Source organism: Pseudonaja textilis, chromosome 2, assembly GCF_049901715.1.
Source record: "Pseudonaja textilis isolate UNSWEBS1 chromosome 2, rPseTex1.2, whole genome shotgun sequence".
Classification (NCBI taxonomy): domain Eukaryota; kingdom Metazoa; phylum Chordata; class Lepidosauria; order Squamata; family Elapidae; genus Pseudonaja; species Pseudonaja textilis.
The window spans coordinates 215,886,343-216,022,904 of record NC_141991.1 but is presented as its reverse complement, the minus strand read 5'-3'; the positions used below and the strand labels follow the sequence as shown (position 1 = coordinate 216,022,904).

General features: G+C 36.0%; 4 protein-coding genes across 4 annotated transcripts; 2 read left to right on the top strand and 2 right to left on the bottom strand.

Moving 5' to 3' along the window:
- The first annotated feature begins 12,325 nt into the window (after positions 1-12,325).
- LOC113445078 (2'-5'-oligoadenylate synthase 1A-like) lies at positions 12,326-20,016 on the top strand. The gene is made up of 9 exons (XM_026714082.2): positions 12,326-12,439; positions 12,652-12,817; positions 13,941-14,127; positions 14,794-14,984; positions 17,394-17,554; positions 17,690-17,814; positions 18,021-18,210; positions 18,565-18,774; positions 19,202-20,016. Exons 2-9 carry the CDS (start codon positions 12,653-12,655, stop codon positions 19,356-19,358), a joined length of 1,386 nt encoding a protein of 461 aa, XP_026569867.2. The 5' UTR covers positions 12,326-12,439; position 12,652; the 3' UTR covers positions 19,359-20,016.
- Positions 20,017-20,030: 14 nt separating this feature from the next.
- LIX1 (limb and CNS expressed 1) lies at positions 20,031-50,705 on the bottom strand. The gene is made up of 6 exons (XM_026714557.2): positions 50,453-50,705; positions 40,702-40,865; positions 29,331-29,471; positions 24,494-24,589; positions 23,573-23,650; positions 20,031-22,073 (listed from the first exon to the last, which is right to left on the bottom strand). Exons 1-6 carry the CDS (start codon positions 50,532-50,534, stop codon positions 21,789-21,791), a joined length of 846 nt encoding a protein of 281 aa, XP_026570342.1. The 5' UTR covers positions 50,535-50,705; the 3' UTR covers positions 20,031-21,788.
- A 4,928-nt stretch (positions 50,706-55,633) lies between these two features.
- Positions 55,634-66,621, bottom strand: RIOK2 (RIO kinase 2). The gene is made up of 10 exons (XM_026719367.2): positions 66,442-66,621; positions 64,429-64,567; positions 63,357-63,473; positions 63,025-63,200; positions 62,016-62,104; positions 61,196-61,387; positions 60,611-60,703; positions 59,228-59,740; positions 58,425-58,521; positions 55,634-56,459 (listed from the first exon to the last, which is right to left on the bottom strand). Exons 1-10 carry the CDS (start codon positions 66,505-66,507, stop codon positions 56,298-56,300), a joined length of 1,644 nt encoding a protein of 547 aa, XP_026575152.1. The 5' UTR covers positions 66,508-66,621; the 3' UTR covers positions 55,634-56,297.
- Positions 66,622-66,874: 253 nt separating this feature from the next.
- On the top strand, positions 66,875-123,237 carry LOC113445422 (uncharacterized). The gene is made up of 12 exons (XM_087927018.1): positions 66,875-67,006; positions 79,070-79,207; positions 80,817-80,866; positions 82,975-83,074; positions 84,537-84,625; positions 89,558-89,672; positions 91,101-91,220; positions 97,073-97,303; positions 115,008-115,166; positions 119,985-120,132; positions 120,313-120,456; positions 122,168-123,237. The coding sequence occupies exons 1-12, from the start codon at positions 66,956-66,958 to the stop codon at positions 122,617-122,619; spliced, it is 1,797 nt and encodes a 598-aa protein (XP_087783144.1). The 5' UTR covers positions 66,875-66,955; the 3' UTR covers positions 122,620-123,237.
- Positions 123,238-136,562: the final 13,325 nt, after the last annotated feature.

The window sequence follows — 136,562 nt, the reverse complement described above, 5'->3', positions numbered from 1 at the left end:
AGTTACGAATTTTCATAACTTTGAAGATTATTAGAGCTATAATGTTAGCTCTTAATCAGTGAAGGAAAACCTTTTTGTTCAACTTAACATGTCAGTTTGAATGTCTAAAAAACAAAACAAAAAATTATTTTGGTCTTTATAGCCATGACTCCCAAAGAACGTTAAATAGCCAAGGGCATTGTATATGAATAGTTCGTTCTCTTTAGTGTTAAGAAGTGTGTGTACTTAAAATGCACATGGAGCATTGTGTGTTTCTCTATATGTTTGCATTGAAGCATTTTATTAAAGAGATAATTAAATAAGGCTTATCCCAATAATCTGGCTTTGTGGATAAAATGTACAGTTCTATATATTTGAAGCACATCTTTTAAGTCTACAAACTTTGGAGATTATTTGCATCTTAAATTATTTGCATCTTAAATATGTTTAGATATATATGCATACCAATATATTTGTGTATCACAGATAACTTTTCTGCCTATTTTATTTCACATTGAAAAATTGGGCATGTCTAGTATATCATCACCCGAAAAGTTTTAGTTGTGGTTCTGAAAAACCAATTCTTTTTCAACATGTTTGAGGAGAAAATTACTAGATACATATAACTGGAGAGTCACTGTTGTAGCTATATTTAATTTTTTTTAAATGTAAAGGAAAATATAGTTTTATCCTGTCTCCACATATTAGATTTTGGAGGCCCAAGGTGTGCTACCAAAAGCCTAACTATAACTCTTGGTCCAAAAAAATAGCCCAGATCTACTGCTTTACATATGTATGTAACTCTTTCTCTCTACATATTTGGCTGAATGTATAGAGTTCAGCATAAAGTATACCGACTACAATATTTAGAATCAGTTTTTGTTCTCTTTGAAATAGGTGTCAGACATAAAACCCAAATTTGTATTCATCCTAGAATTCAAAATTATCAAGTTTGAGCGTTACAGTTTCTTTTCTTTTGACATTGGGAAACAAATTTCTCCTGTGCCGTTTTGTGATCTCTATGGAATTTTTTGGGGGGTGGGGGTGGGGTGGGGAAGCTATGCATAGTAATCTATCATTTGACTTGTGGTTTTGGAATTGGTGACAATGTTCCAAATACTATTTTTGAAAAGATACTACATGATGGTTGTTGTATGGGTATATGTAAAAGAGCCTTAAAAGTGCAGGTTTCAGTTATAAATTTGTACATCTGTAGCCATATTGTGACTTTAATTCTGTCAAAATGTACACAAAGCAATCCAGCCATTTAAAATTGCCCATCCCCAAAGTAATTATTTTTTACTTCAAACAATGAAATTGCTTTATTTTTGAGTGCTGTCAAAGCTACTACATTTTAACTGTAATTTAACTGTAAATGTAATGTTAGTATCTTTATACAGCTGTGGGAAATGGAATTCATGTAATAGATCTTGCTGCTTTTAAAAACAGCCTGCTACATTATAGGTGAAATTGGACATGCACTAAAGAATGTGGCCTTATTTTATTTTAATAACATGTTATATAGAATGCTGACCCTTATATATTTATATGACTGTCTTCCACCTGTTCTGTGTTAGAACAATCCTCCCTCTAATGATAGGCTGGCTTTTAAAAATCCTTCTGGAAGATGTTATCTTTCACTGCACTCTGAACTTTTAAAGATTGCTTCATTTAAGAATACATTTTTGTACATATTTCACAAATGGTTGCTCCCATACCATATATGTTTAGATATACGCTACTTAATTTCCACAATATGCTACTTCAAATGCTAATTGATAGTCCTCCAAACATGCATAATTTTTTTAAAATTTTTGTTGATGTTTTATAATATTTTATCCCACAGTAAGATATTTAGCCAATTAAAATGTTGTTTTGCCATACTCTCAGGTCTTGATATTTAAGAAATTAAGCCTTCTAGAATGTTACAATTTGCAGCAGAAATGCAGATCTTTACCCATGACATCGCTGCTTTGATCAAAGCAATGGTTGAGCATCTTTTTTAGATTAGTCATGGCACATGTAGCAAATTACTGTTGAAATCTAAGAGTTACCTTGATAAAATGTGCAAGAGTATGAGGAAGTTAGAATGAATGACTGAAAGCCACTGAACACTTTTAATTTACAGGGTCTTAGAAAGGATGGATTTAAGAGTAAATTTGCACCAGATCTGTGGAGAGATTGTAGTTCTATTGATAACAGGAAGCTGGCTTAAATAATGGTAACATCAAAACAGTTCTGGAATATCAAATATTATTGAACACTGAATGGGATTAGACTCCTTTGTTGATATCTTTATAGAAAGCATACGTTTTTCATCAAAAGAGTAACTCCAAGTTGTAGAATATTTGCTTTGAGGAAGAGTGTTTTAGAAAACAAGATGTGTTTTTGTGTGTGTATATAGATGTACACATTATATGCAAATCTGTGGATTTCCTTAATATGTAAAGGACAAATGAAAGCCTATTTTCTTATACTTTGAATAATATGGTGTGTGTATAACCAGCACTGATTGAATGGCATATATATTGCGAACACAATTGCATTTTTTGTGAAATAAAAATAACTCTTTAAATATTATGACACTCTTGTATTTTTGTGACTATCCTGTGTTTTTACATAAGTAGAGGTAGTTCAAACCCATTACTGAGCCTTCATTTTTATTTTATTTTTAATCAGGTTCTCTCTTTAGAAAAAGAGACTTTCTAAGTCACAGATGTAATGCATTCATTTTATGTTAATGGGACAATTATCTTTCACTATTGTCTTTTGTAGAGGCATTTCTTTCTTTCTATTCTATTTGGTAGTTCTTCCAAGTGTTAACATGAGACCCACAAAGCATTTTTCCCCTTTAAGTTCTTCAAATACTGCTTCACTTTTGGATTGAAAACGCATATAACTGCTTTCCCCTGCTTGGGACTTTGGATGAGCAGGAATTGCAGAATTTCACGCAGCGTGGCCAAATGTGGGAGGTTTGAAAGTTCTTACACATAACAGCATAAGGAAGGATGCTAAAATTGAAATGTTTGGTGTAGTTTCATTCTAGAATTAGCATTGAGCTGCTACAGTGGTGTACAATTTTTCTCTGTCCACATAAATTCCCTACACCCACGTTTATCTAAAAATTCACAGCTTGTGCTCCCATCACTTTTGAGAAGGAAGTATAAGTAACAATATCTTAAAATATTAGTGAACTGCGTTATAAGAAAGTCACTGATATGTGCTATCACTCCGGGTGTTATACTATTCACATTCTCTATACTCTGAACTATTCACATTCTGTATATTCTGAATATTTATTATAAACCCCCTGTCACCATGAATCGAGGGATAAATTTGAAGACCCAGGTTAGGTGTTGTGCAGCAGATGAGATGTGATCTGACAAGGGATGTGACCTGGTATAATTTCCTTTTTCTTCAATAATTCCATTAATCTAAATGCAACATTGCATCAAGATCTCTTGACATTCAGTCTGGTGTGAGCTTATTGCCTTCAAATACTACAACTTATTGACTAAGGACTGCCTAACAAGTATCCATTTTCCAAATGGCTTGGAAAACAAAGCTGAAACAGCAAAGTATGTTCACTCCCACTGAAGTTTTCTTGTGTAAAGTGAGGCCGACATAATTATTGCTGCTTTGAGATATATAGTATATAAATTTATTAATAAATGTGAGGTCAAAAGCAGGGATTCAAATTTTTTTGCTACCGGATCTGTGGGTGTGGCTTGGGGGGGCAAGGCATTGTTTGGTGGGCGTGGCTTGGGAAGGATACTGCAAAATCCCCATTCCCTCCCCACCCCACTAACCTGATTTCTAGCTCCATTCTCCTATGCAGGGCAACAAGAGATGACCCAGCCAATCAGCTGGAACTCAGGAGGCAGAGTAATAGATGGGGGCTGGGCAAGTCAGAAGTGGTATTCCAAACTACTCAAAATTTCCACTACCGGTTCTCCAGAACTGGTCAGAACCTGCTGAATACCACCTCTGGTCAAAAGGCAGAAAAAAACTCACCAGCCTCTTATCCTGGAAGTAAGCCTTGTAATAAGTAACTACCAATTTGCTATCTTTTCAGGTCATCCAAAATAACTGTTCTCATTCTACCTAAGGAGAGATTTTTTCATCTAGGAAAGTTGTATGACTACAATTTCCAGATCCAGAAATGGTGACCAGAAAAATAATATTTGTGAGGAGGATGGGACACATAGTTCCTAAATTCTTTTTTCCCAGTTCCAGAAATCCTCCCTGCATTAGCAATTACAGGTTGAGTGTTTCTCAACATAATTTAACAGCTTTTAAAAATGACTCCATGCAATAAATCTGAAAAAAGAAAACCCTAGCTTTTCCCTCTTAGCATCCCCTTCTATCTCCAGCAAACTTCTGCACTCCCAAAAGGTTGACCCTCTGACCTATATTTTTAGTAGATTAAAGTTCACGATCTTTGAAATCAAAACACAAAAGCTGTGTTTATACATGACATACTTTTCCAACAGTCAACTGAATTATAATAGTATGTTAGATTTTGGGGGGTTACTATCAACTATTTTCACAGTGTCGGTGTGCACATTACAGTCTAAAAAGTGATTGCCAGGATCATATTTAATATGTTCAATAAACCCCCTTGCAGCTTTGCAGAGGTAAATGAAAAGATTTATTCCTGTTTTATATATTCTGTCACTTTGGAGACGTGGGTGGTAGGTTTGTTTTCTCTACACTTTTCTTACTGTTTTGTAATCATGACAAAATAAGGACAAAGAATTTGACATCCTGTGTGGCCTTCATGTGAACCACACAGGAAGAAAAACCACATTTTATAGCCTTGTTCTACCAAGATCTGATAACTGTTTAATTATCGTTATAACATTCAAACCAGCATCACTGAACCTAAATGTAAAAATAAATAAAGGTTCTCTTTTTTTCCTTTCAAGTGCTCCCACCTGGAAATGATAGTGAGCCAACCTAACTTCTATTTCTTACATTACTCTCCTCAAAGCGAGTCATTTACTGCACCTGGAAGAGATGATGTAGTGACTGGATGACTGATGGGAAAACTTTAAACATGAAATGCTTGCACTGCAGTTATGCTAGTCAATCAGAAATAAACAGATCTGCTTTCCAAGGGAGAGTCCCTTCAACTGTCTGAAATCTCTTACCTCAATATTCTTTTTCCTGAGTGTGTGTGGTTTTCAAATGTGACTCAAATAACAGATCATTGTATACTACAGTTAAGCTACTTGGCTTTTTAAACTTGCACTGTGAGTTTTCAAAAGTTATTCAAATTTGCACAGGGATAAACATTCCTTAATAAACTTAAAGCAAAAGAAACTGCTAGGGATGTGTGGGGGAAACCATCCCTTCAGTGTTATTGAATGGGATCAGGACCTCAGTTACAAATTGTTAACATCTGCCTTTCAGCACTCTTAAGCTTAAAAACAAGATTATTCAGTAGCAGCATACAAGTTTAGCATTTTTCATCTCCCAAATCTCTCTGTGCATTCTCCTAAGCATTAATTCTGTAAGCAAGGTATGTTTGGCAAGTTTGAAGGCAATGTTTTTTCTGAATCTGAAGTTTTCTCCTTTCACTCAAGAGGTAAGCATTGGTCAGCTAAGGTAGCCTTTCATTTAATAGTTCCAAGAGAAACTTAAGTTTGTAGCTACCTTTTGTAGCCTTCATACATTTCTTGACAGGGCAGTAACTGTGACCATCTGGTGAGATCTAGTGACTCAGAAGAAACAAACAAAATCACTTTGAGTCTTGCTTCTGAAATTTATAACAAGTTCCCACTTGATAACTTATATTAGTACCTTGTTTTTCTTACATTTCTTTCATTTTTACATGCATAAACAGCATATATTTCATATACTGTGCGATCTTACTATTTTTTGTTCTTCCAGAATCTCTTGATCTTAGAGATCTGGTTTAGCTCCATTATCTGATTTACAGGAAAACACTAGTAAAACAGAAAATGGCTTGAACATAAGTTCTCAGACCAGTTCCTTGATCAGTCAGCAGTAAGGCCACATGTAAACCAGTCTTTTACAATGTTTCTTTTCAGTCACTTGCATTTTCTTCCACACTACATACATTTATTATATGAAGATATGCATGGAGATATAAAATATAAGCTTATACAAAATATAATGTGCAGTCAGTTTTGATTAGTACATAGTGTGACCCCAAGCATTGTGATTGTGGTTTATAATGCCTTAGTGTGGGATGATAATCCAGGCATTTTGATTTATAAACTATATATTTTTTGTCTTAGCATATTAAGTGAATTCCATGAAATGGCTTAGAACATTGTGTGAACAGACTTATGCTTGTTTCTAAAGCCTTCAAACTGATGCTATAGATCAAGTTGGTTTAAACTAGGCCTGAGGAATTTGAACCTTCCCCAATATTGCTGAGTATCCACTGCTTGACAGCATAGTACAAGATGGTAGGAGCTGTTACTCACTAACTTCTGAAAGAACACCTATACTTTTTTGAAAGAGTGAGGGTCTGATAGTTAAAAGATATAGGATGCAAAATAACTATCCCATATTTAAATTATTAAATTTATTCCCCCATTTCTTCTAAAGACATTAATATAAAGCAGGTAGACTTCCCCCTCTATTTAATCTCTATCGACACTCTGGTTGGTAAATACTACATAGTTTAATTAGTTAATGGCCTAATACATATTTGAGCCCAGATCCCATTCCAGTACTAACTCCTGCCAGGCTGTTCTTCATTGTCTTATGCAACTAATTTTGCATATAGCTAGAACAAATATAACCTCTCATTGAAACCAAATGTTCCCGCATTCTGATCAATTGTTTTTGTAGACAAATCCAGCAATGTTGCATTAATGTGCCTTTCAAATGTTACGTAAAATACAATAATGTGCCTTTCAAATGCAACAAAAATACAGTATAATAATAACCTAAATAATTGGGTTCACTTTCATTTGGGTTTCAAGAAGTGAAGTTTGAGGTATGGTTACATGATTATACATATATCTTTTGCATGATCCCTATTAAAAAGGGAACAGGCTTTTTTCACTGTTTCTTTCTTTCCTGATGCTATCATTCATGCCCTTCTGAAACATAAAACCACAATGCCTCATCTAGCCATACACGTTTGTATGCATTTATATATCCGGATGTATATGTTAACTGCTGGACCTTCAATATCACATTTCATGGAGCTGTTTTACTCCTCCACATGGTACATATTTCTATTTCAACATTTGACTATATTGTGTATGTTTCACATAACAAACCATGGGGCATTTTAAAAAAGCAGGTTTTTTTAAAAAATTACATTTAAATGCTGGCAGATTTGGAGGAGATTGTTTTGTGTTCTTGGGTAACAGTAAAATGGTTGCTATCCAGGTATGGAACTGTATGTGCCGAGTTGCTGAAATGCATAGCTAGTTAGCTACATATGTAGATACTGTACATATATCTAGCTATCTTATATTAGTTTAAATGCTTCTATGTCATCACAAATGCTTATGTTCTTATATAGATAGACAGATATAGATATGGATATTAGTATTAGATTTTTATCCTGTCTTTTTATGTATATTTTGTTCAATTTAAGGCAGCAAGCATACCTAATACTTCTGCCTCCTATTTTCCCAACAACAACCCTGTTTAGTGTATTGGTCTGGGACAGAGTGACTGGCCTAAAGTCACCCAGCTACCTTTTCATGCCCAAGATAAAACTAGAACTCATAGTTTTGTGGTTTCTTTAATAGATATACTAAACTCTTTTCTCCTTCTACTCCTCCTCCTTCCCTTCTCACTCCTCCTTTTCAGTATTCTGAGGCATAATTACCCATTCACTTCAGCAAAGTTTCAAATATTAAAAACAGCAACAAAGTGGGGCTCTGTGACCTGATATCCGGTACCCTCAGGTGAAGCTAAAGGATTGGTAATTAATAAAAGTGTTTGCATTGTTTTTGCTTTGCTGTAATAATACTGTGTTTTACCTTACAAATCTTCTCTATTTTTTTTCTTTTCCTATAGAAAAATACAGCTATTTCGCTATTCATTTAAAAAAATCAAAAAGCCAAATAAATCACAGGAAGAGAAACATGTTCCAGGGAAAGGAAAGGAATCTCTGCAAAGACCTAAAAACTGTCTATGATGGATAAATCTATAATTATGATTCTTAGTTTCTTCATATAATGAAGAAATAGACTATGGCATTATTAAATATGCAAAATATGAGGCAAAAATGGAAGATATTGATAGTAAAAATCTGTTGATGATTTACATTCTTGATTAAGAATGAATGAACAAAGAATATTTGTTTCAATAACAAGTACTGTTGTTTTAAGTACATTTTTAAAAACATTATTTATTAGGTTTATATCTCGGGATATTTGAGGAGCCATCTTACTCCAATGAGACTGGTCTGTAACACTTGCTCCAGCAGAAGGGTGATGCTGTGGACCCCATCGGCCAAGGAATTCCGACTAGTGAGATCAAGTAGGAAAGCTTTTTCTGCTGTGAGCCTGACACTGTGGAACATTCTACCACTGGAAGGGAGAACTGTTCCCACCTTTCTGCAAGGGTATCAAAACCTAATTTTGTCAGTTGGCTTGGGGCCCTAAAGGGGGTGGTTATCACTGGAAATGGTTGATGAAGTAAGAAGATGTCATCCCCTTGTCCAACTCTTTGATTCTAATATTTCTGTAGAGTTTAAAATTTTAATTGTTTCTATATTTATTTAATTTTTTTGCTGTCTGTAAGAAGCCCAGAGTTGCCTTAACTATGAGAGGGGTGGCATATAAATTGACTAATAAATAATAAATTTATTTATTTATTTAGATAATTTATATAGCCCCCTACTCGCTCACAGCTAGGTGACCTACAAACAATAAAAACACAATAGAGAAAATAATAATAATAATAATAATAATAATAATAATAATAATAATAATGTGTTCGACTAGTGATTTGTGATATAAAACCCAGCACACTTATCTCGTTTCCTGTGTACACTGTCATTTTTTGTGTAAATACTACTACTAATAATCTCCTACCCATCCATCCCGTGCCAACACACAGTCAGATAAACCATTCGATGGGCTCCCATCCCACTCTGAGTTACCCAGGCCTGCTGGCAAAACTAAATAAATAAATATCCCACCTTTCATTCAGGAACTCAAACCAGTATAGCAGTATTCCTTTCTTTTACTTTTTTCTTCAATCACAACAGCACAACATAGGTTGGCCCCAAATCACCTATTAAGCTTTCAAAATTGATAATGCCTTTGAAGCTGGGCCTTTCTGTATCTAATCCAAAGACTTAACATCACAGGATAATTAATCTTCACTCTAAGTGAGTGCAGAAGACAAAAGATGGAGCATTGATCGCATGATTGTGACTACTACCTTAATATTTCACACCCTTCCTAATGTTAGTATCAAGTTATGTTCTCTTTCTAATGCAGGACTATCTATCTGCCCATACATGTTTCAAAAGAAGTCTCCTTTCCCTTGTTATGTTTCAGGGATCTTGATCTGAATAGTAGGTCATCTGTTGAAGCTGAATAACATAATATTAATGTTTATTATATATATATAATAAGTTACATATATATAAATATATATATAACTTCCTTTAGAATACAGTATATATATCTCTCTCTCTCTCTCTCTCTCTCTCTCTCTCTCTCTCTCTCTCTCTCTCACACACACACACACACACACACACACACACACACACACACTTACTTTAGAAAGCATGAAACACAAAGCTGTAGCAGAGTTATTCTGTAAAAGACCCACACACACCAGATTTATTCTATTTGCATTAGGCGCAGGGCACTCATGAGTGCCCTGCGCCTAATGCAAATAGAATAAATCTGGTGTGTGTGGGTCTTTTACTTTGTAGAAGAGATCACTTTCTAACTGTATACAATCACGCTCTTTCCTGGCCTTCCAGCTTTTAACCTCTACCAATTTCCTTTAACATCTTTACAGATTTTTCCCCAATAGCCATTAGTTGATATAAATAATTTATCATCAAGGATATATCCTTTTTGTGGGGAGCTCTTACCGTAAGCTAGGATTTTTTTATTGTATTGCATTTCTATATGATTTTTACTTACAGCTTTGTAAACACTCTATGTTTTAGGCTAAGTCACTACGCATTTGGCAAAATGAACATTTTTGAAAAATAATCCTTAGAAACTTTGCTTGAATGTGTGTCTATTCAGTGCTTCTTTCTCAAATCGATTCCAGGAAAACTGGTCTTGATTATCAGTGCTTCATCTTGTTTCATTAATTACAAATCATTGCCCCTTGTGTTATCAGTCTCAAATATTCCTCTTTCACACTCTTTGTGCCTGTGCCACAACATTTTCTCTTCAGATGTAGCAAACATTGACTTCTCAGGAGCGTGCTAAATTAGCTAGAAGAATTTAGGAATGGAAAATGAAGACAGAGACAAAAAGTAAATTGACAAGGCAGTTGTAATGGGTCTGTACAGATAAATATGATGGTTCATTATTGGCAGGGTGGTGGGTCAGGCCTCAATTTCACATCATAATTGACATATTATGAGACTGGCAGAGATGGCAAGCAGCCAACCTCGAGAGTGTTGGAAAACGGAGACCGGAGGGAATACTTGAAGAGAGCTTAAATGGACTAGGTAAAAGGATTTTTTTTAACCGTAACTAAATCACCCGCACTAAAGGAGTGGATGCATAAAGACATACTGAAAGAAGCTCTTCCCAAAAGGCCTTAAAAGTAGTACTGTTCTCTTTTCTTTAATGTAATTATCAAATTATATTTCATTGTGATATACTTGCATATAATTGAAAAATCCAAGAAATCAAATTAAAAATACTTTTATGTATTATGTATTTTTTGACATGTGTATAAAATATTTTATATACATATGTCAAAAAAATATAAACTGTTCCTATTCTGGGAAATACTGACTAGAATTCCTCCTTTTGATATTTTCTTACAATGAATGACATCAGTATTCACATTAGTCTGAGCAATATAAAAATACTAAGTTTACTTGCTATCTCAAGTGGCTGAATTCAAGACTCAGATGTGACTTCCATGCTCCCTTGTTCTTATGCTTCTGGTTCTATCACCTGCCTTTATCCAGCCCAACATTCCAGGGTCTGAGAATTCTCAGATGATCAGGGTTCTGTGCTCAATAACAACTTAAAATCAGAAGGTTCAGCCTACTTTCCTGACTTAAAAGAAAGCAGGATATATAAGCCTGAGGTTTTCTGAATACTGAATTTTTAACAAAATCCTCTCAGAGTAATGTTTAGTATACTCATTCAAAGTACTTGAAGTCCTGGGCGGCACGAAATAGCCCTGAAATTATAAAGGCCATGATGTGGGAGGTGATGATCTGATCCGGCAATAAGGCAGTGACTATGTTTGTGTATCAGACTTAAGGTATATAATATGGCTTGATTTATATGGACATGGCATGTTGTGCGAACTTGGCCATATTGAACACTGCAAGTTATGCTTCATTATTTATTCATATTTGCTGAAAATATTAATATCTTCTACATAATTTTAGGTAATTTTATAGCATCAATAAAGCTCTTGAAATAACAGCAAAAAGAATCCCAACAGTAGCAAGCAAGATAAATATTTAAGATAACAAAATCGTAATTTAAAGCAAAAAAACATGTGTATGTCCACCAAATGATTTGTTCATCAGACCATAAACTAACCAAACTATGACTTAATTAGCATGCATTCTTTAAGCATGCAGAAGTAGACTAACAGAAAGAGATCACATTCCTGCTTTCTTATCTTAATTTACATAATCATTTCTTTACTTGTAACTTGCCTAGTACATGACTTTAAAATTCTATCATTCAATAAATCCCCACCAGGAAATGTTGCAGATTTCAGGCTTTTAGTCCTGCCAGTTGTTTCTCTGCTAACAAAGCAAAAAGCTGCTAGCTTTTTCACCGTAATCAAACAGTATAGGTGGTAGGAATATGGGAGAAAAACACATCCAATAATTGGTGATAAAGCATTGTCCACATGTCCACAACTTCCAGTTATATATTATTCAAAATATGAAGAATTTGATAATAAATAATATGGATTAGGGTCTCCTATCAAACTCTTCTTCCAGGCACTGTAAAATGTTCAAGAGCCCTAAAGGAGCCGCAATGCACACTACATGTTTATAGCTATTATTGCAATGCTATTAGAGCCAACTTTGTTATGAAGTCAAATTCCCAAGTTTCCTAATAAGGTAGCATAAACTATAATACCCACAATTCCAAGCCAGTGGGAGTGGTACAGAAATTATTTGGCCAGCTGGCAGTGTAACTGGGCAATAATGAAACAAACGCACTATGAAATAAGGACACAATGGCTTTGGCAAGCAAGATTTCTTCTTGGCAGAAAATGTCAGGGACACACAAAGGAATCTAGAAAAGAAATCAGCACTCTTAAAATAAATTAGGTAGTTTAGGATCTAGATGGTTCCTCTATTTCCAATCTGATCAGAACTGAATCAGTTTGATTCTAAATATGGACACTATCTGACATCTTGGCAATTTGTTCAGATTTTTTTGTACAGATTTTGCTCTTGTGTACATAGCATATTATTGCACTGTATTATGATCAAAAGTGTTTGGAAGGTTCTCTTAAAAGTATGGTTCTGTGTTTTTACAGGATGTGGGGTGTAAAAAAGAAGTCATATAACTGTGAGAGATGTGGGAATGACTTTGTTAGCCGTGCGGCTCTGAGGTATCATTTTCATGCTAAACATCTTGGGAAGATTCATTGTGAAACATGCAGTGCAGAGATGTTATGGGAGGCTCCTTCACGTGACTCAAAGGTAAGCTGGAAGATGTCACTGTATTCATTTTTAAGTTCTGTTGTCACTGAATGACTTTATTAAGTACTGTATTTGGAAGTGGTCTTTTTGGAGGGAAAAGCGGGAGGGAGGCAGTATTAGAATACTCAAATGTTGAAGAAAGGAATTTTGAGAGATCTGCAAGCTCCTTAGCAATCTCTTTGTTTACCTTGAGTATCATTCTTTCCCTAATATTGTGGGTCCCATCCCCTAGGGAGATACTGTACATCTGGCGGGCAGGACCCAGAAGAAGGGCCTTCTCTTGGTGGCTCCCTCTCTCTGGAACATTGTTTCCTCAGAGATTAGACTGGCCCCCACTCTAACACTCTTTCAGAAGGTACTGAATATGTGCTTCTGCCATCTGGCCTGGAGAATCCAGAGTGGGACGGAGCCCATTAAATGGCTTGTATGAATGTGTGTTGTCGCTGGGGTGAGGGTGTGTGGGATTATTATTTTATTAATTTTCTTTTTATTATTTTTATTATTTATATGTTGTTTTTATATCCGTGTAAGCTGCCATGAGTAGGCAGCAATATAATTTGTTTAAAATAAACAAACAAACAAATAAATAAAATTGTCCTACTAGAATCTGTTTGAATAGAGATTCCCATACAACATAGCAGTAAGCTGGGTGTGCTTCTACAGGTTCGCCCGGGTTCAGGCAGACCTGTTGCTAGTGTTATGGCTGGTTCGCCGAACCGCCTTGGGGGAGGATGTGTTAACAGTATGACAGAGAGGAAAATATAACTTTGCAACCAATTCTTTATTTATAATGTTCATAGGTCTGCAAAGCAAAGGAAAGCTGCAGTTTCATTTATTACTTGATGACTGAGCAAGTGGTCCAAATTATGGTCACTAAATGAGGACTAGCTGTAATTCCAATTGATACCTGCTGCCTAGGAGAAGATAATGCCCCTGTTTAAAATTTATAAGCTTCCCACAAGTGTCTGGCTGGTTATTATAGAAATAGGATATTACCTTGCCGTGGCTTTTAATCTACCTCAATAAAATTTGTAATTTTGTTATATTTTCTGTTCTTCAAGTTGTTAATTTCTTTGAATCCTGATCAGTATTAATTCATTCATATAGTGAATTTGTTTAACAGGCGGAGCATGAAGTGGTGCTGGTGAACAATCAAAGGAGTTGCTGGAATATAACAGTGAGAAGGGAAACAAAATTTGTGGCCATGGGAACAGCCACCTCTTGCAGAATGTGCTGCAAGCAGTTTGGATCAGTCCATGCCAGGGAACACCATGAGAAACAGAAGCACCACTTTACAGCCAGTAAAAGAGGTGATATTTTTATTTTGAATTTTAGCTCTGAGTTCTTTCATTGCTGAAGGTCTATGTGATTTCAGTTCTAGTTTTTAAAGTTGCTCCATACATTACATTTTTCCTACAACAATGTATGCAAATTATGACCTTTCAAAACCACTATAAATATTACCATGAAATTATAATATTTAGTACAATAGCAGGGCAAACTATTAAACATATGTTTGCCATATTCTCTAGAACACACAGAGTCTTCTAAGCAGTTTCCTTTATTGTTCCTCACCTACAGACAGAATCTTGCCAAACTAAAACAACCTACTTGCACCATACTCTGAGAACTTCTAGGATGGAGCTATTTTGATTCTGTTCCTCCCCACCAAACTATCTAAACTTTGCTGTCTTTTGATCCTCTGGAATGCAGTCCCTTCCTCTTGGAATCCAGACTACAATCCCCCACATGTTTGGCTGTGTAACAATTTCCAATGGCCATCAATTGAAGAGTGACCATTTTCTCACATGAGCTCTGACATATCTCCATTTTTTCCCCCTTAAAATCTATGTTAGGGTACTGATGATAGCAGTAGGCATCAAAGGTGTTACTAATTCAATGCAGAATAGCCATGAATAATAAATTAAGAATATCTGTAATTTGTCTTGATTTTTATATTTATTTTTTTGGTGCAGCTCAAATGGCCACTAACTTTAAGCCTGAAAGCTTCTTGGAGTATACAACACCAATGGAGATAAATACATTTGTGAAAGAAAAACTCAGAGCTAGTTTGGGTCCTGTAAGGCAAGCCTGTACATCAGAAGTTGAAGGCATTATTACATTTGTCAAAGAAAATTTTCCATTGCCAATAACTTCCGCTATCAAGGTATTTATATTCGCTATGCATTTGCCTTGAGACTGATCACAAAAGTACATTCTTATTTCCTATGAAAAAGTTACTCGTTTTATACCTGGCATTCCATATTTTACTAATTGTCCACATAATTGGATTAGTAGGTTTGTGTGCAAAATATATACATTAGTTTCTCATTAGTATCATCCATTTCATATGTTTTCTTAAGAGTAATGCTTTGAAGTGAGAGTGATCTGTTATAGGAACATTCAATTTACTTAGAGAAATGTATGCATTTTCCCCTTGGATAGAGATTTTGCCCAGGATATTTTAGTACGATATTATTACCACCTGATGGAATATTTGGATATTCTGTAAATTACCAATCTGTGGCCCTCTCATCAAATTCTATTGCCTAATAGCCTGGCTCTTTCAATCTCATGAGCTTTGAAGCAAGGACAGTCTTGCATGTGTCAATGTGGCTATGACTGAAGTGAATATGGCACCTGAATAATTCCTTCTTTAACATTCAGATATGACCCAACCCTGGATATGATTTATTATGACAAAAGTTAAGAATTAGGTAATATTTCTCTGGAAGCAGTGTATACTTGTTTGAATAAAATGCAGCTTCTGCATCCTTTGAATCACTATTGCTTTGTGAACTTTTGAGGTCTGTGGTGTCTAATTCAATCAAATGTTTTAAGGTTTCTTCATACATTATATTCTTCATCTTAATCTCTGTTTAAGGAAAAGTGCATGTGGAATTGATCTGAGCAAATGTGTTCCATTCACATGTATGCCAGTGAGCTATTATGCATATGGAAGCAAAATGAACACATGCATGGGCATTATGCAAGACAGTGATATTGTATGTATTATCTGTAAGAAGCAATGCAACTGATAAAGCAGATGATAGTCTTGCATCCCCAGGCAATTAATTTTATAGATCAATGATACATGAGATATGTCCTGGAAATATGCCACATTTCATTCAGTAAAGCTTCATAGTTAATATCCTGTTTGGGATAAAAGGTGGTAAAGCCTATGCATAGCCTATGCATAGTGCATTTAGCTAACACTCAGTGGTAAAATCAAGATTCAGAAGATTGCAAAAGGCTAGAATGATAGGGAGACCTAGTCATCCACTATAGATCCAGAATTCAGGAGAATAGAGCTAACAAAATCATGGCCAGATCATTGCATTCAAGGAACTTTCTTTAAGTCATACAAGAAAGTCCCACAAATCCATACCAAAGTAACACGTTTATTAGATTAGACCTACTAGCAAGGTTCCACATTTTCAAAGAATTCTTCATCAAGGAAAATTGTTAGAAATGCACAAAAATAGGGGAGGGCTAAATAAAAAATGTGTGGCAATATATCATATTGCGCTGAAGTTTAATGTTAGACTAAACTACTGAAGTACCTCCAGACATATAAATTGAGATTGTTAAATACATGAGTGGTGCTGGATTACACAAAGAAAAGCAAACAATAACTGCTCCCTTTCAAAAACCAAACTAAGAAAAATTGCCGGTTCAAACCAAAATTGTTTTCTAAACTCCATGTGATACTCAGATGCTCTGATAGTTGAATCAACAAAGAAATTTTCATAAACAAGTTTTATATAATTCAAGATGTCGCTCTAAATTAAAAATTAATCAAGTGTATTCTGAGAGAATATGCCTCCTTAATGACAAGAAGGCATATTCCCTCAGAATACAAATCTAGCATAAGGGATAGAAAATGGTCCATTTCTATAGTATCTTGTTGAATAGGTTAAATTCATCTTTTTCCAAATTATGTAAATAGCAGAAGTAACTGTATACTACTCAACAGGAACAAAAGTCCATATTGACATGGCACTGTTAATTGAAGAAGTATAAATAATTGTAAACAAAACTTGATAATCTCTGGATATGCTGGGCTATGACTAAGACAATTGTCAAAAAGCTAGACAATAAGCCATTATATGGCTTATTCAGTTATAGTCATTCACATGACTTACAGCAATTATCTGTAATGCTAGTGAGTATATCTTTGGCATTACAAGATAGCCTGCATGATGCACCATAGTGCTTTGCAATGGTTGAATTTGGATATCTCCAGTTCTAAGTTGTCTCTTTTGGAGTTGAGGTGAGATAAAGTTCCTTTGTTGGGGATGATAGTAAAGAAAAACAATCCCCTTCATATTTGATCTCTGTTCTTAAAGTAATCATATTATTAAAGGAATTTAGACATATGGCACTAACTACTCTTGGGAAGGTCCAGTAATCCTTTCCATAAGCAGCTTACTGTGATGCACCTGTTTTCTGCTAATAGCCTAAAATACTGCAAGTGTGCTGCTGGAATTTATGTTTTGTTGTTAAAATATTCAAGAGTATATGGATTAAAATAAAGTATTAACCATCTTTTTGGGGGTCATATTCCATGCAACAGGGTGGTTCATATGTGAAAGGAACAGACACCCAAGACTTTTCTGATGTGGACATAGTTCTTTTTAGCAAAACTTTTTCCAGTTTAGAAGACTGCCAAAGGACAACTCCAGAGGTCCTAGAAGAGTTAGGAAATTCCCTGATAAAATCCTCATGGACAAGCAGGTTTGAACTTACGCTGTACTTGTTTCATGTTCTTTTGTCTTCTACTTCGATTCTCCCTGCCCTCCCCTAATTACTGTACAGTAAAGCTGTTACATTAAAGCCTCATTATATCTTTTACTTTCTTCCTCTTTTAAGGTTAGTCATGCAGAAAAGGACAAAGTTTTCCTTGAGGTTCTATTTTAAGTGTTATAAAAATCATCATGGTCACTCATTTGACATCATGCCTTGCTATGACATGTTTGCATCTGTGTTATCAACAGGTAAGATGTGGCTATTATTTGGGAAAGTGATTCTCCTTCCTCTCACCAAAAGATCACTACTGGGAGTTCTACATTAGTGTTTAGATCCAAATAAATGCATTATTTCCAGGTGCTCACAATTTGTAAGGTTTGGTTTTGGTTAAGATCTAAAAGTAAAGTAGGTCAAAGCATCATCATTAGTCTTATAGATTGCTTGGTGTTAACAGGTCCCAAAGAGAGCTTTTATTACAAGCTATACCTTTGCAGTGATGATGATAAGATCCAGCTGTATACCATGGCGTTATTGAAATACCAAGTTGAATTTGTCAAAGCATCAACAGAAATGGTGAAGGATTTCATACGTTTAATGAAGCACTGGTTCAAAACTTCATTTGCTGAACCAACCGAAGAAAATAAGTAAGTTGCTTAGCATCTAAAGTTCATATTTTTTAGATCTTCGTATTTTCATGTTTTCCAGCTTTATAATAGGAAACACCTCTAACACAGTTGAAGTGTGATTTACAGATTTTTATATATTTTTTCCATATCCAGCCCCAAACGATGGCTAATTTGTAAATTAGAAAACATAAGTCAAAATCTTAGTGGCAACAGGAGAAATATGAAAATGGAAGGAACAGTTAACAAATTGAAAATTAAAAACAAAAATGACATTTTGTTGTTGGTTTTTAGCATTTGGGGGTTTTGACTTTTGCTATTAACCATTTCTTGCGATTGAAACTTCTCTATCTGAATCTCTTTCTGTGCACTTAGGTTTCGCAGGCTTCCTTCCTCCTATACAATTGAGCTGATCACCATTTATGTCTGGGAACTGGCTGGAAAGCCCATCTTTTTCAGCTTTGTACAGGGGATGAGAGCTGTCCTGAAGCTTTTGACTCAGTATCAAGAGATATGTATCACATGGCACAGACACTACAGACCAAATTTTTCAATTTTCCAGAAAATGTTTTTGAAGCAAAGCAGGTAAATAAGGTTTCTATATATTTGACCGTTCTTCATTTATAGATCCACTCTAACAAACAGGAGGAAGGACTGGGCTTCTGATATTTTATCAACTATGGTCTCATTAGTGTATGGCTTCTGTTTCATTTATGGAGCACAATCTGCTTGCTCTATATTTCTGGGTTTTGTTCCAGACACATTTTTAATTGGCATCTGAAGGATTAAGCTATTGCTGCAGAAGGCAATACTGTACCAATGGCACTTGAGAATGAAGAAGATTTGTGAAAGGGATGAGCAGAGAGAATTGGAATTCTAGACTGGATGAGAGGGGATGTATGTGAACATTAGGAGTAGATGGACTCAACCAAGTGCCTTGTCGCATGTCATATTTGAATGCCCAATAAATAAATATCACCTGCCCATATGGGATATTTTCTTTCTCTCTTAGGCCATTTGTGCTGGATCCTGTTAACCCAACCTTCAATGTGTGTGAAAATAGCAATGCTTGGGATGAAGTAGCCCACGTGGCTAGACAGAGTCTCCTTAAGCCCCTCTTCAATGGCATAGCAGCAAAGAAGCCTTGGCTTTTTACAAACAACTGGTGAATTCAATAGGCCTGTATTACAGTCAGCAAGGTCTCCTACTGCTAGCAGAAAGCCACCATATGAAAATGAAATTTACAGACAAAGAGCCATGGCACATATGTATTTTACTTGCAATTTCCTCCCCTTTTCAAGAGTACAATAGGAGGGCAGCTGGTGAATCAGAGGAGGAGCTGCCATGACCTTTTCTTCTACTCCACATGTCCACAGATAGATGCACACAGTTTTTGTTTCTGTGACATTCCACCCCATGTTTCCAAGGTAAACATCGGTTTAGATTTGGTAAGATAAGAAATGGCAAGAGAGGAAAATTTAAGTTGAAAGCAACTGGCAGCATTGCATGCAAATTAATTGACTTGGACTGACTGCTTAGAGATTTCAGAATACTCGTATTTAAACATGTGTCTAAAATAAAATCAGATAAACTTCTGTCCTCCTCTGAACCCTTCTATTTTTTTTTTCTGCCTTGCAGGAGGCAGATTAGTTTTCTCCCTGGGCAGACTTGCTTTTCTTCTGACATCTTTAACATCTCATTACAAATTTAGCCTCAAGAACACTTGTCCTAAAACAAATCACAGAATGAAAGAAGTCTTACAATAAGTTTTTATGCCCCAGAGAAATAAGCAATCACGACAAGTCTCTTTTTTCTGTGTTTTACATGTATGCAAAACATTCATTTGCTTTATTTTTGGAGAAAGTTTCAGAACACTTTTACAGAATTACCATCCAAATTTTACATATGAGGATGATCAAACAGAATACATTAAGGAAATACCCAATAGCCATTTTTAATGATTATTCCTTCATTTGTCCATTCTTCTAATTCTGTATAGACAATGGATCTTATTTTAATACTAAAATAATTTGCCGTACCACAAGGATGACAACTGTAGATGAACACTTAAAAAATTCACCCAATTTACTTGGTATGCTACTATATAGCATTTTGTGTGAATATAAGGTTGTTCACAATGTTGTGAATATAAGGTTATTCACAATAATATAGTAATACACATAACTCTGCATCTGACAATTAGAGTAGATTATCTGGACTGTGCTTGATGAACAATATATTGTGATACAGAAACAGTGAAGAGCTAATCAGCCATGATTACTGCTAAATCAGAAATCCATGATAAATGAAATGCTAGTAGCACTGAATAGTTTTACTTGAAGGTCTTAAATTAAGCAATCATAAAAGCAGGTTGAAATTCAGTTGTTAAAGTATCATTGTTTCATGAGAAGATAGATGGAAAATCCTGTTGCAGGAAATATGCTGAATAATTCTAAATTACTGTTTTCAATGCATGTGATTTTGTTGTGGTGGTGGTGACAGTCAGTTAAGCTGGAAACACCTGAGAAGTGACTCCAAAATGTTTTGGACTTAGCATGAAAACAGCACCTCTTTGCTATTCTTGCAGAGCTATCAGTCTATTTTGAGGCTTCTGTGCAATCCTGAAAAAGGATGCATCTGCTTTAAGGAATCTGAATTTGAATTTCTGCAGTCCAGACCTGGTAGCTATACATTTCAGTATTATCCTGACTCTTCCAGCATTGATTTGACATTGTGTTGATATAGCAGCCAGTATTACCCTGCTAAGTTTTTGCAGAACCTGTTTTTGTATGGGAACTTTGAATAAGATGTATAGCTATTTCAACTGCGGTTCAAAGATATTGCCTTCTTTTTCTGATTTGCAGAGGAAAATAACATAGTTAGCAAACAATGCAGTCATTTGCAGTCCTTATTCAGAGGCAACAAGCTTGATATGTTATTTCCCTAATTTGTTTAGCAAATTAGACCAAAGTTGGCTTTTTTCAACTACCTGAGATATTTTTCCCCTTTCTTAGGTCAAAATAAATTGATATAGATTTGCTACAACTAAGTATATTTTAAAATTATCTCATTGGTTTTTTGAGAACATGTCACTATTTTTAATATGAAAACGTTATTGTTCTCTATTAAAAAAGACTAATAAACGTACACATTTTTGTTTTTTGCATATTGCAAGGATACTACTTTTCCCCCAAATGTCTACCCAACGAATAATTAGTACACTGAAAGCTCTGATCAACAATACTTAACTAACTGTGCTTCTTCTCAAAGAATTTAGAAGCCTAAATGCTATTACTACTTAAACAGCTACTATAAAAGTCCTTCTGTCCATTCTCAAATTGTATTATGTCCGCTTTAAGCATTGCCCATCTGCTGAAAGAAGGATAAACTGAAGTCTACTTCCTTTCCTTACTTTCTGGGAACTTTAGTTTGATATACAAGGACTCCTTTTTTTTTTTAACTTGGGATACTTTCTTCTCATTAAGGAGGCTTTCAGCTTAGTACATTACACGGTACACTAAGTAAGGTAAACAGTTACTTCTTATTGATCTGAATAATTAAGATGCAGCCACACAATAATCCCATCTCTCAAATGTAGGCTAACGATACCCACTGAGGGCTAGGCTCATGCGATCATCATTTGAAGAGGTAGTTGCAGTATCGCTATACAGCTGACTCAGTGCCAAGCCAAGGATTTCTTTTTTTTCTTTGTAAAACCGCAACTCTTGCCCGGCTTTCCTTGCTTCTTCGAGCTCTCTAAGTGCCACTTGTAGCTCTTGTGATATAATGCCCGGAATTCCTTGCTCTTTCATGAGCCAGTCCAGTGCCATATGACTTCTCATTCGTTCATCTAAATTGTATTGGGAATAATAGGAAATCACTTCCTATGACCCACCCACCCCAAAAAGAAGAGTTAGCAACCAATATAGCAAATTAAACACATCCTAAAATATAGATTTTGGAGAACCAGTTAACACATCCCACCAAAGAAACATGCCATGAATTGCAGGCCTAGTTGTGTAGGAGCTTTAATGTGAGCAATTACGAGGGCTGTGAGCCAGTCTGGTGTAGTGATTAAAGGTACTAGGCTAGAAATTAGAAGACTCTAAGTTCTAGTCCTGTCTTAGGCATGAAGCTAGCTGGAAGATTTTGGGCCAGTCACTCTCTCTCAGCCCTAGGATGAAGGCAATAGCAAACCATTTCTGAAAATATTGCCAAGAATACTGCAATGTCAGCCATATGACATGGACCAGACCAAAAAAGAAGATCCACATAAGACTAAAAATACTTTATTAAGGTTGGCTATAATACCAGAAACCTGCAGGTCTGCACTTCCTTCACCTGTCAAGGTCACCCTTTTTTACTGCATACATGGCAACAGTCTCTGAAGTCACCAGGAATCATCACCAACTTGAAGACACACCCAAAAGCCTTAGGTTAATGTACAGTAAGGACTGAATTATTTTCTAATGTCATAAAATTAGACATTGTCCTTAAAAGATCTTAAAGCCCTTTTAATTATTGCTCTCGTATTTCCATACCCATTTGTTCATGATCTGCCATTTTGCATGCTTTTTGTCTATGTATAAAATGCATCACCAAATGGTGTTCAGGCTTGTGTTAAGAAGGGCTGCCATGGTTCTTTAAAAATGGGATATTTTATGCTACAGAATTTACATTTCAGTTTTTCATGTAGATACAGTATTAATTGAATCCAAGCTCTCTCCGAGTGAGTTCCTCCTTACCACTTGACCATCAGCAAAAACTGAAGTTAGTTATGATTGTTAATTAACATAGTAATTACTTAGAGTAATAAAAATAAAACATATTTATTGGATTGTATGAGATATTTCTCAGCATATGTTTAATATGAAATGATTTTGCCTACTGAATTCTGTTTACTACCAACATAAGCCAGAACAATCTATTATTGAATCAGAGATTTCTTGTGTTTATTTAATTTTTTAAATGTTTGGTGTTATTTGTATATGTTTTACATTGTTTCTATGTGTAGATCTTATTCATCCCATCCCAACGCTTGCCCACAATTTCTGATTATACATTTTTACAACATTTTTCTTGGAAGTTTCTGTCTCCATATTGTATTTTCAATGATTGGTCTCCTGAGCTCTGATGCCCAGTTCATGCTCCAATGTCTTAGATGAAACACTGATTGCAAACAATGGCAGTAGAAAAGCGGTAAATTTAAATATTTTCTAGCGATGGGACTTGAAAATTGCCAGTTGGTTGAACCAGACCAACCACAATAAATGACTTATAGAAAAGAGGAAGTGCATTAAACAGCAGAACTTCAAGTAGACTTTTCTAAAACAAATGTTGGGAATAACTGACAATTGGTGTTGCATTTTAGAAGGCTACTTACTTGCCGAGAACACTTAGTTTCACGCAGGGCTTTAAGGCTTCCATTCCAGTGCAGAAGCTGAAACACGATCATAAGCTCCTAGGGGGAAATGGGGTGTGGAGGGGAGATAACAAGGAGGATGCATTCAGAAGCCTAAGACTAGAATCTGATTTCAAGCCAAGTTTAAAAAAATGTATAAAGTTTTATTAACAACTAGTTACTGGACAGCATTTTTAAAGTGAAAATATTGCAGGATTTGGCATGCATGCAATGGATTAGATTCAAAATTACACTTCTGCAATTCCATAGAAATACGTTTTGGTCTAGAGCAGTAGAACTGAGTGCAAGTCTATTTTTATAATAGGTGGTTTAACTCTGTAGACCTCTCCTTTTAAAAGTGGCTTTAGTGCACTGCAAACATAAAATCCTTTTTCTGTTAATGTTGCACTATTGTACACATTTATTGGAAGTGCATCCATAGAAAGAAATCACTTTTGAGATACTACACTATTATATTGCCTTTTACTATAATAAATAAAATAAATATTACATAAATAAATATGTTTTCCCTCTTACTTCAATGTAATAGTCACGAAGCTATTGTGATAGAACCATGAGTGTTGTAGTTGGATTGCCACAGGCCTTATACAAAAAGAGATATTTTCAGTGGTTCACTCTGCAAAAGTTTTGTCATTTATTCCAGTAAAACAGTCTTCCCTCGGTTTGGATATTTTACTCTTAGCAACAGGAACCCAAGAAAATAGAAACCAAGAGCAAAGCTGTAAGAGCTAAACTTTTAAAGGAAGTTTGTTCATTGGACAGACATGGTTAGAGAGATGGAGCATCAAAAAGAACAACAAAACAAAATACTACATATAAAAATCATCCCGTATATCTTGAAAATTCTGGACAAATGAATCACATAAAGGCCACCACAAATACCTGGAATTCTAGCATTGTTTTTCCCATGTTTGATTCTAGCATATAGTGATATGCTCCAATACTTGTGCTTGGATCATCTGCATCATTTAAAGTACCCTTGAAAGGAAAAAGAGATAAATTAAAACTGAATTATGAAAGCTCATTTTAAGCAGAGAAAAAATGTATTCAGTATTTACACCTCATGTAAGCATGAATCTATTCCAACAAAAGCAATGAGATACTTTTTATGTAAAGTATACACATTATATAAAAACTAGTTTAAGCCTTAATTAAGTGTACAGGTAGTCCTTGACTTACAAATATTCATTTAGCAACTGATCAAAGTTACAATGGCACTGAAAAAAGTGACATGACTGATTTTCACTCCTCTGACCATAGCAGCATCCCCATGGTCACGTGATCAAAATTCAAGCACTTGGTAACTGGCATGTACTTATGCACTGTTCCAGAGTCATGTGATCACCATTTATAACCTTCCCAGATAGCTTCCGACAAGCCAGATTTGCTTAACAACTGAAGTAATTTTGTTAACCGCGGTGGAAAAAGTGATAAAATGGGGCACAATTCACCTAATAATTGTCTTACAACAGAAATTTTGGACTTAATTGTGGTTGTAAATCAAAGCCTACTTTACTTTCTTAACATTTATCCACATCTTTTGTATTTAAAAAAAGAGAAATTACAAGAATTGTGCTGTTAGAAGTTGTGGTCTGATATAAGGTAGTTGTGGTAGATCTGATTTTCAATTTCTCCTGGACAGCAGCAGATTTTTAAGCAAATATTTTCCATAAATGAGAAAATCTACCCAGCCTCTTCAAGGCCAACAAACCTAGCTAACATATTACTTACTTATTTAGTACATGCAACTTTCTGACTGGAATTGTTATAGTAACTTAGAGAATAATAATGAAACAAATCAGAGGTGTTTGCAGGAGGAGTCAAAAAAGTCAAGATGGAGGCTGGGACCAGACATTGAAAGCACAGCTCTTTTCATGTGTAAAAAATGGGGTGTGTGAATGTGTGTTCACAACCACTATCTTGACCTTTGCCCTGGAAGAGGGGCTAGATGAGAAATAGAATTGCATTTATATGTATTTATCTCTTCTCTAATATGTATACAAAAACCTGGTGTGAGAAAGCCGCATGTTTGTGGAAGGGATAATACTTGCTGGAACCTTCCTTTGCTCTGTCTCTGCCTTTGTTCTCTTTCTTCCCTTTTTATGAGGGCTTTAAAGTTCCATTCAAACTATTGTTGTACGTGGACTTGTGGCATTTGTCAAATTCAACATGAAAAGAGTGAAGATTCAAATTAAATTATGAGGGAACAGTTATTTCATGGCTTCTTTCATCCAATAGCACATCTTAGCATCATAGAGCCTCATCTGGGGGAGTTGCTTGAATCAAAGCTTTATACCCAGTGCTATTGTTTTCCATTCTGTGGGAACCATCTGAAGATGAAATACTTGCTGATTTTATTTTCCTTTTCTTTTTTAACAATCTTTCTGGAGAAGCTGTGCAAAGCTGAACAGAGCATTGTCCACAAAATGGTTTCTGCACTGGAACTGTTAGCAGATTTATAGCTTTGGAAATGCAAGAACGTGAGCATGCTGTTGCTACAATATTTATGCTGGCTTTTAAATATCCCTGAGGACAATGGCTTAGAACTCTGGGGTTTTAAGCTTTTACCTTAGAAAAATTCAATTGAAAAAAATACATATTGCATGAAATGAATTCTCTTTAAAAAGTCACATATAAATTAATAATGGCTTAGTTTCCCCAAATGTGTAGCATTGTTCTCAAAAATGGAACGAGACGCTTAAAAGCCTTTTTCAGGATTTGTAAAGAGGTTTAAAAAGAGGGTGTTCTTTCACTTGCAGACCTCCTCTATAAATTCACCATGATGTTAAACTTTCTCCATCTACCTAGAGTCATACAAGCAAAATGTTTAGTAGAGAAGGAAGAGTATTATCTATTTTACCAGAGGGTCACCCCTTTCCAAGTAAATCCAGTCCACCTGTTCCTTTCCTATCAAGAGTTTCTTCCATGCAGAAGGAAAGATTTCATGAGGTTTGTTGGAGACTAAAGTAATTTATTCAGCAGAGGTCAGCATATTTATTTTCTTCCTATAATTTTTGTTGCATTATTGATTAGATTATCCACATGCTTTTACTGAAATAGATTTCTGCCCCTACTACTAATAACCATAAGATATAATATGGCTCCAGCAACATTATCTTTTCCCATCAATCACAAATTCATTAGATATACTTCCGTCATGATGATGGGTATGGAGAGAAGATGAGTTAATTGTCTTTCCTTCTGGTTATTTTGTCTCTCCTTCTGGTTATCACAGAGATTGGCAGGAATAAAGTCTGCCTATTGACTCCATAATTAAAATGAGCAACTTTTTCTTATGTTGTGTTTGAATTGCACTAAATTCAAATGGTTGGGGTGAGGGCTACAGTGGTTGGAAAAGTAATGTAAAAGGGGTGAGATTTTCTGTTTTATGTGATCTTTCTTTTTTCTTTTTTTAAGGGGGAGATTGATCCTTCCTTCCTTCCTTCCTTCCTTCCTTCCTTCCTTCCTTCCTTCCTTCCTCCCTCCCTCCCTCCCTCCCTCCCTCCCTCCCTTCCTTCCTTCCCCCCTCTCTCTTTCCCTCCTCTACATGAGTCTCTGGAGTTATGACAAGGCATTATAAAGCTTCAATTCACTTATTCTTATATGTATAGGGCTTCTATATATACAGAGTTAATTGTCCTTTAGAAATATTTGTAACACCAAAACCAATATTATATATTTATCTCCTAATGTTTACTTATGTAGCATTAAAAAACTGGAATCTTTGGCTGGCATATAGAAAATTTATAGGGATGTCTAACGGAGTTTTAGAACTGTTTGTAGTCTTATTTCAAGGAAAGGAATGGATTTAGTGTTTAATAAATCCATAATACAAATAGAATATTTTTTAAAATCTCTATATTATAACCTGCATTTACTTGGTGTTTTTATATCTTTATAACTAAGAAACATATATAATGCCTTTTCAAGAAGAGCATTATAATTATTTTAAAAATTATCTATTAATAAATGCAGAAACTTCCATGATAGGACACAGTAGCTGATGACAACATACAGTAACTGTAAACCAACACATGAAAAATATGGAGGTAACCCCAAATGCAGATGTTAACATCTGATTCTGTTTTCTGTTTCACAAAAGCTCCTGCCAACTTATTTCCTTGCCAGAGGCACTTAAATAATAAAGAAGAAAGGACAGAAATAAAGGAAAACAAATAAAAGGGCTCAGCTAATTCATACTTCTGTTTGAGCCTGACTGACTTTCCTTATATTTTATAACTCATTTCAAGAAAGTATATATTCTCTGAGGGAATGGCAGGATATAACTAGATATTTTAAAGCATTTGTCTTAATAACATTAAAATTAATTGATACATTAAGTACGCATGAGTGACTATTGAGTATACATTTTTTTTCTTTCATTGGTTCAATGACCTAGTGATCGGTAAAACAATATTTCTAGTTTATGCTTGGATTATATACAATGTTCTACTTTTTGTTGAAAAGAAAATACATATTGAAACTAGATAATCAAGGCACTGATGTGACTCAGATCAGAACTGGTCAATTTCCTGAGCCCTATTTTTGTTGAGTGCTCTACACCAGGGGTCTCCAACCTTGGCAACTTTAAGCCTGGAGGACTTCAACTCCCAGAATTCCCCAGCCAGCTGGCTGGGGAATTCTGGGAGTTGAAGTCCTCCAGGCTTAAAGTTGCCAAGGTTGGAGACCCCTGCTCTACACAGCCTGAGTGAATGGCTGTTAGCTCCAGTAAAATGTGAAAATTGTGTCCAACATGTCTCACAATCTAAGTCTTTTTAGAGTTCTGCTTTTCAGAGTCAAATCAAATAAAACCAATTCTTCTCTTTAGGATTTGGTGCCTATTTTGCTTTTTATCTTTACAACTTTATTTCAAAATGGGTAATGGTGATAGGACCCTTAGTAGCACAGAGGTTAGAATGCAGTGTAACAGGCTATCTCTAGCCACAGCCTGGAGTTTGATCCTGATGGGTTCAAAGTTGACTCAGCCTTCCATTCTTCTGAGAATCTGTAAAGTGAGGACCAAGATTGTTGGGGGAATATGTTGACATTGTCAAATGCCCATGGGGTGGTATATGAGTCTAAGTGCTATTGTATTGTTGCTGGGATGTGTCAGAAGGCTAAATCAGAGCTCCCACACAGTTTTTGTCTCTTTTTATCACTTCCAGAGCACCAGACCCCATACAATTTCCTTTGAGTTTGTCATTCTATATCTCATCACGAGCAAAATGTAATAGATTGTGTAACATTGTTGAGAATAGAGTATGAGTGCCTTAAATCTTGAACACCTACTTTCCTACTTGCAGTCAAACAAAAATGTTCAATTCTACATCCCTTTGACATCACCATACCATCACCATCTTCCCATCTCTATTGGAGATGGTACAGTTTTAAAGCCTAAACTGCAGCTCTAACTTTTTTTTTAAAAAAAATCCTATTTCTGGCATATGTAACATCAGTGCTTGCAATTTCTACTTCTCAACAATATGCTGGAAAAACCAGATATGTACATCTTTAGAAACAAAACAGATTATGAATTTTTAAAATGCAGTCTTGACTTGTATGTAGTGAGGGAAAAGATGTTTGGGTCAAAAGGGAGACATACATCATAATGGCAAAAAATTATCAACCAACTGCCCTTACATGAATAATTTTCTTCCCGTTTGTAATTATATCAGAAATACATAAAAATACAGCACACAAAACGATGGCTAATACTTACACTGGTGGAAGACACAGCTTCCTGGACACTCTCCATAATGAATTCCTTTGTGATCCTGCGACAAGGCAACTCATTGAACAGAGAATTGATAAGAGCCACTTTTGCAGCATCTCGTCGAGCTTCTGCCCTACTCAGGGAACACTAAAATACAAATAAATGTAAGAAGTGGGACAACATATTTCCCATCTTTATAAGATGAAGTTGTCCTTATTGTACTTAACACCAAAGAGAAGAATACTTGATGACCTGAAATCTTAAAAAGAAAATCATTCTTCTGAGATGAGTCATCATCAGCTGAATGTTTCCACATAGTTGCCAATTTTCACTTCTTCTGGGGTTAGAAGAACCATTTTGTTTCTTTGCAATTCATGTGGAACTGCTTGTTTTGTACAGACTCCAATAATACTTTGAAGCTTCGGTCACTCACCCATCTCATAAGAATAACTTAGACAGCTGCCAAGGGTATTGAAGAGGGCAGCCAAAATAATCAATGAGCAGGAGTACCTTTCTTCTGTGGAAGGACTAAAATATTTGGAGATTTAAAGTTTAGAGAAAAAGAAATAATGGTGGGGACATGAGATTTATAAAACAGTGCATAATTGTAATAAAAGACAGTCTTCCACTCAGGTGGAATATTTAAACTCAAGGCAAATGCAATGAAGTTTATGGGCCATATATTGAGACAGGCAAATAGTGTCAACACCACCTTACATATTTGTATGCCATGCCAAATCACAATTATCAGGATTCTGGCTTAGTAGAAACCAAAATACATGATATTTATTTCTACCATGTCTTCAAATTGACAACTTAGGAAGCAAACTATAGACAGCTTAGAGGCTTGTTTACAACTACAGAAGTCATAGTGATGTCATATGCACCATGATTCTTGTGCAAATGAAATTTCAATTCCTCACTGATGTTTCTTGCTTGTCGTTACAAACTTGTTCACTCTGTCAAGCATATCCAACACTTGTTCCACTTGAAACAAGTCAGTGAAAGCATCTATACCAGGGTGTCGAACTGGTGGCCTGAGGGCTGAATGCGACACATACAAACCAGGCCCACCCCAGATCTGCGATGGGAAAAATGTCACAAAACATCATGTGATGTCAATGTGACATGGCAAGTTTTGATACCCATGATCTATACCAAGTTTATTTCTTTGGATAACTAAAAAAAGCTATTTAAGTATTCAATATGAATTTTGCATTTTTAATTTTACATTGTCCAGAGAAAGTGAGATGGGAGGTCTGAACATTTAATAAATAAAGTTTTTTTTTAAAAAAAACCCTGCTTGGAGAGCCCAGTAGACTATGAATAATACACGTGGGCTATTTACTGATGTCCATTGGCAAAGAAACTAATGGACACAATCCAAGCAACATGTGCCAGTACACTGCTGATTGCCTGCTAAGCTAGCATTCGGGAGATTCAGGTTGAATGCTGGCTCACTGCCTTAGTTATGGGAAAGACTAGCAAGAACAGCTAACAAACTACAGATAGGCTGTAGCTGTACATAGTTTGTTAGTCGTACCTACTAATATTTTCCAGAATTTACATAGTGAGTCTATGTTAATTGGATAGTTCAAGAGAATGACAAGTATTTGTTTTTCGTTCCATTTCTTAAACTTGTCCAATCTTTTTTTGAATACCATCTAAGCTCATCGCCACTGTCAAATTTTTGCAATGCTGAATTTTGCATAAGTCTACTTTAGTAGAGATACTTCAACACTGCCTGATGCAGTGAAGACTGTTCATTCTTCAGTGTGATTAAATATTGGTAGCATTGGGCTTTTCTTGTTATAATTGCTAACATTTTCCCTTAAACAAAATCCTTACAAGAAAGATAAAATTCATTTTCCTTTCTACTTGCTAGTCAAATGTACGTTTGAAAGATCTACTAAGAAGTACTGTAGAAAGACTCCTGAACAACCTGTGAACTTTTTCTTGCACATCTTTTACAATTTTTTTTGAATTGCCTAAGTCACCAGTTTTCTTCTATTAGTTTTAACCTCCTCTTGTGGGTTATATGAATATTTACTTTTTCAAATTCCTAGACAAAATTCAGAACTCCATGCTTTTAATAATAAACCTTATAATAGAAACCAATCCAAACAATTTAGATTTAAACCATCTTTGCAAAGGCAAAACCCAGTAAAAAGGCAAGATAAAAGAAACTATTTATTTTAAGTTTGACCAGCAAAGTAACAGATCAAGGAGACTGCATAGATTTAAAAACAACTAGAAAATCTTTGCAGGCTGAGAGATTTACACATCAAGAATAATGCTTACCTCTTTTTTTGAAAATCATTGGTGACACAAAAGCTTAAGTAGTTTTGAACATTATATTTTAGTTCCTGTGCCTATGTTTTCTCCTGTGACCTTTTAATGCCCATTCTCATATAAGCAGTATTAATCATTCTGGGAATTCATGAGAACTGTGGAAACCTTAGCCATTATTTTTTTCCTGAGGGCAAAGGTATTTCCACAGATTGTTCTACAGAAGTGTTTAAAAAGTGTGGCAATATTCTTGGGTGAAAAGAATGAGGCAGTTAGTGTGAACATGAGAGGGATCTACTCCTTTTAATTAATGGAGGCAAAGCAATACAAGGTGAGGCAAGGCAAGACTGCCAGAAGAGCCTGCAAGATACAGTAGGTGGAGCTCCACTAGTCAGCTGGTGTAAGATAATTTGTCCCCCGCAGGGCACCAAAGATAGGCATGCAAGCACCAAATGGACTAGCAATCTAGGCTGTCAAGACTGCATTGTGTCTAGCATGAGTTCCCCTGGCATTGTATGCCCTATGCTAAATAAATAAATAAATTAGTAGACATGTTGTATGCTGTGTTCTAGGCTCCCTAGCAATGATGTATTGATCTAAAAGAATGAAACAATTGTAGATTTTAGATGCAGTCAAGCAATGTGATAGTACATCCAACTGTTTACAGCTGATACTCTACAACTATGAAAGAAATTTCAATATTCAACATTAGATAGAAAGTCAGGATAATGGATTGGCAGTATAAATGAAGGCAAAGGTGAAAATTTTGAGGGAGCTGAGGGCTGGCTGGGCAAAGTGGATTTTACAGAAACTTGGGAAATTATACAATGTGGTATGTGGGTGTTTTCAGCCTAAAAGAAGACCAATACAGTATAATTTTTAAATGGTTCTCACCGCCAGCCTCACTGACAAACTGCATTCCTTCTAGAAGTTAATCCTAAAAGAAATCTACTGTTAGTAATGTAAGTCACCTAACAGTTGAGTTGGAAATATATAAACCAGGATAGACATTTTAATACTGTCTCTTTAAGGGAATGCTAAAATTGTAATTGGGTGTGGTTCCTCAAATGGCCATAAGATGGAGCCAGAAACCTGGGTTGTGTAGTCCTATTGTTGATAGTTGCTAGTTGGTCAATGTTCTGATGTTAGCTGTTTTTTGGTTCCTGATTTTTTCCCTATTTACTGTTGCTGATCGTCGTTCTTCTTGGATTGCTGTAAGTCTGTTACTGAACTGTTTATGATACTGGACTTTAATATTTGGATTATCCCTGGACTGAAAACTGACTGCTTTAACTGTGTATGATTTGGATTGTTTGTTGGACGTTGCTTAACCGTTTACTGGAAGTAAAAACCTACATTTTACTATACAGTGTATCTGTGTGTTGGTTGTGTGTTATTTTTCACCACTCTCACTACGTCTCCCTGTGTACACTCATTCTCCTAATGGGGAATTACCTCAACATCTACCTTGACTGTTGTTTGGAAAGATGAAGATGAAGCTCGAATACTTTGGCCGCTTACTAAGAAGACATGAGCCACAGGGGAAAACATACCTGATGTTGGGAAAGATTGAAAGCAGAAGGAAGGGATAGCAGAGGATGTGATGGATAGATAGTGTCATTGGTGCAATGAACATGAATTTGGGCAAACTCCAGGAGACAGTGGTGGACAGAACGCATGATCTATGGTCATGAAGAGTTGGACATGACTTAACGACTGAATAACAACAATAGAAGTTCCTGCAGAGTAAACACATTTTCTTGTGATTCCCTTTTAAATCCAAAACGATTTGAGTGCCTTTTTTATGGATTCTGAAGAGTTTTAGAAGGTTTCTATTTTTCTGTGGGCAATCTGTTGCATGTGTCCAGCCTTAGTCTATAATATCTTGTACAATGAGTAATACAGATACATTGAAATCAATAGGGTTTAAGGTAGTCCCTATGAATTTAAGCTCTATTTTTTATAGAATGATTTCCGGTGGGACTTCAGCCTAAAGCCTGTTAAATCCCTACACTGTTATTAAATCCTCATTCTGTGAAACCTCATTTTCAAGGGTTCATAGTATGGATGAGATTAATCAATGGAAAGCTGAATCTTTTGTTTCTTGTTTTACAGCTTTTCACTTTCTAAACCGATATTCCCAATTCTCCCTATTTCAGTCTTTGCTTCCAGATTCCTTTTAAGATACCAACACTCTTAGATAAAGGAGAGATGGAACCACAGGGATCTAAAATATCTTTAATGGCAATTCACTACTTATAATTTTGAAAGCAGAATGGTTAGAAACTTATCTGGGCTAACAAGAAATTTAAAAAGTGGTCTCAGAAGTAGGTTATCATATTCTCTTGTCATTTATTTCAGGCTCTTCTCATTGTAAAGTATCTTCTGATAAATACTGCTTTTCACATTGACTTTGGGAGTAATGAAATCACGTGTCCATGTACTGCTTCCCTGATGCAACTGATTAATTTTAAATTGCAGAGGCATTTCTGCTGTACTTTCTGGCTCTCTGCTTATTCCATGGATATGCTATTTATTGGTTGTATTGGTCTTCTTTGTAAGCTTGTGCTATCCTTATGGCTACTGCCACTTAATAATATTAGGTACAGATCCATTTCTTAACCAAAGGGAATATAGAGAAGTTGATCTTGCTTTCTTTCCTATGCTTGTCTATGGACCAGTATCCCCACCACTACATGTATTCTATTAGGGAATATGTTAACCATTGTGTATAGAAATGAGTACATCTCAGAAAAGTGTTTCATAATTAAGGAAGCATGGAAGAGATGGTAATTAGAACAGAAAGCAAAAATGTCAGCATGTTTATACTTCCATGGGAAGGAAAATTGGACCCAACCCATTATACCTGCATTGTCCAAGGAACATAGAAAGTGATCTCATAAGAAATAATTTGTCTATCACAGGAATTCTGTATGTAAAAATTACGCTTTCCCACTTTCCCAATATCGTTCTTTGAGCTGTGCTTCTTCAATAAAATCAAAATAAGCTATGACTTGTGTTTGTCCAGAGTTACTTTCAAAAGACAGCAGAAATGAGTTTGCAGTACCATGGAAATGTAATGAGGTCTCCTTTGTTTTACACCTCCACACATAGCGGAGCTTCCCGGTGGCTATTTGATTCACTGACCCTGAATACTGGAAAATTTGGCTGTATCTATTAAAATATTTCACAGGTATAGGAATATATTTTGATTACCTAAAAGGAGGCATAAACCCAAGAAGTTATCACTTGGGAATACGATACAGCTACTCAGTTGCCCAAATCCTTTTATTTAAATGGAACTGAAGAAAATGTGGTTTGGGGACTATAATTGAAAGATCTTATTTGTCACAATTCTTACAGCAGCTTATATGCAGCTTGGAGATTAAAGGAGGGGTATACAAAATACCACTAGATAGAAACAGAAGGTAGAGATTGGGGCCCAATTGCATGCCTTCTAAGAGTCAAGGATGTGGTTTCAGGAAGTTACCTAAGGCTACAATGAAGGAGATGAAAACCATATGTTCGTGTATGATTGTCCATGGCCAGTGAATTAAAGATTTCTGTAAATCTCAATAAACGGGGGATAATAAAACCAGGCTCTTCCTAGTATAGAAATAAATAATGCCTATTTGTATAAGAAGATACGTTATATAACTTAGAGCTTTGTAGAAATATATTTTGAGTTAAAAGTACTTAATTTAAACACTCTTCAGAGCTGTTTTGTTTTCTAATTATGAATTAATCTTCAGGGGTAAAAAGGGTTAAGCTATCAGTGCTAAATAGGTGGATATTTAAATGAATGGAGTGGAGTGAGAAGAAGGGAGACAATCACTTTATGTGTGGATATATATAAAATAAACTATTGTGCTATATAACAATTCAGGCACATCTTGAAAATAGTAGGCTTAAAAAAAATATGAAGAAACTAAAATAAAGGGGGACAGAAAATTATCCTGTGGTCTATCTCACAGAAGTAGCCTTAAGGTTGTTCATATAGAATATTTGCATTTGGTTCCTTAATATATTCATTATGTTACCCTCCATCAAATTTTGTTTTATACATTTGTATTTTGTTCCCAGAAACTAAAGTATTACATTCTATTCTTTTCTTGAGAGGAATTTTGTTTTCTAAATCAGGTATTACTATATATGAGCTTCTATATATTGTTAGGTCTTAGAGTGATCTAAGGATCTTTACCTGCAAAGTTTGAGTAAATAGGCATGTTTAATTCTCTTTTTAATAGAAAGAAATCTGATCAAAGAGAAGGTTGAGAAGGCAGGTGAGTTGCCATTATGAAAGGAGTTATCAAGTCCAAATGATGGCAGGAAGCATTAACGCACATGCCAGCAAAGATATTATTTTGTGATGTCACTTTATCTCTTCCTTACAATAGCTATAATTAGAATTATTTGGTTGTTATCAGTTTAAATATGTAAATTATATTGTTGGTTTTTATATTTGTCATTATTTGATTGTTGTATGTCTCCCAGAGTCACATTTTGTGAGGTGGACAGCTACATACATTTAATTAAATAAACAAATGTAAACTTTAAGATGTCATATGAATCAATCGTCAGCACTGATACTGATGAAATCTTGTAGTGTGTACAACTTTTGCTATCTGCTAAACAAACATTCATACTATTTATTCTTTACAAGGTCTTTTGAAGTTATGCCTAGCAGTTGCAATCAACTTTAGATATCATTGCAGATGCTTCCCATGTTTTGAGACAGTGAAATTTAAATATGCCAGATGCTGGTAAATTCTGGCTGGGATCTAAAAGACCACATGAAACACTCTGTGAACACTGAGGCAATTGTACCCCACTTCCCCTCTCCCGCTTTGCAATGCTTGAAATGCCTGAATGCATTTTCTACCTATCTGTGAAAAATATGGATCACAAGATTTGTCTCTCAGAAATCAATGTTTTACAAAGCATTCCTCATCAAATAGACTAGATAACCAAAAACCTCCTATATGTTGGGAGATCAAGCCTTATGATTAGTAGTAAAATAGATCACAGGTAAAAGTCACTATTACATTTTTTTCATAATTCCAAGATTGGAAATACCAGTTTTTGTTGAAGGATTATTTTTTGCTCCAGTGGCATAGCTGAAATGCTTTTGCTCCTTAGAAAGAATAATCTTCCTGAAATTATAATTCTTTGCCTAATCCCAAGATAGTTTTAAAAAGTTTAAGGCATTACACACGAAACCTAAACATATAGTGTTAAATATAAAACAATGCTTCCCACCATGATGTTGTTAGGTCAATTTATTAAAACATGTGGTCTTTTCTTTGTTATATTACTTTCACTTCTCCCTAGCAATTTTCGACTGCAAGCATGCAAAGGTTTAACAAATTCTAGAAACATTTCTTTTTTTGCTGCATTAACTTTAACATGCGTCTTAAGATTTAAATTAACCTAATTATTGGCTACTTTTCATTTTCTTAGCTGTAATACAAACTCTGAATCCTATATTCAGGTTTCCTTTAATTCATCTAAATAAAGAGCTGAACTTTCTCTTAGAACATTATTTATCATGATCATATTTCAGCTAAAATGTGAAACAGATTGCATTATAGTCAGTGGCACCTCAATTATACCATATGCTCTGAATCAACTTTCCCCATCAATACATTATATTATTGTAAATCATGTCAGATTGATTTTGGAATAAGATGTTTGATTTTTTTGAAGTAAGATCATATTTACTATTTAATTGTTCATTCATGAGATTATTCTGCACTGACTTACTTATATCTAAGTTTCCCTTTTTAATTTATAGTACACTGAACTATAAATGTACACTGAAGATAAATGTATGCATGATGATACTTATCAGCTGTGTTGTGAGTTTGGATCAAGTTAAAATAAATTTAGGTCCCTAGCCGAGGATCTCTGAAGTAGAGCTCTTGATCAACTTTCTAGGAACTTCTTCCTGCAGTGTTTTGTTGGTTTTCTGCAGCTGTGTCACATTCATGGGTATGCATGAAACAGTGAGATACACATGTAGGTTTTTCATATAGTATGGATGGAAAATTTCTCATCACAGTTCCACTTACAGCTAAAGCCTTAAAACAAAACATTACTGATTAGCTACCCATAGCACTATTGCTATCTGTCTGAAAATGACTAAATAAGTAAAAACAGAATATGAAAGGAGGGAGAATTGTTGGATTAAAAATAGAATATGAAAGATGAACTTTTAATAACGTGAAAAATAGGTGAAAGAAATCCTATTAGTCAGAGTAGACCACCAAGATGGTTCTGACCATACTTGTGGATGACCTCTGATGGGATAAGAGTGGCATTCTGGTTACAATACAATTTGAAGTGTTGGCTCACCTATAAAGCTCTACATGGTTTAGCAATGGTAACCTTTTGGATCTGCCTGATCAGTAAAATCTGGACCAGTTGGCATGCTCCAAGTTTCAGCTGTAAAACATTGTCATCCCCTGGACTGTAGAAGGTGTGCCTTCTTTGAAGCTTCACGTTCATAGTCTTGGCCCAATTGAATTAGTTCTTTCAGCAGGATAGGGTCAGTATAATAATTTACTCCTTTGTAATTTATTCCCAATTATTATAATTATATTGAATTGGTTATTCTCCCTGATAAATGGCTATTTACTATTTTTTATTTTATTAGTTTCAAAGTTGTTTTAATCTAAAGCAGAAATTGCTTTCTGCTTTAGTTACTCCTGTATTTGAAGCAACACAGAGATTGATAAAGAAGTAATTCTTGGGTTGATTGATAAAACAATAAAATCACCCACAAATCATGGGATCCCTGATTCCATTAGTTGATTACAGCTAGTTACAACATGTAGAAACTCACATATATATAAACATATAGAATGAATTTAAAGCAGATACAGTACATGTTTAATACCTAGTAAATATATCCACAAATGATATAGTGTAGGAACTTTTAGGTCAATTGTCAATACTAGTTGAATTTTGATTAGAGCTTTTACAAGAATTCTTTATTTCTTAAATGTTAAAAGAAAATTTAAACCCTATTTAAAAATAAAGATTAATTAAATTTCTTCATTTTGCAGAAGTAAATATTTTTGTGAGTGACATTCTTATTGGTAAAAAAGCAAAACCATCTGCTAGAGTAATGAGTCGGTTGACATCAGAGTTCAGTGAAAGGGGAGCCAAAAGCTTATCAGATAGGCCTCTGGTTGCCCTCCTGTCTAGTAAGTGGAAAATGAAGTACCATTTTCATGGGTAGCTTTTTCTGCTAATGCCTGGTATAAAAGGCATCAAGAAAATAAGAATTATATGGAGGCATGAAACGTCTTGGATTTTACATAGTTGTGGAGAGCAGGTAATTTCATTACTCCCATACCCTTCAGAGCTACTGTTAAAGTATGCATGAGAGATATTTTAATTGATCCCATTTGTAAAAAAAGCCTAATATTGATATTTAATTAGAAAAAGCACCTTAGCTGAGATATGAACTAATTTAACTATGATTATGCAGAAAAAAATGATGTCATTCTTCCCAATCTCAGTGTGAAACCACTGCAATGCTATGGTGAGATTTTTTCTTTTATCCAAATATTTTTTAAAAATATGATAAATTTAATGCTTAAATCCCATATTCTATTAGCTAACACCAATGGACTACAGAATTTTGCAAAAGCCTTGGCAAAAGTAGTTCACATGCACCCAAAAGAAATACCCACTAGCTCTTACTCTGATTCCTAGTCAATGGAATGTTCTACCTGTACAATATTATTGTTGAGAGTGTTTCAAAGGTAGAAAGGAGAAAGGTGGCTTGTGCATTGGGTTGCATTAAAAGTCAACCCATTAATCGGTGCTATTACTTCCATCTTTTGGAAATTGGTCTTGCAATTAGGATATTTTTTTCCCTTTACTTTGTTCCTGAAACAATCTATAAAAAAAAGTAGAGGTGCCCATCTAAAGAGTACATTAGGCTTATCCTGTCTAATCAGTCTAATTACCCTTTCAAGCCTTCCACTGATAGACTCAGTAATGAATCATATCTATCAATAAAGAAGGCTAAACAGAATGGATGTTCCATGTCAACTAACAGCATCCAAAGTGTATCATCAGCTCCTTTGTAATGCATTTAGGAAACATTAGTTTAGGTAATGAGACTAATAGGAGTACTGACACAGATGCAAATGTTAGCAAAGCAGAGTGAAATATTATACAGTGATGATGGCATAACAGGTAGTAATACATAGTTTTTATGAAAAAACTTTAAAGGCAAACTAGTGACAATCTTCCCATTATTTTTCTCTCATTAGATGCAAACCCCTGGTAGCTACAATTGTTCCAAATTCAGAGAAATAATTCAATCCTGTTTGCTTCAAGGTAGAAGGATTGTTAATACAATGCTCTTTACAATGAAGAGTAACTTTTGTTTGTTATTATAATGTGTGCTAGACATTTCATGACTCATTGGGTCATCCTTTCAGAGATGTTTCCTTAGCAGATTCCTCAATAGCTTCAAGAATGACAGAACTTCTAATGTACAGGAGTGCCTTCATGGAGAAAATTGGGATACATTCAGAGTTGTGCATGTTTTGAAAACAGCCCATATTGAATTGTATAGCAGTCAAACATCAGGGCAGGAAACCTTTTATGATATTTCATATTATATCATAAACTGTTTTATGATAATTTCAATGTCATAATGTACATAATTTTATGTATAAAATGTTTTATAAAATTTGCCAAATTCCAATTCCATAGGAGTCATGGGATCCAGATTTTGAATACATTCTGCAAGTTAGCAAGCCAGTTGAGGAATGCCACAGACCAAAATGAGCAAGGAAAGCAGTGATATAGAAGTCTCTGGGGCATTTCCAGATGATAGGGAGATCTTGAGGAATAGATGGAGAAAAGGTCTGGGCTTCCAATGGGAGGGAAATTCCATATAGGTTTCACTAGGTCATTTTATCTTTTTCCCACATTGCCTTACAAATGTATTGGCCTTTGGCTCTCATGATATTGACACAATTCTGATGAGCTCAGTATATGATAAACCAGATTTCATCCATATTTTATACCTTGTCATTAAATACACTATCTTATACATTCTTACCTGAAAGTTACCAAAACAGCTTCCTCCAGGCAGGGTGACATAACTCACAAACGGAGGCCCAGGCAAGTTTAGTGACTCATATACCACAGTGCCTTCACTTGAAAATACACCTTTCAGTTTCTGCTTGTTCTCCCAGAATTCCTGAAGCATTGCCACAACGTTCACTATCAAAATATAGGAGTGAATGTTTTAGTCACGATTCATTGCCTAAAAATTGTCTTTTCATTAAACTAAAAGCAAAATATTTAGAAAGAGTTATGCTGCTGTTGAACTGATCAACTTGTAACTAAAAAGCAGTTGTCTAGTCAGGGTTTCCAATCTTGACAATTTGAACATATATGGACTCCCTGAATTTCTGAGCCAGAAGGAATTCTGGTAGTTGAAGTCCACACATCTTAAAGTTCTTAAGGATTGGAAACCCTGCTTTAGTTCTTACAAGTGGCAATATCCCAAACTTTGATTCAGTTTTTAAAGTATTCACATAGACTGGTATTTTTCATTCAAAGTAGGAAAGCTGATTAATTAAATAGAACTTCAATAATTATTTCAATGTTTCTGATTTCATAAGGACAGAGTTGGAAGAAGCATAGTATTATTGAGTCCAACCTACTGTTCAGTGCATGGATCCAGATCAAAACAAAGTTAATGGCTGTCTAGCCTGTATTTGAACATCTTCAGGGAAAGGCAGGCTACCATTTTTCTGGAAAATTGGTTTCACTGATGAACTATTCTTGCTTTTGGAGAAAAAAAATCCTAATACTCAGTTGGAATCTATCTTCACTTCCTATCACTTAAATCCATTTCTCATGGTAGCATGACAAAACACAATTAATGCTGCTAGTTTTGGGGCAAGATCTGTTTAATTTGTACATATTTTAATCTTGTACAGTATTTTATGTTTTAAATTTTGTCATATTGTTTGCCTTATTTTAATAGTAATGCTTCTGTCATGAATAAATTAACAAACTTAAATCCATTGCAGAATTTCATGTCTTTCTAGCATGTATACTATTGAAACAATGACGTCTATGCTGGCTTGGGCATGTTGTGGGGGTGGCTGATGGTCGGATTCTGAGAGATCCCCTGTATGGAGAATTAGTGCAGAGAAAGCACCCTAGAGGAAGACCACAGCTGTGATATAAGACATCTGCAAGAGGGATCTAAAGGCCTTGGGAATGGACATCAACATCTGGGAAACCTTGACCTCTGATCATTCAGTTTGGAGGCTAAAGATGCAGCATGGCCTTCTTCAATTCAAAGAAACACTCGTTCAACTGTATCTGTCCTCAGTCTGGAAGGGATTGCCAGTCTCGAATTGGCCTTTTTAGCTCTAGATGCTGTTTTAGGACCTCTTTTCAGAGCACGATACCATAGTCTCTTGAGACTGAAGGATGCCAATGAATGAATGGAATGTAACTCAGAGAAGGCAGTATATTCTGGGTTGAAAGGATGGTTTTCACCTGCTTCTTGTTTGGGTAATAGACTGATGTAGTAAAAGCTTGTTTCAATTGTAACGTGATACAAAAATAATAATAATAATTAAATGATATCCTTCTTAATATTTCTATTGTCAAGTGACTCACACTGTCAGGAAATTTGGTTTGGAGATAAAAAAGCAAATTAAATTGAAATGGCAACCTGCATAGAAAAATAGCACAAAAGATCTATAGCATATTGTGGCCAGCCAATGCACATCAAAGCAAAGCTCAAATATGAATTCAAAGTTTCAGCCCCGCACATGTCTCCTTTTAGCTTATTGATCTCCCGGTTACAACAAAGTAATGTGTTTTCAAGCTAGCTTTGAGCTGATCTCACTTGTTTCAGATCCATTTAAAATTTAATGGAAGCAAGGGTAAGAGTGTGCTATAGCCGTCTTTAGTAAATAGTTGAATGGTAATAGAATGCAATTTCTGATGAAGAATACCATATGAAACTATTGCTATAGAATAGGTTCTCAATTGTTATTGAAACTCCATGAATTTTATATCATTCTTATTCTCTTTTTGTCTCATGTCATCCATCAAAATACTGATAGCTACTTTATAGTCTGGCTGTATTGAAAAGCTTTATATATGAATACCATAATGCTAATCTTGAAGTAGTTTTGTTTTGCAATCCTGTTACAGATAATCTAATGGAAAACCTTCAACTCTATCAAAAAGCCTTCCCCAACATGGAGCAATCCAAACTTCCAGAACTTCCCAACAAATGAGAAAGATACTTGATTAGGGAAAGGCTGTTGCAAAATATGAATAAAAAAGAAGTTGATCTACCTTTCAGAAGAATAAGGAGATCCAAGTAAACAAAAACTAAAATAGAAAACAGGTGATTGCATAGTAGTAGATGTAGAATTAAGATTTGACACAGAAAATTAGCAAAATTGAATTCTGATCACCATTAAGGGATACTACTTAATCTATTTGTCCTTGAAGCCTAGCATTGTCTAGTCTGACTGTTCTTAAACGTTTTGGGCTGGTATTTTTTCATAGCACTTCTTTTTCTTTTAAAAGATGAAAGAAATGGAATTGAAAGACATTCATACTCAACCCATTCCGATGCACAAGCTGTAATCAGATGAATTGGCCCAAAATTGCCAAACAATCAAGTAGATTTTTAACAGTTTGTTTTGTGACTGTTCCAAATTACAACGGCACTGACAAATATGACTTATAACAAAAGGTGCTTTTTCAAGAGGCAACTGGACTTTCTTGTTTTTCTTTAAAGATGTTTTCACTTCTCAGGAGGAGAGAAACATTTTCAAAGAAAAACAAGAAAGTCCAGTCGCTTCTTGAAAAAGCACCTTTGTGACAACCATGACTTGGACGACTGAGAACCCCCATGACTTATGACCATTTTTCATAGTTATGATCTTTGCAGCATCCCCATGATCATCCCAATGATCAAAATTCAGCTGCTTGGCAACTGGTTCATATTTATGAATGCTATGTCTGAAGGCCATGAGATCATCTTTTGTGAGCTTCTCAGAAGCAAAGTCAATGGGAAGCCAGATTCACTTAACAACCAGGTAACTAACTTATCAACTGCAGTGATTCAATTAACAATGGTGTCAAGAAAGGTCATGAAATGGGATAAAACTCACTTAACATGTTTCACTTAACAACAGAAATTTTGAACTCAGTTGTGGTCATAAATTGAGCACTACATGCATATCTCAAATTGTACTATATTCATTTTGACTGCATCCACAAAGCTAGGACATGAATAACACATACACACATGATAGTGCCCTTAGTTTACCCATTAGCACGAAACCATAATTGGTGCATCACTTATGTTAGAAAGCAAAAGACATACAGACTTAATTATGGTTTTGTACTATTTGTTTATGGCTACTTACACATGAGTGACGAACTTGCTTCAATTTATAGAACAACTAATGATCAACTGGTCAATATTAAAGCTGAAGAACCATTACAGAATGTCTGCTTTTCCAGTAGAGAAACCACTGCAGTAGTCACGGATGCTTTGTTTCTGTGGGCCCTCTACCAGCAGTCATGACATTTATTTATTTCTGTAACATTCTTTCAGTGCACAATTCTACCATATACAAATTAGGCTTGAGGTTGCAATATGGAACAGGAACAAGATGTGTGAATTAGGAAAACAACATTATTCTGCAGACCAAGAATAGAAAATGAGTTCTTTTCTCTTTTCTTTTCACTTTTTCCTTCCTTCCTTCCTTCCTTCCTTCCTTCCTTCCTTCCTTCCTTCCTTCCTTCCTTCCTTCCTTCCTTCCTCTCTCTCTCTCTCTCTCTCTCTCTCTCTCTCTCTCTCTCTCTCTCTCTTATCTACCTATCTACTTATCTACCTACCTATCTGTTTTCAAGCACTGTCATTACAAGGCTTTGATATTCTGAAGGACAAGCATGTTTATTCTTGACCATTTTTCACAAGTCATTACAAAGCAGAGGACAGCTAATTAAATGATGATTTTTTTCCCACTACATTTTGGGAAAGATTTATTTTTTAATGAAAATATTTCTTTTATCAAGCATGTAACCTGGAACCTATCCCTTCCTTTCCTTTATGTTCTGGTTATAAAATAATACAACCCCAAGAACATTTTCCCTTGTCAAAGAGTTGCTTTGGAATAGTTCTGTTTAGGATTGCTTGCAAAAAAATGTTTTCAGTGGAGGTTTATTCCTAGGTCAGTGCCCTCACCAATCAACTGGAAATGGGCCCCTTGGAAATCAGTAAAAATAATGGAGACTTGCACTGGATACATAAAGCATCAAAGGGGTGAAGAAGATAATAGTCTCAGGTTTAAATTGCAATAAAGAGACCACACAGAAGTGAAGGAAACCACCCAAAGCTGAGGAATAATTTTTTAGAACTGATGGAGGAATGTTAGAGCAGAAGTCTGTTGCAACTTTCCTAGCTGTGTTGGTACTGAGACAGAATCCTAAGACTCTTTCATGGTCACAAGTAAACCATTTATGAAGAAGACAAGCAGTATATATTTCATGCTAAGTCAATTGTAAAAAGACTTTTCAAGAGAAAGGTTGTTTTATTTAACTTGTCAGATTAATATTAAATAACTGTTTGACAATTGAGTAGGAAAAATAACAGTGCTTTGGAGTTTAGTATAAATTCAAGGTCCCCTCACCCTCTTTTTTTTTTAAAGAAAATTCTTTAATGCCAGGCTACTAAAATTACCTCCCATTTCCTCAATCAATCTGCAGCATGTAATCAGTAAAATTAGGTAATTTAAACATACATAACTTTAATGTTCACCTTCTGTCAGCTGCCTCCCATTAGGGGCTATAATTTAACAGATACCTTACACTGAAGCTGCAAAAGGTGTTTTCAGTTCTGCACATGCATATTAAATGTATATGAAGAGAAAAATGCATGCTGCAATAGCTTTATAGATACAGGAGTAGTAACAAAAGCAAAACAATTTATTTACTTTGATGCATATGCTAATCATCACCAAAAGGTTTTCATTGGTTTATAGCAAACTGAAATTAATGGGATTAAAATAATAATTTTTCTTTCATTTCCTGTGCTACAGGCATATTCTAAAAGTTTCAATCCATAGTCTACTCTATACCTATATATCATAGTCTCCATATTCTTCCATTTAAGATTGATGTTTTTCAAGTCTTCCTGAAATGTTTGGCATCAGGTTTTGTTTGGCCCTTCTCTTTTACTTTGACCACCTGGTAGCATCCAATGGAATGTGTTCTTTTCTAGATGTCACTCAGTCATGCTAAGCACATGTCTAGTAAAGTACATTCTTCATAATAATAAGAGCCAATTAAATAGTATCAGTGACAAAAGGAAACAACAATACTCTTAGGGTCTTCATTTATTCCAAAATGTCTACCTGGAGTATATGATTTACAACTCTTTGAAAGCTTAATAAAGATGAGATGATTTGAAGTGGTAGGGTGCCTCAAAGGTGGGGGCACTATCATCAAGAAAGCTTGAGTCCTAAGTAGTAGTGTGATTCTTTCAGTGGTGATAGCCTCAAGAAAACCCTCTCTCTGATTTCTAGACGTGAGCAGATTGAACCCAGAGAAGCGAAAAATATGGACAGAGAGGACTGCTAGTTTGAAAGAGGGTTCAAATATGCTATCTACATTAAGATTAAACAGGCCTCTTTCAATAGAGGGGGAGGGATACAACACTACCTATTTCCCTTTTATAATCCTTTACAGTCTTTTAAGCAGTTCCAAGAAGGTTCCACACTTATTTGCACTATTGAGGTGATACTGAGAGCATAGATGAACCCCCAAGTGTCCTCAATGACTCTCACAAAAAGTGCTAACAACCAGATGACTGCAAGGAATACAAATCCTTCCATCCTCCACCATTCAGTCAGAACTGAATGAAAAAACTGAAACATCTTCAAGAAAAAGATGTCCAGTTGCCTTTGAAAAAGCACCTTTGGGACAACCAGGACCTAGATGACTGAGATTCTCCATAGACATTTCCCTGATGGGTTGAATTCTCTCTAGACTCCTCTCTAGATCACTAAAAATCTCCACAGACAGTTCTCATCCTGGTGATTCATATTTCGAACTGTTACCATTAGAGAGACATTATAGGTGTTTAAAAATGAGGACTAATAGACTGAGAAACAGTTTCTTTTCCAAGGCAATAATTGTCTTCAATCAAAGTGCATTTGTGATTTAGTCCTATGTATATAGTGGCATTTTTAAACTATTTAACTTACTAAATGTTTTAGATAGGTTTTAGACTAGATTTATTATTATTTATTTTTATTATTTTTATTATTATTATTATTATTGTTGTTGTTGTTGTTGTTATTGTTAAATAGACTGTGGTGTGATTGTGATGTGGTGTTTGGGGCACTGTGCTGGAGTAGCTTTCGAATTTCATTGTATTCGTGGAATGCAACGACAATAAAGGTATTCTCTAAAGCAGGGGTTGCCAACCTTTTGGACCTCAGGGACCACCAAATTCATAATTTTAGATCCCAGGGACCATTGACTGGTACTGTGGGTGTGGCCTAATTTGTGGGTGTGGTTCTGTGGTCATGTGACTGGCTGGGCATGGCTTGTATGTAAATATTATAAATATTTATATAAATATTGATTTTTTTTATAAAAAAGAGCAACTTTTACCCAAAATCAGGCAAAGCAGACAGGCGGATTGAGTTGTTCACAGAATCACAGATTCATTTAGAAATCTATCTATCTGCCTTTGGCTAGCTCAGTCTGTCACATAAAATTTGCTTGCAAGCAAACTCATAAAATTTGCTAGCAAGCAAACTCACATGATTAACTTACAACACACCATTCATGTAAATATTGAGTTTTTTATTTTAAAAAAGAGCAACTTTTACCCAAAATCAGGCAAAGCAGGCAGATTGAGTTGCTCACAGAATCATTCAGTGATCTATCTATCTGCCATTGGCTAGCTCAGTCTCTCAAATTTACTTGTCGTGAGTCTGCACTGAATTTGCTTGCAAGCAAACCTTCAGTCCTAAGGGAGGTTCGGCTGTGCTAAACCGAAGATCTAAAGACTAGCTAGAAAGCAACCATTTCCTAAATCTCTACTAAATCTCCCTGCAGAGCAGAACAGATGATGGTCGGAAAAAGGAAAAATAGAAGTTTAGCAGGCAAGGTTACTGGGTAAGGAGTGAGTGGCTGGGGAGGGTTTCCGCAGGCCATGTGGGTGGCACAGCCTTGTGTTTCTGCACAGCCTGGATTAATTGCTAAGTGACAGATAAGTTAATGATTCCCAGTAATTGATCAATCTATTCCAGGGCCATATTAGAATATGAATGGCGGTTTACTGACTGGTAACTTGGCTCTGGTATTTTTAGGCAAATTAACAACACTTCCTTAAAACGTAGGATCAGAGGTGGGATGCTACTGGTTCGGCTCGGCTCTATTGAACTGGTAGCTCTGAAGAGCAGCAGCCACAGAACCGGTTCTGTGTCTGCTGCTGCTTGGCCCATCTGCCCGCCTGGGCTGTTAACTGTCCTTTAGTTCCTGCTTTTTTAACCTTAGTTCAGGGATGGGATTCTACAGGTTCACACCTATTCACTAGAACCGGTTGTTAACATTCTAAGCAGTTTGGAGAACAGGTTGTTAGAAGAAATTCCTGGCCCAATTCTGTAAGGAAGGCAGGAAGGAAACATTCTGGTGTTGCTTACAGAAACTGCCTTTCCATTAACCCTTATTACATTCTTGGCAGGACTAGACTTCCTGTCTCAGGACATCTCTGGAGTCTCCCCCCCCCCCGCTTTGCTGGTACTTTGTTTGTGTGGAGTGACCATTCGAAGTTACAGTGGCACTGAAAAAAGTGACTTAGGATCATTTTTCACATTTACTATTGTTGCAGCATCCCCACAGTCATGAGAGGCCAGGCGAGGAGATGTGTGCCTCGATGTGAGTGATATTGAGTTGGCCACTTCCACCCAGTCACATGACCACCAAGCCATGTCCACCCAGTCACATGACCACCAAGCCATACTTTAATTCATAACATAACATGACGGAAAATTGGAGGGACACCTGGAGAACTAAGGAATAGCTTGACGACCCATTACTTCTCAATACCCTATAGAGTGCTCTGATTACTTCTAAAGTACTCTGTAGAACTTATAACTGGATTCCACATTTTCAATATTAGGAAATTTACCACCTATACTGAAATATGATTACCAAATTTCTCAAACTCTCTACTTACCAAAGGATAATTTCTACTTTAGAAGTAAGCAGTCAGTTATAGCCCAGCAAATAGGAAGCAGTGAAATAATTAAAGAGTGTGAAGATTACTAAAGTACTCTTTTTGATGGTTGGCTCCACTTTTGTGGTAAGATTCCATTAAAATTATATTTTAAACCAATCTTGTATTACATGTGCTTTTTCTGCTTTATTATAGCCATTTTCTCACCCTATAATCTATGGGTAGTCACAGTAACCATCTGAGAGGCCAGTAAATATACTTTCAATCAAAACCTTGCCTATGTCACCACAAAGAAGGGGAAAAAAAACTTCCCATCTTTTCTACACCAAATGCTTCTTGCTTATAAGATGCATCTGTTCCTACAAGGTTTCAGAGTAAAAAACTCATTTGGACATAGGATGGTTGCAATAGGAGGGAGTTTTAATTCTGGGTGGGCTAAAGGAAGTTCTGTTCATGTTTGTTTATATAAGTGTTGATTTCTGACAAACTATGTACGCAGTAACAAATACATAACTGTTCTTTGCCAGCTGCATATTTCAAGCATTAATCCCATTCAATTTAGAAAGAATCATTCTGTGCAATGTCATTTAACATAAGAATTAAGCATATTCTTAATGTTTTGTAACATACCTCATGATGAGCTACTTTTAAAAATGTTATTCTGAAAAAATATATATGAAACTTCGGATAAAACTAACTGACTGCTCCTCTGTTTCTTTCTCTCTCATTGTCTTTCCACCTCACACTCACAGTAAACAAAAAGTGATATCAAAGAAGGTGAGCAAACATTCTTAAATAAATCGAAGAAATTTTGCGAACTGCTCAAAATTGATTTTCTGTAGCATTCAAGAATTTTACTTTTCTGAAGTTAGGATTCCAGGTTCCCGATCCTCTTTTGGAATGTAAAATACTTAGTCTTTAAATAAAAAAAGAGTTCATCTTTGAATATTGAGAAGCATGATTCAAAACTAGCAAATTCAGAAAGAAAGCTATTATATATTGATATCTAGCATTTTTAAAGCTAAATTTATTACAGTACAAATGTTAATGGGAAAAATAAACACAGCACAAATCGTAACACCCAATTCATAATTTCCTACAGTGAAGCTAAATGCTCTACGCAGTACTTGTGTGTCTGCATGAGTACACACATTAAAATTATACTTTACTGAGATTCTGTATTGTATTAAATGTATTAAAATAACACATATGCACAAAACTATATATGATCTCATATAAATATCACAATGTAAATTGAAGTCTTAATATTTTGCAATAAGCCTTTTATAAGACACATTCAAACTACCTAGAGATAAAGATAACTCCCAATATAATAAACCATACATTTGTTGAATTTTTTGCTGAATTCTAAGACAGTAAAAACAGTTAATTAATGTTAAGTCAAATATGCTATCGATAGAAAGCAAAATACCATACACAAACTCTTAATCTTTCTCAATATTGAATCTGTACATAAAATATTATGGGCAATGTCTTTGCAATGTCTCTGTCCTACAGATTTCAGCAAGTATCCTCCCGATAGTGCAGAAATTTTGGTACTTACAGTCTTTAAATGCTAGTGTAGGGTCTCTGTGAGGCAAGACTTGAGAAATGATGTGCTGTAGTGATTCCAAAGTTCTGTCCATCTTGAGCTGCCTTTTACCAGACTGCCCCCTCCAAGTGTCCACATGCCGGAATTCTTCCAGTCCTGTCTTGAATTTATGCAGCTCATTGATGAACTGGATTACCAACGAATCCTTTCAACATCTGCCAATCAGACATTGGCCAGATTTGAAAGACTCTTCAGGGGGTCTCCCTCCCTGGCTGACTTATCTTTGTTGTTGGCTGAGCTAATTAAGGAGAGTAGGAGATTGACTACTGCTTTCTTCTGTGAAACACACCCACCTACTGGCTGGCTGGAGAAGCTAATCATGAGAAAGGCATTCCTCTTCTCATCCTGACTTCGACAGAGCCAGAGCTTGGATTTCTGTTCACTTAAGTAAGAATCCAAACTCATAATGTTAATCACAAAGGGGAAAAATTAAAGACATTGGCAAGGTTTATAGAATTTCACATATTCAACCAGTGGTAAAATGCAAACAGATTTGCTTAGGTTATTGGCAATACTATCGTTTTAAATGAAAACATGCTCTGCTCTGATTTAAATACCTTCCTTTATTTCCTGTCACCCCACTCCAAAGTTTTCATCATGATTGGGTTTACTTCCGAATTTCATCATGAAATCACTTTAGTATCGTGAAGAATGTGAAAAGTGTAGCTGTTGGTAGAGCAACATTTTCTTTCAGTTACATTTCACTGTTTTTACAGAGAATAGCACTAGAGTGGGGTGTCAAGCTCAAAGTCCGCAGGCTGGATCCGGCCTGCAGGGTGCTTAAATCTGACTCATGGGGCTGGCCTTGAAAAAGCAAATGACAGCCCCACCGTGCCTCTGGCAGCCAAAATGTGGTATGGAGAGGCCATGTGCTGCCCATGTCCCATTTTCGGCCTAGATAGCCTCTTGCAGCACTCTGTCGGCCAAAATGGGTGTGCGTGGGGGGCACATATGACCTCTCCACATCCAATTTTGGCTGGCAAGATGCTGCAGGAGGCTTCCGTCCCATCTCCCGGCCCTGGCCGACCCATGGAGAACTACAATGCTAATCCGGCACCCGAAGAAATCCAGTTCAATCCAGTTTGACACCCCTGCACTAGAGGCAGCCAGAAGAGTAATAAACAAATAAAAGTAGACTTATAAAATGCAAAAAGGGCCACACTCACAAATTACAGGTAGTCCTTAACTTACTACAATTGAGCCCAACATTCTGTTGAGACATTTGCTAGGTGAGTTTTGCCCCATGTTACAACCTTTCTGGCACAATTGTTTAAGTGAATCACTGAAGTTGTTAAATTTGTAACTCGATTGTTAAGTGAATCTGGTTTCCCACTGACTTTGCTTGTCAGAAGATCACAAACTGTGATCACATGATCCTGGGACACAGCAACCATTATAAATATGAACCAGGCGCCAAGGATCTAAATTTTGATCACATGGCTATGGGGATTCTTGCAAAGGTTGCAACTGTGAAAAACTGAAATTGAAAAACTGGAAAGAAAAACTGGTAAGTCACTTTATTCAGTGCCATTGTAATTTTGAACAGTCACCAAATGAACTGTTGTAAATTGATGACTGCCTGAAATTAAAAGCAAAATTAAAAATACAAATTGATTGAAAGTAAAATTTAACATACTTAAATAAGAAGAAATAAATGGCACTTTCACACTGCAGATTCCTTTGGCAACAAGCTGGCTTATAGGCAGTGGTGGGATTCAAATTTTTTTACTACCGGTTCTGTGGGCATGGCTTGGTGGGCCTGGCAGGGGAAGGATGCTGTAAAATCGCCAGTCAGAGGTGCTATTTGCAGGTTCTCGGAACTACTCAACATTTCCGCTACTGGTTCTCCAGAACTGCTCAGAACTTGCTGAATACCACCTCTGCTTATAGGCCAAAGTTGTCTGGATAGAAATATTCTTGTCTCTGACCAAAGAATATCTGAGAGAAAGGAGCTCCAAGCTATTCAATTCCCCAGAAATTTGCTTCTGGTGGTTGTGGCTTTCAAAGGAGTACTTTCCCCAAGGATATTAAAATTGGGCAGGCTCCTATGGAATAATTTTTCAGGAAATTCTCCCTAATCATATCTGTATAATGCAAGTCATAAAAGCAGAATCTAGCTGGAAATAATACTATTGCCAGGGAAGTTATTTTATTAACGCAGGCTGGAAGAGAAATAATTTCCAAGATAACCATATAATCTGATTTTCCCAACTTCTGTTTTTATCAAATCTTATTTAATTCCTTAATTTCTGAGTATTTCACACTGTGTTTCTCATATAATAAGGCCGGGTCTTTTTTTTTTTGAGCCCCGAAAAAATGGCTAGGCTGTCTTTTCGGGGGTGACTTAATTCCCCCCCCTTGCATCTTCATGAGGGCGGCGACGGCTTGGATGTTGACCTCGGCGTTGGTGGGGTACTTCGTATCGGGGTCAATGCAGGCAGCACCATATCCGAGTGTGCAACAAAAGTACTTCCTAGTGGCAAGCCCCCCCACCATTCCCCCCATTTCACATGTTTTAATATAGGCCTTAATTTGGGGGGAGGGGCTTAATTTCATTTCATGCCTATAAAACATGCTGGGACTTCCTATTGGGGGAGACCGTATTGTTGGAGAAACAGGGTAGTACAAATCTCAAAAGGTAAAGGTTCCCCTCACGCATACATGCTAGTCATTTCCAGCTCTAGGGGCGGTGCTCATCTCCATTACAAAGCCAAAGAGCTAGTGCTATCTGAAGACATCTTTGTGGTCATGTGGCCAGCATGACTAAATGCTGAAGGCGCATGGAACACACTTACCTTCCCACCAAAGTGGTTCCCATTTTTATACTTTCATTTTTACATGCTTTCGAACTGCTAGGTTGGCAGAAGCTGGGACAAGTAATGGGAGCTCACTCCCTTAGGCAGCGCTAGGGATTCGAACCGCTGAACTGCCTACTGAATCACCATGTCCCTTATCTCTACTAGCCTGATAAAATCTAAACCACATTTAACATTAAGCAGTTTGGGAAACAATTGCAACTTTTGAAACTGCAACAATTAGTTGGATAACCATCCTGAATACAGCAAGAAAAATACTGAAGAATTTCATGTTTTGCACCTATGGCGTACAGCTGTGTTCAGATTGTTAGGAACATTATTCATCTAGCCTACATGTTAGCTGAAGTTCCTGGTAAATAAATTTGATTGAATGTATGTATATGAAACAGGAACGATGTATGGTTAAGTTCATGCTTTGTATAAATGACATGTTGACCTTTTAAAGATTTTAGATATTTCAAAAATCTTCTTAAAGAAAAAGCTGAGGCTAAACTCTTGTCTCTATCTATAGACAGGTTTTAATCTAAATAAAAGTGGAATTAAGGAACATTGGTTATTTTTGGCCATACCTTTCTCCTAAGTAGTGCTTCTTTTTCTCAGAAGTAAATTTATTTGTTTAATAATGCATAACCTTGAAGCATGTGCATGGGATTAGAGCCAAATTCTTATATTTATATTTCATTTTTTAATGTACCGCTTTGTTCTTTCAATGACTTTCTGCACTGTATGAAAAAGTTTAGGAACAAGCCATAATCTGAGAGCCTAGAAAAAAAGATATTCAAATCAAATCAAATAACTGAATGGAATCAATTTACCAAATTGGATTAATAGCAACATGTATGAATTGAATTTGATGCTTGATTTTTTTTAAAAAAAAATTGAATTGGAAAATTGAACAATTCAAAGTTTATTTTGTAATGAAGGAAAAAATTCTATTGATTTACTACATTTTGCATTCTATCAATTATTTAGATTAGATTTATGCATCATACCAAGATTTAATGACATGGATTTGATTTTTCCTTCATGTAATATTGCTCCAGGCAAGCCAAATCATAATGGCCTGTTTACCAAACTATGGTTAAACCTGGTTTACTAGTTTGTGTGAATACAAAAATTGTATTGTAACAGCAAAATCTTTCACTTGAACTTTTGGGATGAAGAAAAAATGCTTCAGTAAATTATATTCCAACAGGATGATTCACTGTAACTCAAACATTACATAGTGGCACTTCTATATATAGGGTCTTGGTCACTGTAAAAACTGTACTGTGTCAGCTAAAATTAGGCATAATTTTGAAGTCTCAAATTCAGTTGTTTTTACATACTTCCTTTGGAATACTCTTGAGCTCAGGAAAACCTGCACAGAAGTTTGTACCACAAGTGTTGCAGACATTTTGCTATGTGTTTCAGAGTGCAGTGATCCATAAGTGAGTTCTTGCCATATTTATAATTTGCGGGGGATCTAAATTTTGGAGGGGTTGGTGAGCGATGGTGAGTACTTCTTGGGAAGTATCCATTGATCAGTGATTGAATTTGGTGCTATTCCCTTTTGATTGGTCTACTTTCTGGGTTTGTTGTGAATATTTAGAATAGAATACTTTATTGACCAAGTGGGATTGGACACACAAGGAATTTGTCTTGGTGTAAATTCCCTCAGTATACATAAAAGATACATTCATTAAGAATCAAGAATCATAATGTACAACACTTAATGATAGTCATAGAGTACAATCAGCAATCAAATCATAATTTATATTTTATATTCTATTTTGTTCTTGGTGATAAATCATGTCTGGTCTCATTGTTCTCTTGATGGCACCTTCTCTGGCTGTTCTGCCATTTACTTGATCGGTTGTTGTTGCATATTGCCAGTTTAAAAAATAGCAAAACAGCCAAATGATCTATGCTTTAGTGCAAATCTTCCAAAATCTGGAGAAACACCCCCACCCCTGGAATATGTATAGAGAGCCCGAACTACTACTAATTTAGGAGTGGGTTTTTTTCTTATTAAATCCTCACCAGCATGGACCCAAACGTGGAAAGTGAAGGGGCAGTATTAAATAAGAATAACAGAAAGGAACAGAGAACATGCAAATGCCTAAAAATGGTATTGGAAAATAGGTTTTACACACTACCATTGGTGAAGTTAATCATGGTTTCATTTACTTCCTGGGATCTCACTAAACTACAATCTAGCAGACTGTCTGGTTTCAAATTAGAAATTGTTGTGTCACATAATAAAACTATGCTAGGCTTTGGTTAAGCGTAGGAAGTAATACCACTTAAAAGCTGATTATTTTTCAAAATATCAGATAATTTTAATGCATTTTTTTAAATAACAGAAATATTCTTAGTATAAGGGTCTAGGCAAGAAATGTTCATAACACAAAAATAACAATTACTGATTAATAAAAGTATCTTGTTTAATACAAGTTACAAATGTAACTTGTTAAATGTGACCAAAATTCTTATTCCACTGAGCTTTTTATCTCTTAAATCATATTTTTTATTTTTTTATTACTCTGTTCTCTTGTAGTTTTTTTTCAAACAGATTTTTTTGAAAGAAATCAAAGTCTGGGATGCACCCAAATTTCTATGATGTTTTTCTTAAATAATGATAGATCATATCAAGCATGCCAACTGATTTTTTATATTCTAAAGATACAACATTTTGGCTAAAAAAGCCTATTTGTTGGGCTCAGGACCCTTGGCAATAGGCCATTTACTAAAATGTTGAATAAATATATGAAAAAAAAAATCAGCAGTACTTCATTATTTTTTTGAAATGTTCTTGCAAGATCTTTGCAGTATCATTTTCATTACTTGACAGTTTGGATGGGGTTTATAGCGGTAACCTTTGGGATTTGGAAAAAAGAACTTTAGATTTAGATTCTTCTCTGTAAGTAGTTATTTAAAATAAAAGATTTGTTTGATTTGTAAGATGGGAGAAAAAAAAAGATAAATGTCTTCATAGGATGTCATTCCCAGAAGCTGGTTGAATCCAAACTGGATTTGATATTGTACATGTTTTCCCGCCGTTGTTTGGTGTAAATGTTAGCTTCTCCTTTCTGCAGTCGTCGTCTGAAAGCAGCTTTTTGTTGTTTATTTAGCTGGCGTTTTACCTTCTGTTTTACCAGTTCCTGAAATAATAGTTTCATCAAAACATTAGTCTTGTTTGGAATGAAATAATATCAAAATATTACAATTCAACTTACACATTATGCCATTCAATCAAATTAAAATTTCTAGGGAACACTCAAGATTAATTTATCTTGATGTCTACAAAAACCTGTAATAAGGTAAAAAATACCAATGTACTTGAGAATAAGCAAGTCATGCAAAGAAGCAAGATGTTGCAGATGTGTTTTGAGATTGTTTGGAAGAATACTAGTCCCTCTTGTGGCTATGCCCAGAAATAAATGCCCAGGAAGTACACAAATAGATTAGAAACTATTTTCTGAGACCCAATTTACTAAATAGGATGGCAATTTCCCCTTCATTCAACATTGTAAAAATAATTTAATGAGCTACAATACATAAATTTTAGTTTGAAAATATGAAAAAGGAGAGCCTGGCATTAGCAGCTAAGCGGTAAAGTGTTAAGAACGCGGAGTACTGCATCCAGTTTGTTCTCCACATTATAAAAAAGATGTTGAGACTCTAGAAAAAGTACAGAGAAGAGCAACCAGGATAATTAGGGGACTGGAGGCTAAAACATACAATGAACGGTTACAGGAACTGGGCTTGGCTAGTCTAGTAAAGAGAAGGACCAGGGGAGACATGATAGCAGTCTTCCAATATTTGAGGGGTTGCCACAGGAAGGAGTCAAGCTATTTTCTAAAGCGCCTGTAGGCCAGACAAGGAAGAATGGATGGAAACTGAACAAGGAGAGATTTAACCTGGAAACAAGGAGAAACTTTCTGACAGTGAGAACAATCAACCTATGAACAGCTTGCCCTTGGAAGTTGTGGTAGCGCCATCACTTGAGACTTTCAAGAAGAGATTGGACCGCTATTTGTCAGAAATGGTGTAGGGTCTCCCACTTGGGCGGGGGGTTGGACTAGATGATCTACAAGGTCCCTTCCAACTCCGATTATCTGTTATCTGGGGTATACAACAATCATTTGGTTACCCACCAAAACAAAGGAGGAATTCATACTTCCCCATTTGTACTAGTTTGGAAAGCTGTGCTAGGAAATTTGTTTAGGCGTGGAAGGGAGCAAGTAGTGGTCTTTTCCTATTTCTAAGCACTACCCAAACCTCAAAACAGTGAAGATGCGTGGAATTAACAAACAAGGATGCTGTATAATGTTGTTTAAAAATTAAATAAAGCATTAAATCCTCAAAATCCATGCAGGCTTTTGCTTTTCTTGTATTCTCCATCTCAAGTTACTCCATATAATATGTAGCCACTTGAAGGCACTATAGCACAAGCAAAGTATAAATTAATGAAGCTACGCAGAAAGCTGAAACAAATATTTATAAAAATACAGTTTTCAGATTTGTGGAAATATATTTAATTTTGTTGTGTGCAGTCAGTAGATCACTGTATTTACAAAATTGTACTAGAGTAACAGAAAATATATATTTTAAATAAATTCATCTTAATTCTAACTTGAGGGTAAAAATAACTAGAAAACCTCAATAATCCCATCAACACTTTAAAATTCAAAAGAGGTATCTGTGTTAGGATTTAATTAGAAGTCATTTCTATTCCATTCAAAACAAGCACCTTTAAGACATTTTTTTACAATTTAAAATGAAATGTAACTGTTTAGATCTTAATTGTCCTTCGATAAAAATCATTTTAAAACAATGTGTTTAAATGATCGAGACTTAAGAATGAAGAAACTGAATATTCTGGATCCCCTTAAATTGATTTTATCCATTACCTGAAGTTTAAAACCAATATATATATATTTCCAATAACTGGAAAAAAATATTTACCAATATTAAATTTCTATTCCTTAGTAAAGATCTAATGCATGTGAAATTATACCAAACAAGTGTTAATGAATCTGCGGTCAGGCTTGGCAGTAGATGATTTTTTTTTGGGGGGGGGGGCGGGGGAGGAGGATCCTGAGACCCATTATGTAAAAACTTACAGGAGGAATTGTTGTCTGGCTTGTAGTGCTCTGTATTGAAGTCATACTAGCGGTTCTTGTCCTGTGCTGATTGACATGAAATAGGCTCTCTTCATCCCTAAAATAAGAAACATTTTTTAAATCACTCACCTTTAATCTACATTTTGCTAAGCAGCTTTTCCAACGCAAACAAATTGGAACAATGCCATTCACAAAGGCTGTTTCCACAATCCCAATTTCGTTAATGGCCATAATGCACTAAGGAATTCACTCACAAAACTTGCTGAAGGGGTGGAGATTATTCTTTGGGTTCCTTAAAGTAATCTGGTTTATTGAATACAGGCAGTCCTCAACTTACAACCACAATTGAGCCCCAAATTTATGTTGTTAAGTGAGACATTTATTAAGTGAGTTTTGTCCCATTTTATGACATTTCTTGCCTCACTTAAGTGAATTACTGCAGTTGATAAAGTTAGTAACGTTAAAAGTTGGTTAAGCGAATCTGGCTTCCCCACTGATTTTGCTTGACAGAAGGTCACAAAAGGTGATCAAGTGACATTGGGACACAGCAACTGTCGTAAATATAAACCAGTTGCCAAGCACCTGGATTTGGATCACATGATCATGGGGATATTAAATGTAAAGAAGTTAAAATGAAGCTCATAGTATGTACCAACGTTTGAAACAAACTCACCATTAAAAAAACACTATCTGCAAAGATTATACTGTGTGCTTAATACTTGAGAGAGAAGCTCACCTTCTGGAAAGGCAAAACCAAGAAACAACACATAGAAAGCTTCTAAATGATTAGTGTAGTTCTCTACCTGAAAGGTCTAAATTCCCTGTTTAATGTAGACAAATCAACCAGACTGGAGCATTCATCTTCATATTCTTTGTCAGCAGTATCTTCTCCATGATCCACTTCGTCTTCCAATTGGGTAGATTTTTCAATGTTGTTCTTATCACCACGAAAACCAATGGCTGAGCTTTCAGGGTCAGACTTCTCTTCAGTCATCACCTGCCCTTCCATCTCTTGTAAGGCACAGCTGAATTCCTGCAAATCTAAACTGTCTTCATCTTCTTCTGCACTATCTTCCTCAGGGGTCTGCAACAAACCTCCTGAAGCTTTTTTAACCTCATGTATGAAATTCCCATCAGTCATTTGATCTACGCTGTCACATGAAGCAACCTCTCCTTCTGGATCTTGCACATCAGAAAAAGTCTCTGTTTTAAGATTCTCAGATTCAGGGCAATCCATATAAAGTAATTCATCATCTTCCTGCATTTCTTTGGTGTAGCCACTGGCTGAGATTTCAACATCAAGAGAACACTCTTTCCTGGTAATGTGAAATAAAGTGAAACAAAATTCATTTTTCAAGTAACACTCAAATTATAATATCTCCCCCCCAATAAAAAAACTCTGCTTATTTATAATGCGCTAATACTTCCAAAAGGAGAGCAGGAAAAAATAATTGTGATCTTGAGATGGAATTCCAAAAATTACTAAAATGATTAGTTATTTATTGTAAATTGACTCAAATCTTTTTTTAAAAAAATGGGGATGGAGGAAGGGGGATGGATGAATCTTTGTTAGATAGTGATTATAAAGAAAAACAGAGGGAGATTTCCATTTAGATCAACAAAACGTCTGAATATCAGTAAAAATGATAGTAGGAACTGGAAGTAAATGGGAACAAGGGGTTCCCGTCATAATACAGCAAGAAAAAAGTTATTGGGGTCTATTTATACAAAAGAGAATGCTTGTTTGGATACATTGCTTTCTAAGAATAATTTGATCCATAATTATTGATTTTAATAACACGCCCAAAATGTTTAAAAATAAACATCTTGAAACCTCAGAACATACTGTAGATAAATGAAAGGAATAGATTAACAACATAGCTACTTTTAATCTTGTGTTACATGTTTAATAAAAAATTACATTTGCATATGAAGTACAATACATGATTTGGGACCTTAGCAGATACAATTTAATGTAATGTTTAAAGGAAAATACAAGGCTAATAAAAAAGCTAAGAAGTTATATTACTTCTCTTGGGAGGCATGGTTCATACCAGTAGTTAAATTTTAATATACCAAATATATCTACAGGTGAAATCTCAATGTATATTGTATACCTAGTACTATGGAAGACAAATAAGAAGAATGAAATAAATATTCATGTGCTAATATACCAGATAGCTTACCTAACATCCTTAAAAGTTGGATACAGTTCACTTTCATAGCTGAAGCGCTTCATGAAGAAATCACGGATACATTTCACATCTCTATCAAAATACCTGAATTAAAATATTATTAGAAGATTTTTATTTATATTTGGTTGTAATTGTAAGACTCTTCATGGCTTAATTAGAATAAAAGAATTGAAATAGTCATGGTACAAACTTTACAATAAGAACAATTAAAAACCACTAATCAAGCTCAAGAATGAAAACAGAAATTCAAGATGGCATTATTAAATTAGGAAAAAGCTCCTGGAAACTATTCCAGCACAAATTCACATTAATCTTTAAAATGTCAAATTACAAAAATAATTATTCAAACTTCCCTAGAATAAATTATTTTACATGGCAACTGATACAGAAAAAACTTTGGTTTTAGTTTACCATGATTCTGATTTACTGGCTTGCAAGCTATCAGTTAGAATTCAGTGTTATGTGAACAAGTCATTATTGCTCAGCAAAACTTAGTTGCAATAATGTAAAATTTTGTTGAAATTTAAATCAAGGCAACTTTGTTGAGTTGACTATTTACATGAAGAAGTTACTCACCATTCAGCATTTGGGTGAGAGGTTGATACCATCTGTGGGAAATCAATCATTGTAACCTGGTCTTTATTATCTAACATGAGATTGAATTCATTAAAATCACCATGGATCAAGCCATGGTTGGCAAGTTTTACAATTAATTCCATCAACTCATTATATAGGGATGCAGGGTCTTCAAGATGACGCACTTGACACCTACATAAAAAATTAAAAAGATAAAAGCTCCATTTAGCTATAGAGAAAAACAATATCAGACTAGAATACAATTGGCTGAAGAGAAAAAAAAAATCTCACTAGAACAACAAAGGAAAACAGAAAAATTTATAAGACAAAATAATATGCAGAGTTCAGTTTCCCTGACATGTCAACTCAAGGCGGTTCACTCAGTTGCAATAAACCCTACAGATTATACCAGTCACCCAGCAATATATGAGTGTAAATGTGCAATTTTGTATGTGTGTGTGTATATACGTACATTATTATATATAAAACATTAAAAACAACATATCAGAAAAAATACAATGTTTCTCAAACTTACCCATCTCTACTTGTAAGCCAACTATGTAGAGAAAAGAGCCATTTATGCCAATACTATCTAGTTGGGAGACCTAGTAGTATAATTGTTTGCATTAAATGAGGACAGCTCACATGCAATTGAAGTGACATATTGTGGCTTATTCCTTTTGAAATGTGTCTTGAAGAGAAGAACTATTGCTGTGGTGATTTTTTTTTCAAAAAAGCAGTGACTGGCAGCTTATCAATTTACCACATTGGTAGTGAAGGAGCCTTAATAGATCTGTACCAGGCAAGCACTGATACTTACAGTGGGTAGCCATTGACAAGTTCCATTACTACTGCATGTCTATTGTAGTCATAAGGTTTTGGAACAGGAAACTGTCTGTCATACAAAGCCTGGTCAAGGAGGAAAAAACAACCAAAGACATACAAACAGGCAGCATGAGTAAATACATTTCCTTTTGAAGGGCAAATAATTGTTCTAATCTATTAACATTAACTTTGGTGAATAGCCCAAACACATTATGCACATTATACAAATTATGCACAAATATAGGAGTGGCAGTGTTACATCAGGACAAAGATCCCTCTCATTTCTTAAGGTGGCCACTCAATCGACTGGAAAAAATGTCTGGACTTGTCCTTCAACAAATGACACTAAAATAAACTATCATATTGGTGGATAAGCTAATAATTTTAGATGACAAAATACACCCCTGAAATTGAGTTTGGCTCATCTGTGAATGAGCTTATAAAACAATATATTTGGCAAAATAGTCATGTATCCTGTATACAGCCGGAGAGAAGCCTATCTACAATTTTTTAAACCAACATGCCATGAAAAAATGCAGGTTGGCTTATGTGTGGGAAGGACATTTTTCATGGTATCAAGGATCAACTTAGGCATGGATGGGGTTATATACACAGTATTTTTAAATGTGGTATATCCATTTAAACATAGTAATTAGCAGCCATTACTGGTCAAAACATCCATACAATAGTTGTCTGATCCCTTTTTAAAGATGTCTATCACAATTCTGCGACAGCAAAAATAAAAACAATACAACTTATTGGTAAACCTAGTTGTGAATCACAATCATGGATGAGCTAAATGAATTCAAAACAATAAACTTATGATGATTCTTACAAGACTTATCAAGAGCATATTAGCAAAATATAAAAAAACCTCGGGCATTCTAAATCAAACCATTTTAATGAGTGAAAAGAAAATTACAGGAAGGCAACAGAGTCCTTGGTGTATCTTATTCTCAGTTACAACTATCCTGGGTCATCAATCAGGGATATATAAGTAGTACCTTCATATAGGCAAATTCTTTCATTGCAGCAAGACGTGAGAGGTAGAGCCATGACATCTTGTGTCTGTGTTTGTGGTAATCACGCTTGTTTTTCAAGTTCCGAAAGGAGGTCCTCCCAAGCCTATGCAGTTTTAATGCAAGTTGCTCTTCTTTTTCATTTGCAACAATGTAAATATCTTTAAAACAAAATTTCATTCATGCATATGCACAGTATCACTAAGCAGTTTCAACAGTCAGAATTTTGGGGGGTGGGGTGGGGGAAGAATTTACAAACAAAGGTTATGATAACTTTCCCAACTTCTCCTTGCCAATTAAACTAGTGCTTAAAATACCTGATTCTTTTCCAACACCCATTTGGTTCCCAACAGAACAGATCACGTCTCGGGAAGTCAGTGTTTTCAAGGCAAGGTAATCATAACCTCCATTAGTTAATCGATAACCTTGGACAGCTGAAAAATTAAAATATGACAACAGTATGCGTATGTTAATAACTTAATATGATTATCCTTCTGATGATATAATCCTGCAATTATATTGAACTATAATTCCTAACATTGCTGATCATCCCGTTCCTTCTGCTGGATGAACGCAAGCTGGAAGAAATGGCATGTTCCAGGTCTCAGCTATAAGACACTGTCAACCTGTGGACACTCCAAGGCATATATTCTCTGTAAATGGGCTTATCCTCCAAACAGGATCCACCCAGAGTTTGATGTGACTCCTTTTGTACTGCTGTGAAAAGCTGGCTTTCCAGGAGACCTACGGAGTTGCTTCCTGGTAGTTATTGTAATGAGTTGGTCATCTTTCCAGACATGTAGTATATATTATGTCAGTTCCTTTTTATTAGTTGTAGGGTAATATCTATTATTTCTAATTGGAATTTGTAAACTGCTTAGACTTATCCTAGCCAATGAGCTGACATTCAAAGAAATAAACATATCAGCTGTAATGTTGACTATGGAGGCCTTGATATTTTCTGAGCTTGGTTGCACCAACCCCAAACTGATTACAATAACAGATTTCAGACAGAAGAAACTTCACAGTTCAATCCCGAGCTACATATATTCTCTTCTATTGAATCTGTTGGGCACTGTAGCCCACGGCTAGAGTGGGCTAAAAAGTTGTGGAAAAAACATTTTCAATCATTGAAAGGACTCAAAATAGTTAATTTCAGAATCATCTCATAATTGTGTATTCAATTTGAAAGAAACCTTACATATACTAAGGTACATCACATGCTATGTACTTAAGTGTAAAAGGGACTGAATGTATCTAAAATGATGAAAAGTTCTGTGTTTTCTATTATTTATATAATTTGAAACATGATAATAAAATGCATTAATACAAAATTAACCTTTGTTGGTAGATAAACATGCACAGAAGAATAAAAAAAATTGTACTTACTTTTAGTTCGTTCATAAGCTGTAAGTCTATGTTTTGTTAATTCTTTCAGTATTTTATTACAACCCCCGTGTTTAAGACTGGCAATGGAGGCAATCAAACTAGGAGGGACTATTTCATGATTCTTCATGCCCATTTCTACCTGTAATAACAAAAAGAAAGAATAATAAATACAATGTATTATGATAAGCCTAACTTGATATCTTTCCTATTCTTTTAAATGTATTTTATATGTACGAATGTATATTTTGAATGCATGTACCAATTAACTTTGATAATCTGATAAAATATAGATGGCTTAGTCTTGAAATGGCAACTTATCAGACCTACCTTGAAATGGCATTTTCTCTTTTTTGTAATAAACTGGATTAGTCTTTTATATCTTTAAAAACTGAACCAAAAACATACATATTATGACATTAACAGTATGTGACACCTATCTCATAAACTTTTATTTTGTGCTTATTTACAAATATATACAATTTTTGCAAATGTAAACATTTAATCTATAGGTTGCTTATCATTAATTCTTTCATGTGCATTTGTCTTAATTAAATCCAATCATACCATTTTTCCCAAATTCTATAGTATTCAGAGTCGTCTTTCTCTCATAACATCAGGGTTAATTTATCCATCTCAGCACACACATTATTTTTTGAATGATTAATTCGTCTGATGGTATATAATTGTGCTTCCAACACTGAGCATAGGCAATTCTAGCAGCCGTTAAAATGTGTAATATTATATATTTTATATTTTTCCCACATTTCTTTTTAAATATCCCTAACAAGAATAATTCTGGTTCCAATTCTGTTTGTTCCTTAGGGTGAAGTGGCATTCTCAAGGCAAATGAATGACAGAACAAATTATTGGCAGGCCTTAATTTGAGTCCAGATTAATCTCAACTCTGTATCTTCCAAAAGCATCTAATTCATACCAAGCATTTAGTATAATTGGAAAAAATGAGACTGCGTGAACCTCAGGAAGACTGGGTTAAAGTTTAATAGAATGGGCAAAGAATTTATCTCTGATGCATAAGCTCTTAATGTACATACAAACACAACAACCAAGTGATAATCATAGATACCAATAGAAAGTAATAGGATAGAAGGATAATAGTACTGCCCTACTACATGGGTAAATATCTTTATATATAGGGGATCTATCCTTTGTTTAGTTTAGTTTAATAGTATGCATGCTATCTCTCTGTTAATGTCCAATCCACCCAGCCATTCAAGCATAGGGTGGTCTATGTTGAAAAAAATCAGACATTGAGCAGGTGTAAGCTCTTGATGGACATTTGGACACAATGTGATGGATATTTTGTCCAGAAGCAGTCACACTGACAAGACCCCACTAAACAATGAGTCCTGGCAGACACCATGTGGGCTACGGATCGGGTTCAGAGTTGGCCAATGCTGGCGAGGAAGGTCAAAATTTCTCTCTCTCAAGATAATCAACATAACTTGGTAAACTCGCAAGATACGGTTTTCTCGCCGTGTACATGTATACATTTGAACTAGACTGCCTTGTTTCTCTGTGTCATATATGTGGGTATATGCATAATTCTATATTTATTTATTTATCGTCATGGTAATGTAATGTATATTGGAGATGGTGATCCTTTTGAGATCTTGTATACAACGAAATTTCATTTTAATGTATGCCGATTAGTGTACATTCAAAGTGACAATAAAGTTATTCTATTCGATATTCTATTTTATTCTAACTTTATTTACTTTTCTAAAAAACAAACAAACGGCAGCTCATCTGTAGAGATGTGGAAGCCCCAGATGTTCCTGAACCCTCAACAATTCCAGTCATCATGCCTAAAAGCGAAGGGTTCTGGAAGTGTCAGAACATCTGGAGGGTCGCACAACCCCACTCGGGTCTCAGCACTTTTACCCGGAGCCATCCTAAATCTCTTGCAGCAGGAGAACACGTGGCCGTCCCGAACAATTCAGATCTCAAACCTCCCCTGGATTATATAAATCGAATCCGCCAAACCAGGCTTACCGCAGTGAGGACCCTAAAGTGATCCCTGGAAAGGTATCGGAGTAAAATAACGTTCAGTTTCCCCATAGCGTCGTCCGGATACTCGCCGGCAGGCCAAAGAAAACCGACGCCTCAATCTCGCCCAAGAGGCCAATCTCGTTTCATTTATTTGGGATACGCATGCGCGCCCTTCTTCCTGTCCGTCTAATGCGCACGCGCCAAAGTGCACGTGCCTCCTCTCCGCGTTGAGGGCCATTTCGAGGCCGTTCCTCCTTTCGGATCCTGGCAGCTGTGTAAAACACGCCAGTAAAGCGTTCCACGGCGTTTGTAGTAAACCAATATAATCTTTGGGTCACAATGCGAAGAATTAGAATATTGATAGGGGAATATTATCACCTCCCTAGGAAACCTTGGGTTTCTTCAGATTTGAGGGTTCTTGTCGTAACCATCTGACAGGGTCCGTTGCCGGGGAAACGCGTCGCGCGAGAGGAAGCACTGGAAAGTAGGGTCGCCCCCTGCGGCTCCCCTAAGCATCATGAACGGCCGAAATGAGCGTCCGGTTCCTTTGCCTCGGACAGTAACCAAGGTAACGACTACAGGAAAAGAGTGCCCCACCCCTGCCCCGTTGGCTCCCCACGCTGGGCCAGCAGATGATGGAGTAGATTCCGTCGGAGCCTTGCTTCAGTCGCTGTGCCATCCTCCCTCCCTCTTCTATCCCGTGTAATCAGCACGTGTGAACCGTGCTCGAAGACGGGGGACGTTTAAGTTTAGGGAAAAGTGGGGTGTTTTTCAGGACTTAAAAAAACATTGACACCTGGAAAGACGCATTTGGGCAAAGGCATAGAGGCTGGTCCCGTTGGAGCCTTTCTTGCAAATGGCCGGAAAAATCGAAATAAGAATATAAGGGGAAAAAAAAGTTTTGGCCGGGTGCAGAGATTTTTTTTTACTACTTCTTAGCCGCTTATGGATCCTTTTTTCCTGTCACCGCAATTGAGAAAATCCCCCCCCTCCCCCAACCACTATTTGCTTCGGTTTAGATACTGGATGATACTTCAATTCCTATGATTTCTATCTGCAGTTTTCAGCTATGCTTTGGGGGGATTTTTGGCAGTTCTTGGGGCATCTAAAGCCCATCAGGTTAAGCAACGCATATTAAGATGAAAAGATGTTCTGGATCAATTAAAGTGCCTATCAGGAATGGGTTTTCTCTATAGGGGTGTGGGAGAAGCAAATGTCATAGACATGCATGTAGCTCTTTACATTGGCACCCAAGGACATCGGAATGGTTCTTATGACTCCAAGCAAGTTATCCTTTTTACAACCTTGTGGTTTGATGCAGTTACTGATATTTTTAGTAGGAATATACAATAGTGCCAAGGTGTCTTCAAAGACAGGCTTAGAGTCCACCTTTCTTGTATTCCACCAAAGTTTTTTTGAATGGCGTGAGTTACAGATGTTGTAAAATGAACATTCCATGTGGTACAAGGGATTCACATCAGTGCTGGGATTCAAATATTTTTACCACCGGTTCAGTGGGTGCGGCTTGGTGGGCGTGCTTTGCATGCATGCATGCACACACTTTGCATGCGTGCACGCAGCAAACATGCACTTTGCTCAAGCGCAGAGGCATTCTAACTCACCTCCGGAGCAAGCCTGCACTCTCCCGGTCCCTTCATCAGCTGCCCCACAGCACTCTTGTGCTGCGCAAAGCAGCTGCGCTTCAACTTCAGAGGATAAAGGTGAGTATGGGAGCCCGGGCCAGTGGGTGGGCCTAACAGCAGAGCGGTGGAGAGAACAGGTTCGATCTCCACTACTCATCGCCGCTACCAGCTCGTCCGAACCGGTGGAATACCACCACTGATTCACATATTAAAATATCAACTGTCTTGCCTGTGCTTCAAATTTGTTATATTTGTGTGTGTGTGTGTGTGTGTGTATGTGTGTATGCACTTGAGAATGATTGGCTCAAAGTCACCCAGCTGGTTTTCATGCTTAGGAGAGGCCCAGAACTTAAGTCTCCTAGTTTCTAAACCAGCATCTTAACTAATGTTCAAATGAAATACCTAAATCTTAGGTCCATTAGATCTGTATCTAAATTTACAATAGAAAAAACAGCCTTGGCTGGTACTAGTTGTAAACAATCTATTATGTAAAATTCTGATAAATTAAACCAAATCCTTTGTGTGTGTGTGTTGTGTGTGTGTGTATATATATATATATATATATATATTCTTAAGTTTTCGCGGGTACTTACATGTATGGCATTCGGCTTTGTTCGGGTATTTTCCCACGTCATAGTAGTTGTGCTTTTAAAGTTGTAGAGACGTTTCAGCAGAATTTCATCTGCCATCATCACAGAAGCCTGATGATGGCAGATGAGATTCTGCTGAAACGTCGCTACAACTTTAAAAGCACAACTACAATGACGTGGGAAAATACCCGAACAAAGCTGAATGCCATATATATACACACACACACACACACACACACACACACACACACACATATATATATGTATATACATATACATATACACATACACACACACACACACACATATATAAACTATTCTGAATGTATGCTCCCCAGGTGCTATCTTGCTGGTATTTATTTATTTATTTATTTATTTATCCATCCATCTTCCTAATAAAGCGATTTTGGGAGGCTTATGATTGTAACCTTAAGTAGGGTATTTAACATGAATAATTCATAGATCTCCAAAATTTGTACTTTACAATATCCTGACTGCACTTTTCTACATTAGATTAGACAATCTGTTTCATTCCAATATTATGCATTCAGTGATGCCCATGTGTAGAGATTACATTTATATTGCTTTAAATATGTTGGCAATTAAAAAAAAAACATAAGAACTTTATGAAACAATGTTATTCCTTTCTGAAAACAATCTCTGCCCTTATATGAGTAAGCAAGGTTTGTGGCATTTATTATACTGATGGATCTTTGATATTTTACCAGCTTTCTAAATCTGTTTCCCAGTCAGAATTCCATATAAATGCAAAACGTTCTCTTATAATAATTACTTTGTCATATGTTTGCTTTTCTTATATTTTGTAAAAGAAAACTAATACAGTGCACTTATAATTATATTTAAAAAATAATTTTAATTCAGTTGATCTCTTTCCTATTGAAGGAGATCGGTGTTTGGAAAAAATAACACACTTAAGTACTTGGTGTTACTTTATTTTTTTAAGAAAGAACAATTGGTCATTTTACAATCTTCTCAGCATCAATAAAAAAATTTATGCCTCTAGAGGGCAGCACATTACTTTTCTATAAAACAGGATAATACAACAGACAACATTGATCTGGGATTTTGTTAAAAGAAATAATTTTAAAAATACTGCAGGTTCAAATACTGTAGTATGCTTTTAAAAAAATATGAAATGAAGTTACTACTGGGAAAAATGCTTTAAATTGACTAAATTTACACTAAAATGTATTTTGCTTTGTAAAACACTTTGTGATTCACATAAAATCATTGTTCTGAGTTTCATATGATTATTGGAGCACTCTTTCCTTTGTCTTTGATGGGCATTGGATAGTGGATTTGAAGCTTGGGCATTTACAACCTGGTGCAAGCAGGTACAGTAGGAAATCCTATCCACTCGTGATGAAACCTTTCAGGCTTAATATATCTATTTTTACAGGTTCTCCTTACTACTGGAATTGTAAAAGATGAAAGATTTACACAGTCTGAAGAGACACCAGAATAAAAAATAATCCTTGCAGTATCAGAAGAAAAAGCAAAGATTAGAATATTCTTCCATTTAACACTTTTTTCCCTTGCTCTTTATCAAGTTATATATAGGTTACTCTTTGGGCCCTTGTTTTGGTTATTTCAGCATATGTTAAAGCAGTGCATTTTTGTTTTCAGATTACATGGGTGCTTTGGATATTGCTTGATCTATTCTGTGCAGAAAGCGAAGGCTGTGGTGGTCTGGCACTTGAAATGAGACGCAGGGAAACGTCTGAGCAAATGCCAGTCCCGAGCCAACTCAGGTAGCAGTATTCATTTAAGAAAGAAATCAAAAGTACAGAATCAAAAACAAATGACCTCAACAGAATGAGAATATGCAGCTGTGGAAAGTCCCATGAGAACATACAGGCACGAAAAATCCCATGGGAAAGTCTCTGCTGTGTACCATGAACTTTCACCTATATTCCTGGTCCCTCTAAGCTCGCAGATCAAACAGGATGAAACACCCATAGCAAAGGCACTACTGCCCCCACCAGGAGCATTTGCAAATCCCTAGATCTATGCGAAATAGCTGTACAAAGGATTTACAGAAAATGATTAATAAAATATATTACCATATTCCCTCCTTTTTTATTTATTCAAAGACGGGGGGTGTTTTAGTGGCATAGTACACAGTTCCCTCGCGACCTGGTCCCATACGTTGAAAGGCTGAGGTACACATTTGAAATAGATTAGGAATACATTGAATACAGCAACATAACATAATAAGTATAGCAACAATTACTACAACTGATTGAAGCAATAAACGTAACCATGAGCTGTCAGGAAGCCAATCCCATAGCAAAGCCCAAAGTGACTTATTGAAACCATCTTTTCCTGCTTCGTGTTCAGCTATGCGGTCTTCCATATCATGAACAGTTCTTGTAATGTTAGGCTCATAATTATGTATAAAAACACAACAATGTGAATGAATTAAGGCACAAACTCCTCCTTTGGCAGCCAACATTATGTCTAAAGCATAACGATTTTGTAAAGTAACTTGGCGAATTTCAGACACTTCTTCATTCAACATCTTAATGCTTCTAATAGTATTATTAAACATAGCAACAGTAAAATTATTTAAAATATGAATATCTCTATAGTTCATAGCTATTCCCAAAGGTGGGATTGCTGCTCTAGAAATCTGAGTTCACAAATTACCACCCATAGTTAGGCCAGAATCAACTTCTCGATTACGAATACGCATCCCAATCGGTAAACCCTCCAATTTATAGATGACAGGAATTACAAAACCTATAGTACATACTCCAGACCAATTCTTTGGCCACTGTTGATAGGCAGCGTCCCCACATAGCAACCATAACCCATCCGGAAGGGGGAAGTATTTTAAATGTTTATGATAGGTATTGTCGGAGGCCTGACTTTCCCACTTCCACATTAGCCACATCCAATTACAGAGAACATATGCCCCATGACTAATGTCAGACCTCTGAGTGACTGTCTGATTTATACAACAGTCATCAGAACCTTTCAAAGCCAGGGATAACGTAGAAGATATCCGATTTATGCAGTTATTCTGACTAGTCTTGCTTTTTACACATTTCATACATCCTCCTTCCAAAGGAATCACCTTCTTGCAGAGCGTAGTATTCCCCAGCAAAATAGATTGAATCCCTACAGGAGGACGGTAATAACAAACCGAGGCTTTAGTAGTGAAAGTTACCTTTGTTGTGAACAATGTTTGATTCAACTTTTCAAAGTCTGGGCCCCAGTGAATCCAGTGATTAAAGTTATTATAAGTACTTAATTCAGTACTGGTTCGCTCATTCAAAGGAACACCATGTAACAAAACTCCACCTTTCTCAGACCCAGGTACATGCATACAAAGCCAACAATTAGTTACATTTAAACCCTTAGCCGCAATCCGGACATCCTTGATATAGGAATTTTCTTTCCATAAATTATCTCCGAGGTCTCTAGTTTCCGAGATAATAGCAGCTCTTTGCCTCCATATTGGAGTTCGTGGAGGCATAAGACGAATGGAAAGAGAGGCTGTATAAGGTAACTTAGGCAACTCCAATTGACACCGATATTGTCCATAGTCTGAAACAGAAACATGAAACAGGATCAAAGTTGTTGCACAAGCTGAAGATATAATATCCTTGTCAGGTCCCGAGTAAAGAATGTCTTGATCTTTATGCCAGGACCAATATGCTGGAAAAATCAAAGGATGCCGCTGTTTGCAGATCAATTTAGTCCGATTCCCCAAAGGAACCTGCTGCATACAAGTTGGCAATCTCAGATAAGCAGTCATCTTTTCCCAGCCTTCACAGCGCCGCGCCTGGACTGCCGGCATCAAGAGAATCAGGAACCACAGGTGAATCAGGAACCACAGGAACGCCATCCTGCTCCTCTGAAACCTCCTTCACTGGTGCCTGCGAATGATCAGGCCGAATGCACCGACCAGGAACCCAACGAATTTGACCAAGATGTTCGACTGCTGCATAACCACGTCCCCACGTAATCAGCTCAGCAGGAACCCATGCCGGATCCGGAAGGAATCGCACCAACACCCGAGGCCTCACTGCATCTGTAGAAGGAGAAGAAAAATGCCTGCTGGCCGCACTCGCAGGGGGGTTACCAGACAAATTTAAAAAATTTAAAGTATATAAAGCTAGATTTAAATGATCTTGAATTGCCGGAAGTCCCAGGGGCTTCCTTCCTTTTTTATTTAATTTAGCTAACATGTTTTTGAGCGTGCCATTATGACGCTCTACAATAGCCTGTCCTGTGAAATTGTATGGAATTCCAAATTTATGTTCCACGGACCACTGTTTGCAAAACTGATCAAAGACTGTGCTCCGATAAGCCGCACCATTGTCTGTTTTTAAAGTTTGAGGCGTACCAGCAACTGAAAATGTCTTAATGCAATGATTAATGACATGTTTAACCGCCTCACCCCTTTGAGGGGTAGCCATTAGAAATCCTGAATAAGTATCCACAGTCACATGTATATACTTCCAGGGTGCAAATGATGGATATTGAGTAACATCCATTTGCCAAATCATTGAAGGTTTCAACCCCCTGGGGTTGACTCCCATAGGGATAGCCGTGCCCTGCTTTGAACAAGTTGGACATTGTTGAATTATGGCAGCAGCTTCTGCAGCAGTAAGCTTGAATTGGTGTGCCAACGCTTTAGCATTTTGATGAAAATAACTATGGCTGTCCCATGGCTGGACAGTGAGAACTGAAGTTACAGCACTGTCAGCTTTGGCATTACCTTGTGATAAAATTCCAGGCAGATTACTATGACTACGAATGTGAGCAACAAAACACACATTCACACGTTGCTCCAAACATCCTTGCAACAACAAAAGCAATCTTAAAATATAAGGTGATATTCCAGGAGACAAATAAGAACCTGCTACAAAGGGTAACAAATTATATACATACAAAGAATCCACTATTAGATTAAAATCCTGATTTTGAAAATTTTGAAAGGCCAAAACTACAGCAGCAAGTTCTGCCTGCTGGGCAGACTTTTGCTCTGATGTCACTTTTGTATGCCAAATTCCAGATTTATCTTTCCAAACACAAGCACCAAAAACTTTCCCTCCATCAGTAAAAATTGTAGGAGCATCTGATATAGGCTGAGTCACAAAAAGATTTGCTAAATTAATTCTAACTGATTTATACAAAGATAACCTAGAATCGGCTGGAGGATGACAAGAAAACTTCCCTGGCCAGGAATCTACCAAAACCTGCAAAAACTCACTATTGCAAATCATTTGTTCCCAGGTAGCTAAAGCAAAAGGAACATAACATGTTACTGGTTCCATACCAGCAATAGCCTTGCAGCGCTGACGAGTACGATTAAAAATATCAGCAAGCTGTTCTGTGACACAATTTATGGATTTCGATGGTGTATGAGACAAATGAATCCATTCCAGAATCCTTAAAGCTGTTTTTTCTTTTACCTGAACTATCAATGCAGTAGCCCTTCGTTCTGAGATTAAAATCACTGATAATGGACAATCTGGCAAGCATCTATCTGTCCACCTACGGCTTAAAGCTTGCTCAATCAATGACAAAATCTCCTTCTGTTCTTTATTCAGGGTTATTATGTCAGATGCTTGCTTAGCACTAGCCAAAGCTTGAAACAAAGGACTTAATTGAAGGGTAGTTAAACCCAAATACGGTCTGATCCAATTTATATGACCCAAAAATTGTTGTAGACCTACCAAAGTTAAAGGATCAGGAAGAACAAATTCCAATTTCAGAGGTGTAATGTGACTTATTTATGACCTAAATAAGCAAAAGGATATTCCTTTTGCAATTTCTCAGGGCTGACTATCAGCCCTTTCTCTTTCAGCATAGCAGTTAAAAGAATGACAGCAGAATCCATTGCAGCATCAGAAATATTAGCAGCTATCAAAATATCATCCATGTAATGATAAACCTTCCAATCCGGGAATTTACTCCGGAAAGGTTGCAAAGCCCAATCTACAAACATTTGACACATGGTAGGACTATTTAACATTCCCTGCGGAAGGACAGTCCATGCATATCGCTTAGCGGGCTGCCCCTGATTTATACTCAAAATAGTGAAAGCAAACAAATCTACATCTTCAGGGTGCAGAGGAATGGAGAAGAAAGCATCTTGCAAATCTAACACTCTTATGTTCCATCCATCAGGTATTAAATTAGGATTAGGTGTCCCACACTGTAGTGGGCCCATTGGCTTTAAGATTGCATTTATCCCCTCAAATCATGAAGAAATCTCATTTTCCCAGATTTCTTCTTGATAACAAAGACTGGAGAATTATAAGGACTAGTGGTAGGCACTATATGTCCCTTTTCTAATTGTTGTTGAACCAATTCATGTAAATGAACTAATTTCTCACTAGTCAAAGGCCATTGGTCTATCCACACTGGCTCCTGCTGGAGTAGCTGTAATTTTAATAACTCCACAGGTGGGTGTTCAGTCATCATGTATGACAACCTTTGTATCAAACTGTTGCATCAAATCTCTGCCCCACAAGTTAACGTGAAGGCGCAAAACAATCGGTTGGAAATGTGCAATAGCACTTCCCTGCTTTGTTTTGGCAGAAAGAATCCTCCTACTGACCCGTGCGTCTTGAAGTCCTCCGACTCCTCGAACAGACGGTGTAGGATCCGTCGGCCACTCCCTAGGCCATTCACTTTCGCTAATCACCGAAACATCTGCTCCAGTGTCCAGCAATCCAATAAACTTTCTGCCTTCAACCAAAAGAGTTAATTTTGGTTTCTGATCAGCCTTGACATTTTGCATGATGGAAAACACACTAGACTCACTAAACATATCTGTAGATCCAAATCCACCCTGACGTATTCTATCCGACTCCCCCAAAGACATATATGGCAAAACTAAAAGCTGTGCAAAACAATCCCCTTTTTTCAAAGATTGAGGAACAGATGAATGAACCTGAATTTTAATCTGACCCTCATAATCCGAATCAATAACCCCAGGAACCACAAACAATTTACGCTTATGAGCCGATGATCTAGGAAGAAGAAGACCCACGGAAGCTGGAGGCAACGGTCCATAGAAATCCGTTGACCCCAAACAAACTACATGTGGATATCCCAATTCCAAATCCTCAGCTAATGGAAGATCAATTCCTGCTGAACCTTTTGTAGCTGGCGACCATATTTGATCCCTACCTCTCTCTGGTGGCTCCAACCCTTCGGACATTACTTCACTCTTTAGAGTAGGGAGAATGCCCTGATCCCTGCTTCCTAGTTTTTTCCCTCAGAATGAAGTCTGCACTGATTTGCCCAATGGTATCCTTTCTTACATTTCGGGCACACTGATTTAGGACGAACACCCTGTCCCATTAATCTCTTTTTCTGCTGACTTTGACCCCCTCCAGGAGCCCGACATTGCGCTTTAAAATGTCCAGGCTTCCCACAATTGAAACAATTTCCCTTTTTAGCATTTCCTGCTTGCAGAGCCAGAGCCAAAGTCTCCATGTTAAAAGACTGACTCCCAACCTTCCTACATGCATTAATCAAATCTGCGATCTCTCGCTCTCCACTTGCTACAAGTGGATTTAAGATCTTTCTACAATCTGTGTTAGCTTGTTCTACTGCTAACTTCAAAAGCAATTCGTTCCGGGCGAATTGATTGTCAATTTGCCTTTCAATAGCCAATTTCAGTCTGCTAATGAAATTTTCATAGGGTTCATTGTTCCCTTGTTTGATGTTAGTAAAGGTCTTCTCACCACCTTTGCCGTCAGGGAGAGCCCCTACGGCTTGAAAAATTAACTGTGGGAGAAGAACGAACCCCTCCTCAGGCATTCCATCTCTCTGTTGTTCCACTGTTGTAAAATTACCAGCTCCGTAAAGCTGATCTGGGGTAACATGTGCTGTTCCCCTCTGGACTGCCAGCTGTCTCCATTTCTGATCTAACACCAAATATTGAGCTGGAGTTAAAATCATATTCAACAGAGCTCTCCAGTCAGCCGGAATCATTTTATTTCCATAGCCAACTGCTTCTAACAACGCCTGAGTGTATGGCGATCTAACACCATATTCTTTTGCTGCTTGCTTAACTTCCTTTAAAACTCTGAGAGGTAAAGGCTTCCACTCCCGCTGCGGATTTAATGCAGCGTCCATGCCAATTTCTACTGGATTAAGTTGAATCTCTACTCCAAATTCCACCAAATCATCTCCTGATAATTCCCCTCTATTTTTTGCTTCTTGAATAGCTGCAGTAACTGCATCTACTTGAACTCTTAAAGGTAAACTCTTATCTTCTGACAAAGTATTTTCAGTGCCTGACAGTCCTCTGGATTTATCTGGAGGTGCCGTCGGCGGCAATAAACGTACCGCATGGTAAGGCGGCAAACCTTCTTCGGGGGGTGCTAGGAGCGGTTGTTCATAAGTAGCTAATGCATCCATAACCACCCTCCAGGTTAACAAAATTGAAGAAGGGGCACGAGGTTCTTCGTGCAAAAATATCCCTATTTTTTTCTAGGACTCTACTTTAATACTACCTCCCTCTGGATATGACTGAATATGTTTCCAAACATACTGTAATAAGTCCTCAATTTCTTTCTTTCCTATGGCATGTCCTCTACTATGAACTCCAAAACCAAAACTATTCCCTATGATCCCTCTCAATTCCCTGATGTGCCCTTTCTGAGCCTTCGAGAGATCTCCCCCCATACTCACGAAAAGAATCTATCTCCGTCCAGCGAAGAAGATGAGGGCCCAGTCGACGTCCGCGACGATGAGTATAGGATGCGGGAAACGTATAGCCTTTCCAAGCTATCACGTCGGAACCTATAGCTCTTCCAAACTATCACGTCGGGGTCACCACTTGTGGTGGTCTGGCACTTGAAATGAGACGCAGGGAAACGTCTGAGCAAATGCCAGCCCCGAGCCAACTCAGGTAGCAGTATTTATTTAAGAAAGAAATCAAAAGTACAGAATCAAAAACAAATGACCTCAACAGAATGAGAATATGCAGCTGTGGAAAGTCCCATGAGAACATACAGGCACGAAAAATCCCATGGGAAAGTCTCTGCTGTGTACCATGAACTTTCACCTATATTCCTGGTCCCTCTAAGCTCGCAGATCAAACAGGATGAAACACCCATAGCAAAGGCACTACTGCCCCCACCAGGAGCGTTTGCAAATCCCTAGATCTATGCAAAATAGCTGTACAAAGGACTTACAGAAAATGATTAATAAAATATATTACCACAGAAGGCCTTGTTATTTTTATTTTTTTTGCAATGAATGTGACATATCTGTGACACTTTTTGCTAAAATCAGTGGCATTTGTGCTCACTTTTATAAATGTTCAGCAAATTAAAAAATTTCAGAACAAAACCATTTATGTTTTGTAAATTATACTAATAGAGATCCTTATAACTTTGAAAGTAGTTTCAAAGAAAAATGAAATTATAGACTTGATACTTGCCATATCAAAGAAAATTCATTTCCTGCTAAAATTTATTGCTTAAACCAAGGGTCTTCAAATTTGGCAAGTTTAAGACTTGTGGACTTCAACTCCCAGCATTCCTGAGCTAACATGACTGGAGGAAAAATTCAGGGAGTTGAAGTCTACAAGTCTTAAAGCTGTCAAGTTTTGAAGACCTCTGGGTTAAACCTTTAAAAGCCCAATAGCTTTTGGACATTGGACAAGCTAGTTTGACTTGCTATGTTTCTGAAAATGTGCATTAGAATAATATTACATACATCTTTATTTGCTTACTAAGAATTATTGCAACTGTTCCCTATGCCACAGTTTTTAAAATTAGAATTGAGTCATATAAAACAATTTCAAATTGTTAGTGAAAATGTGAAATGTTTTAGGGTTTGGGGGTGTATGTTAAGCAAACAATGGCTATTATATGCATTCAGATTAATGGACATACATACAGTACCTTAATGAGCTGTGGTGGCACAGTGGTTAACATGCAGTATCACAGGCTAATTCTGCCCACAGCTGGGAGATTGATGCTGACCAATTCAAAGTTGATTCAGCCTTCCATCCTTCCAAGGTCAGAGGACCCAGATTGTCAGGGGCAATATGCTGACATTTGTAAACTGCTCAGAAAATGCTGTAAACCACTATATGGAAAGGTATATAAGTCTAACTGCTATTGCTATTACTAAATGCTTAATTGATGCAGTGTGGTAACAAACAATCTTTGCATATTTTTTAAAGGTCTTAAAGATCTTATAAGGAGAAATAAGAAACTACTTAGTTATAAGTGGTTCCTTTTAATTTGAGGCATGAGATTAATTTGAAGTCTGGAGAATTAAAAAATTATAAAAACCATTCATGGTTGTATTATTCCATCTTGCCTATTTTTTAAATTGCCTTTCTTTTCTTAATGTCTGTTTGTATAAATTCATTTTTTTCTTGTGCTATAGGTTGGAAAGCCCAAACCGAAGGATTCTGCTTGCAGTCATCTGCCTCAGTGTTCGGTATATCATGATAATTGGCTGCTTAGAGAAGATGAGCACAACAATGAACATTACATCCTCCATAAGAATTTGAATGACTACAAGGTTAAAAAAAGTTGTGTTTAATTGTATACAGAGTTTAAAAGGGATTACAATAAGACTTGCTATTCAAGCAAGTTACTGTGCTGTTTTTATATTGAATATAGGAACTGACATCTTCATTGTTCATGCTTGGAATTTTCTATTTCTGAATACATTATCTTAGCACTCAGAATTTGAGATAAGCGTAAAATAATCAGACCATTGCAATTATTCAGAAATCTACCTAAGTACACAAGTAATAGAGTTGTTTGTAAAACAAGAAAATATATGTGCTCTCTGAAGAATCTGAATTTATAAAACTTTCTTTAACATTAAAAAGCAGCTATTTCCTTATTTCTTTTTTTCTTTTTAATAGTTTGAACTATTGGTTGATGGGTTACAGTACAAACATAATATTGCAATAAATTATAAATTTTAAAAATGAGAGAGCCAGTTTGGCATAGTGATTAAGACATCAGGCTAGCAACCTGGATACTGTGAGTTCTACTCCCACTCAAGCACAAAGCCAGCTGAATTCCTTATGCCAGTTACTTTCTCACAACCCTGTAAAGGAGGCAATGGCAAACAATTTCTGAAAAACCTTGCCAAGCGATCTCTGAGAAATGGATACAATTAAACAAAAGGATACCAGGAGAAAAAAAGTAGAAATTATAGCTAAACATTCTTATAAACATGTATTTAAGGCTTTTTCAAAAGCAAAAGTATAAGGCAGGTTTGACAGAGTTTTGGATTCAAAAACACCCACACGGCATACTTGTTCCTGTCATGTGTAACTCTGCAAAGAATGATAGATGATCTGCTTCTTGTACTTGTGATCTCCTAAATAAATTTGTGTGTCTTATCTTTAGTTTAAATTTATATCAGTCCATTATCAAATGAGCATTGGAGTAGCTGTGGCTTAATGATTTTACAGAATAATAGATGTGCATGTCATCAGTATAGTCTGATGATATCCCTCTGATTTTCTGTAAATATTAAAAAGTACTGAATACAGAATTGGAGACCATGGAATAGCTGCTCTTTCATGCAGTTTGTTTTTAAGCATACATTTTCTGAAAAGCTGAAATTGAATACAGCACAAAAAGTCTAGAAATTGTGTTAGGAAAAGATGCTGAAAGGTCAAGAAAAAACAGATTGTTTGTAACTAACCAGTCTAACTCATGTTGAATTTAATTTTAAATTGGTCATGATAATCTATGTCATTTGAGATAGTGAGCACTTTTCAATTATTTTATCCAGCTATGGGAAGTTAGACATTTATCTACTTGCCTGAGGTCCAACAATTGCCTTTGTCCAAGGAGGCATCCTATAATTTCTGAAGGAATAATTTATGATATTAACTAAGGTTTCCCTAATAAGCATCTTGCTAAGAATTAAAGTTATGTTAAACAAGTATCAAAAAGACAAATGACTTCCAATAGTGTATTCCTATTTATAAGTATTTCTTTTTGATGAAATATGTTTGCTTATGATAGTACTTCAAGATGATGTTAATTCAGCATGCCTAGAATTGTGAAACATTAGAGTATGAGTAGAAAAATTAAAAATTTTAAAAATAGAATTCTGTTTTCATCAGTTTTAATTTATACTTCTTCGGGGTCTGTTTTTTTAGAAACTTCAAGAAGAAAATATAAAAATAAAGAATGAATTGGAAGACTTAAGGTATATATTGAGTATATATAAATCAAAACTGATTTGGTATATTGAAAGCTATAGAGGTAGAAGATTCTGAGAGATCAACAGACTGAAATCCTCAGGTTGCCTAGTTTGAACTAGGCATTGTTTACACAAGATACTTAAAAACATTCTGGTAAGAATCTTTATTACACATTAGAATAAAACTGTTGAAAGAATATGGGAATGTTCTCTATCAACATGGGGAAGCAGTTCATTCTTAACAATCATTGCAATTCACTTTGGTGCCGTTTTTCCTCTTTCCCTTAGCTAAACAAATGTATAGCAAATCTCAAAACTGATAATTAAATAGCAAATGATTGTTGATGTAATTGGCATTTCTGCTTGGAGAATGTCTAACATTCAGTGTATATCAGCGGTGGGATTCGATTTTTTTAACAACTGGTTCTGTGGACATGGCTTAGTTGGTGGGTGTGGCTTTGTGGTCATGTGACTGGGTGGACATGGCCAACTCGACATCACTCATATCAAGGGGGTTCCTCACCTGGGCTCTCATGACCGTCTCTCATGACAGTGGGGAATGCAACAGTCATAAGTGTGAAAAATGGTCATAAGTCACTTTTTTCAGTGCCATTGTACCTTTGAATGGTCACTAAATGAACTGTTGTAAATCAAGGATTACCTGTACAAAAATACAAAAAGCTTCTTTGCTTGCAAGAAGCTGCCCTAAATACCAATTATTAGATTAAAAATACCTGCAAGCCGAAGTTACAAATCAGGCAGGGTGCCGGAGCACTTTGAGGAATGAAAATAGTTAAAATGCAGTGATAACTTCCAAGCAGCCAACTCTTGCTCATAAAGTGAAACCCTTTAGCAGAGGTCATTTAAGCTCTCCAGAAAAAGCACACCCAGCAAAAGCAATCCTTAGATCCATTTGCACCATTTAAAGCTGGTCTCACCTCACAAGATATCCTAAGGAAATCATTCAGATTTAAGGAACGGTCACATGACAGAAAGACAATAAAAAAAATCAGTGCCAAGCTTGCATTCTGCCTCTTGGAAGTATACCCCAAAAGGACAGAGCCAGATAGTACTAAAGCAGTGAGGAAGACCCCTTCCCAGATAGAAAAAGAAACCATGAGGCAGGAAAAAATTCAAACACAATACAAATCATTAAATCACAACAGTAGCTGTTGTTTGTTGAAGCTGAATAGGGAAAATTGTCCCATCAATAAACACAGGATTAAACTTCACCAAGCACAGAATTATCCTTCACCAAAAAACAGTTTTAGACCAAAACTCAGAACGGGTATGTAAACTCACGTTTGAATGTCAATCTCTCTAGCTAGCCAAGAAGCCTTGCTGAATGTCACTCATCTTGGTTCCCTGTCACTAAAAGCTTTGCTTCATTATTCAATTATTTCTTCGAAGTGCTGATTGTCCAGGGAAGTATTTCTTCCCAATAGCAGTGTAAAAATCTTAAAACAACCCTTCCCTTTTAAGAAAGCCAAGCCCCAAAAGCTCAGGAGACAGCAAGTCTAGGCTGTCTGCCAAGAATGTAATAAGGGTGGAAAAAAACAAAAAGAGATTGCTTCTAATTACCGGTTCTCCAAACTGCTTAGGAAGTTAATAAGGGGTTCTATAGAATTGGATAGAACTGGTAGAATCTCACTCCTGGTGTATATTGTACAGCACTTCAGTTCTCCAGTTCTAAGACAAAGCTGATAAAATCTCCTTGAACCTTCAAACTTATCTTCCGTATAATAGCTCATATCTTCCCTAGAAAGACAGGAAGTTTACTAGGAAACAATAAGATATTAGCAGTTTTTTTTTAAAAAAAAGTCTAGGTTCTACAAGACAATAATTTATTTTTAATACAATAAAATGTAGACAATTTTAAGAAAAAAAGTAGTAGGAGTTTTGAATGATCAGCTCAAAAGAGACCCAATAATAAACATGTACTATAACTACAATTTTTTGAATCAATTTTAATGAATGTGTTAAAAGTGATGCTTTTTACATTACTTTTAACACATCCATTAAAATTGATCCAAAAATGTAATTGTAGTACTAAATGTCAGCACAGCCTTATGTGAGCTTTGAAATTATTTTAAGAAAGATATTTTATATTTTAGAAGCCAATATGAACAGCTTATAGAAGAAGGAAAGAACAAATGTTTGGATGAAAGACGGGTCAGTTTTTTAAAGGCTCAAGTACTACAGCTGGAAAGGCAGGTAATACTATATACCTTTGTGAAACACCTGCATTTAATTTTAGATAAAAGATTTGAAAGCTGCCAATGTTTAGGAATCTAAAAAACCCTTTTCTGAAATTGTGTTTTGAATTATCTAAATAGAGGTAGATAAAAATATTATAATCTCAGTATATTGTAATCATGGAATGAGTATTTAGAGAATTTTAAACTTGGAACAAAGGGCACATTTTAAGAGTATTCTGATCTTGGGAGCAAAACTTAATTTTATATTCCACATCTTGTAAGTGCTGCTGCTGAGCTTTTTAATACCTCGTCATCAACATTTCTTCCACCTAACCAGTACAACAGCAGAGCTGTGTTGGATCATTTCTACTATAAGTTTACATTGAATGGAGTGAGGTTCTGGAGTGAGGGGAGCAAAACAATTAAACACATGATAAAGCAGAAGACTGTATGGAAATCTGTAAATAAGCTGTTATTTTTTAAAAAAACAGCTCTTATGGGAAAATTAGCATTCATATGGATCTATGAATGGATAGTATGGACAGTTTAGAAGTAGAAAATATAAATAAGTAAATAAACGTGTTAAGTTGGGCTTTATGCAGAGGGATGTTTGTATGTACTACAGGTGCCAATGGTGCCAGGCCCTCCCACTCTTGAGGTACCTCTGCATAGACATTAAACGACTTACATGGTTGCTTAACTATTGTGATGGGGACAGCTAGAATTGCAGTCATTGAGAAAAGCAGTCGTGGGCACCTCGCTTAATGACTTCAATGATTTACAGCCAAAATTCCCAGCTCAATTATGATAATAAGTCAAAGATTATCTGTAATATATGAAGCATACAAATGCCTTGTTATATTGAGATTGTATAAATGCAAAAACTATTACAGTAGCTCAGGGTTGATCTTTGGTGTATGTGTGCTCTGTATGCATCAGTGACCTGTGACTGTGCCAAGTTTCAGCATGTATTTAAAAATAACCACAGTGCCAGCAAAAGCCACCCTAGTGGGGAATTGGTGGAATTAAAGTCTGGACATGTGGAAGAATCTAGGCTGAAAATAGCAATAGCACTTAGACTATTATACCGCTTCACAGTGCTTTTACAGCCATCTCAAAGCAGTTTACACAGTTAGCATATTGCCCCCAACAATCTGGGTCCTCAATTTACCCACCTTGGAAGGATGGAAGGCTGAGTCAACCTTGAGCCATTCAGAATTGAACTGGAGTGAGCAGTGAGTTAGCCTGCAGCACTTCATTCTTGCCACTGCACCACCACAGATAGTTTTTATTTTTGAGATTGTATGATGGATGCAGTACTGTGCCCATTTAAACTTCATGTTTTTCTTCTATTCACAGATATCATGAGGGAATGTTCTTTTCAATTTCTTAAAGGAAAAAAAAAAGTTTGCTTAGAGACAAGAAAGCAGAAATGCTTTTAGGGATGATTCTCTGTATGTTTTTTATTTCCCTTTCAGGTGGTGCTGCTTACAGAAGGATTAAATTCCCGAGCTGTTCTTATGTTGGAGTTAAACACATCTTTAGAAGCTCTTATTGACAAGGTTAGGTAAGCAGTGGAAAGACGCTATATATCACCACTATTGAAATGACGTAGATATGGAAATGCTTGTTACAGGTTTATGTATATTGAACATTAAAAGAAGGGGACAGGCCTCTTAAAGAAGTAGACATGCATGTTTATCTTAGTAGGTAGAAAACAAACACAGTACATATCATTATAGAGGTTCATACATTTGATGTTGTGTCCTAAAACAGAAAGGACTAATGGAATCCATTCATCATTTATTTAGTATTTTGCTGATATGAAATCTCCCTTCTCATAGGTGTCAAGTTACCAGATCAGGGCCTAGCAAAAAATCATAGATTTACTAACATTACACAACTAAGCTTGACCCTACTTCACTTGGCTAAACACTTTCAGACATGGTTTAGCTAGATTGGAATTTTTAGTGTAAACAAGAATGAAGCCACGCACAAGAATTGATTATCTACTGCTAATGTAAACTTGTATAGAAACCTTCCTAAATAATTTTCCAGCTATTAGTAGTTATTAAATTAAGTATAGATTTGCAAGAAACAAAATAGGATGATAATGATCATGCAATTAGTTCCATGCAGGCTGGTTTTAGACACTGGTTCACGTGTAAGATTTGTGTTTTGTGTGGGGAACAAGAACTTAACTATGTTTTTCTTCTAATGCTCTCCTCATCTTGGTTGCTCTCCTAACCAGTTATATGTCCTTCCTAAAATAAAATGCTCAGAAATGGATACAAAGTGTGATTTGATGAATACAGGATAAAGGAAGTATTTTTCTTGACCTTGACACTGTGTTGCTGCTGCTGAAGCCTGAGATTGTACTTGCTTTTTTTGCAGTTTGTGGTTCCTGATCATCTGTTTAACCCTTTGTTCATTATAATCCTTTTAGTAGGTTATTATATTTATCCCTTTATCTATGAAGAAATGGAATCCAGCCCTTAGAATGTTCCCACCAAAGGTGTTTATCTGCCATTTACCTTATTGTGAATTTTTTTAAAAATTCAGTGGTTGGATTAATAAGGTACTAGTTAATTTTGGTCATAATATACAATAGCTGTGGCCCAGGCAATGTATGAACCATTAATTAAGACTCAAGAAATATTCGTAGAACTTTACATATTTGGTTTGTAGAAGCATAACGTAGAATTAGAAAAAAACCATTTTTGTCTCTGTTCCTTTTTGAATATGTGTATGTGTGCATGTATGTATGTTAGGAATTGATAGTCACCTAACAGTTGGGTTGGAAATATATAAACCAGGATAGACATTTAACACTGTTTCTTTAAGGGAATGCAGTAATTGTAATTGGGTGTGGTTCCTCAAACGGCCATAAGATGGAGCCAGAAACCTGGATTGTTCTGTTCTGTTGTTGGTAGTTGCTCATTGCTAGATGTTCTGTTGTTCATTGTTTTTGGTTCCTTTATTTTTCCTGTTGACTGTTGCTGATTGTTGTTCTTCTTGGATTGCTGTGAGTCTGTTTACTGAACTGTTCATGATACTGGACTTTGTTATTTGGATTATCCCTGGACTGAATACTGACTGCTTTAACCGTGTATGACTTGGACTGCCTGTTGGACTTTGCTTAACCGTTTACTGGAAGTAAAACCTACATTTTACTATTCAGTATATCTGTGTGCTGGTTGTGTGTTATTCAACATCACTCTCACTACGTCTCCCTTTGTGCACTCATTCTCCTAATGGGGAATTACCTCAACAATATATATTTTATATACATATTGTATATATTTTATATACAAATATATATATATATATACACACACACACACACACACACACACTGCTCAAAAAACTAAAGGGAATACTTAAACAACACAATGTAACTCCAAGTCAATCACACTTCTGTGAAATCAAACTGTCCACTTAGGTAGCAACACTGATTGACAATCAATTTCACATGCTGTTGTGCAAATGGAATAGACAATAGGTGGAAAGCATATGCAGTTAGCAAGACATCCCCAATAAAAGAGTGGTTCTGCAGGTGGTGATCACAGACCACTTCTCAGTTCCTATGCTTTCTGGTTGATGGTTTGGTCACTTTTGAATGCTGGCGGTGCTTTCACTCTAGTGGTAGCATGAGAGGGAGTCTACAGCTTACACAAGTGGCTCAGGTAGTGCAGCTGATCCAGGATGGCACATCAATGCGAGCTGTGGCAAGAAGGTTTGCTGTGTCTGTCAGCGTAGTGTCCAGAGCATGGAGGCGCTACCAGGAGACAGGCCAGTACATCAGGAGACGTGGAGGAGGCCATAGGAGGGCAACAACCCAGCATCAGGACCGCTACCTCCGCCTTTGTGTAAGGAGGGACAGGAGGAGCACTGCCAGAGCCCTGCAAAATGACCTCCAGCAGGCCACAAATGTGCATGTGGCTGCTCAAATGGTCAAAAACAGACTCTATGAGGGTGGTTTGAGGGCCCGACGTCCACAGGTGGGGGTTGTGCTTACAGCCCAACACCGTGCAGGACGTTTGGCATTTGCCAGAGAACACCAGGATTGGCAAATTCACCAATGGCGCCCTGTGCTCTTCACACATGAAAGCAGGTTCACACTGAGCACATGTGACAGGCATGACAGGGTCTGGAGATACCGTGGAAAACATTCTGCTGCCTGCAATATCCTCCAGCATGACCGGTTTGGCAGTGGGTCAGTAATGGTGTGGGGTGGCATTTCTTTAGGGGGCCACACAGCCCTCCATGTGCTCGCCAGAGGTAGCCTGACTGCCATTAGGTACCGAGATGAGATCTTCAGACCCCTTGTGAGACCATATGCTGGTGCGGTTGCCCTGGGTTCCTCCTAATGTACGACAATGCTAGACCTCATGTGGCTGGAGTGCGTCAGCAGTTCCTGCAAGACGAAGGCATTGATGCTATGGACTGGCCTGCCCATTCCCCAGACCTGAATCCAATTGAGCACATCTGGGACATCATGTCTCACTCCATCCACCAACGCCACGTTGCACCACAGACTGTCCAGGAGTTGGGGGATGCTTTAGTCCAGGTGTGAGAGGAGATCCCCCAGGAGATCATCTGCCACCTCATCAGGAGCATGCCCAGGCGTTGTAGGGAGGTCATACAGGCACGTGGAGGCCACACACACTACTGAGCCTCATTTTGACTTGTTTTAAGGACATTACATCAAAGTTGGATCAGCCTGTAGTGTTTTTTTCCACTTTAATTTTGAGTGTAACTCCAAATCCAGACCTCCATGGGTTGCTAAATTTGATTTCCATTGATAAATTTTGTGTGATATTGTTGTCAGCACATTCAACTATGTAATGAACAAAGTATTTAATCAGAATATTTCATTCATTCAGATCTAGGATGTCTTATTTTTGTGTTCCCTTTATTTTTTTGAGCAGTGTGTATATATATATGTATGTATGTATGTATTATGTATGTATGTATGGTATTCAGCTTTGTTCGGGTATTTTCCCACATCATCATAGTTGTGCTTTTAAAGTTGTAGCAACGTTTCGGCAGAATCTCATCTGCCATCATCAGGCTTCTGTATTGTGTTTCTCTGTCTCTCTCTCTATATGCACACACACACACACACACACACACACACACACACACACACACACACATATACATATACATATACACACATATGCATACACACACACACACATACTCAACTATTAGATGAAATGCATAAAATGTTTATTATAAATAAGAATAAATAATAATATGTTACAGTTTATCTTATTGACTCTGGGTGCAGAACATATACTAACACTTCAGAAGGGAATGGGGATGTTGAAAAGGGCAATACCTGGTAATCAAAAGAAATGAACAAGTTTATGTGAGAAGATATTCATAAGATAAGTGCCGACATTGCCTTGGCTACATCAGAAACTCTTTCAAGAAAATAAATGGAAAAGAGAAAGGTAAAGAGAAAGAAGAATTCAGTTTTAGGCTGTGATATGATACAGTGAATTGCTTTATAAAATAAAAAATATCTACAGCCTTGCTTGCTGTTTAGTAAATTTCATTTACTTTCAAGCTATTTTCGGTTTGATATGAGTTTTGAGAAAAATAGTGATCTTTCTGGGATGTAGTGATTTATTCCTGGGTTGACAGATATAGATCACTGTTTATGGAAATGTGTTTGTGGACTGAAATTTGATAAGTTCTTGTTTTCTGAGATGCCTTTACCATTAGACTAGGATAATTTGCATTGAGCTGTAGAATGAAAATTAGTAACCCCAATATATTGTGTAGGCTGTCTCCAGAGCTCTTGGGTTCCATGGTTAAACTCTTCAGACACTGAAGTCTATTGTTGCTGTTTTAGGCTCTGTCAGGATCACCAGGTCAAGAAGCAGACATTGCAGAATTCCAAGAATGCTACTTTATTGTTATAGGATATAATAACAGAAATGAAAGCTTGTTCAAATTTCTCTCTGTTTCATCTCAGTGTTAAACAAAATCAAGTTGGGGTTGTTTTGAGTTCCCTTCTAACACTTCCTTCAATTAATGTGTAATCTCCTGTCCAAGTCCTTCTCTAATAGCTGTTTCGTGCTTTTCCCAAAGTCACTTCTAAACTTCTTTATAGTTAGTTAATATATTTTGCACTATATGGTTGGAAAACATGCCTATTGTATAAAAGGAACATGTTGATTCCTAATTATTACAGTGAATCAAAGAGAAGTTTAAATTGTGTTTCCAAAGAGAAGTTTTCAAATATGTTTCCATAATCTGTATTTGTGTTGGTTTTACTCTGGCAACATTTACCTGGAACTTTAAACTGTTTTTAATGAATAACTTCATTTTTGCAAAATCAGCTTTATATTTAAACATTATGGTATTCAATCTCTGAAATTTTAGAAGTGAAGTTCAGATTTATGCTGACTAACTATGAAAAATGTGACATGAAAATAAATTAAAGCTGTCATTAACATTTTTAATGCAATACAAATATTTATAGGTCTTTCCTTAGCACAGAAGGAACTGCATCGAAAGTAATCATTCCACATCCAGAACTTCTTCAAATTATCGAGATGTGCCAGGCAATGAGATACAAACTGCAGAGAAATCAGCAGGTGAGTTTTGATAGCATGAGGGATCTATTTATATGAAGAATTTGTTTCAGTTAATGGACATGGGGCATCTGTTAGGTTTGTCAAAAAAGTCAAGATGGTGGTTGAGGTTGTGTGATCAAAGTTCTAAACTTTTCTAATATATGTGCAATGCATTGCACTGATGTAAAAAGAAGCCAGGTCTTCACCCATGAGGTCAAGGCTGCCATTTGACTTTACTCCACTGATTAAAAGGTTATGAATAAGACAACTAAAAGAATACACTGAAAAGTTGTATATTTTAACTGCAAGTAAGTATGTTGCTTTTTCAGAAGTTTAAAAATGTTCATACAGTGTAAGAATGTGGATTTTATTCATGCTGGGAGAAATTTCCTATTACTGTATTGTATAACTTGATCAGTTCATAAACTTTTGCAAAGCTGTGGTATCAAGATGTCATAGTAATGGTTTGTCTATGATTCATTTATCATATCTCTTCAGGGATATTCACAAAGCTTGATCCCTGCATTTGGAAGGGCGACTTAATTTTGCAAAGTGTAAAATAAAATAATAGATAGTAAAACTATTAAAGGTTGGATACAAATAAATAAAGAAGAATAAATAAAGTGACTTTTTGCCCCTCCCAACAGCACAAATCATGAATATTTCAGGCAAATTGAAAAACATTTATTAAGATGATGTGTATTTGTGTGTGTGTGTGTGTATTAAATCTATATCAGATTTAAAAAGTATTAAATTCAGGATATGTGATCCATCAGAAAGCAGTCAATCAAACAAATAAAGTCATTAATTAGACATGAGACTTAAACAATAGAAAGCAGTGGTCCTAGATAACATTCCATAAAGGGCAAAGGTATTACGTCACCTTTTCCAGTTGAGTTTCTTAATATTTGCAAGTGTATCCAAGAACTTCCAGAATATGCTCCCCTATTATTTAGTTTCTGAGAAAGCTAGTTCTTGCAAATAAAAGGGGGAAAAACAGTTTGGGGTAAAAAGAAAGCATGATTTCCTGAACTAGTGCTGATATTCTCTTTATTAAAAAGCTAATAATGAAGCCGAAAATTCTAAGGAACAATTTGGGTCTGCTTCAGATTGATTACTTTGAAATGGGCATAATTAGAAGTTAGTAAGAAATTAGATAAGTGGAAGTGGTTAATTGGTAACCTTCTGTTAGAATAATTGCTTTTAGTGTTTTGATTAAAAAAGCTACATGCAAATTTAACTTTAATTTTTTTACATTAATGAAATAAAGCATTTTGATAATTAAAAGAAGGAAATGTTTTAGAGCCTGTACATATTTATAAATGTAAAATTTAACTTTTTAATTTAATTTAATTTAATTTAATTCAGCCAGTCTAAATCATCATAGTTTATGTATTTAATTCAGTGTACATACTTGTTTTAAAATATCCTACTATGTGTTTCTTTCAGGTTTCTGATCTGTCAAAACTTGCATTGCCTTGGACACCTGGAGGGAATCTTGTTGTCCAGCCGATAACCCTTTTGGATGTTTGTTATGGCAAAATAGAAAATTTAAATCTTAGATATGTGGTAAGCTTTAATAATATGAAAGTCATTATTTTAATTGCTTCCTAGTTTTTGTATTGTGTAAATGTCATTTTACTCTTTTCAACCCAATAAAATGTTGGAAAGAAACAGTGTGAAGGGGCTCAGGACTCTATCCATCTGTCTGTCTATCAGCAGAATAACTTAGGAAATAGCACAAATTTGGCAAAGCAGAAGTTGACAAGAAGGATCAGTGTTAAAATAAGCTGGAATTTCAAGGAAGCTGTGGAGAAAAACATTGTAGTATTTATTATTTAACCAGTGCCACATAACAAAGAAAAAGTTGAGTGAGTGAATGAGTTAATGAGTCAGTCAGTCGTTCAATCAGTCAGTGTCTGTCTATCTATCTATCTATCTATCTATCTATCTATCTATCTATCTATCTATCTATCTATCTATCTATCTATCTATCTCTATTTTATATAGTTGCCCTTCTCACAAACATATCATTCTGGGCAGCCTAAAACAAATCTAAACAATATCAGTGAAATGCTGCTAACTAATTTATTCATCTTCCCTCCTGGTCACTTGACCTCAATTGGAGCATATATAGTTAACTCACCAATATACACAAATGCAACATGACCATAGAGAAGCACCCACAAACACACAGATACAATGTATATGCAGCAATCTCATTAGATTTACTCACACATAAACCAAGGGAACCTGTTTGTATTTTTCCACATAAGAACGTCATGTATGTATACACACAATGCGCGCACACACACACACAGATATACACGTATGTTTAGCCTTATTAGAACTTACAGTTATACAGAGACAACAACATATACATATACTCTAAGGAGAGTGAATACAGCAGACAATTTTGTGTTACATTTTAAAGAAATACAGTACATGCATACAAATGGCCACCAATAAAGATCCTGGAAAGAAGTCCAGAAGCCATGCTTGTATATTTCCTTACCCATTTATTATTTATTGTATTTTCAAATATTTATGCCAATTAGTATTAATAACAAACATTTTTTCTTTTTTCTTTTGGGTTGTAGATGCCCAGATCCTTGATTCATTAAAATTGAATCAAAAGGGTTTTTTAAACATGAAAGCATTATAATATAATGGCAAAATTATGTACCTGATAGAATTATTTTGATTAGATCTCCCAAGAAATGACTTATGCAAGCATTTTTTTCATAAACAGTCATATCAACCGTATGTAATTAAAACAAAATGAAAAAAACACTTTCTTTAAATTAGTCTGGGTTATGCATTGATACCAACACATTTGTTCTGCATGTGGTGCCTGAATATTCTAGCATATGCATTTGGAGGGAAGGTATTTTGTTCATAACTGTTTCTTTCATTTAGCTCAAGAGTCCACAAGTATCATGAAGAATTAATTTGTGCCCTGGCTTATTGTAGAGAAAATGCTAATGCAGCTGGAGGTTTGATCTGAATTACAATTCTGTAGCAGTAGTTTAGGGATCAAATTTAAATATCCCGATGCCAGGGACAGTCATTTGTGACTAAGACAAGTAATGATGCATTGCTTTCCAAACTCTCAGTTTTTGTTAATTATCCACAAAATGCCAGTTCTTGATTTTGGAGTGGTAAGTGTGGAAAACAAAGCAGTCCTTGATAGCTGACATGTAAAAAGAAGAAAAATGCATTTCAACCTCAGTAACGTATTGAAGGTGTCACTTTAAAAACCTGGACTGAAGCAAATTGGCAATGACAGCTCCTGATTTCTACTGATCTCACTTGAAAAACATTGAGAAAGGTGTCTCTGCAAAGAAGCTTCCTTGTTGAATTATTCATGAAACAAACTTCATATGGAGCACCTGCTGAGAAGAGCTTGCATTGCATATTAACATAGGTGCATCAAGCTTTCTTGTTAAGCCCTACTTCCACAGTGCCATTTGCTGTGACAGTCATAATACTCCATGTTGGAGGCAATGACAAATAGAAGGCTTACATTGGGGAACATTTCACATTTTTAATTAGCTTTGGGAAAAGGTCACCTTGTAGAAATAGGAACAGGGTGACATTCATTCTTTTAGTACAGGTTTGTAATTCTAACGTGTTTTTTTTTCATCTTGTAGTCTACTCTTAAAGTTTATGGAGCTTTCATACTAACTAAAGCAACTTATATAATAACGCATTTATTTAGCATTACAATCAATTAATTTAAATGAGATATTTTATTAAAACTTATCCAAAATGAGCGGATTATTACTTTGTCTCCCAGTTTTTAATTTTGCTATTAGGATACATAGCTATATATCTTTGCTTTTGTTATTAACAAGTAATTCAGCCTGCCTTCCAATATATGGGGAATCATATGTGTTTTTAAACATTCTGTGTAATTAAGTAGTGTGGGCTGTGTGTCTGAAGTCTATTGTTCTTTTTCTTTACAAAGCAAAATCATTCACTGTTTAAAAAGTAGAATTAAATACACCGTATTTATATTTATACATAAATATGATATATGTAATTCTACTTTAAACAGTGAATGATTTTGCTTTGTAAAGAAAAGGAACAATGGATAAATATACCATACTATAGAATTAAATATACCATATGGTATATGGTAAAAATGGTATATTTAATCCTCTGTCTTACTTCTTTCAAACAAACTCATTGATCAGCAAAGGACTGTCTTTGATTATACCAGATGATATTGATTGAACTGAATTGTACAGAATTAATAATATTTTTACTTTCTCAAATACCTATTCTGTAAGTCCTTAATTATGGCATTCTTTGTTAAAATTGAGGGCTATGAGAAAAAAGGGAACTGAAGGAATTAAATGAACATATGCATGCAAAGACTGTCCATGGACCTAATCCAGCCCATGGATGCTTAGATCTGGCCCACGGGGCCACTCTGGAAATAGCGAAGGAGTGGCCTGTGGTGCCTCTGCCAGTGAAAATGGAGTTTTGGAGGGCCATGTTTGGTGCTTCTAGGCTCCATTTTCAGCCACGACAGCCTCCTGCAGCCCTTTGCCAGCAAAAACAGGTCCTGGAGGGGCAGGCGGCCGGGGTCCATTTTTGCTGGCAAAGAGCTAACAAAATAAACTAACAGCAAAACAAAAGGAGAAATGTTTCCCCTTTTGCATATGAGCATTCAAGAAGGGACAGGAAAGGAGAAAGGGAAAGAGGAAAGACAAAGAAAAAGAACAAAAGATAGGAAGAGAGCAAGGAAGGAAAAAGAAGGAAAGAGGGGAAGGAAGAAGAAAGGAGAAGGAAGAGGGAAAAAAGAAGAAGAAAAGGAATGAAGGAAAGAGATTATAATGAGAGGGAAGGAGGGCCTGAGGGAAGTACTGTCTTAGCACTTGATCACCACAGGTGCCCCCGACACAAGTGATATAGAGCTGGCCATGTCTACCCTAATCATGCCTCTCTGCCTCCCCATAGCCAAACACAACCCTGATGCGGCCTTCAAGGAAATCACGTTTGACACCCCTGATCTAAGCAGTTGTTTGAGCCTTGTAAAAATATGGCTGCTTTAATAATTTGGAAAGAGGTGTTGTGTATATGTACTCCTGCATATTGTGCTGTAGTGTTTTGAAAGCATGATGGCAGTTATTTTGGCTGAGTTGCTGTTTTGCTGATTACTAATAAAAGTGCTTCCATTGATCACTAGAGAAATGGGTGAATTTTCTTTTTCAAAATATCTGTATATCATTTTTATGCATGTTCAGAAAGCATACAGGTGTTTTAGGAAAGGGAACTTGTTTTCAAGCTCAACTATTATGCTGCCTAATTATTGAATATATTTAAGGCAAATATTATTTATTTTATGTTAGCATACAGTTCCCTGGCTTGGTGTAACATATTAGCAAATTTATGTTATCACCTTTCTGAATGTGAGTATAAAAACCTGTCTAACTTTTATAATGAAGGCCATAGAGAAAATTAGTTGGATAATGTGAAATATGTTAGATCTTTCTTTTGAACTTAAATAGTGACAGCAACAAGGATTGACCAAATTGGACGGACTCTTGATTGGGCGATCTCCTTCTTGTGCTATAAAATGAAGTGATCCTGTTTGTTGTCCATTGTTCTTCATCTGTTGTTTGCTCACACCAACAACTCCAATAATAAAATGAAATATTTTGAAATTATTTGAAAACATTCTCTTAAGAATCAGGCAAAGTGAATAATTTAAAATGTAATGCAAAAAAAGGAGTCTTTCTGTAATTAAAGAAATACATTTCAGAAAGCATTTTAATATTTATCCAATATTTATCCAATATTTATATACTATCTATCCAATATCTACAAAATATCAACATTTCAAACCTGATAAAGAATTTCCATTAGAAGAGGAAGTTACATATCCCTATTTCCCATTGCCTTGCTGTTCATTGTATTTTTCTTATTTGTCAATTGCTTACAAGATAATAGGTATAAGTAATAACATAGTTATGAATACATGGATTCATATAAGAAAAATAAAAAATATATAAAAGAAACAATAGGACAGGGACAGTAGGCACGTTGGTGCTCTTATGCAAGCCCCCTACAGACTGAGGAACCATTTAGAATTAAATGAAAATACCTTTTGGATTGGAGGACAACAAGAAGAAATAGACAAAAATAGCCTTCTCTCCATTTGTGCCAGTGGGAATAGCCTTTCTCCAGACCTAGTCTCAATTGCTATTTCCTGTCTTCTGCACAAATGAATGACTTAGATATCTTTCACTAAAGCTCCAGAATAACATTGTCTGGATCAAATCTGAATTCAGTTTGCCTTCCCTATTATATATAGTTTAATTATTTTATGTTTTGAATATTAGAATTGATCAGTTGTCTCATTTTTAAATGTGCATGGACTAAGGTATGTGTTTGGGTTTGTGATTTAGTTTCCTTTTGGTAGCATGTATCTTCTACTGTCCTTTCTGAATACGTCTATATACAATATGTACAGGTATTTTGTATTTTTTCACTATATTGAAATACACGTTTTTCATTGGCAGTTTTCTATATACAATGGACAATATCAATTGTAGGCAGCATAATTATGATTAATAGAAGGGAACATCAGTGATTAAAATGAAATTTTTCAAAACTCTGCATTAAAATCAGAAACCTCATTCACATTGTGGTTGAGTTGTCACATTTTTTTCCCATGGTTTGTTATTTTAAATCGATACTTGTCTATATCTTCAGAATGGATGATAGCTAATTTTTTTGTTTTTTTGTTTAGCAGCACTTTCCTTACACTTATGTGCTTTTGTCTCTAACTTTGGTAAAATTCTAATCTCTTTATGTTGATTACTTCAAATGAGCTCTTACAGTGTCTTTTTCATTTTCACTTGATGAAAACATGCTGTTCAGTACATTGCAAGTAACAGCTGGCTAAAAGTTTAAACAGAAAAAGAACATAAGATTCTGTGGTAGGTAAAAGATAAACATTCTCATGTTTATACTTTCCTAATACTCTGTTTAGAAGTTTGCAATTTTTAATCTCTCCCTCCCTTTTACTACCCTTGCTTTAAGCCGTTCTTTTGGAAAAACAATCAACCCTGTTTGGAGGGTCGCTTTGATCTCTGTTTTTTTATTTATTTTAAGAAGCTAGAAGTCTGGCAATTTGTTGTGTTTTTGACTTTGTCAGATCATGCCCTCTCAACACATGTTCTCTGCAGATGGCTTGGAAAGGGGGAGAGGGGGAAAGCACAAGCAAAATGCCTGAAGTGTGTGTGTGTGTGTGTGTGTGTGTGTGTGTGTGTGTGTGTGTATCAGTGTGTTTGCTGTTGTGCTTGCAGATGCCCAGTGAGGCAAGTGGCCTTTCACCCCCCATAATTAACTTGTTTTTATTTCCTCAGTTGTTTATCATATTTATCGTTTTTGTTTTGTTTTTGTAGAGTGCTCTTGAAGGAAAACTGAGCAAGTTGTGGAGACACCTGCTTGCCATGAGGCAAAATCTGAGTTTCTTGCTTGCCCCAGGACAAGTGTCTTCTGAAACAGCTCATCGGATTCTACCAACAGTTGTTTATGCTCGGCTGATAAATCAAGTAGTTAAGTGTCATCAGGCTGTGGAGGAATGTTGCAGTGATTTGCTCACTTTGACACTTCTGGTACCTTCAGCTCCTTGGGTGAGTGTAAGATGTGGTACATTGAAAAGTGGCAGTTTAGGTACTACTCCAAATACTACTGAAATACTTAAAAATCTTTTGGAATCAGGCTTTAGACTTATTATAATCTCCAATGTTATTTGACCTGAGACAAAAGATGCCATTTTCTCAGAGACAGAGAGAAAATGTGACAAATTGCTTACTCGTATTGTCATTAGCTAAAATGCTATGCGTCATAGTTACTTAGCATGATTTAGTAATCATGATTTAGTAATGTTTGTGTAACATGACATCATTGCAAATTATGATACATGCAATGTCATTTGCTGCTCTTGGGCTCCCTTGCCCCCTTCATAGTTTTTTTTTGTCTTCCTTTCCTTCTCTCAAATGTAACGTTCCATACCAAACTTCTTTTTAAGCATGAAATAGAATTTCAGAGTTTGCTACTCAGGCTCTCTCTTATGTTTTATGAGCAAGCTAGAAGTAATGGCACGCTATTTTCTTTCTGTATTAGAGGTGAAAGATTGGATAACACTGGAGCATAGAAGACCTCTGGTGTAACTTTTCCGGTTTCTCCATTTTGCAGGGAGGAAATGGGTTAGATACTGACTCCATAAAATGGAGTGATTTGATATCAAGGACAAAAGTGGACTTTAAAAGAACTTTCAAAATAGGCTCACCTTTTAGAGATGTAGTCCTTTGTAAGGACTTTGAAAGTGGAAAGATAATTAGATCATATTTTGATAATATTACACCTGAAATGCTTTGGACTATAGGTAATATGCCGATAAAGCACTTTGAAAATGATTTATTTCCTTTTTTCATTTGAGAACAATGTGCCTCCTCTCTTCTTTTTATATCAAAACACATATGGGTTTTCATTTATTTCACTTTGTGCCATTGAAGTATCATCTACCTCAATAATTTCTTCTAGATCTTGTTCTTTGCTCTTTGTTTTGTAGTCTGAGGACATACTGGTTTTATGACCCCAATAAATACTTTTTAACTGAACATGTATCAATATCTTCAGATTTTTTAGTACACTGGAAGCTTGATGGAATAGAAATAAGCATTATTTTCTGAAGAGTGGCATGCTATAAAACATCTTTTCTAATGTTATTTAACAGCTTTTTAAAGAAAATGAATTAATTTGAATAAATAAACCCCCACTGTTATGCAACATTTTTAGAAACAGATTTTCTAACATCGTGCAAGTTTTGCGATTTTCAGACACAAGTACACTTTTAAACTGTTAAAGCATGTTCAACATATGCTTCTCAAGAAAAAAAAAGGACTATTAGTAAAAGGAGTAAGTTGAGCCTTTCTGCAAGATGCAATTTTAGTGTTTTATCTTAACGTACAAACAATATAAATAAATATCTTGGTGTAGAAAGTAGTTTCCCCCCCAAAAAAATTAGAAAAACTTTCAAAATGTTGTGGCAAGGTTCCCTTAGATTCTTATTGAGATAAATTAGTGTGTTGTGAAATAAGTTGCTTTTATTTCAAGACAGTAGAATTTAACTCTTTATGCAGATTAAAATCTTCAGTTAATCATAGGAAATGTAGATGTCTCTCAAATGAATAGCGTTCATGAAAACTATGGTAACCTACTTTGAAACATTCTTAATTATTTTCATTGATTCTTTGTTTTTTTAGTAGATTCATGAAAACTTTATAGCTAAACTTTAATTGAAAAATGCTGCTAAAGTAGAATTAAAATGCCTCTCTTATTCCATCTATTTTTATTAGATAATTAGGGATGCAAGCTAATAGTTGTTAATTTTGGGATTCAGCTCTATTGAATATAAAGAGGTTTAATTCTCACATAATATTAGTTAAGATTGTACTGCACTATTTTCTTTAAGAAATAAAATAATATTTTGTCATTAAAAAATAATTACAGGTGTAAACAGACAATTGTAATATTGAAAAGATTATTATATTTCAGAAATGATACTAAATAAACTTTTTCAAGACTGATTCTACATATTTCTTTCATTTATTACTAACTCACTTATGTTACTGGTTTTTCTCTTTCACAAGTTCAGGAATGACCACCAATATGTATAGCTAAAATAAATTATCTGCAAAACAAGAATGTCGATAAGCTTAGTAAAATTTCAGGATTTTCAGAAACATATCACAATAAAAATTAATTTTCTTCCATTTTGGGAAAGACAACTATGATTATGCTGCTTCTTCTAGTCTGAAACAGTTTCAATATATTGTCAATTTATTTCATTGAACATCTTATTTCTTTTCTATTTCTGTGAGGAAAAACTTAAATTGTACCAAATTTAGGATGAATTTTTAATGCCAGACTTGAAAATGATCTTTGCTTTTTTTCTTACACAAAAAAATTGAACACAAATTCACATAATTAAATGAGTTTGAAAAGAAGTGCAAATAAACATATTGGTTCCATCCCTCTTCTTTGTAATAAATGTTACAAGGTACATTATTTCCCCTATTTATTCCTATGATGAGATCAGTTTTAAATACCATGTCTTTATTTGGATTCTAAAATGCTATTTTTCTGGAAGAAACATTGAATATATTTTCTGTTTTAAATCACAATCCATGTTAAATATTTTCCCCAAGCTGAATACCAAACAGACAATAACATGCATTTAGAATTCTTTAGAAAAGTAGCTGTAAGGAGAGAAGGAAGTATTTGAAATATGTCATAGCTCTTTGGAAAAGATGCAAATCCCTTCAGACAGAAATGCCCTTTAGACATGAATGAGTAAGAACTTGTTTATCCTGAGGCTCAGGCTAGTAGATGCTGAAAAGACCATCTCAATGTTCAGAAATTTTTTAAAAAAATCAATAATAGTATCAGTTCTGGGAATACTATGGTGAAGGTGTGAGCTGAGAACTAATGAGATGAATTCACAAATGAAGATATGAATATACAGTTTGGTGTTTCGTAACATTTCATTATCTATATGCATGAAAAAGAAGAACAGATTCAGACTGCATGCAGTTACTTGTTTTTATAAATTAATGCCTTGGAAGATATTGGGACCTGTTACTTCAAAATATTGCTGTAAATTCCAGAAATTAATATGTTTCATGTTAAAATTATAAATATTAGAGTCAGGTTTTTGGGAATAATGCCGAAGTTGAGATAAAGGGATCATTTATTGATTACTTTTCAGTTCTGAATTCCACCAATCAAATTTGTAAGCAATGTACTGTTTCATTGCTAAAGAGCCATAGTAATAGCACTTATATACCACTTTATAGCACTTTACAGCACTCTCTGAGCATTTTACAATATCAGCATATTGCCTCCAACAGCCCTCATTTTACTGACCTTGGACGGTTGGAAGGCTGAGTCAACCTTGAGCCAGTAAGAATCGAATTCCCGGCTATGGGCAGCATGAATACTGCATTTTAACCATTGCATCACCTCAGCTCCTAATTCTTTTTCTGTTCTGAAAAGTTACCGCTGCCCATGATTTACACCTCCTATACAGACAGATGAGAGGGGAGGAACGCAATGCTTAGAATGAAAAAAACCTGTTCATATATTTTATAAGATAATATCATGCAAGTCCTTCCCCAAAATTGTCTGGGAAATCACCAAATGGATACAATATATTTGTATTAATGGGAAAGGTTCGTTCTTTTCATTCTCTTCTCTTAAGGCAAACTTACCATATATGGACTAACACCCATTATTCTCCAAGTTATTGTAGAAGGTGCTCAGGTTGAGGAATCCTGCTGTTGGTGTTTAGTGTTCTCAAATATCCCTCCTGCCTTTTGGAGCATCTTGCTCCCCCAATCCCCCAGAGTGAGGTTGAGTCCAACCTCCTGCCTTCCACAAGAGCTTAAAGACCTGTTTCTGCCAGTTGGCTTGGGGCTCCAAGGGAAGTGGTTCACATTGGGGGCGGTTGATATATTAATAACAGATCCCAACTCCCCTTCTCTATACTCATCCTACTCTCTCCCTCTCCCTCTTTTAGTTAGGTTGAGTATTTGTATTTTTATAATATTTTATTTGTATTGTGAATGGGTTTTGTATAGTTTTATCTTTTAACATTCTAAGCCACCCAGATGTAATCTGCATGTAAGGAGCAGTTACTCTGTGGGCAGCCAATAAATAAATAAATAAATAATAATAATAATAATAATAATAATAATAATAATAATAATAATAATAATAATAATAAATATAATAAATATAATTTTTGCTTCAGATGCTATTTCTGGAGGTGCCTGGATTGCTAGAATAAATATAAGCTGCCTGCAAAGCACTTGCCTGCATAGAATTTCTCTATAAATATGAGTTAAGAGTACAATCAAGGAACCCCTTTTCATCATGAATTCTAAATAGCTAATGGGCTAGTCACATGCAAAGAATATCCACCAAACCTCCTTCCCATCATTTTGTCACAATATAGTTAGATGTACCTATTACTATGGTTAAATTTTCTCCTATCCTTAATGATATAATTCATTTAAAGGCTTCTTATGATTAGAAAGAGGCATGTATATGTTTACAGTTATTTATAAAACTGCTTTTTGTATACTGTAATGATTTTGCAGTAATAAAATTTCTAACATATACAGAAAATTACAAATGAAGAAAAAGGATACATCCTTGTCAGTTTTTCAGGAATGAACATTTGTTGTAGTAGAATTTGTATAGACGTTGTTATGCTGCAATATATTATAATCTTACATTTTTAGTATTTTTATCAGTACTAAATATAGTAATTTATTTTAACAAACTCTTTGTTGAGGCAGGATTTTGAAAACAGTGTTGCTTGAATTTAGCTGATCGGCAAAAATGTATTAATTAATAATTAAAATAGATGTGGACCTAATTATCTCTAATTTGACTTTTGAATATAATAACAACTCTATATGAGCACACAAGCACCTAAATTCTCTAGAGGGTTGTGGACAGTTATTTATGGTGTTAGTAAGCAAGGACATTTAGTGCCTCAGGTTAGTGAGAGATTGGTAAGTGGGTGACTGTGATGAATTATTTAAGAGTCTTTTATGTTTTCTTCCCATGGAGATGGAAAGAAAAAAGCCTTGATGAAGTCTCATGAATAAACCTACATTCTCTAGAGTATCTGAATCAAAGGCAAAGGAATTGACATTTGATGCTTTCTGGTCCTGAGTTGATGTAGCAATATAACAAGATTCATTGGATTCTCCATTAAAAGTACCATTTTAGCTAAATTATATCATAAAATGACTTGATTTGCATCTACTCAGATACACAATCAAGCATGTATTTATAAAACAATTTGTTACATTGCTGCGGTAGTAGAATGTACCAGATGTTAAATGTTGTTTCTTTCATACAAATTTCTTAATGCAAATCAAAGAACGGTCAGAAATATGGAAATAGGAAATATAATCTGCATGTAAGGAGAAGTTTTCAATACTGTCATTTCTTTTGGAACAGAAAAATAGAACCCCAAATTTTTTCACCTTGTGTTGTACAGACCGAACCATTTCTCTTGTGTTCTTTCTGGTATGTTTTGGATGCTTTAATCTTTTCTTTATTACTCATAGGGTTAATTATAAGTTTGGTTGGAAATTCTTCTGTAGCTGGGAATTAGATCATTAAGTCTGTGATAGGAATATAGTGTCTAGCCAAAACCACAGGAGTATTTGTAATACAATCTCAGCAGAGCCACTAGACCTGCCATTTAGAAATGCTAGAATTTCATAAATATTTAGAAAGGGTGCATAAATGTCACCATCCTCTTTATGTATCTCTGAAACATAAATATAGTTATGAAGACTTAGCTTAAGGTTCAGGAACTCTGGCTATTCTAGATTTTAATTTAATTCATGTTGGTTTCTAAAAGAATTTTGAAAATAATTGATATACAGAAGGGTTTTCAAGGATATTTGAAACTTAAAAGAGTAAGAGTTATTTTGGGATTCCATTCAGGAAAGACTATATGTAATATAAACATTAATGTGGAAAGAAAACAGCTGTGTTCAGTGGGCATTTTGCATTAGCAGAAAATATTTTTATTCACTGAGTTTTGCAGTCATCTATATTCACATATGTATTCATACGTCATCTATTTCATTATTTTCCTTTGTCCACCAAAAAGGATGGTGACTTCCTGGAATCAGACACAGTGTAGAGGGCTACTATAGATGAAATAAAAATGGCAAATCCATGCTTGTTGGTAAGACATGGATTTCTAACATGTTGTCAGTGGATGCTCTTAAGAATTGCATCCTCAAAACAGCTAAAGGAAATTGAGTATGGCAGTAAATATCAGTAGATCCCTCCAGCTACAATTTTGCTTTCTATAATAGCATTGTTTTTTAAGAGCCAGAAAGTGATATATTATATGCAATCTTTAAAACAGTATTTCAATTTCAAGAGTATTATATAAATGTTGTATAAAATATTTTTATTAATAACCCTACACTTTGGAAGTAATTGGTCATTATGTAGATACATTGTAAGCCGTCCAGCATTACTGTGTGGTTAGATGCGGCTAATAAATTTTACAAATAATAATGACTATAATAATGTTCTTTTGTTACTAATAGCTTCATATTTATATTCATAAATAGTGTATATTTTATCCAAATATACCAAAATATATGGCAATTGTCAAAAGTCATGTTGAAACTTTTAAACAGGATAGATATAATATAATATAATCAACTATTACAGGGAATAAGCACTAACATCAGAAGGAATCCAATATAAACAAGATTGAAATTAAGGTTTTTCTTAATACATGAATATTAATCTGGCCAATTCCTGAAAGTAATTACTTCATTTAAAAAATGGATGAATCTGAAGTTTATATAGGTCTAAGTGAAGGTTGTGCATTTATTTTATTCTTTTAATTTATTTATTTTGATTTGTCAATCGTTTACAAGATAATAGGTATAAGTATATACATAGTTATGAATACATGAAATGGGTACATATAAGAAAAATAAAAGAAACAATAGGACAGGGACGGTAGGCACATTGGTGCGCTTATGCACGCCCCCTACAGACCTCTTAGGAAAGGGGTGAGGTCAATAGTAGACAGTCTAAGGTTAAAGTTTTTGGGGTTTGGGGAAGAAACCACAGAGTCAGGTAGAGTATTCCAGACATTGACCACTCTGTTGCTGAAGTCGTATTTCCTGCAATCAAGTTTGGTGCGGTTAACCTTGAGTTTGTATCTATTGTGTGCTCTTGTGTTGTTATGGTTGAAGCTTAAGTATTCATTGACAGGTAAGTCATTGCAATGTATGATTTTATATACCATACTTAGATCAGACTGAAGATGGCGTAATTCAAGGTTTTCTAGTTCTAGAATTTCAAGTCTGGTGGCATAAGGTATTCTACAACGAGTAGAGGAGAGGAGAACTCTTCTTGTGAAATATTTCTGGACTTTCACAACTGTGTTAATATCAGATACGTAATGTGGGTTCCAGACTGATGAGCTGTATTCGAGTATTGGTCTAGCAAATGTTTTGTATGCTCTAATTAATAGTGTGATATTACCAGAGAAAAAGCTACGTAGGATTAAGTTAACAACTCTTAATGTCTTTTTGGCTATGTAGTTACAGTGGGCTCTAGTACTTAGATCATTAGAGATGAGTGTTCCAAGGTCCTTTACAGAGTTTGGATCATCAACAAGGTCTTGACTATTCAGCTTGTATTTTATTTTCGGATTTTTTTTGCCAATATGTAAGACAGAGCATTTATTTGTTGAGATTTGAAAGTTGCCAGTTGTTTGACCATTCTGATACATAGTTAAGATCTTTTTGAAGGGTAGCAGTATTGTCTGTGGTATTGAACAGCTTTACATCATCAGCTAAGAGAACGCAGTTGCTCTTGATATGATCACAGAAGTCATTTATGTAGAGTATGAAGAGAGTTGGTCCTAGAACACTGCCTTGGGGGACACCACTATTGACAGGTACAGAATGTGATAGGACACTCCCAATTTTGACCATTTGTTGTCTGTTTGACAGGAATGCTTCTATCCAGTTATGCAGTTGTCCAGAGATACCATAAGATTTTAGTTTTAGGAGTAGTTTGTCGTGTACCACTGAATCAAAGACTTTACAGAAGTCTATGTAGATTGTGTCTATTGTTTTTCCCTGATCGAGTTGTGTAGTCCATATGTTTTTGCAGTGTAAGAGTTTCAGATTACAGGATAGTTTTTTTCTGAAACCAAATTGTTTATTAGAGAGTAGGTTGTTTGTCTCTAAGTGAAGGATAATGGATTGGTTAGTAATTGATTCCATGACTGTACAGGTGACGCAGCATAAGGAGATTGGTCTGTAATTTTCAACTAGGCTGGGGTCTCCCTTTTTGAAGATGGGGATGACCATGGCTTGTGACCATAGGTTAGGCAAGGAGCTGGTCCTGAAAGATTTTTCAAAGATTATGCTTAGAGGTTCTGCTGTGGCAGTGGATAGCTTTTTTAAGAAGTAGGCACATATTCCATCCGGTCCAATAGATAGAGATGGTTTTAGATTGCGTAGTGCTTTTTCAATATTGTCTTCTGTAAGATCGATATGTATTAGATCCCTGTAGTTTTCTGTGGTTTGGCTAGGAAATACTGGGCATGATCCATTGTTGTTTATAAATACTGAGCCAAAGAATATGTTAAAGAGGTTGGCTTTAATGGTGTTGTCGCTGCAGTCTTTACCATTAGGTCCTTTCACGGGTGGGATGGACCTTGAGTCTTTTAGTTTGTTGTTTACAAAATTGTAAAAAGCATGGGTGGAATTGGTGCGTAGAAGGTTTTCCTCTTGTTTAATGTGATAATTGGTGCATTCAGTCTTTATCTGGTGGCATAAATTTTTGTATCGGCAAAATTTATTATATTTTTTATATTTATATAAATATATTTATATTATATTATATTTATTCATTAATTAGGCATTTTCACCAAAACTAGGACTCCCGACTTTGGTAGAATTGAAATTTGACTAATTGCATGGAACATTTTATGACATAAAAATGGTCATAAAGCATTTTATGACATAATACAAAGCATCATAAAAAATCTAACATCATAATTTTTTTAAAAAAAATCATAAAATATTTCCAGTCGTCAACTCCTGATAATTTCTGAATACTTCCCTGATTTTTAAGAACATTTATTTATTTGTTTGGTTGTTTTTTTGTGTCCTGCCTTTATTAAACAAATCCAACACAACTTCCGTCTCCAATTTTCCTTGTTGTTCAACAACAACCCTATAAGATAGGTTGAGTGAGAGATTGACTTGTCCAAAGTCACCCTGCTGGCTTTCACAGGTAAGGTGGGACTTGGACTCATGGTCCCCTGCATTCTAGCCTGGTGCCTTAACCACTAGACCATGCTGATTTTTTTCAAATACATTGGAAGTTCTGCCATTGTTGAAAGCATTGAAGAATCTGGTGAGGGACTACAGGTAGCCCTCGACTTACAACAGTTCTCTTAATGATCATTCGAAGTTACACCGGCACTGAAAAAAGTGACTTATGACCATTTTTCACACTTATGACCATTGCAGTGTCTCATGGTCACACAATTTACATTCAGATTCTTGATAACTAGTTCATATTTATGACACATGCAGTGTTCTGGGTCACATGTAATCATATTTTGAGACCCTCTGACAACCAAATCAGGGTCAAGGTTCCAACTGACGAACTCACCTGAGCCAGCATTCTGGGACGATCAGATTTCTCGAAGGACTGTTTTATTGAGTACAATATTTCGGCATGCATGAAAGCCAAACCAGCTCTAATTATTTTCCATGCCAGAACAACTAATTGGACAATGTGACCTGTGACAAAGAGGAAGGCAACCTCCTGGCAACTCCTTCCAGTCTCTGGCCAGCACCTGTTGAGATGACCTTGGTTCCCCCAGGACGATCTGTTGTCATTGCCTGGTCTGACATTCCAAGCCTCTTCCCCACTTCCCCATACTGTGTGGCAAGCTAAGAAATGAAAAGATGACTGTGGCAGCCTAGATCCATTTTTGTTGTGGTTCACCGGCAGCCGGTGCAGATGGCAGCGGAATCGGACAGTGAGAAAGAAAGGAGACCAGTCAGGGAGTCTGGAGAGGACTTGGATGAGGGTCCTGTGTCTGAAGCAGGGATGGGGCCAGAACCATCTGGGAATGGGGTTCTGCCTTTGGAGTCTGGCAGCAGCGAAGCAGAGGACCCAGGGGAGCCTGTGTGTGCAGAGTTGCTAGAAGGTGAGAGCAGCTGAAGCAGAAGGGTGACTCGGGAGTAAGGCTGGGAGATGATTGCCCCTCCCATAAGTGGTAAAAGTCAGACCTTAATGATGAACACTTTGCAGGAAGCAAAGTAGTTCAATAGTGTCTGAGTCCTTCTGGAAGCTCCGTGAACTCTGATTGGTTTTTTTCTGGGACTTTGTTTGATTTATGTTATAATTAATTGGACTTCTGTTTTTTTGGCAGCATTCTACAGCACTGAAAGGCGTGCTCTTATCTGGGGGAACTGTTTATAAATAGTTCTGGCTGAGAATGAAAGTAATTCCCAGCATTGCATTAAAATAGGTTTTGTTTTTACAATAAGTTTGTGTTTCGTTAAGTTTGACGAAACCTGGGTCAGAACAGTTTTGAAGTTAACAGTCAATGGAGAAGCCAGATTCACTTAACAACTGTGTTACTGATTTAACAACTGCAGTGATTCACTTTATAAATGTGGTGAGAAAAGTAATAAAATGGGGCAAAACTCACTTAACAAATTTCTCATTGAACATCATAAATTTTGAGCTCAATTGTGGTAGTAAGTTGAGGACTACCTATATCTCCGCAATGATGACCCAACAATCAAAACTAATTAACCAAAGCACTCATCTATATTTTGTAGCAATTAGTGAATTTTATTTCCTTTATTTCCTTATTTTTTTCCTTTGAAAGCCAAGCTGAATAAAATTGCCTAGATAAGTAAAATTAAAAGAACAAAAGAAAGGTCATTTCATCTGTTTTTGCTGTATATTATTAGACATCAATGATATTGTTTATTTTTTTCTTTCGATCTGCTTATTTACATCTTATTTTCAATGAAGGATAAGTGTAAAAGAAGGAAATATGCAAAAGCTGTTACAATATAAGAAATAATATCAAAACATTAACTCTGGGGAAACCACTCTTGCTGCAAATGTTAAATTTAAAAGAAACAAAAATAGATTAAACAGTAAAACATTATAGAAAGTAGGAATATTAGTTATAATTGGAAAGGGTAATTAGGCTATTGAATGAAATCCTCTGCTCAGTACTCTTTTAGGCTGGATTTAATTGAAGTTCCTTCCCACTGGTGACTTACATGAAGCTGGGATCAACTACAATTCAAAGATCCTTTTCACAATCTTCCATCCTATTTTATCATTTGTTTTGTTTTTACAAAAAAAAAGGAGTTTGTCTCTCAAATTTTACATCTCTCATATGATAAGTATTTAGGCCATTGATAAAAATATAGAAAACTACCAGGACCAAAACCTGTGACATTCATTTTCAGTAATCCAGTCCAGTTTAGTGAGAAATTATTAATCAACATTCTTTAAATACTTTTTAAACTACTATGGACCCATCTAATAACATGGTTACCCAGTCCATATTTAACTGATCTACTACTCAGAATAATAAGGGGCTTTGTCAGAACAAAATATATTATATGCACCGCATTTCTATGATATACTGAGGAAGTTATTCTAACAAAACTGAAATTAGATTGAGTGTGACATTGTACAAATCCTTTTAAATTTCTAGCAAATATTGCATTTTTAAAGGGTTTGGGGTTTTTTAATTAGTTTTTTGTTGTTTCTGAATTGTTCTTTTCTCCTTTTCGAAAATGGGTATTTGCCCTCCTCTAGACATCTAGTACTAAATCAATTTCCAAGAGTATTCAAAAATAATGAAGAGAGGTTCAGCCATGCTATCAAGGAAGTTCCTTCAGTACCCTAGGTTATAATTCATCTGATTCTGAAATTGTAGTTACTGAAAGTCAGTAGGTGTTTTCCAACCGTATCTCTTTCAAATTCAAGCTGTCAACCTTTTTCAGTCAGTAGCATCTGTAGGAACTTACCAGTTTCATCAGAGTGATGAAAGCAAAGTCACACTGCAAGGTCAGCCCCTTTTGGGTCAGCATGCAAGGTCACAGCACATATAGAAAGGGAATGGAACTTGCATGGTGATGCTGTGCTATCATCCTGATTCCCCACTTCCCATCTTACCCAGATACTGCTGTGTGCAGTTTACTTCTCACAATTGCCCAGGTTAATGCATTCACGCTTGCTAAGAGAATTGCTCTGCCTTTGCTTTGCCTTTGGGTAATAAGGAGAAAAAAGGAACTGTAGTAGCTAAAGTGCCTTTCTTCTCCTTATTATGAATGTAGATGTAAGATTTTTTTTGTTACTCTTTATTAACTTTAGCTTGTTTTGATCTACAAATGTGTGTTACTTGCCTGTGTGATATCTTGTTAACCTCTACTCTTTTGTTGTGTGCGTGTGTGTGTGCGTGTGTGCGCGTGTGTGTTTGTGTGTATCCATATTGATTTATAGATCCTTACAAAGGTCTTTGTGCAGATATATTGGCTTTTGCATTTCTTTCATCTCAGGAATTTTATACTGTGCTTTTAATTCCCCCTTTATTAGGACATTTCACCCTTTTGAGCTTTTCCTATCTGAGCTTCTACCATGAAGTATTAAATGCATTAAAATTTGTTTCTTGAAATTATTTACGTTTCAAACTTTGTCCTTTTAAACCTAATTTACATAAATTGAGAATGTAAATCAGTTAAAGTTGGTTTCAGTTGGACCTGCATATAACTGCTGTAATTAAATCAGTATGCATTTTATATTTGTTTTAATTTTTTAAAAATCAATCATTATTACAGTAACATTTTTCCTATTTGTTAGGATTCGTTCAGGAGTAGTTGATTCCCTATTGTATTCTTTATGGCATAAAGTTGTCCTTTCCAGTTAAAAATGCCAAAGAAAATAATAATGGAAGACCACTTTGAGTAAGAAAAAAATTCTATGGTTTCTGCTTTATTAATTTAAATTAGAATCCTCATTGGAAAGATGCACATGATTAGATTGTGTAATAATAGAGAATTGGAAATAAAGATAAATAATCAAACTAGAATAACTATGAACATAAAATCCAGAGTTGCTAGAAGAAGCAACTACCTAAGGATTAAAATATGGAAATAAAACAAAGTTGCTTAATTTACAGATCAGAATACAGGACATTACATGGCTTCTTTTTCTAATGTGAATGCTGTTTTTTTAGTCTGTAGATGGCAGTAATTTGCTACAATAATGGTACACTAAGGCTTTCAGATTTAACCAGAGATTTTAATGCCTTAATAAAACATATACATTAAAATATGTTCATAAGAACCATTGTAATTAGAGTCCACTATAATTCAGTAGGTTGACTTGAATATAGGAACCCTAGGTTTTTGTTCATATATTGTATTTGTGGCAGCAGGTAGCAGGCTGTTATTTATCAAGCCCCCAAGTGTTAACTTTTAAAAATAATGCTATTGCTGACTTTTGTAAAGCAAAATATTTCAGTGGGCTCTGAATGTTAAAGCTTGGTTTATGGGAGAACTGAGCCTCCTAACTCCTTAAACACTGTTGTAGTATGGTGAGTTCTTATTATTAATTCACCGAAACCTTTTCTCATGTTTTATTTATTGTGTTGAAGAGAAATGTTTATATTTATATTGATTTACAAAATTATATAATATTTATATATATGTTTATTTTTTATTTTAAATTATATTGCCAAACTGTAGCTATTGGTACTATATATACTCGCTGATAAACCCAACTATGTATAAGCTGACTCTCAAGTTTTTAACCAAAATATCATAAAAAGTACCACTCCTTATATAGTAGAATATTATTGTATCGTGCAAAAGCTGAATTTAATTCTCGACGTATCCATGAGTGTTTATAGTATTGCTTGAGGTTAGTAGTAGCATCCCTGCAATCCCATGTTCAGAATCTGGCCACCTGGCCACCTGCTTCCTATTACAGCATCCATTTCTTGAGGTTAGCAACATTCCAGAAATGGCCTGGCAAAGTACTTAGTGTTGCTATGAGGAGCTAGGGTAACTATATTGTGTGAATGTGTGGTGTGGTGTGAGAGGGAGGTGAGTAAGTGAGGAGTAGAGTGTGTCAACTTGGGAGGGAAGTAAAGGAGGAGAAAGAAAAGGCATAAACACCGATATTGAGTCAGGTACAGGTAAGTATCATAGGGATCTGATGATGGGCTGTACTTGAGTTCTCACTATTTGAGAATGCTCATGACAGCCAACCTTCATGACATTCACTTTGTTTACTAGGTTGCCAAATCCTCAACATCGGTCCTGGCATTAAAACTGAAACCTAGATAGGTCCAGAATGAGGAGTTCCCCTCTCACAAATGTGCCTACCCAGATTTCTTTTTTTTTTTTAAATAGATTTTATTAAATTTACAATTTAAAAACACATCGACAATACATTTACAAAGTAGAAAGAAAAACGGGTAGGGGGAAAGAAGGAAAACACCCGGCCTAGCACACTGGATAAAGGCTGGTTGGGGGAAAGAGAAAGGATATAGAGGGAGAGAAGGGAAGGGGAGGGGAGGGAGAATAGGGTAGAAATACAATTAAAAATGAATGATATCTTTTTGTGACAGTCTGTAAGGATCATTTCTCTTCATCATATCCAATCTACTCCTCTTTTCCATTATGTTTAAGTTACTTTTTATCATTTACATAATTTGTCTCTGTGTAAGCCAATTATACCATGAGTCCCAGTTGTCGTAAAATGTTGAGGACTCTTTGTTTTTTAATGCTATCGTTAATTTATCCATTTCAGCACACTCACATATTTTCTGAATAACCATTTGCTCTGAAGGTGTATGAGGTAATTTCCAACATTGAGCAAACGCTAATCTAGCTGCGGTTAGAATATGGATTATTACATATTTTGTCTTTTTGGATAAATATCTATCAGAGATCCCTAACAGGAAGAACTCTGGTTTATAGTCTATTTGTTCTTTAGTTATCTCCTCCAACCATTTTCTGATTTTTTGCCAAAATTTTTGGGTAGTTTTACAAGACCACCACGTGTGGAAAAATGTTCCTTCGGTGCTTTTGCATTTCCAACACCTTGAGCTCATGTTAGGGTTCATCTTCGCCAACCTCGAAGGCGGTAAGTGCCATCTATATAACATTTTATACATATTTTCTTTGTATGCCGCCAATTTCGTAATCTTGATGTTTCTATTCCAGATCTTTTCCCATTCTGTTAATGTAATGCTTCTTCCAATATTCCTACTCCATGTTATCATGTTCCCTTTCACTATCTCTTGCTCTAATTCAACCTCCAATAAATATTTATAAAATTTGGAGATATTCTTTTTATTTGATCCTAATAAGATTTTATCTAAATATTGTAATTTGCTATAGATTCCAAACTCTTTGATATCTTGTTTGTATCTGCTATGGATTTGTATATATAACCACTGGTCAATTTTAAATCCCTGTTCCTGTAAGTCCTGTCGAGTTCTTAATTTTCCTAGAGGGTCTAATAAATCTTTATATTTAGTCGTTTTTGTTATATCCAAATTGTTGGGATGAACCATTGCCTCCATTGTTGAAAGCCAAATCGGAATTTTTAAATAATGTTTTTTGCATATTTTTTTCCAATTAGTTAATAATGAATCTCTAATAAGGTGTCTATGAAAATACGACTGCTTAGTTTTCCCCACATCCCATAGAAATGCGTGCCACCCTCTCTGAAGATCGTGCCCTTCCAAGGCTAAAGTTCTTTTATTGAGTAAATTGACCCAGTCTTTTAACCATAATAAGTTGGCTGCCCAATAATATAATTCCCAATTTGGGAGCGCTAGCCCCCTCTACTTTTTGCATCTTGTAAAGCCTTAATATTGATTCTAGCTTTTTTCCCTTGCCAAATAAATTTAAGTGTTACCTTATTTATATCTTCAAAAAATTTTTTTGGTAATTTAATTGGGATTGTCTGGAATAAGTAAAGGAGTTTTGGTAAGATGTTCATTTTGATCGTGGCAATCCTGCCCAGTAGAGAAAGCTGCAGCTTATTCCAAGATTCTAGGTCTTTCTTAATTTGCTGTAATAGTTTATCATAATTATTCTCTTTGAGCGATTTACTATGTGGTGTTAACCATATGCCTAAATATTTGACCTTTTTTGTTGCCTGTATCCCCATGGTTTTTTCTAATTCTTTCCTCTGATTCTCTGTTAGATTTTTAGTCAGTAATTTTGTCTTATTTCTATTAATCTTTAATCCTGCTACTGAACCAAATTGTTCTAGTTCTTTGATTAGGTTATGTCCTTTTTCCATGGGTTCCTCTAGGAAGAAAACCATATCGTCTGCAAACGCCTGTAGTTTATATTCCTCTGCTTTGACCCTAACTCCTTGGATTTCAGAGTTTTGTCTTATCCGTGTTAACAGCTGATTATAAATTATTTACCTCAATTATAGCGAATAGAGTAAAACAAGTTTTAAATTTATACATAGATGAAGACCAAAATGGTTTCCTTCCATCCTGCCAAATCAAAAATAATCTAAGAACCATTATTGACGTCTTAGAATATTATGAAGTTCATCCAGAGAAACAATTTGCACTCATGTTTTTAGATGCGGAGAAAGCATTTGATAATCTACATTGGCACTTTTTAATACAAAAAATCTATAACATGAGTCTGGGCACTAAATTCGAGAACATTATCACAACAATTTACAATACCCAACAGGCCAATATACTAATTAATGGTGAACAAACAGGCCCATTAAACATTGAAAAGGGCGTTAGACAGGGTTGCCCCCTCTCACCCCTCCTATTTATACTTGCCTACCCAGATTTCAGGGTTGACATTAGCCTAAGCCCAGAGGGAGCTGGGTGATTATTGTCATTTACGTGGCTTTAAGAAATGTTAAAGTTCTGTGTTACATAACTGAATGTAATAAATTTTGGTTGAAGTTGGGCTCTAGGAAACAGCTGGGGCTTGTACTGTCCTCCTTGATGCCCAGTATCATTTCTGCCCTTTCTCCTAGATTCTATTGCCTGCCTGATTCTGGTGACCCCAAAGTTGTTAGGCTTCAGGAATATAAACTTGCTGCCACACAGAGTTGAGTCCTGGGGCAGTCAGGACTTCACAGACACCATGGAGTTGAAACACTGGTTGTACTAGTGGTTGGGTTTAGGTATGGGTTTTTTTTCTCTCAGAACAGTTGAAGTGTGATCTGGTAGCAGAGGATTTTACCATACATTGATTGGCATGGTCTGATAACTTTTTGATTGTCTTTTGGCTTCTGTTATGCAGAGAGATAGGGCCTACTAGATTGACCACCCCAGGCAACTTATGTACCCTGCTAGGTTACAGAAGGATCTTAAGGTTATCTTTGAGAATCTTTATCATAATCTGGAATGAGTAGATGATAAAACCCTCAGACTTCATGGCTACTATTGGATCTTTTCCTACATGCTCATTGTAATCTAGGGGAACACCTTGGTTTTCCAAGGAGCTCCAGGTGATGAAGCAATTGAAGAAATACCTGGAGTACTCTTGGAGGAAGTTGAAGAGCAAAACTAGAGTAATTAAACTATTCAACATTGTATTGTGGTGATAAGGGCAGTGAAACATTATTTCTCCATCCTCGTTAAAATATAAATATATGTACTGGGTAAACACTCCTTTTAGTAGTTTCCCAAATGTTTTTCAGGATGTTTTAGAAAATTCTTTGAGCCAGGAGTTCACTGTGGAGAATGTGCTTGCAATACTTCCAGCATTTCCCAAGGGTGCCCCTCAGCAGCGGGCTAAGCGAGCAGTAGACGCCTTTGTAAAAGCTCAGAATTATTCCAGGCAAATGTCAATGCAGCAGGTGAGTGGGTGTGAATTTAATGCAACCCAGCTTTCTATATTGAGAAGAAAAATTGAAATTTTGTTGTACTTTGCAATCACTGGGCATATTTTTCTTACTACAGGTAGTCCTCAACTTAAGACCAGTCATTTAGTAATCATTTACATTTATGATGAGGCTTCCCAGGCCTACTTATGACCCAAATTTGAAATTCCAGTGGCTTCCTGCTCCCTGTGGTCTTGTGATTGCATTTGGTCACTTGACAACTAGCCCCACATTTATTGCCATTTGCAGCATTCTGCAGACATATCACTGCAAATTATTTTTATTTTTTGCCAAAAACTGGCATTTTCTTTTGATTTTGAACAAAAAGCAGCAATTGATTCACTTAATGGTTGCTGCAAAAAGTTGTAAAATTTGGTGTAAAAATGGTGACCTCTCAAATGGCATGATGTGATGACCCAGGGTGAGATACAAAACAAACACAGTCACAGAAAACAGGTGAAGCTCCTTTTATTCCTTCACTTTGCTTCTAAGCTCTGAATATTCTTGAGGGAAGCCAAAAAACTCCCACACAAACAGTTACAAGGAAAAAGCAATACAAACCAGGCAAGATAAGGACTGGAGGACGTCCACGGATAACAAACACTGGGAAGGACGCCAAACTCAGAGAGGAGTCATAAACTAGAGATATTTCCACGCTTTGTTTCCAGCGTTTGCCCATACGCAGGTCTGTACTCTTATTCAGTTGTCACAGCTGCATCCCTTATCCTCTCCCCCCTATGTGCCCTAGGATGGAAAGGGGATAAGCCTGGATCCTCCTCTGACTGCTCAGCTGGCCTCTGCCCTTCCCCAGCATCCTTCACAACCATGACACATGACTAACAACTATAATTCCAGGCTCAATCATAGTTACAAGTTGAGAACTATCGGTAAGCTAGTTCTTGAAGGTATTCAATTTCTTTAATAAAATATCTATGGCCTTCCCACTATTCTAAGGATCATCTGATGAGTTACAGACCGTAATATATGTAAGATAAAACAACATGCAATAAATGTATAATAATTCACACATTAAAACAACAGTGACCATAACACAAGAATGGACAATCACCAAATGTTATGATGAGGTTCTGATTGTTAATATCCAATCATGCATGAGTAAGAAGTTAGGACTTCCTCAATACCAAAAAGACAGTAGTATTCAAAAGATACTGTGCATTGTGGTCTCCCATAATGCACCTTTCTTAATTCTAGAGGTGTTACGGAGGGTCCATCTCCCACAGAATTTCATGTATCAGCAATTGCATATTGGGAGAGATGCTTCTTCAGTGATCAAGAAACAATTTGAACGGAGCCTGGATATTGTGTGCAAAAGACAGTAACAATTTAACAACACTCAGTAAATTAAATCTTCAACTTTGGCACAACAGTTAGGTCATGGACTTTCAAATCAGTTATAGTTGTAGTGTTCTTTTTTTCTTTTAGAAGGAGAACTACAATCCATTGCTGCAGCTTACTCTCTGAATAACAGAAAGTCTCAAAGTCATTTCTTGATATCCTTAATGGAAGGAATCTCTGGGAGGACTGAGAAGAAATGTTAGAAAAAGCCTGAAATGTGCCAGTAATGTTAGAAAAGCCATTGCCTGTTTTGTAATAACATAGATAAAATAAAGTAGGTTTTGTCTCCTAATTCAGCAGCTCTTTGTATCCTTAAAAGGTAACTTTGGAATAACAGAAATGCGATGCTGCTGCTTTGAATATACACAGTTGGATATGTTTACATGAAATCATGCTATAATTTTAGCTACACAAATGCCTATCTATCTGGGCACTTCTAGTCGTTCGTTATTACCTATTGCTGTAACTTAAATAATTTATAATATTAAATTGTTTATTTGAAGTTGAGACAAAAAAAAAAAAAGTTTGGACTTCTATATTAAAATACCACTATCTAGCCCCTGGAGTACCTTAGAATTAAAAAAACATTATAACAATGTTATTGTTAATCATCCATTAATTGATAAAAATTGAGACTTAATCTAGTTAATTTATTAGATCTAACTGGACATTGTTCTAAATCTATGTATGTGAGAAGTTAAAAATTATTAATGTTAGGGAAAACATTGCAGAGCAGGACTTCTTCAGTTTTTTACAGTGCTTTTACCTTCAATTGTTATAGATGTCCTTTTTGTCTGTGTAACTGGGTACTGGTTGTCTTCAACTTACAGTTTGTTTAGTGACTGTTTAAAGTTACAATGGTACTGAAAAAAGTAACCTGTGACTATTTTTTACACTGTTGCAGCATCCCCATGGTTGCGTGATTTACATTCAGATTCTTGACAATTGGTTCATATTTATGACAGTTGCAATGTTCCGAAGATCATGTGATAATATTTTGCAACCTTCTGACAAGCAAAGTCAACCGAGGAGCCAGATTCACTTAACAACTGTGTTACTAATTTAACAACTGCAGCAATTCACTTAACAACTATGGCAAGAAAAGTAAAATGGGGCAAAACTCACTTAACAAATTTCTCACTTAGCAACATACATTTTGGGCTCACTTGTGGTCGTAAGTCAAGGACTACCTGTATCTTGTATGGATGTTGTATGTGTGGATGTTTCTACATATATAATTTGGAGGATAACTTTATATAATCTCTCTCTAACATTCTCTTAGGTTATATTAGAAACAGTTTAAAAATTAAAATACTGCAGAATTCTCAGCATACTTTGTTTATTTTTGATATGAAACTAGCATGCAAGGTGCAGACTACTTCTAGCAAGAAAGACACTGTCAGGATGGTATCTTTGGGATCTAGTTCACTGGAGTTTTCTAATAGAAAAACCAATCTGCGCTTCATTTTCAATTGTTTTGTCCTGGAACCATTTTATCTTTTGTCTGGGAAAGTACATTAGATCACTGAAGTAATCTTAACTGCTAGCTCAATAAGATGGCCAATAACCCTGAAGACAAAATTGTCTCAGACCCATTTCATAATATTTATTTTTCCATAGACTATTGGATACTCCCTGCAGGCAAGGAAGAGAATATTTAATGACTTTCTGCAAAGAACGTGTCTTCATTTTTCTCGTTACCTTGATGTTAGTATAGTATGTTAGTAGCAAGTTATATTCAAATTTAAACCTAAATTCCCAGTGTGTTTATATTATTCCGCTGCCTGCATTTAATTCCATCTCAAGGATTTCATTAATCTTGTGTAGTGAACAATATTTTCAACACAAATGGAATAAAGATCAGATCACCCAATAAATTGTACTTTAGAAAGTATAATTTATTTTGTTCTAACATTCAACTCTCTCTTCAGTTACACAAACTGAAGCAGGAAAGGGAAAGATTGCTCCTGGGAATATAAATGAATCTTATTATATAAGTCTTTTCTTTTGACCTTGTAAAGCAATCTATTAAAAAGTGTAATTTAAAATGTTTTAGGGAAACATTGCATTTAATGCTTTTTAAAGCAACTTGACAAACATTCAAACTTCCTTCTAGATTATTTTTTGTATATTGTTTGGGCAATATTATCATGTTTATGGATTAGGGTAAAGGCAAACTTTACCAGCTAGCACTTCAGAAGTTTGGTTAGTACCTCTTAACTGCTAATTCATCTAGTAAATGTGAAGGTTCATTCTTCGAGCTTGTGAGTTGGTTCCTGAACATTTCATTACCAGGTTACGCAACATCTTCAGCAAAATTTAGGGGATGGTCAGTATCAGTGTTCTTCTGTTTATAAGGGCTTCAGGTGTGTGTCAAGTGAGGGTCTTGTGATGGGTCAGCTGTGAGTCATCAATGGGTCTTGTGATAAGGAGATTTGCTTGCCAATGACCCTGCTCTGATGTAATCTCCTTATCACAAGACCCATTGATGACTCACAGCTGACCCATCACAAGACCCTCACTTGACATACCCACACCTGAAGCCCTTATAAGCAAGAACACTGACATTCCCTAAACTCTGCTGAAGATGTTACCTAGCCTGGTAACAAAATATTTGGAAATCAACCCACAAGTTTGGAGAATAAACCTTCAACCTCATCTTACACCTGAGCTACAATATTTGCCACTATTGCAAATTCATACAGTAGTCACCTATACCACTACTTCAACAACATTAATAGGGTTGCTCTGTCTACTTTCCTGAGTTGATTTTCCTGGTTTTTAGAAAGAAATTTAAAATGACATGCTTATATCTTCACTTTCTCAAGCATGGTATTTTTAGGATTTATTTCTTCAATTGACAGAGCACAAAAACAATTGACCCCTGCATAATCTACAATGTAGCTTTCTTCATATGTAGATACACAATTCTAAAAAGAAGCAATTCCAGCAAAATTTTAATCAGTTAAGTTAAGGAATTTGGTCTGTAATATAACAATAAACAACTGAGCTTAGAAAGGGATTTTTTTTGAGTGTATATGTTTTAAGTTCATCTTATTTTGAAGTATCCCAAATCTGGATATGGGAAAGTTGATACATTTAACATTTAAAATGGTGATTTGGTTATATTTAGGAATGCTAGTAATATGTTTTGATGAGGTCTTTGGTTACAATTGTAAAAGTGTTTCATAATGTCATAAAAATTATAAAAATATGATCTACAAAGGAAAAGGTAGCAATTTATCCTCTTATTCATCTGCTGCATGACCATACATTTACTCTACGCTGTAATGGATTTTATAGAAAGAAATCGCACATTTGATAGAATTAATGGTTGTTACATATAGCTGTTAGTTTATGCAATTATATAGATTCTTTTTGCCCTTTTTGTGAGTTTTCTAATTCCAATCATTTGTTGCTCTTTTTTTTCTCATTTAGATACTTGCTTTGCAAGCTGAACTAAATTTCCACAGAAATTTATATAATCTTCAGGTTAAATATATTGAAGCTGTATTTGATGGGATAAAGCAAGCATACCACACATTTCAAGATAATGTTGCTATGGTTCTTTGTTCCCCACTGCAAGGTAAATGGATATAGGTCTTTGAATAACACAATCACATCAGTTTTAAGTACTAATGTATACTAAGGATGCATTTAAACATCAGTCACCTGAGAACAATTAAAATTTAATAACATATCCATTCTATATGATATTTTTGAGAAAAATCTCTAGGAAATTATCACTTTACATCTCTTCATGCAGATGTTTTTTCTTCTTATACAAAACTTAAAACTGGAGCCTCAGAGGATGCTTTGAGGGACTTTCTCACTGCTTTTAAAAACAATGCTGAACAAATCCAATATGCTATTGAAACTTTGACTCCATCAGCAAGCCAGCAGCGGGAAGGTGAGAACCTGTAAATGTGTGATGGCATTTTGTCTTGGTTTCTAGTACTGAAAAAGGAGGCTATAAACATCCTACATTACTGTTCTTGATCAAATATCAAACTTTTACACTGATTTACACTTATGTCCACAGCAGAACTTTCCACATGGGGAAATGGGTTTCACAAAACTAAAGGGGGGGGGAATCCCATCCCTTCATAATGGAATAAAGGGGAAAAGGCCACCCCTCCTCAATGGACTAGGAAATATCCATCTTCTCAAGCTCTCAATACTTTATTAATGGGGAAAATACCATGAAGGAAACAAAATTCACCCAAGATCCTTGCATCAGACTTAGTGTCACAATTAAATGCAAGGATAGTCAAGAAATGCAATGTAACATTTAATATTAGTATATCTTTAGTAAGGTTGACTATATACAGTATGCCTGATGTAAATTTGACCCCAACCTAATAGTTATTTGATACATGGAAACATGGCCAATGTTTTCTAGTATGTGGTTCATAAGCATGCTTTCATTTTGGAGAATAAATCATATGCATGTGTTAAATGGAATTTATTTCTTCATATAAATAGTATAATGGAAATAGTAAGCATGTCTATGATTAAAGATTAAGTCTATAATATCAGCAAGATAAGCTGTCTCTGAACAAATAACATTTGACCATATCCTCTTGTTTAGAAAAGGAATTAGTCACAACTGCCAAAGTGAAAGAGTGGTTCAGTTTGAGACCTAGACACATGTAACACTAAGCATTGTCTGACTCTAAACCATATTTTGTTGAATCATGATGATACCACCTGCGTGGCCCAAGTATCCTTCTGACTTGACATGATATAATCAAGATAATGCAGCAGAGAAGTTGAAACCAAGAACTAACATAGTTAACTCTTTCATATAAAAGTCCTTTAAGTTTAGGATTTTTAACTTTTGCAGGTAAAATATTTTTTTAAAGGCATAAACCTAATAACCATGCAGGAATTGAGCCAAGAAATTGGGCCTATGGTAAGCTCCCAAATATTGTATGTAAAATCAGTTACAAATTGTCCTCAACTTACAACCATTTGTTTGAAGTTACAGTGGCAGTGGAAAAAGCGACTCATGACCATTTTTCACACTTACACCCATTGCAGCATTCCCACGATCATGTGATCAGAATTCAGATGCTTGACAAATCGTGTATACATGACGGTTGCAGTGTCCTGAGGTCATGTGATTAACTTTTGTGACCATCTGACAGGCCAAATCATTAACATTACAACCCTGTTACTAATTTAACAACTGCAGTGATTCACTTAAACAATGGCAGCAAGAAAATTTGTAAAATGGGGCAAAACTCACTTAACTGTCTTGGTTAGCAACAGAAATTTCAGGCTCAATTGTGATCATAAGTCAAGGACTATCTGTATAAGGCATCTTCAGTATACTAACCCATTGATTGCTCTAATAACATCTGTAAGCAATTGCAGAATATGTTTCTGGTTTTATTTGATAATGAATGATAACTATGATACATTTATTTGCTTTAACAATATAAGAAAATTACATGGCATTGTAGTATCTGGTTTTTCTACACTGAGTGTAAACCAATACACTGGAAAAATTAGTTATTACTAAGGCTGTTTAAAACTATGTATGTATTCAAGCAGCTTGAGAGCAATTGCTGATTTAAACCATGATGCTAAAATGTAACCTTCTGCTTTTTTTAAAGGTGATGAAGCCCTGTCAAAATTTGGAAAAGAGTTCTTTCTGTCTCTAGAGCAGTCACTCAAAGCCTGTGGAGAACAACGGGATAAAGCAGCCAATGAAATGGGAATCTTACAGATGGAACTGGATCAGGCTTTAGAAAAACTTCAGAATTTAAGGGAACAAAAGATGAAAAAATCAGGGACCATTCAGCATTTCCCTAATTATGAAGAAATTTCAACAAGTTGCTTGAATGTAGTTTCCCAAAAGTCTGAACCTCATTTCCCATCTAATTTTCCTCCAACCAGACTTAACCCTTTGTTAAAACAAGCTTCTGTTGCAGAGAAACAATCTACCAATTTGCTCCCCAAGCAAAGACTGGGAAATTGTGATGATACAGTTATCCAACAGAAGGGAAAGACCGTTCATAGGAGCAGGAGTATGAAGGCCACTGAAAAGGCAGCGTGGCAAGATTAGTTCATTTTGCATTGTTTACGGTTTGTTTAGGGAAACCCTGTGGTACAAAAATGATTGAATGGGAGTCAATGTTACCTTTCCAGCATCTTCTCAGTGCCACTTCAATGGTTCTGTAAAACTGTTTGGGAAATAGGAAACATTTGATATGTTAAAGCAATTCTCACAATAACGTCAAAAGACATATCAGTGTGCTCAAACATCACATATCTCTGGAGATACGTAAAAGCATTGTTAAATCTGTGAAATGTGATTGACCCAGACACCTTCTTTGAAACTTGCCAGAGCCAAGGTTGCTTTCCATTCATATTTATGGAATGTAATGATACTGTATATAATGTATGCGTGTGTATGAATATGAGAGAGATAAACACATAGACATAAACATACTACCACTCACGCATATACACACACAGATACACACACTTTTCATATATAATTCAATTTCTCAATTTTTTTAAGAACTTTCAGAAGTGTATTTTATGTACCAAACAGCCACTGAATTACTGTATTAATATTTGTTAGATACAATATATGTATATGTAGGAAGATACAAACCACGTAGTAACTTAGAAGGGAAATGAATACCCACAATAAAAGGCTTTTTGCTGTTTAGTCTAAGAGTCCTGTCCCACACTTCATTCTTTTACTCATGTTCTTATTAAATAAAGTAAATGGAAGATTTTATTAAGTGACATTCAGAAACTGAGTAGTCTGGCCATTTTGTTTTTTGGTGTCAGTAGAAGAGCTGCTTTACAGAAAGATGAACTTTACTGCTTTTTTGAATGCTGAGCTAAGATCATAGGAGATAACTATGTACATGGATAAAAAGTGGTATAGCTAATATTTTCAATGAGATCCATTGCTGTTCTGTGGAAGGTATGTTCCTTTACTATTGTCTTTTTATGAAATTAAAGTTTTGCAGTGTAATATTAATACAGCCAAATACATTTCTTCACATGGTTCTCATGTGTCAGAGGAATATAGTCACTCTCTTTGGCATATTCTCTCTGAAATCATGCTTGAAAGCAAGATTAATCAAGTTGCTTAAAGTAAGATCCAAGTCAAATCTTCAAAATATTTTATCAATTTTAACTAATATGTGGAGAATTTCTTTGAAAAAATAATCAAAATGTTATAACTGAAAAATTAGGGATAACTATCAGATATTTATTTTGTGATTTTATTTTGGTAGTGATAAATGAATAGTAGTGATTTTGTAGTAGTTTTGTAATGATAAATAGATGAAGATATTTCTTCATTTATTAAATACCAACCTGAGCTAATATGATTGGAGATGTGCACATAGCTTGCATATAAATAAAATTATTAAATGGATTATTTTTTTATTGAATTAACTGAAATGTTAAAAACATTTCTTTGCTCAAATTAAACATTGACCTAGAGGACAATATTTCTTATAGATTTACCTTATTTTTCACCAAATTCTATACAGTTATAGAAGATACTAAGATAGGTATAGTATATATATATTTGTGTCAATCTGCTTGTTTTTCTTTTATTGTTTATTTTGTAGTTCTTCTGAGGTAAATGCAGTATAAAAATAATTTCAAAACTGTGAATTTATTTTTGAAATCATAATTTGTTCTAATATTTCTTTAAAACTTGTTTAAAGAATAGCTTACAATTTATACAATAGCAAAAATCCAATGAACTTGGCTGGTCTAAAAATTAACCTCAACTTGTAAAAACAAGCTCAGTGTAAAACATAAAACTGCTTTATAAAAGCAGCAATAAACATCGTTGTCAGGATAAATGGGAGGGTTGGACTTTTGTGCAGGATAATAGGCATACAAAATGTGAGTAATTGATAAAAATGACTTACAACCATTTGTTTAATGGCCATTCGAAGTTGGTGTAAAAAATGTGACTTGTCCCCCCACTTATAACTGCCCACCATCCCATGCTCATGTGATCTTATGACAATTAGTCATTCTGCAATTACATGATTACTATTTGCAACCTTCCCAGCCAGGTTTTAACAAGATAAGTTAATGCAGAAGCTGCCAAGAATGTTGCAAGTAGCAGTCATGTGATACCTTGCTTAACACTGCAGTGATTCCCTTAACAATTACTGTGAAAAATGTCATAAAATGAGATCTGTCATGTGGTGTCTCGTTTAATGACCACACTACTTAATGATGGTCCCAATTGTGGTCAAAAGTCAAGGACTATCTATACTATATTTCATATGATACAGAATTTCATTATATTGATAATGGAAATGTAGCCAAGTACCCTCTACTAATCTATAGGGCTGAATTGAAATTCTCAGTAGTATTTTTGGATTGAAAATGTGTATTTAAATTTAAAATTTCCATAATACAGGTGGATAAATTAAAATGGCTTGGCAACAGAGTTATCTTTAACAGAACCTAGAATCATAGAGTTAAATGGGATTTTAGTGATTACATTGTCTGACTTCCTGCTCAATTCAGAACCCATGATAGTATTTTTGACAATAACAATCCAGACTGTTTGAAGACCTCCAATGAAGCAGACCTTAACACTTCATGAGATAGCCTGTTTTATTAACTATCAATTCATAGACTCAGGAAGTTCCACATGATGTGTAGCCTGGGTCATCTTCCTTGTAATTTTATTCCAATGTATCTGCTCCTACACTGTGGAGCACACAAGAAACAAAAGTTTATGGGCTCTTCTATAACAGCCCTTCAGATTGTTGAATCATGCATTTGAATATCTTCCTTCAACTTTTTTACCCCAAACATACTCAGATCTTTTGCTATTCCTCACATGGTTTGGTTTCTGTGCCCTTTGAATAATAATTTGGACAGCCAATCACATTGTGGATACAATTAATAAAACAAGTAGAAAGTGTAGATTCATTTATTGGTTTTGAGCATTTTGATGGGTTGCTGCAATATAGGTTGCATTTTAATTTGCAAACTACATCTGGACATTCAAGAGTCCAGGCTTTTAGGTTCCACTTCTAGAAGGATCTCTGTTTAGAGCTTTCATCTAATTTCCAGGTAATCATATACATCCAGCAGTCCAGCATGTGGCTAAGACCATTCTCCAGGCTATGTACAAGACTAAATCCTGCCTCCAGTTACCTACATTTATTAAATAATTAAAAGGATAAAATGAAACAGATGTAATTGATAAGTATGTCTGAAGACACTTATACACCATCCCAGGATATCATAGCATGATCAGGCTTTCGTTTTTGACCTGATGCTTGAGGGCAAAATTACATTTCATTAACTGGTGGACTTTCAGGAAAGTAAACGGATTCCAGAAAGAACATGATTTGTTCTGAATTTATTCAGTACTGACTGTTCAAAGTTGAGCCAAAGATAGAATATATTTATAATAGTTTGTATGTTTGGGAAAATCCTTCATGGGAGAAATAGTCTGACAAGGAGGAGGGAGAAAACAGACAGATTTGGTCACGGCTCCCATGTTCAATATTATCAAAATAATTGAATAATCTCTGCCCATTGTACTGTCCACCTGTGTAGATTTCATTCTGAGCACACAGTTATTCTACAAGACTACTTGGAGCTGGCAAGAGTTTATGTAAAACTGAGAGGAGAATAATTCTTTCTAGGGATAAACTAAGAAAATCCCTAGCTACTCAAGGATAGAAAATGAGTAATTTGGTTTCTCAAAACAGCAATATTATAAATGAAATTCCTATCAGAATATGGCTAGTATATATAATCTAGATACTTTAGCTAGAAAATGCAAAATGTTCTATTTCCCATTTTGGGGAACCTTGATCTTCCAAAAAGCTTTGCTTGAAAACTACCAGTTGAACAGATTGCCTGTTCCTTTTTAATATAATTCTTGGCCTTAGTACTATACAGAGCTGCAATTGGAATTCATTTTGTTTTTATATTACTATTACAAAGATTTTTTTTTTCTTCTTGGCTTACTAAGAGGAGAACTGAGACCTACTGCCAGCAGACCTTACTTCATGCTTTAAAAGTCTTTATAATCCTGCTGGCTTTTTGTGAATAATATATAAGCCTCATCTATTCTGAGTTTTCAGGACCTCATCCACCTACCATTTTCTCTGTTCTGCATTTTTATTGGATTGTACTTGTGTTCCCCCTGCTCCAATCTTTAGATTACCATATGATAGATATTTATTTGGAAATTATTGACTTTAACTAGTACAAATTAAAACCATAGCTTCTATAATTTTATTAAATATTTTAATCAGTTAACTCTAAAAAAAAAAAGAAAACGGTTGATGCTACTTCCTCTGTCGTCACAGTCATTTTAATAAAAGATTACAAATCATTAGGATGTAATTTATTTGTATATTGGAAACATGTGTCTGGATGCCAGCATAATGTATAGCAATGTTGACATAATTAATTTTCAAAGGACTCAAACTGTTTTCTTTGAAAATCATCCACAGCATCCATTTTTAATAATAAAAACTGCTTTGCTTTTGAATTTGTTTCCTTTGAACTTTCTCCAGAAAAATGATATTCAGTCCCAGTCATTCTAATTGTATGATACAGGTTTATGGAAATGTAGTACAATTAATTATATGTTAATGCCACATTATGATAATAGTAAAAATCTGTTTAGTGAAAGAACACTGTATTTGTTACACAGATTGCATTTTTTTCATGGACAGACATGATTTTGCAAATCAGGTAGTTGAAATGCAGCTTTTTTATAAACTATCTTTTTTTTTTCAAATTCTTCTAAATGTATTTATTAGCCTTTGTAGCAGACCTGTGTGTGTGTGTGTAAGTATTTCCACTTTTGCAAAACATATAGCTGTAGTTTCAACATACTTTATTATACGTATGTGTTAGCAGTTGTACTGTGTCTGTATTTTCAATTAGCACCCAAAGACTTGCCTGGATAAGCTAGTCTCTTCCAACTTGCTTATCTCAATTAGTTAATTATTTTCCTTTTTTTCCCTTCTTTAAATTAATACCAACTGGACAATGCAATTGATTCTCAGTAATATGTAACCTTTCCTGTGTCAAACTGGCAACTGCCTGGACAAAGTCCCTGTGTCAGATGGTGCTCCATTCAAAATCCAAGAAAGAAATACCTAGTCTCCATTAAATAGAGAAAATATATCTTTTACTGGAAGTCAAGTGGTAGCAACAAAACAATTCTGAATCTGAGAAAATGAGCGCATAAATCACGTATACAAAGTGATGGCAATGTTCCCATCCCCAATAGTTCAATTGGCTCATCCAATTAAAAGTTGTGTATAGCATCATGTGGACATCTCCGGGTGGTGATGAGGCATCTGTCTGTTGACCTTGACATATTTTGATAAAGAGTTGTGACTGTGCATAGCATAGGATAGAAGCCTAAACAAGAACCTTCCCCCCCCAACTTATACAGAGGTGTTAGTCCTATAAAAGATAAAAATAGAAGATAACAGAAAATATACATGTAACAGCATAATACTATATTTTAGGGTTTATCAGGATATTTAGTACGAAATGCCTTGACAAGCTTAGGAGCTCTAACATCCTTCTCATTCACCCATTTGGACTGGGAAGGAGGAAAATGTTTCCAAACAACCAAATATTGGAGTTGACCCCTTTGGTTTCGAGAATCCAAAAATTCTTTAACTTCAAAACGTTGTTCACCTTCAACTAGCAATGGCACGGGGGGATCGACCTGAGTCGGTCTCAAGTCAGAGGTATACTCAGGTTTTAATAAACTAACATGGAAGACAGGGTGGATCCTTTGGAGGGTTTTAGGTAATTTCAGTTGGACTGCCACAGGGTTCACAATTCGTTCAATTGGGAAAGGTCCAGCATACTTAGGTCCAAGCTTTTTTGACTTTTGTGTGGTCTGCAAATATCTGCTGGATAAAAAGACCTTGTCACCAACTTGATACGTTTTTTGTGGAGTTCTCTTTTTATCTGCAAATTTTTTATGGGCTTGATGAACATTATCTAATGCTTTACAGGTAACCAGCCAAGTAAGCTGGAGCTGTGTTATCCATTCATCTAATGACTGAATGTTAGGTTTCTCCTGTGGAAGCTCAGGTATGGGTACAAAGTCTTGTCCCAACGCCACTTTAAATGGAGTAAACCCAGTACTACTATGTACTGAATTGTTATATGCCACCTCAGCGAATGGTAATAGGTCAGCCCAATCATCTTGCTGATAATTTATATAAGATACTGTTCCAATACCGAGTTAGTCCACTCACAAGCCCCATTGGTTTGTGGGTGGTGGGCAGAGCTTAAGCCCTGGGTGGAGCCCGATAACTTCAGGAACTCCTTCCAAAAGTTTGAGGTAAACTGGACACCCCTGTCTGAGATTATGCATTGAGGAACCCCATGTAACCTGTAGATATGTAAAATAAACAGTTTAGCCAACGTTTTCACAGATGGGATTTTTGCACAAGGTATGAAATGTACCTGTTTGGAAAACAAATCTGTTACTACCCAAATAACTGTACTTCCCCCACTTTCAGGTAATTCCACTATAAAATCCATAGAGATTTTCTTCCATAGAGCAGTTGGTCTAGCCACATTTTATAGTAAGCCTGCTGGTTTGGAGGCCATTTGGCTGATGCACAGGACAGCTAGCCACATAAGTCTCAATGTCCTTTTTCAAGGTAGGCCACCAAAATTGCCTTTTAACCAAGTGTAAGGTCTTCACGAATCCAAAATGTCCAGCAGCTTTAGAGTCATGAGCTTGCTGTAATATTTGGTTTCTCAGCTTTGCTGGCACATATAATTTGGCCCCCACCCATGCCAAATCATCTCTAACCATACAGTTATTTGAGTGAGCAAGGAACCAATCATCAAGTTTTAAAGCCTCTTTTAATTGGGCAGTTAAATCATTTGATAAATCAACTTCCTTCTTTTTCTGGGCTCTGGTAACCACTTGAGCTGCCAACTGTTTGGTTGGGACAATAGGCCATACCACTTCTTGGCGAGCACTACTATATTGAGGTAATCTAGATAAAGTGTCCGCCATGAAGTTCTTCCCCCCTGGAATGTACTTCAAAGAAAAATTAAAGCGTTTAAAGTACTGTGCCCAGCGAACTTGCTTGGGAGACAGCTTACAAGGCATTTTCAAAGCCTCAAAATTTTTATGATCCGTCCACACCTCAAATGGGTATTTTGCCTCTTCTAGGAAATGCCTCCAGGATAACAGAGCCTAGTGAACTGCAAAAGCTTATTCTTCCCAGATGGCCTATCTTCTTTTGGTTTCAGTTAGCTTACGGGAAGTATATGCACACGGTTGCAGATTCCCCATCTCATTTGCTTGTAGTAACACCACCCTGACTGCTACGTCACTCGCATCAGCTTGGATTACAAAAGGAGCATCCATGTCTGGATGCTTGAGTACTGGTTCAGCAGCAAACAGTCGTGTCAGCTTCTCAAAAGCAGCTTGGCACTCCATGGACCACTCCAGTGGTTTACTAGGCTTCGGTTTCACTTCCCCTTTGGTTTTTAGGAGATTTGTGATAGACATTGCAATCTTCACAAAAGCAGGGATAAATTGACGGTAAAAATTAGCAAATCCCAAGGAACTTTGAAGTTGTTTCCTGGTGCGGGGAGGGGCCCATTCCAAAATGGCATGAACTTTCCCCGCATCCATTTCTATGATGTCATGTAATATGCAATAGCCTAAATAGTCATTTTTTTCCTGGTGGAATTCACACTTGGACAACTTTGCATACACTTCAGAAGCTCAAAGTTTTTCCAGAACTGACCATACTAGTTTCACATGTTCATCACGAGTCTTCGTGTAGATAAAAATATCATCAAGATAAACCAACACCCCTTTGTATAAATGTTCATGCAACACCTGATTTATCATTTGAATGAATACTGAAGGGGCCCCCTGTAGGCCAAACGGAAGAACGTTGAATTGGAAACAGCCCATTGGTCAGGTAAAAGCAGTTTTCCATTCATCCCCTTCCTTAATTCGAACTCGGTAGTATGCTTCTCTCAGGTCAAGTTTTGTAAAAGTTTTCCCTTTGGCCAAATGGGCCAACATATCCTTCATCAAGGGGAGGGGGTACACGTTCTCCACCAAAATGGCGTTGAGGTTCCTATAGTCAACACATAAATACAGAGAACCATCTTTCTTTTCACGGAACAATACTGGGGCTGCTACTCAGGCCTAGCAGTTTGGATGAAACCACGTTCCAAATTTTTATCAATCAATAAATGACCGCAGCTCTTCTAGCTCCTGCAGTGTCAACGAGTACAGTTTAGGTTTTGGGACTTTCACTCCTGGCAAAATTTCAATACCGCAATCTGTTGAGCAATGGGGGGGGAGCTTGTCCGAGGGCTTCTTACTGAATACCTCCTTTAAGTCCCAATATTCCTCTGGAATTTTCTCCTCCCCCCTCAGATTCTCGGTGCCAGTGGAGGCCAGCTCTGTGGGATTCTTGGGTTTTGATTGAGATTGCCCCTCCCCTTCTGGGGGAGTACGTATGTGCAATGATCCCCTCCTCCAGTCGACATGGGGGTTCCATTTCCGGAGCCAGGGCAAACCCAGTATTAGGGGGCGCTCCATCACAGGAGCCACAATAAAACACAAAGTCTCTTTATGCTTCCCCATCATCATTTCTACTGGTTCCATTATGAAATGTGTGGGGCTGCCCCAGCTACCGATCCATCCAGTTGGCAAAAGGCTTTGGGCATTTTTAAAGTCTTTAGCCTTAAGCCCATTTTCTCTACTACCTCCAAACTGATTACGCACCTTGTGCACACAGCGTCTAACAAGGCCAACATTTGGCTCCCAATGTGGGTACCCTTAATCTCATTGGAATGGTCACAGGGCCCTTGTTTGGACTTACCAGTGAGTCATCTTCCAATTTGGATTCACTCTCTTCAGAAGAGGTTGGAGTTCCCAGCTCCTCTCCTTTTGGAGGGGCAATCTCTACAACCTCCTCCACTTTAAGTGCCGCTTTGCTGGGGTTTTTTCAGGTTTTCTTCCTCCTCCTGGGTCTTCCTTCCCACATCAGAAGCATGCAGTGGTCTTGGGTTTTGCCACCATCCCTCCCTTTTGAGGTTTTAAGGTTTCTGAAGGGCTGGTGGGGGAGGACTTGCTCCAACCAAGGCCCCCTTGCGTCTGTTTCAGGTCAGATCAATTTCCACCTCTGCTGCCAGCATGTACCACAGCTGCAGCTCACTGGGGTCTCTTCTGGCAATAGAGCTTTGATAAACATCTTCATTCAACCCATCTGTAAAAGCTTCTATCAGGGCTCCCTGGGACCAGCCTTGAATATGACATGCCAGCTCTCTAAATTCCTGGGTGTAATCGGCCACTGTTTTCCGCCCCGATTTATGGTCTTCATCCTAATTCTGGCCTTATGTTCAGCAAGCGGGTCTTCAAATCTAGCCCGCAGTGCAGTCATGAACAGGTCATAATTCATCAGCTGGGGGGCATTATCATTATGCAAAATCACCATCCACTTTGCATCTGTTCCCTCAAGAGCCCTGATAATACATCTAACTTTGGCTGCTTCCGAGGAAAAATCCTCTCCATATTCCTCCATATGGCTCCAGATTTGTGTCACAAAGAATCCTAACTCCTTAGGATCCACCCTATATTTTACTTTCAACAGAGGCACCTTTCTGGCAATTACTCCCCCCATCAGGCTCCCCTGGGCTGCTGCTGCCTGTTGCACTGGCCCAGGTTGATTTATGGGGGTGGCTGCTCTGATTCTTCTGGCTGGGGCTGCCTCCCCCTCTTCCCCCTCATACCTTTGATCAGTCTGAGTTTCTCTGACAGCTTCATTTGGAAATGATGTTGCCGCATATATTACAACTTTCTCCTCTCTTTGGGAAAATATAAAAACGTTGCAGTGCTTCAACTTGATTGAAACAGTAAAATATTAATTAATTGGTTAGAAGGCAGAGAGAGCCAAAAGGGCCTAATTCTTTCACCTCTTGTGAGAGTTTCCTTAGCTCTGGGGTCACATTTAGAATTTTGGGAATATGTTCTGGTCATTTCTGTAAAATGGGTAGCAGTGAGTTATTTGCTCATTTATAAAACAGATATGAAGGAGGCTGACACAAATAATGAAATAATATTGATTTACCAACATTCAACCTGTTGACCCGAATTCTTGATTTTAGAAATTATTAGAAAGTACAATTTTGTTAAAATTTGAAAATGAGTATTGAGGATCATTTGATAACATTGCAACCTTCAACATGATACCTTCCAAACATTTTCAACTACAATGTCTATTATTCCCAGGCACAGTGACTATTGACTGTGGTAGTTGGGAAGGTGGAACTGAAGAATATTATCTTGGGAAAGGTGAATTCTGAATATTAAGCAGTATTTTTCCTCTCCAATTCTGTGCCTGTTTTTTTGTTGCTATCAAGGGAAGTTAACTCCATTCACAGAGTTTATGATAATGGAGCATTTCATGAGCATTTGTGACCTCATTTAAAGTCCGCTCTGAGCTGAACTCAACTTCTGATGACTTTGGGGCCACATTAAATTATTTTTTTTTCAGATGGGGTTGTGGTTTGCTATTTTTTTCAGGTATGTGCCGATACAAGAAAACCATAAGAACGTGAGTGGGAAGCAAATCAGGAAAGGCATCCTATTTGGGGAAGGTTCTTTTGCTGATAATCTTATTCTGAAAAATCAGACTGTGCTGACCAATAGGCAGGATACAGTGTGATGCTGTTTCCTGCTCATTGCATCATCAGTCAATAGTTCTCTTATTGGATGGATACCTGCATTACAGGTAGTCCTCTACTTATGATCACAATAGAGTCCAAAATTTATGTTGCTGAGTGAGAAATTTGTTAAGTGAGTTTCGCCCCATTTTACGACTTTTCTTGCCACATTTGTTAAGGGAATCACTGCAGTTATTAAATTAGTAACACAGTTGTTAAGTGAATCTGGTTTTCCCATTGACTTTGCTTGTCAGAAGAATGCAAAAGGGACATGGCAACCATCATAAATATGAGACAGTTGTCAAGCATCCCCATAAATCATGTGACCATGGGGATGCTGCAAAGGTCATAAGTGTGAAAAATGGTCATAAGGCACTTTTTTCAGTGAGGTTGTAACTTTGAATGGTCACTTAGCAAACTGTTGTAAGTCAAGGACTACCTGTATTTCATGCATTGTTCCAGTAAAAAAAACAAAATCTCTGTGTTGATTTAAAGGAGAGAAGCAGCCAAGGAACCAATTACCCCAGAGACTTGTCCTTATTGCTTCCAAAGATTTTTCTTTTTTACAATTCCTCATATTTTCCTCATTGGATGGTTAGTTGCTTGAAATATTAAATTTTGCATGGTGCCTCATCTTAACTTTCGGAAGATTTCATTATCTTTAAATAATTATCAACTGTACTAGAAGCAGATGATACTGGACTTTTCATTATGTCTGAATTTTATCATCATCTGTATGGGCAGAGTTAAAGGAAGCTTATAGAACAAAATTATGAATAGAATTATATAGAGCCAAACTTTAGTCACAAATTAAAATTTCATTCCTGTAGTTATTTTTGTTTTGCCATTAACTTCTCTGAGGTTAGATCAATTACAATTGCAAAATATAAATTGGGTGCAAATATGCAGGTACTTAATTTCATGCTGATGAAATTAAGCAAGGCTTTTAACACAGCCTCAAATTATTTGCTAATGCTAACAATATGTTTGACTATTTGATCTATTACTGAAATGATTTAAAATGATTCTTCCCAATATACTTTCAATTTTGACAGAACCATTCTCTTGGTTCTACACATTGTAAATTATTTGTTTATTGCCAAATAATGCCAGTATGCTATTATTGTATCCATTCCACACTTATCTAGAACTATCTCAATAATGCTTAAACTATTGGTCTTATACAACATCGTTGAAGCAACCTTATTGCAATTTCTAGATTTTCATCTGATATTCCCCTCTCTTTGTTAAAGAAACAAGTTTGCTTTAAATATGTCTGTTGGTATTTCTTAGCTTGTTTTTTAGGATCTACATTATATCAGTTTTTGGGTCAATATCTTGCCCTTTTCATTTATTGTTCCACATACTCATCCTGAAGTGATTCTACTAATGCTTATGAATGTTTTGAACCATCATATTGACATTACCAGAAACATTGTTTTAACAAGGGCATGACATGCTAATGAAGACACATAGCCTGAAATCATTTGCGCATGAACTTAATTGGGAACATGCATCATATGGAAATAATACAAGCAATTATCATAGTATTGTAATATTATTATATCATCTATCAATTGAGTTGAGTATATATGCTCTATGCACCTAGTTTAGATTATTCTTTTTCCAATAATTTTTCAAGACTCACTTCTATCAACATCCACAAATATTAAAGTTGACCTTGCACTTTTGCACGAGCTGATTCAATAATTTATGTTAGAATTTATAGAATTCTAGAAAATATCTGTCTGTCTGTCTGTCTGTCTATCTATCTAGGTGTGTTCGGGTCTTTTCCCGTGTAAGATTAAGAGTATCTTGGCGATGTTTTGGCGAGGTCCCACTCGCCATCCTCAGGCTGGTGCTTTCGGCTTTGTGCCCGTGCAAGCAGTGTGTGAGAGCTGCCGTCTCTCTATAAATACTGGTGGTGGGGCCTGGTGTGCTGGGCTGGTTGGCTGTACTGCTGCCTCTTGATTGGTTGATGGAGTTGATGTTGGTATAATGGGCTGTATGATGGCCTTGTGAGTTTTGTTGTGGAGATATCCTGGATCTTGTGCTGTAATCTCCTGGGTCGTTTGTTTTGTAGTGATCTTTTTTCCATTAGCCTCTCATGTTTTAATGGCTTGGGTAATGGGTTGTGTGATGGGCTTGCGAAAATCTACAAATATATATATATATATATATATATTTGTTTTCTGAGGTTCTCGGGTATTTGTATGTGGATCTTTGGTTGTTCGGGTTTTCTCCGCGTAAGATTCAAGTATCTAGGCAACGCTTTCGATGAAGTCTCATTCATCATCTTCAGGCTTCTGTCTCCGGCTCTGTGCTTCTCAGAGTAATGTGAATGAGACTTCATCGAAACGTTGCCTAGATACTTCGAATCTTACGTAGGAGAAAACCCGAACAACCAAAGATCCACATACAAATACCCGCGAGAACCTCAGAAAACAAATATTGCACCTCTACGGGAGGAAACCCACCATCTGACCAGGACTTATGAAAAACTTGAAGTCCAAAGAGCCTCCATTTTATGTGACCTTGCATTCCTATGCAACTGCCGAGATCAAAATTTAATTCCCACAAGCTTCCAATTGAAATTCCACACCAACACAGCAGCCACCAAACGCATCCTAAAAAGAACAGAACTGGCCCTAATTAGAAATGAACTTCACACAAAAAGGTTTCTCCTAGACCAAATCAACAAAGATCTCCTCACACTCCACCTCAGACTCAGCAACAAGATTCACCCCTACTTTGGGACAAATCCAAACAACTCGCTGTCTGGAGAGCCGAAACACAGACCACCCTCAAGACAGACACACACACCAACAAACTCAGGAAACTACAACAACGCCAGAAACCAACTCCTCCCCCCACAGCCACACATGAAACAAACAGTGCACAACATCTCAGACAAGATCCTCACTGAAGCTGAAACCAAGGTCCTTTCAAAAGGATTCAACTTTGCTGTCGCTCCCAAACACATCCCCACAGAAACCATCATATGCGGAGTTGAAACCAGCCTGACCAGAACCAACCCTGATGATGCTAACAAAATCAGACTTGAAATCACCAACATCCTCTGCACTAGCAAACCACCCAAAAGCAACTTATCCAAAGAAGAACAAACTGCACTACTTAACCTGAAAGAAGACACCAGCATAATAATCCTACCAGCAGACAAGGGCAATGCAACAGTGGTTATGAACACATCTGACTACCAAACCAAGTTAACCAACCTACTCCAAGACCCCGCATACAAACCCCTAAAGACAGACCCCACCACCTACCTAGAAAAAA

Excerpts from the sequence above, each read along its gene's own strand:
- LOC113445078 (XM_026714082.2), top strand. The coding sequence starts at position 12,653 with ATGTGGGGTGTAAAAAAGAAGTCATATAACTGTGAGAGATGTGGGAAT. Across the intron at positions 14,128-14,793 it reads CTTTACAGCCAGTAAAAGAG|CTCAAATGGCCACTAACTTT; the intron begins GTGATATTTTTA and ends TTTTTGGTGCAG. Across the intron at positions 14,985-17,393 it reads CAATAACTTCCGCTATCAAG|GGTGGTTCATATGTGAAAGG; the intron begins GTATTTATATTC and ends TCCATGCAACAG.
- LIX1 (XM_026714557.2), bottom strand. The coding sequence starts at position 50,534 with ATGGACAGAACTTTGGAATCACTACAGCACATCATTTCTCAAGTCTTG. Across the intron at positions 40,866-50,452 it reads TACACTAGCATTTAAAGACT|TGAACGTTGTGGCAATGCTT; the intron begins GTAAGTACCAAA and ends ATATTTTGATAG. Across the intron at positions 22,074-23,572 it reads AAACTAAGTGTTCTCGGCAA|GAAGTGATTTCCTATTATTC; the intron begins GTAAGTAGCCTT and ends GGTGGGTCATAG.
- RIOK2 (XM_026719367.2), bottom strand. The coding sequence starts at position 66,507 with ATGGGGAAACTGAACGTTATTTTACTCCGATACCTTTCCAGGGATCAC. Across the intron at positions 60,704-61,195 it reads TCTCACCCAAATGCTGAATG|GTATTTTGATAGAGATGTGA; the intron begins GTGAGTAACTTC and ends ATTTTAATTCAG. Across the intron at positions 59,741-60,610 it reads CCAACTTTTAAGGATGTTAG|GAAAGAGTGTTCTCTTGATG; the intron begins GTAAGCTATCTG and ends TCACATTACCAG.
- LOC113445422 (XM_087927018.1), top strand. The coding sequence starts at position 66,956 with ATGAACGGCCGAAATGAGCGTCCGGTTCCTTTGCCTCGGACAGTAACC. Across the intron at positions 91,221-97,072 it reads ATTTAAATCTTAGATATGTG|AGTGCTCTTGAAGGAAAACT; the intron begins GTAAGCTTTAAT and ends TTGTTTTTGTAG. Across the intron at positions 120,133-120,312 it reads TCTTTGTTCCCCACTGCAAG|ATGTTTTTTCTTCTTATACA; the intron begins GTAAATGGATAT and ends CTCTTCATGCAG.